We start from the raw sequence: 144,179 nt of genomic DNA on the forward strand, positions 1-144,179 counted from the left end.
TTATGGTCACGCGCCAAGGGAAGTTGCTACGCTGGTTGCCTCCTCCTACTCTTCTTGATTAAAAAAAAAAAAAAAAAAGGAGGTTGACAGAGGGCTGGCCCACCAGGATTTTCTAGGACAATCATGTGCTGGAAGTTTCAACCAAAATAGACAAACATTCAACTTATCCAACATAAATAACGGTCTCGGATCATGCTAGAGAGATCTTCACACGTAATCTATTGTGATTACAAATTAAGATACCTGATTGTTGTTGGGATATAAATATGTTAGGTTTATTTACTTTTTTAAGGCCAAAATATGTACATGATATACTAATATTTTGTAAACGATTGATATGGTGACAAAATTTCAACCATATTCTACGAGCCTCGCAATTCTCAAAATAAGGATTATGGCCTGCCACACGATCCCATATCATACACTTAAACTTTGACTAAATTAAATACTCGTAGTACGTACACTAGTGAATCAAAAGTCATTTATGTCTAACTTATTTATTTTTAAATATACGAGTTTCCAGTTCGTTGCGTCGAACCGATATACTACTAATTTTTTTGGATACATGACAACAATAAAGTAATCTAAATACAAATATGACCAAAGAGATATTCAAAATGTTATAGACGTATCCAATGACATAAATTAAATTGAAGATTTCCTCGTGGATAATTTTTCTCATAATATTAATTTAAGTAGTCATCTTTTTATATACGTAAATTTGTCTAATTATCCATAATCTTTACATGTAATTTGCGAGTGTTTTGCTCGTTAGACATCAACTTAAGGTAAATTTTATTTTTTGAAAAGCAGTTCATGTGATTGTTTTGATACGATCAAGTAAAATTTCGCAGGGAGTGATACGAGAAAAGTTTGATCATGATAAGTTGGGGTAACATGTTTTATCAACATATATATCATATATGAGAATATTTTACCAACACGAGGAGATCTTTCATCAAGGACCCTAATTTAAATTAGTCATTTATTTATTACCTGTAAACCAAAATTCTTTGATCAAGTAAAAATTCATTTATTTAGGTAATTGATTTTTGCACTTCTCTTTTGTATAACCACGCTCTTTTTTTGTCATTTTGTGATGTGAATTTACAAAATTTTCATTTGTTTACTCTTTCAGACTTGGAAGGACAATATTGCAAATTCACATCACCAAAATTCAAAAAAGAGTATGTAGTTATAAATAAAAAAAAAGAATGTGAAAATCACCGCCCTTTATTTAATGTAATGTTGAAAGAGTAAAGATAAAAGTGACCATAGTTTGCTATATTTGCAAAGAGAATTTCCATTTTAGACGGAGTATATTCTCTGTCTTGTTTTAAAAAAGAAGAAGAAATGATCACAAAAGTAGTTTGTACCAGCTCATCACTTTCACGCTGTTTTCCATAAGGTGTGATAACATAGCTTGAAAAAATTCAAACATCCTCTTGAAAGTTTCGTTTAAGGCTCCGTTTTTTTTGGTAAAATATTTACCCATTTTTTGGTATTTGGCTAGAAAAAGGAGGAAAATATTTTCAAGGTAAAACATTTTGCATCAACGGGATGAAATTGTTTTCCTCTAATTTTGGTCGTAATTCATTTTTGCATTTCACCTCCGATGGTTCGCAATTTTTCAAAATCACGTATTCCATTCCTTTCTCCAAAATCATATTAAATCCAAAACGAGAGAGGAGGAGGAGGAGAGGGAGAGGTGACTTGATTAAAATATTTTTAAACTAGCAATTTGCCATTGTTTTGAAAAATAATTTTTATGTGCCAACCAAACACTAAAAAATAAATATTTAAAATTAATTTTTTAAAAAAATTATTTTACATCAAAAACACTTTATATTAGTAGTATAAAGTATTTTATATCGACACAAACGAGCCTGAGAGTGAGTAAATTTGTATTGGAAAACAATGTAGTACTACTACAAAACCACCCTAGGGCTTTGGTAAAAGGGAAAATGATACACCCACCGAGGCTCCCCCACCGCACCGCTCACCGCACGCATGCCGGGCCTACTCCGGCCATCGGATAGCCGATCCGAGCCGTCCAAAAATTCTAAAAAAAAAACCCGAGTGAGCTCGCGTGAAAATCAACGGCATATGACGTGTGTAGGTGCTCAATCCGAACTTCTATTTTTAACGTCTTAGATCATCTAATTTTTGGAAGTTCGGATCGAGGACCTACATACGTCGGATGCCGTTGATTCTCGAGCAAGCTCACTCGGTTTTTTTTTATAGAATTTTTGGACGGCTCGGATCGGCCGTCCGGTGGCCGGAGTGGGCCAAGCGTGCGTGCTGTGGGCGGTGCGGTGGGGGAGCCGCGGTGAGTGTATCAAGGGGTGTTCTGATTTTCCATGGGAATCCTGTAAAAGTTATTTTAAAATTGTTGAACGGTTCGGACAATTCCTACGAGATTTGAGGTGGGCCTCCACGTACCAGTATATGCACTATTGGTGCACAAATGGTCGGTGCCTTTAGCATTTTCGTTTACAAGAGTGGTTATATTCGGACTTGGGAGTGTTGTAGTGCACCCCCCACACTACACGCGTAGTGCAATTAATTCGTCCGCTTATCTCAACAATGGATGGCTCGGATTTTCATCTAAAGAATGGACGGCCAGAATTTGTAGGAGCTTGGATTAAATCCAAGCCATCTGCACAGAGATGGACGGTTGGATCGGCCGCACTACACGGTGTACTACGGCGGGTGCACTACAGCCCCTCCCATTCCGGTATATTTCACGTGGTACCTGCTTGGTACATTTGGACCGTCCAATAACTTTTGGACGGCTCGGATTAAAACCCTCTCTCCTCTCACCCCAACACTTTCTCTCTTTTTTTTTTCTTCAAATCCGAGCGATCAAAAAAAGCAACGGACGGCTCAGATGCGCCGAACGGGCACCATATGGTAGCCACCTAGCACTGAAAAATTTTCCATAATAATTAATAAACGGACAAAAGTAAAAGTAGGAGACTCCGGTCCAATTTTAGTCCGTTTACGGGAGTACTTTATCTTACCGACGGCCGTATTGATTGTTATGTCTGTACAAAACTTTACAGTTCCTACGAAAGCGATAAGGACGAAAACTATCCAGATCGCAAATACCGCATTCGAGGAATCAATTTGGGGGAAGCCTTTGGGCGTTCCTTATACACACTTCCAGACAATACTACTCGGAATTTATCGTTGCATTTTCGCCGGGAAATTCTCCGTCACTCTCCCCCGCCGGCCGGCGAATCTTATCCCGCCTTTGTTCCAACAACACCACGTCGTTCGCTTCAGCCGGTCGTTATTACACCTCATCCCTTTTAATCAAATCCTTTTCCCAAAACTGTCTTTATTTTTCCAATTTCCAATGGAGATGCCAGTGGTCTCGTTTCTTTGACACGTAGTTACGGGATTCTAGGTTTTTGAAGTCGGAGAGAGAGAGAGAGAGAGAGGTGAATGGCGGTGGAGTACAAATGTTGCGGGACGGACTTCTTCATACACGTATTGATAATCGTGTTTCTGGTGATGTTCGCCGGGATGATGTCGGGGCTCACCCTGGGCCTCATGTCGATGAGTCTCGTTGATCTCGAAGTTCTCGCCAAGTCTGGTACCCCCAAGGATCGGAAATACGCTGGTACATACTAGGAGTATATTATATACACTTATTTATATCGTCTATACTTGCATGTTTCGTTGATTTCGTTTTGTATCCATCTCTCCTTAGAGCAACTACAGTCTTTACAGTTTACACGAATTTGAATAAAAACTTAATTTGGTACGAAGCATTTCAACGGACAAACTCAAATCGAAGCATAAGTTTAAATAAATACTACTTCATTAATGGCATAATAATTGGTATTATGAGAGTAAGGGAGAGTAGCCTATGAATTTAATTCGAGTAAAGAATTTGAGCCTCCTTGATTTGAGTAGAAATTGGAGAATTCAATCAGCTATAGGTTTGAGTCAAGGAATGGAGTTATTTTTAGGATATTTTTACTCAGATTTTGGTTGTGTCAAGGGCTGGAGATGGTCTTATTTGTTGCGGTGCTAATTGGTTTTGGTTTCTTTATAGTAGGATTTGATGGTACAAATACGTGATTGAGAATGAGTTTATTGCATTTAGCGGCAGCCACCTTGGAACAAATATGTGTGGTTTCTTTATATTTACTTTCTCTGATAGAGTCCCCTTTGTCACATCTCTTTTTAATTTTTGGTCGTTTTTGAGAAATAGTGGTCGTTTTTGACAGCTGGCCCATGCACATTGTGGGGTGGTGATTTGCTTGGTACTTTGTGGGTCGGATCTCTGTGGAGCCTTTGTCTTCCTCAAGTTAGTATGCAAAACAAGGAACTGTTAGTGCCATCCGTCTAGTTTCAGTCGGAGGGCATTCTGATGCCTAAATTAGACCCTGGGGGAAAAGAAAGGCAAAGTACAAATCTGAGGTCTAGAAATGGTGTGCCTCCCCCTAGGGTTTTGTAGATGGTGAGTACTTTCTCTCCAAGTTAGTTCGTGCTAGGCAGAAGGCACGAGCCCCGTGACGTCACCTGTAACCGTTTTAGGTCTAAGATGTCATGCATGACACTCGATGCCCTTGTGGTCGAACACACGTGTCTGGAACATGACACCAGGATGCCATGTAGAATCCTTCTCGCTTCTTAGTCATCTCACTGGTCGGGCATGCGCTTGCTCGACCTGCGTTAGGGTTCCACTGACTGGTCTTGCAAGGTGGGCTTCGGGGAATGGTTGCGCCATCCGTGCGGCCCATGTGCGTTTGGCCCAAGTGAGGCCCAGTGAGGTGGGCTCATAGTTGTTAAGGGCGAGAGGCACACAGAGGCGCAAAGATCTGTTGGGGCCTAGGCGAGAGGCGCAAGGTGAGGCACACCTAGGCAAAAAAAATATAGAAAAAATAGCATACACCAATACTCTACAGTCTGTGGGTCTCGTTATCTTTTGTTTTCGTTTAAGCAGCATCAATATTTTCTTGGTGGTTCTCGTTCATTTGAAAGACTTACCTATTGCTGTCAACTCATGGACTGCTTGCTGTCTGTATCTGGTTAGTGCATTTGTGTCATCGGGTGATTGGCAGGTGGTGATTGCAAATCCATATGCCTATTTCCTATACACTTAATCCGCGAGAGGGAGTTTGACAAATATGTAAAAGAGCCTTAAGTGGCTTGGTAAGAAATAGAAGGCATGTCTCACAAAGAATCTTGGGCATGCAAAAAGTAGGTCGACTAAATAACAGAAAGACATAGCAATTAACGTGAATACGTGATAATGTGGTGTAAAAGTACAACATATTGGTAGGATTTGGTTAATGACTAGTTGAGGGCTAGGCTTTGGAAAAAACTATATAACCAGATAACTATACTGGTTGGTTTTACATCAGTAGTATTTTGGGACTGCTTAAGGAGCTGTCTTGCTTTCACTGGATCCTTTTAGTTCGGTTGGATGCTACCGTAATTAACTGCTTGTACTTTTGTGACAACAGAGAAGATATTGCCAGTTGTGCGAAAGCAACATTTACTGCTTTGCACCCTGCTTATTTGCAATGCTGCCGCCATGGAGGTATGTATGGTTATTTGTTGAAACAAGCTATTTAATAACTCCTATAGTGCTTGATATGCTGATAATGGTTATTGGTTTTGTCAGGCGCTTCCCATTTTTCTGGACAGTCTTGTTACTGCTTGGGGTGCCATCCTGATTTCAGTTACTTTGATACTTCTGTTTGGTGAGGTGAGGATCTTAGCTTTGTTAAAATTTATGCCGAAGAGAGCTATAAAGTTGGAACCTATAGTACATGATTGAATTTGCTGGTGCAACTTATGGGGTATAGTTGGGCAGTCCCTCCTGATTAGACCCACTTAAAACTATTTCCTTAGCTCTGCATGATTACTTCATATGCAAGTTAGGTTGGGATATGTCTGCCCGTTTGTTCTGCTAGAAGAAGGGTTTTTCAGCAAACCTGGTCCATTTTTAGAATGGATGGATACATTTTCTGGAGTGGTTTAAAAAAAATGAGAAACACACTTTTTTATGCGGCATTTGTTTAATGCGATACACACTGAGTTTTATTGTACTAATTATTAATATTAATGGTCTGTATGAACAGATTATACCACAATCTGTTTGTTCTAGATATGGATTGGCTATAGGTTCAACTGTTGCTCCATTTGTTCGTGTTCTTGTTTGGATCTGCTTTCCCGTAGCCTATCCAATAAGCAAGGTGATGACAGTGTTTTTGTAGCACTATTGAACCCATTACTTGGGCAAAATCTCTTATTTGGTTCTTTTGAATCACTCCGTTTGCTCCTCTGTCCTCTGTGGTTATCAGCTATTGGACTTTCTGCTAGGACATGGTCACGTAGCTCTTTTCCGCAGAGCTGAGTTGAAAACACTTGTTGATATGCATGGTAATGAGGTATGTAGGAACATATTTGAAACCATTATTTCTGTGTAGTAAGGACTTACTCTATGATTTAGTGCACAAATTTTGTTTCCCCCCTCCACAAACCATGCGTGCACCTGAGCTTTAAAAATCTTGTTCAATTATGTCTCTTGCTTGCAATTTGCGTATTGCAGGAATTTGATTTTCTTTTCTAGGAAAATGTCTCCTGATGTTTCTGCTTTCCAAGACTCTTGATTCAGGCTCCTTTTCAGGAGCTTCCTTTGTTCTTCTGATCTATCTTGTCAGATTGATAGTCTTTCTGACTGCTTGTAATTAGGCTGGAAAAGGTGGAGAACTCACACATGATGAGACAACAATTATTGCTGGAGCATTGGAGCTTACTGAGAAAATAGCTAGTGACGCCATGACTCCCATAACTGAAACTTTTGCTATTGATATCAATGCTAAGCTTGACAGGTGTGGCATCCTTTACAGAAGTTCTATATAGAAGGTTTACTTGCAATCTTTTTCAAAGTCTTCTGATCATGTATATGGTACTTGTTATCATATAGGGAGCTGATGCATTTAATTTTGGAGAAAGGACATAGCAGAGTTCCAGTCTACTATGAGCAAACTACAAACATAATTGGAGTTATTCTGGTAAATTTGTTTGTTTGTTTTTATGCACTTTGGATATCAAATATTTTCTGTTGTTATTCTATAATGTGATTGTTTTCTTGAAGTAACTTTAGTTTATGAACATTTCTTCTTTCATATGCTGGTTAGAACCATCCCATCTTATTTATGTTTTCTCGAACTAACTTTTCCCTGTCCTGAAAGGCATATTCCTTATTTTCTCTCCTTTTAGACTTTCAAGGGAAAGATAATTCCTTTTTGAAGTATATGGCAGACAGATTCTTGTGAGAGATGAAAAGTTATGTTGGGATTTTTAAAGTAGAATTTATCTATCCACAAGAATTTGGCCACTTGTTTGGTTGTTAATGCAGAAGGTGTATACATTAGCATGATTCCTATGGTCAGAGGATATTTATGGCAAACCTATTGTTGCCGTAACGACGGTTAGGGGAGATTTATTGCGAACCTATTGCAGAAGTACGCCCTAGTATGTTTAGTTAACTATGGAGCTATATTTATTTTTATTTGATGTCAAAGTGGGTACTATGTATGATGCAGGACAGAAGAAGATATCCATTTTGGAAGAAGAATTAAGAATGAACAAATAAGGGAGTTGGTTTGGATATAGTAGGGTTACTGGAGTTGGTTTAAACAGTATAAATGTATATTGACGAAGAAGAAACGGAGCATGGGGGCAATACTTTGCCACAGGCATGATTGGGGTTTCAAATTGGCGGCCCTTGAGTAAAGTTGGATATGATGTGAAAGGATTCAGTATGCTTGTGCTACAATATCATGGCAGAGGCTTAAGCCCTCTGTGTGTATGTGCGTGTGTATTTACTCTCTCTCCAGGAGGCTTAAATGGGTACAGGTGGTAAGATTTTTACTCAACAGGGAAGGAACGTTGGTACTTATCACACAAATAAGGGGAACGAAGCACGATAGGCAACTTAAAGCTTCTACTTGGAAACAATCGCGATAAAGCTTTTTATTCAACTCTGCCTGTTTGAATTGGACATCAGACTAGGGATTCAAAAACTTCTTTCCCGTCTTCAAAATTAATTTCCTTCGCATGAAAGGAGAGTTGAAGCAACTGGAAGAAAAGGGGGAAAAAAGAACTTCACATATTGTTAAACTCTGATGGTATGAAAACCTGTGGTACCTACACTAAAGAGGAAAAGGGAAAAATATTTGTTTGGATCTGTTGTGTGGTTTTGAGTTATAGCCGACGAACAACCTTTTCCTTTCCAACTTGAGCCAGTTATGTGAAGTTGAATTTAAAAAGAGTTCTTGATAAATGACTTATTGCATCTGGCATGTCATGTAATGGTTCTGTACTCCTGTTATATTAGAAAATCCCTAATCTGATATGAATATAGCCAGTTGTCCGTGTTTCAATCTGCCTGCTCGTGGATTTTGTTTACTGTCTTCTATGTCAAGCTGTAACAAGAAGTATACCTCTTTACTGTGTGCTTTTTGCTCTTTTTCTGGCTGTAGCAGATAAAAAATGTATTGACCACTCCTGGAAAGTTTCGGACACGGTCATCATATGGCCATAAGATTTATAATCATCCCTAACTGGTTAGTTGGGTTAATATTTGTTGATTGTATTTAATGTATTGAATCTAATTAGGAAGATACTCAATTAGGTAGAATCAATTAGGGATTTGATACTCAATTAGGTAGAATCAATTAGGGATTTGATTTGATTTTATTCTCTTTCCTTATTTTACCTTGTATCCGGTCTGTATATTGAGGCCCCGGTAGAAAGATAGAAATCGTGTTCGGGCACCTACCCTAGGTAGGTCCTCTCTTCTCTATATACAAAATCCCTACCTCATTGTGAGAAGAATAATATATATTAATCGAGTATTTTGACATGGTATCAGAGCGGGTTCCAAGAACCTGATTTCTCCTTTCTCTTCTTTTCTTGGTCGAGATCGTCTTTATCCTTTTTTTTCAGAGCCAAAGCCAAGGAGCTTGTCTCTATTCTCTCTCGAACCATCTCTGTTTCTCAAACCTATCTGAGAAACCCATATTTGCCGACCTCTTTTCAGCCCTCTTTGACCACTCGCCGCCCACTCAGTCGGACTCCGGCGACCTTGCCTGAACCCTAGCAGCTACGTCGGACCCTCATCTAAACCATATCAACGCCGGGTATCTCTGTTGCATCTCCAACGACCACTAAAATATTTTCTCTTTCCAACAAGGAGATCGATCGGTTAATGAGTACTTTTCCACCTTAAAAGGGATGTGGGATGAGTTAAATGTCTATCAACCTTTAACCACAGATCTAAAGGTTCAGCATAAGTACAGAGATGAATTTCGAGTTACCAAATTCTTGTTCGGGCTGAATTCAGAACTTGCTCCTCTCAGTCCCCAAATTCTTTCCTGCTCCTCAGTCTTCTGTTTTAGAGCATCCAACTCCAAATGCCCTAGCTGCTTCTGCTATTGGTCCTATTCCATCTTCTGGAAATTTTAGTCACTTCAATCCCCCCACAGTCGTAGTGGTTCTTATGAACATGGCGGTCGACGTGGGGGGCGTGGTGTTCGTGGCACCAAGAAGTGTACACATTGCAATGCAACCAATCACACTGTTGAGTTATGTTGGAAGCTTCATGGCAAGCTGCCTTGGCCTAATCAGTCTACATTTGAGGGGGAGCCGTTTGGGTTGGCTCCTCCGGATCAGATTACTATCTCTAGGTCTAAGTATGATTCCATGTTTCACAAGGCTAATGTATCTTCGACTTCCATTGCGACTCATGTCTCATCAGGTGATACTTGCCTTCACTCATCTTCTCGTACTGACAGTTCTCCATGGATTCTCGATTCTGGCGCATCTGATCATATGACAGGTGATTTGTCTCTTCTTATTGATGTCATTACACCTTCCGTTCCTTCTTATGTTACTATTGCGGATGGTACTAAAATTCGTGTACATGGCATTGGTACTTATCATGCCTCTAGCCTTATTTTTACTTGTCTTATACTTACCACAATTTCATTTTAATCTACTTCCATTCATAAACTTTCCCAAACTCACAATTGTTCTGTACTATTCTATCCCTCTCATTGTGAATTTCAGGATCTCAAGACAAGGATGATTGGTGGGGGTATGAGAAGAATGGTCTGTACTACCTTCAGCCGTCCAATCCTTCCAAGTTATCTGCCTTCCACTCCACTACCACACCTTACCAGTGTCACCGTTGTCTTGGACACCCATCTTCTGCCAATCTTCGCAAGATAGTCCTTGATTTACCTAGTTTTTCTCCTTTTAATTGTGACACCTGTGAACTCAGTAAACATCGTAGGGTTTCTTTTCCTTTACGAGTTGTGTCACCTAGTTTAGAACCGTTTGCCTTAGTTCATTCGGATATTTGGGGACCATTTTGTACCACGAGTTTATGTGGTGCTCGCTATTTTGTTACGTTTTTTGATGATTTTTCTTGTTTAACTTGGGTATATCTTCTCAAAGATCAGTTTCAATTATTTTCTGTGTTTTCTAATTTTTATGCTGAAATTATCACTCAATTTAATGCCAAATTACGCATTTTGCGGACTGATAATGCCCAAGAATATGTTTCTCATCAATTTATGCATTTTACTGAAATTCATGGCATTATTTATGAAACTGCTTGTGTAATCACCCCTCAACAAAATGGGGTTGTTGAGCGAAAAAATGGACCGGTTTTAGCAGTCGCCCGAGCTCTTAGGCTTCACATGCATGTTCCAAAACATTTTTGGGGATATGCAATTCTTACAGCTAATTATCTTATAAATAGAACGTCATCTCGGGCTTTGAACGGCAAAACTCCTTACCAAGTTCTCTTTCCTGACAAGGATCTTTTTTCTCTTCCCCTAAAACTTTTTGGTTGTGTTTCATTCGTACATAATTTCTCTCCAGGTCGTGATAATCTCGATCCTCGTTCTTATAAATATATATTTCTTGGTTACTCTCGGACACAGAAAGGATACAGGTGTTATAGTCCCTTGCTACGTAAGCACTTTGTAAGTGCAGACGTGACATTCTTTGAGACCGTCCCATATTATTTCCCAACAGGTGCATAGTTACAGCCACCCATGTTGGCTGATCTTGGTCTGTCACCTTGTCTTTCCGAGATTGCTCATCGACCACCCGTTACACCGGTCCGTCCTCTCGAGACTGCTCCTCGACCACCTATAAAACAGGTCTATGTTTGTCTTGGTCGCTTTTCCGCTGCCGCACCACCCATTGCTCTTGCAGTCCCAACTTCTTTACCCACATCATCTCATTCACCGTCTGAGGATCCTGATCTTGACTTGCCTATTGCCGTTCGTATGGGTACACATTCTTGCACTTTCCATCCTATTTCTCAATTTGTGTCCTATGATCGTTTATCTTCCTCTTTTCCCGCTTTTTCTGTGTCTCTATCTTCTGTTGTTGTTCCTAAGTCTTATACGGAGGCTCTTTCTCATCCTGGATGGCGTTCCGCTATGGAACAAGAGATGCGTTCCTTGTCCATGAATCATACTTGGACCCTTGTTCCCAAGCCTACTAGAGCACATATTGTTGGTTGTCGTTGGGTGTTTACTGTCAAACAAAATCCTGATGGACTCTTGATCGACTGAAAGCTCTCTTGTGGCCAAAGGTTTCACCCAGACCTATGGGCTCGATTATACTGAGACTTTTTCTCCAGTGGCCAAACTTAATTCTGTACAGATTGTTATCTCCCTTGCGGCAAATCTTGATTGGCCTCTCCACCAGCTTGATGTCAAGAATGCCTTTCTACACGGGGATCTGTTTGAGACTGTCTATATGGCACAACCACCCAGTTTTGAGTCCAAGGGGAGTGTGTGTGTTGTCTTCACAAATCTATATATCAGTCTCCCCGGGTTTGGTTCGATAAGTTTAGCAATACTGTTGTTTCTCATGGTATGACTCGGAGTCAGGCTGATCACTCCGTGTTCTTCAAAAAGACCACTCGTGGTATTGTGATTCTCGTGGTTTATGTGGATGATATCATCATCACTGGTAGTGATAGCATTGGGATTCAAACACTAATTCGCCATCTTGGTTCTAGCTTTCTTACTAAAGATCTAGGCAAGCTTCGATATTTCCTTGGCATTGAGGTGGCTCATTCCAGAGCGGGCATTAGTATATCACAAAGGAAGTACACTCTCGATCTCTTGAAAGATACAGGTTATATTGGGTTATATTGGGTCTAAACCTGTAGCTACTCCCATGGAGACTAATCTTATGTTAATGCCCGAAGATGAAGATGGTGAGCTGATTGAGCACCCTGAGATGTATCGGAGACTTGTGGGAAAACTTATTTATCTAACTATTACTCGACCCGATATCTCCTATGCAGTTAGTGTTGTCAGTCAATTTATAACTCGTCCTTGAGTTCCTTATATGGAGGCAATTGTTCGTATCTTGAAGTATCTCAAAAATGCTCCTGGACGCGGACTTCTCTACAAATCGTCTGTACATCTTCGTATTGAAGGATATACAGATGTTGACTGGGCAGGATCTCCTGTTGATCGTCGTTCTACTACTGGCTATTGCACCTTTATAGGAGGCAATCTTGTGACATGGAGAAGTAAGAAACAGTCAGTTATAGCACGTTCTAGTGCTGAGGCAGAGTATAGAGCAATGGCTCATACCGCTGGTGAGTTGACTTGGTTGCGCACACTTCTACAAGAGTTTGGGATCCCGGTACATGGTCCTACTCTATATTGTGATAATTAAGCTGCTATCCACATTGCTAATAATCCAGTATTCCATGAGAGGACCAAACACATTGAAGTTGATTGTCATTTCATTCGATCAAAGGTGGAATCTAAAGATATTAGCACTCCTTTTGTTCCTTCAGACTCTGAACTGGCTGATATTTTCACCAAGGCACTTCCCAAGACTTCCATTGTACTATTTGTCGCAAGCTGGGAGTACACGATGTTTATGCTCCAGCTTGAGGGTAGTGTTGATTGTATTTAATGTATTGAATGTAATTAGGAAGATACTCAATTAGGTAGAATCAATTAGGGATTTGATTTGATTTTATTCTCTTTCCTGATTTTAGAGAAGAAGAATATATATCAATCGAGTATTTCGACAATATTAAAACTCATCAAATGGTCTAAAAATTTCATGTTGTCAGTGATTAGTTTGTTGTAACTGTTACCTGGAGAAGAAGTGTCGTGTTTGGCTGGCATTATTTCCCAATCTTGTGCTCTTTTTGAATCTAAAGTCTATCTAACGTTAACTTAGTCAGCATCCTAACTTAAAATGCTTCTTGTACGGGGACCTAGATTCTTCACCACTAAATGTGGATAAAATGCTGTGCTGGTGAGTTGTGTCAATTTCTATAAGACGGTCAACAGCTCAACTGCTTCTGGTCAGTATGTACAAGTCAGGAGGTTGCCTTGGTGAAGGTTGTTTATAACCAATGCGCTTCAGAATCAGAAGTAATTAGTATATTTTGGGAAATCATACTTAGCTAACATTTATTTTCTGCTTTTGCCTGTTGGAATTGGAAAATGTTTGCATCGGTTGGTATGGTTGTGCCAAGTGCCAACTCTAGTTGTTTTGGTTTCCCGCAGTCTATAATTTGTCTATCTGTCCTGTCATCGCACGTCAATCTTTTTCGTTTTTTGTAACGCTGTCATCACAGTTACTCTTGAACATGCAATTAATCAATTGTTTTGGTATCATGTCCTTATTTGGTTTAGTTCTTTTTTTTTTAATTCCAAACTTGTAGGTGAAGAATTTATTAACCATCCATCCAGAAGACGAAGTGCCAGTAAAGGCTGTTACTATTCGTAGGATTCCGAGGTAGTCTTAAATTGATCAGATGATAGTGACGTTGCTATGGGTTGCATGTTGTACATGGATATTTTAGTGGTGTCTTTATCTTTACTTGCTGTAACTGTTGCAGATTGAAATTCAGATCTTCCTTTCTTTGTATGTAATGCTGTTGGGTATGTATGTTGTGTTTTTTTTTATAGGAAAAAGAGATTAATTTCCACTTTGTGGCTTACCACCTGACAGCGGCTAGTATCCTGAGTTTGAAAAGATAAAAGGACGAGTAGGAATTATCGTGCTTTGTTTGAAGCAGTTCTACGACAACAAGAATATAATGCGAACTTTGTTGCATTTTTTCCTCTTTCACTTTACTAATATTCTGCTTGTTATTTGCAGTCACCCGTTTAAAACAAAAATACCTTGTGCATTTAATTCCTTTACACTGCAACAGTTTTTAATTGTGGAACTGTGAGCTGGTAATGGTATCGTGCAAGGGGGAAAGTCCTAATTTTGGGATACTAGTCGAATTATATAGATGTAGAACAGTAGAAGTACCAAGTCATTTTGTTGAAGTTAAGAGTATTCTAAGGTACTGGTTTTCTTTTCTTTCTTCTTGGTTCTAAAGTGCTGTCTTCTCTAAACTTTTGCTTCTTCTTTTAGTCATTTATCTAAACGAATATGTTAGAGTGTCTCTGTGTCCTACTTTTTGAGGGTCTAACATACTAAGAGGTGCACGTGAAGCTGCCCGGACACCCCGAGTTATCGTAAAAACATACTAAGACATTTCATTGTTGCCTGCATGTGTCCATGCCTAAGCTGCATAACTTGATGCTTCAGCTATGATGCACGGACACGGACACGGACACGGATACGGACATGGACACCGAAACCGACACCGGGACACGGGAATTCTAAAAAAATGGGGACACGGACACGGCGGGGGACACGCCACGTGTATATTTATTTATTTATTTATATATAAATAATTAGTTAATTATAGTTTAGCACCCAGAAATTTTAAAAATAATAATAATTTGGCCCCAAATTTTTTATAAAAAAATTACAGTTTGACCCCCAATTTTTTCAAAAATTACAGTTTGGCCCCCAAATTTTTTTAAAAAATTGCAGTTTGGCCCCTGCCGTGTCCCCAGCGGTGTCCCCCTCAAAATTTAATATTAAAATATGGGACACGCCACGTGGCGTGTCCCGGACGTATCTCCGCGGTGTCCCGCGGTGTCCCCGTGTCCCCGTGTCCTGACACTGCGATTCTTCAACCTTTAGAGGTGTCGGTGCTTCATAGCTTCAGTAATTTAGTCACAAGATCTAGAGCATCTGTAAGGTTGTTTACCATTTACTCATGGCATGACTACTTGTATGGTGTTGATGTACTGTAGTACCTGTTATATGGTCTAGAATCTGGATCACTTGAACACGAGACAAAGACAAGGATGTGGGCACATGGCAATGCGGAAATTGATTTTCTTATGTGTTGTTGAAGTATTATGTGGAAAAATCTTGAAAGTTGATTCTTTCTCCAAACTTCAATGGTTGGCAAATGCGAAGTGTGGAAGATGAAATTGTGGAAGCATCATTTTACCTAGTTTGTCTCTGTTGATTGTGCACTTTGTTTAAGTTAAATCCTATTGCTACTGTTGTTTATATGATTCTCCTATATTCAGTATTATACTATATATTAAAGTTCTGGTGTTTGTGATTGTTTATTAAACGATGTCTTTTAATGTCCTCAACATTATCTACCCTATGATTGTTTATTACTACCTATATAATGTCTTTTAATGTCCCCAACATTATCTACCCTATGATTGTTTCTTAAATACTGTCTTGTATGATTTTATGTATTTCCTGTATTAAATGATTTTTTGCTGCATGCTTGCCTCGTGTAGGTTAGTGGCAGCCTTCTGTTTAGGAAACCATTTTAGACTTCAGGTCAATCCTATTTCATAGAGAGTTCTTGGGTAGCACTCCTGTTGAGAAATTTATGTCTTATGCAGGTGTTGTGCTAGAGAGTTTTGGATAATTATCTTCTTAGTGTCTAATATTTTAAAATTCCTTATCAAACTGACATCTTCTTCAAAGAAGTGCCAAACGTGTCCAAAGATAGGAAATTTCTGAGTGCGCCCTTAATTCTGATTTTCCTTTCTGCTTCATTTCTTCGTGATGAAGTCGTTGCTTTGTAGTTGTAGCTTGTAGGAAATGTGTTAGCAGGTTTGTTTGATTGATCTCTTGTAATGTTTTACATGTTTCCTTTTTTCTGTTTCTATATCGACTATTTAAGATGAAAACAAATGTACCTTGTGTTCAATTTTCCATAGCCGATGTTGTCATCATCTCTTGGCACTTGCTTCTTCCTGAAATACATATTGAAAAAGTCAGATGCAGTAGTATAACTTACGGCAGTTGTCTCTATATTTCAGGGTTCCGGAAACTCTGCCCTTATATGACATCTTGAATGAGTTTCAAAAAGGTCACAGTCACATTGCTGTTGTTGTAAGACAATGCAACAAACGAGAGGAGCAGCCTGATAGCAAGATTGATGAAAGTAAGCTTCGTTCCATGTTTTCATATTTTTGTATTCAGTATAGTTTCTCATTTTTTTTTTAACATCCTCTTCTCTCTCTCTCTCTCTCTCAACATATAGATTCCGTAATGGATGTGAGGGTAGATGTTGATGTTGAAAAGACTGCTCAAGAGAAGGCTTTGAAGGCCAAACGACAGCTCCAGAAATGGAAGAGTTTTCCCAATACTGGCAGCAATTCTATTAGGGGTAGCTCTAGGAGCAAGAAGTGGTCAAAGGACATGTACTCAGACATCTTGCGAATTGATGATAGCCCACTCCCAAAGCTTCCTGACGAAGAGGAAGCTGTTGGCATTATTACTATGGAAGATGTCATTGAAGAGCTTTTACAGGTAAACTACACAAATTCACATTGGAAGTTCTGCATATCAACTTCTTTTCTTTTTTTCCCGGGTCAGATTTCTGTTTTAGCACTCAATAGTTTGGATCCTAACATCAGTTTAACACCTTGTAGGAGGAGATATTTGATGAGACCGACCACCAGTTTGAGGATTCATGACAATTGTTTTGTTTATAAGGTTGTACTTCTATATATATAGACGGTGAAGAAAAAAATTGTTGTATTTGTTTCAACAAATTTTTAGCTGTGTGAGAAGTTTGTAGTTAAAAAGTTGAACTTGTTTGGGAGGTAATCGGAAGGGGTGTGTCCTGGAGTTTGACAAGTTGCGCTTCACAATGTAAAGAGAGAATAGATACATCTGTTGTACTTAAGTTGGTTCAAAGTAATGTTATAAGTTAGGTGATAGAGAAAAAGAACTTGAATTGGTCGTTTGGTCATCTTGAATTTATAGTCAATTGACTGCAATGGAACCGTGTTGGGTGAACGGTCAATTGGCATTACCCTTCTTAGGGCTTTATATTGATTGCTATGAATTAGGGCTTTGTATTGATTGCTATGAATGTTGCACTTGGGAAATGTAGTGTGATGTGAGAAACAACAAATGCTAGTATGTAATTTACGATCTTCCGTCTATTTTTCTGGTGATGATGGTTTGTTATGAGCCCGGTACCTGTCAAATTGCCCTAGAAGATAGGTTTGTTGTCATTTTTCCGTTGGCATGAACATACATGTCAATTCGTGGCCCATTCCCCCATAGAGTGAATGGTAATTGCGAATCTCCCTTTAGGAAAATTAGGCAAATAGAACGAACTTGATTTTCCCTTGTCGCATGTATATTTGTGGTTGATTCATGTCTATTCCCATGTATACGTGATGCAAAATTCTATATCCTTCTACGTCTGCTGAGAAAATCATTTTGACAAAGAACCTTGTTTGATAGCATTCTAACAAAATCTTTTGGGTCATTTGCATTACCCTTCTATCATCGGCAACAGACTGTCATTCTTTCTACCCAAGAATAAATTTACTCTTTTTTTCTTGGCCCAAAATGAATTTACAATTTAACATTGGTTAGTTTTAGAGGTGTCAAAGGCACAACATGACTTGTTTAAATGTAAGCACTCTTTCTACCCAAGAATAAATTGACTCTTTTTTTCTTGGCCCAAAATGAATTTACAATTTAACATTGGTTAGTTTTAGAGGTGTCAAAGGCACAACATGACTTGTTTAAATGTAAGCACATTTGCTATAATTGATCGACCTTCGGAAGGGTTTGGTAGACGACAAGTATGGAAGTAAGCTAAACCCTCTTCATTGAGGCAAAAGAACCTTAACCACGATTGCTCCGTACATGTTTCGCCTGTGGCATTCTTGTAAAGACAGAATCGTCTTTTCTAACATGGTTGCATTTGCTAGTTTACCCTTCGCATAAGCCAGAGATAAAGCAAAGTTAGCAGTTAACTGAACTGCCTCTCATTTTCATGGCTTGGGATCATAGGTGCGCTACCGGGATTGAGAAGAGTTTACGGCCGACCTATAATTAAGCACGGGTAGCAGCGCTGCTTGTAATATACAGGTTCGATGGACTTTTATAGGAGGCCGAAGCCCAAATTCGTTTTTTGTTTTACCTCTCGTTTGGTTCTTGTTTGACTCTTTTTAGGAAAAAATGACGATGAATGACGTATTTTGATAATTAATATCCGCCAAAGATATTTTCAACATTAACAAATATTCTTAGCTTGTCCTTGGCGGATATTAATTATCAAAACACATCATGGGCCATCATTTTCCCCACTTTTTATGCCTCTGAGCATTTAGATTGCTACTTTCTGATGGATTTAAACCATACATCCACCAATGGGCTTATAGCCCAGTTAATAACTCCTAGCTCTCTCTTGTCAATTTTTCTATGATGCCACAATGTGGTATTGGGGCATGATGCCCTCATTTAATATGGGCTTTTAGATCAGGTTTTGGATGAATTTGAGCCGTTGGTTTAAAACCACCCTAAAAAAGTATGGTGGTTTTGCCTTTTTTTTTTCAGAAAAAAACGTTATCATACTTACCATAAACACTGACTCTACTTACCATAGTTTATGCTGATACTTACCACAAAACATTATATACTTACCACAACAAAAGACTACACTTCAACGTTTTAGCCCTTTCTCTCTCTAACTTGTTCTCTAGGTAGCCGGTTTTTGGTGAGAAAATAAATTTTTTTGGCTAAAAAATGTACATTTTTGCAAGAATCTTTTTAATTATTGAAAATTTATAAGTTCACACCACTTTTTGTCATATTCACCCTACTTTTTGTCATTTTTCTAATCATTTGTGTAATAGACTATCAAATATTGGGTGAAATATAAATTTAATTGAATAATGTTTAATTTGTAAACAAATTTTTTATAACAAAATTTCAAAACTAAATATTTAAGCCAAAAAATTGCCTTGATTTTTTATTAAATTATTTTTAATTAAAAAGTATTTTACAAATATTATTGAGAAAATATTTATTCATTTATTATATTGAATAACTTACGATTAATGTTGTTAATATATTCCATTAAATTTTTACTTTGTGTATATATGTTTCTTATAACAAATTTTTAAAAATAATAAATATAAACCATATTATTTTAATAATCTCCTAATTATATTTAAATTATTTATTTGAAATGATTTCTGCAATCGATTAATGTGATATTGTAACAATTAGTAATGATTGACTATAGTAGCCAGAGTCATTAGCCAATTGTATTAACGCAATAGTAATGGTTGAGCATTAATACAATTAGATAAAATGAATTGGTTAATGTAGATTGATAATGATCATGTCATTAGTAGATATGATCACCATCATGTCATATTCAATGAGTGATAATTGACTACTGTAGCTAAAGTCATTGGCCAATTATATTAACGTTATAGTGATGGTTGAGCATTAATATAATTAGCTAAAATGAATTAGTTAATGTAGGTTGATAGTGATCATGTCATTAGTAGATGTAGTAGTTAACAATAGTGTTGGTTGTGATCAATGAGTGAATGCTACCATTGGCTAATGTATGAGTAACCACTAACTATTGATCGATAATGGTTATTCCATAAATTATTTAGTTTTATTAATCATTGATGTATTATGCTTTGATTACAAGGTAATACAAATTAAGTAGAACTAAGTGACATTAAATTTATTATGTTAGTTACCTTTTTAACTACCTTTATTATGATCCATTAGTTATGTTACATAAATTCATACGTACCTGTCATTAATGTCATACTTACGATTGAATAAGGCTACGCATACTGCAATACCTGATCATTGTTACCACAATGACATTCGGTTGTTACTTCATGATGTGAATATCCCACGGTTTATGCTAGTACTTACTTTTTGAAAATGATACACTTACTACATATTTAGACTTTTTTACCAACTTCTTAGGTGCAACAAGTCTAAAGTCTTGCTTACCATTTTTACCATAGTATAAGGCCACGCTTACCACAAAAATGATCAAACTTACTAATTAGTAACAATTACTTACCAATATAAATTAGAAAAATATATTGTGGTTTGTGATAGTACATACCTCTAGTTATATCAATATATCAAAGAGGAGTATCTCTATTTCGAAACAATAAAATTTTTGTTATTATCTCTTGATGCGATCATATCACGGTTTTTGCTATGTACTACTTAAGAAAGCTTGTTTTAGATGTCATTCTAAGATCATTCTGTGTTAAGTGTGTCTAGTTTGTAGTCAATACATCCAGTATTCGTGGTAAGTGTGTTCATTGATATGGTAAGTAGCTTCAATTGCCAAGAATTTTCTTCCCGAGTTTGTGTTAAGTACGTCCAATTTCAAGTAAATACATACAGTATTCATGGTAAGTATGTTCATTAACTTGGTAAGTACCTCCAATTTATGGAATACCCACCAAAATGGTAGGGTATCTTTCCATTTATCAACACCGATTACACCAATAAGGTCAACCAAAACAGAAAATTCATCAAAAGATGCAAAATAGCCAAGGCATCGCATTTACCAAAATTCATCAAAACAAAGAAGAACCACAATGTCACCCACCATTGTTTCCCAATGTAAGTATTCAATTCATCTTATAAAATTAACCACTCCACACAAGTGTGAAAAATATGTATTACAAGAAATGTTTCAACCACTACCAAGACTACACAGAATGTCACTCAACATAAGGATTCATAAATTCATTTAACACAATTTACAACTCCCAGGACTAACGGACCGCCAAAGTAATGATTGTTTCCCCAACCATCGGTCTTGATCTTGCTCAATGAAAGCCTTCGCCTGTAGGAGCTCGCTCTTTAATTGTTGGACCGTCTATAAGCCGAAGTTTCCTAAATGGACAAAGTAAACAAAGCCCAAATCAATAAAAATTCCTTCGGATGTTGAATATTCAACAATAAAAGGGGAGAAATTACCATACACCGACTCTTTTAATAAGCAACAAATCTGCCATTCGTTTGTGAAAGACATAATCCGATATGATGGTCATCTGCTCATGTCTAAATCCCAATCGCAACTTCAATACCACCATGTTAAAGGGAGTTTAAGTTCTTTGTAACTATAAGCTATGTTGGTAGAAATTCTCTTACAATTAAGTAATTTTTCCACTCCAACCATGGGTGCTCGAATGGTAACTTCCGTCACAAATTCATTCAAGCATATTGTCGCACAATGGATAGGCAAGAACAGAAAAAAAAAAAAATTACTACATCACCAATTCCAACTCCTATATGGAAGTCATCAATCACCTTGTATCACGTTCCATACATCAGAGAACTTGATCATTGTTTATACCATACTTACCATAGAATAGGGCTACGCATACCACAAAACTTGATCATTATTACCACCATAACATTCAACCATTACTTCTTCATGCAAACATACCATGACTTTTGCTAGTACTTTTCTTTTTGAAAAGAAATATTGACTACATGTTTAGACCTTTTCATCAATTCTTCTTAGGTGCAACAAGTCTAGAGTCTTGCTTACTTGCCACACATGGTGTCAATATTAATGGTAAGTATGTTCTTTGACATGGTAAGTACATCCAGTTTATAACGTGCACATCAAAATAATGGGTATCACTCTAAATTAGCAATACAATTTGATAAATATGACAGTAAGTTTGAAACTTAACACCATGAGACTAAAGAACTAAACATCTTGAAAATTAACAAGAAGAAGAAACACATGGTGAAGAAGAAAAGAACAGATGAACTATGCACATTTATAGGAAATTTACAATTCAGAGAACAAGAGAATGTTTGACAAAATATTAACTTATTTACCCAAACATTGAAGATATCATCTACTTATAAACAGTCCAATTCTTGAATAAACCACGACAAAAGTGAAGTGAATTTGAAACTTTGCAATAGAAACTGCCACTCCAAGATGATTATGTAAGGTTCCAATTTGCAAATAAAATTTATCATTCATCAATAAGGAAAGATAAAAAAATTGACTCCAAACACATGCAATGATCAAAGGAAAAAGAGATCACCAATTCCTCAACCTTATTGGGTATTAAACTCTTGTCCAAACAAAGCTGTTTCCCAAACAGAATAACTTGAACATTCCTAATAAATGCTCCTTCACCTTCACCCAATTCCCCTTTCGCAATCCTCCTAATTACCCACCTTACCGCCACCATCTCCGGCTCAAACTCCCCAACCAAAATCGGAGTTTAAAATATACCTCAACAAGATATCAACAACCCGTTTAACTTCTTTATTTCTACTCCTCCCAGATTGAACAAAAATATAAAATTCTCCTCTTGTAATTTGGGGTTTAAGTACAGATTCCGATTAGGCATCAAAACCGTACTAGTGGAACTCGAGTTTGGTCAAAATCCAATTCTAATTGGGGTTTGATTGACTGTGTTTGAATTAATTCAAAGATCGTTCAATTTTGGCTTTAAAATCCGGGCTAGAGAAACTAGCTTCATGCATAACACTGCTCATACTTGAGTCATCAAGAATCGAAATTAATAACGGTTGTTGTTTGAGGCAGCCACTCCATTGGTGGGCCTAGGCCTGTTTGAAGGCAGAGAGAGAGAGGTACCTCGACTGGAGTTGTGCAGCAAGACGTGACATAGTGGAAGAGCGGAGGCGAGGCGAGGTGCTGTGGAGGAGCCGTCGTGGAATGGCGGAAGAGGTATAGAGGCGTGAGAAGATAGAGAGAATGAGAGACTGGCAAAAAAAATTTAGGGCTTTCAAATTTTTTTACAACCGGTGTAGAAGGTAACAGGAGAGAGAGGGAGGGGCTCAACGAGTGGTTGAGATTAAAAGAGGAATATCTAACGGCTCAAGGAAAATAGGGGCATGATGCCCCAATACCACATTAGGGCATCACAGCCGGACGCCTCTCTTGTGGGAGACTAGGGTTTGAGTCCCACTATGAGCGATTTGTGGGTTCAGGGTTATGGATAGTCTCTGAACCTCTGGACTAACTTACTAACTTCCTTTTCTAACTCCCAGAAACCATTGCTAGTACAATTGGTTGTCTCCTTTCCCCCTTTCGCGGAGGTCTCAGTTCGAGCTCCACGAGGGGTGGGCTTTGGGGGTATAGGGCTATCCCGAATCCCTTTGTGCTAACTCTAACACTCTACTAACCCCCGCTAATGTATATAATATTAAAAAAACACACACATCCCCATACAGACGGACATGGAGTACACATTATTCATAGATGTTGTGTCTTGGGGTCTGGGATTTAATGCATGTACAGGAGACTGAGCTAGCACAAAACACAAAAACTATTTCCACGTTCTTTTTTTAGAGTCCAGTATTTTATTTTGGTTTGTTATTTAATAAGTGTTCATTTTATAAAATTAGTGGGTATAGGTTGATACATTTTTCATTTGGCACCTAAAAGTAGATTTTATTTTAAAAAGTTAGTGAGTAAAAATGTAATGATGATGTCTTCATAAATGATAAATAGGAAAAATTATAACTTTGAAGTTGAATTTACGAAATAAGACTCTTAAAAGGAGATGGAGTGAATACTTAAATATGGAAAACAAGAAAATTTACTGGGTATCCTCTCAATTTCCTCCGTTGTTACACATTCAACTATTCAAGTATACATCAGTTAGGGTAAGTTCAAATTGATTTGTTTAGGGGTTTTTTGTCGCGGTTTTTTTTTTTCTTCTTGATCTTTAAGATTCAAGTCAAATTTTACGATTTTTTTAGATTTTTTGTCATCTTATATGATTTTTTTTCAACTTTGGTTTAGATTTTTTTACTTTTATCAATTCATCCCGTTGAGACAAAAAAAAAAAATGATGTATAATGTATAATCCGAATCTTGCAAATATTAAGAGAAAATAACCAAAATGAAAACATTTATTAAAACTAGTAAAAATGGTGACCAAAAAGCCCTATACTTTTTGACACAATTTTAAACTCAGGAAATTGTATTTGACCTTGAATTTAAATTCCTAATTCAATTTTTACCGTTGATGGTGTTGGTTTTCTTGGTCTACACGACAGCATTCTCCCTCTATCCGGCTTGCAAATTGAATTTAAATTTCTCTTCACACCCCCCTTCTCTCAGACTCTCAAACTACTCCTCTCTCTCTCTCTCTCTCTCTCTCTCTCTCTCTCTCAATGGTTTCCACCTCCACCGTCGAACCCTCACTCCAAAACCCTCTCTCTCTCAATAGTCCAAAACCCTCACTCGCCCCTGCCCTTCACCTCGCATCTTCATTCCGATCCAACTCACCGCCCCCATGCCTCCTCGAAACCCACCACAGTTCGAGCGGCCCTCAAGGTTAATTCGTCGTCGTAGAGGAGTATTACCGCCCTCAAGGAGTCTGTCGGCTTCATCCGCGAGAAATTGTCAGTGGCGCGATCAGTTCGACGAGCTGTCGCCGGTGTCCAACCGTGACAATTGAAGAATAGAAGCGAAACTCAATCGGACGAGCTCGAGCGCTTAGAGGGCTCTCGAGGGACTCATATTCATCAGCAAAACGACGGAAAAGGCCTTCCTAGATTGAGGGCAATCGCCGAGTTCGTCGATCAGAAAATTACAGTGGAGAGAGAGAGAGAGCGAGGGAGAGGGACAGGGAGAGAGAGGGGCGTGAATGGAGGATCCCTATTGGAGATACGGTGCTTCTGCAGACAGAGGTTCTAATTCTTTTGCCCTAACCCTAACTCCTATCTCCCGCACAAATTTTTAATATTCGGAAATATTTCAATGTCACGTCTGATTCAGATAAAGCTTAACAATGACTCTATATTCTGGTTCATCGTTTGTTCGTTCACGGTTTATAGGCACGTTTGAACTCGGACCAGGAAATCTTTACTTTATTCCAGTGGTGTATATAGTGTTACGTGGACAGGAAGTGGTGATATTTTGAAGAACTTGTAGAAATTTTTACTTAGGTTACTTTTGAAGGCTTGGGGGACTGCGGCTCCCGCTCGCCGTCACCTCTGTCCGCCCTGCGATTGTATATAGTATAAATGTATATTGACGAAGAAGAAACAGAGAATGAGGGCAATACTTTGCCACAAGCATGATTGGGGTTTCAAATTGGCGGCCCTGGAGTAAAGTTGGATATGATGTGAAAGGATTCAGTATGCTTGTGCTACAATATCATGGCAGAGGCTTAAGCCCTCTGTTATATGTCCGTGTGTATTTACTCTCTCTCTCTCCAGGAGGCTTAAATGGGTACAGGTGGTAATATTTTTACTCAAGAGGGAAGGAACGTTGATACTTAAGGAACGTTGATACTTATCACACAAATAAGGGGAACGAAGCACGATAGGCAACTTAAAGCTTCTACTTGGAAACAATCACGATAAAGCTTTTTATTCAACTCTGCCTGTTTGAATTGGACATCAGACTAGGGATTCAAAAACTTCTTTCCCGTCTTCAAAATTAAATTTCCTTCGCATGAAAGGAGAAATTGAATTGGGTCTCTAAGGCCTGCCCTCCCTCCCTGATGCCATTTGGCTTTGATTTGAGAACATGGTTTCACAGCAAAACAGGTATTGGGGGGCAACTGTTTCAGTGGTATTCTGAGAGCAGCCACTTTGTGCATAATGCCAAAGGTTAGGTTTGTCTCCAATCTTCCCCCGCCCATACCCCCAATGATTGGGGACTACATGGTTTTGTTGTTGTTGTGATGAAAGGAGAGTTGAAGCAACTGGAAGAAAAGGGGGAAAAAAGAAACTCTGATGGTATGAAAACCTGTGGTACCTACACGAAAGAGGAAAAGGGAAAAATATTTGTTTGGATCTGTTGTTGTGTGGTTTTGAGTTATGGCCGACGAACAACCTTTTCCTTTCCAACTTGAGCTAGTTATGTGAAGTTGAATTTAAAAAGAGTTCTTGATAAATGACTTATTGCATTTGGCATGTCATGTAATGGTCCTGTACTCCTGTTATATTAGAAAATCCCTAACCTGATATGAATATAGCCAGTTGCCCATGTTTCAATCTGCCTGCTCCTGGATTTTGGTTACCGTCTTCTTTGTCAAGCTGTAACCACAAGTATACCTCTTTACTGTGTGCTTTTTGCTCTTTTTCTGGCTGTAGCAGATAAATAATGTATTGACCACTCCTGGATTGTTTCGGACACGGTCATCATATGGCCATAAGATTTATAATCATCCCTAACTGGTCAGTTGGGTTAATATTAAAGCTCATCAAATGGTCTAAAAATTTCATGTCATCAGTGATTATTTGTTGTAACTGTTACCTGGAGAAGAAGTGACGTGTTTGGCTGGCATTATTTCCCAATCTTGTGCTCTTTTTGAATCTAAAGTCTATCTAACGTTAACTTAGTCAGCATCCTAACTTAAAATGCTTCTTGTACGGGGACCTAGATTCTTCACCACTAAATGTGCATATAATGCTGTGCTGGTGAGTTGTGTCAAGTTCTATAAGACGGTCAACAGCTAAACTGCTTCTGGTCAGTATGTGCAAGTCAGGAGGTTGCCTTGGTGAAGGTTGTTTATAACCAATACGCTTCATAATCAGAAGTAATTAGTTTGGACATATATTTAAGGAAATCATACTTAGCTAACATTTATTTTCTGCTTTTGCCTGAGGGAATTGGAAAATGTTTGCATCGGTCGGGATGGTTGTGCCAAGTGCCAACTCTAGTTGTTTTGGTTTCCAGCAGTCTATAATCTGTCTATCTGTCCTGTCATCGCGGGTTAATCTTTTTCGTTTTTTGTAACGCTGTCATCACAGTTACTCTTGAACATGCAATTAATCAATTGTTTTGGTATCGTGTCCTTATTTGGTTTAGTTATTTTTTTAATTTCAAACTTTTAGGTGAAGAATTTATTAACCATCCATCCAGAAGACGAACACCATGAGAGGAGGTGGTATTAGCTAGTCCCCTCCTCTCGGGATTATCTACCTCGTACAGTAGTCAGAAATAATTTTCTCCCTTTATCTCACTGTAACCAAACATACTATAACTGATCAACTAGTACGTATGCTTTCATTTATTATTCAGTGGACCCCACATGTTCTCTTCTAAATTCATAATTCTTTTTTTCCAATCCTCCCCTAAATAATTGTCTTATTATTCTTGTGGTGTGTGTTACATGGACCAGGAATAGGTGTTGGGCACGGTAACATGTCTAAGCATTCAATTCATCTCAATCATGTTTCCAAGTACATCGAATACATGCCAAACTCTCCATATTTTTTTATCTTCTTAGTTCTATGTTATGAAAGACGAAATAAAGCATTTCACACATACTTTGAGAGTTCTGTGTCTTGATTCATATGCATGTTTTGGTGCATGAATGTCTGATGCATGTACCGGTAGGCATCCCGTACCTGTAGCAAAGTGTTGAGATGCTGATGTGGATAGGAGTCTATGTGAAATAGGTTGGGATTTGCAATAGTATGCTCTGTTGTTCTAGTAGATGTAATTTCTCATTAGAGTCAAAGTCCTTCGATTAAGTGTTAATATTTGGGTTTTGCTATTTGTTCTGATGCCATGGTGGCTTAATGAGAACTTTTGATTTGCATCTCAACTCAAAGTTTCCTTTTGGCTTTTATTGTACAGGCTAGTTATTATCTTGAAAAAGCGGACTCTGTTTTTGTGGCAGCTCACACATCTGCGTTGCAAAGTACACATTTGATTTGGCATCAAAAGTATGAGTTCTCTGTCTATATTGTCACCATTTGGTCATGTCTTTCTGTTTTCATATGAAGCCTTTGAAGCATACTCATTTCTAATTTTCTGAATTAATGGTCTCCATATGCCAGTTACTTTGTATTCAAGCCTGTTGTTTATTGTTATGGTGCTTTTGTGCTGAGACTTTGAAAGTAATGCTTATGTTTGCAGCACTGTACAAGAGTTGTGTATACTGCTTCGATCAAAACCATTAGCAACAAAAAAATACAGGGATTTTTGTGGGAAATTTGACGTTGGCCTTCTCACTTGGGATGTAAGCTTGAGGCCAGAGGCTTATTATCTCATCATGACCACTGAGATACTGCGGTCAATGCTTTATAGGGATGCTGACATCATACGTGACTTTGAATGGGTAAAGGGTTCCTTTTCTTTTGGATTATGATTGCCCTTACTGTTGGTTTCCTTCTTTCATTACCTTTACAGCTCTTATTTTCCTTGTTAGGGATTTCTAAGATATTTTTGGTTACTTTTCCATGCATGGCAAGTTATATTTGATCAAGAGGATTATGTTAATGATGTGGAAAGGGGTGTTGTTTGGGAAGAAGTTATTATCATGCTTCCAAGGCATATCCACGGTAAGGGCTTATTGATGTGTCTTTTATACTATATATAAAAGCACGGAGGAAGCAACTGGTGGTTGCTTTTGTCCTATCTCCTCGCAACCCACTTCACACATGAAATTCCCAAATTGGCCTCTAGAAACGTGGCTTTCAATGTCCAATGCAAATGATGGGGATGGAAATCGTAACTGACATTCAATCAGTTGTGTGACTTATGTACTTCACGCAGATGTGGGATTGCATCCTACATTCTAATTAGTGCTTATGAATACTTGTTGATCTTGCCTTTTCAATGTACGACTAACATATCCATATCTCTCTTTGTGTTTTGGTTGGAAAGTTTATTATTATAATAAAACACCACCTGATTTTGAGTATTAGGGATTCATTTCACTGGTTGTTTCACGTCCTAATTGTATTCAAATGCGAACACCATGTGTACATGTAAGAATCATGTCTATAAATAGTGGAACCTACTATACAAAAAGGATCACACAAGAGGTGAAGTGATTTGGTGAACTGTTTGGGGGTTATAAAGCAGCCCGTAAAGTATCAATTGGAGTCAATCAACTCAGTAGTTTTTTGGTTCCTTCGGTCTGTTATTTTGAAGACTTTGACGACATTGTTTCCCAAAGATTTAAGGCATAATACTCACTCCGTTTGGTTTAACATTTTGAGAGTTACTTTTAACTCTCGACACAGTTTCCAATAAATCTCTCTCTCTATCTCTCTCCACTCATTACCGTGCGGGACTCCCATTTTCCGATCGAATTGGGACGATCCGAGCCGCTCAAAGTGATCAGAACGTGATTTTAAGGGTACCCGCGAGAAATCAGCAAAAAAAATGATCGGGAAGGGCTTGATCCGAGCAGTTTTTTATTGAACGGTTCAGCAAAAAACTGCTCGGATCAAGCCCTTCCCGATCACTTTTTTTGCTGATTTCTCGCGGGTACCCTTAAAATCACGTTCTGAACACATTGAACGGCTCGGATCGTCGCAATTCGACCGGGAAAGGGGAGGTCCGCACGGTAGACTGGTAAGGGATCCCTCACTGGATCCGTGGTGTGTGTGTGTGTGTGTGTGTGTGTGTGTGTGTGTGTATATATATATATATGGTTATCTTTTGAAGTTTCACATAATGCATTTCCTGCATTATGTGATTTCTTTATTTCTTTATTATGTGATGGGTAATAATAAGTTTTACTGCCCCCTCACGATTTATTTTGTGCTTGCATGTGACTGATATAATAGGAGTACTTTCCTTGCCATTTTTTCAGTTACCAACACAAGTATATGCTAGTAATAGTCTCACAATCATCTTGGCAGGTACCAAATACGATTGAATTTGCTGAATGGATTGGTTGAACGAAACAAAAGAAAATTCGTGTAACCGGGTAATGGAGCTTGCTGTGGTAATTAAAGTTCAATTCGTGTAACCGGGTAATGTAGCTTGCTGTGGTAGTTAAAGTTCTGTTCTTATTCTCTCTTATGTAGGTCCATCTGATGGATTTATCTTCGCTTTGATCCTAGTGTTGAATTTATTAGTATGTAACAATGAGTAGGGATGGGATTGTGCTTTTATTTTTGTTACATTTTCAGAATTAGCTTTATACCATTTTTTGGTTCATGATGAGGTTCATTGGGGAAACTGATGAGAGAATATTACTTCAGTTTTGAGCCACAAAACTTCTTGACTTTCAGTCAAATGTATTGGAAATCCGCTTCTATGAGAAAAAAGGCATTCTCCTTAGACTTCTTGATCGTCCTATAGTTATTATAGTTTTCGTACTTGTTGGTACTTGAGGCTTTCTCCTTAGATATGATTGAACTATCAAGTATCTCAGTTTATTCTCTATAGTATATGCATGTACTACCTGACCAAATGTTATGATTTCTTGTCTGCATTTGTTCCTGTTTACAGCTACTTGTTTTAACTGAAAGAATCTAACTTGTTGAATGATTGAGCTTTAGTCTTTAGTATCTAGCTCTTACATGTAAGCTGCTGTAGCTTTGACTTTATTATAGGCAACCTTACGAATTGCAGCTATGGCTGGAACAAATGAGTTTCAGCAAAATATATTTCTTGGTCTCAGAAAGACTGGATAATACTAAAGATAGGCAGATAGAGGGAACAAACGGTAGGAAGGAAACAAGCCATTGGAATGCAAAGGGCTTCCCTATGTTTAAATTATGAATTTGTCTCATTCATGAGTATGGATCCTCTCATACCGTTTTTGGAATAATACAAACCAATCTTAATTGGTGAACCACTAAACTCATTGATATGGGCTGTGCCTCCCATCATTTCCCAAAACAGCCGTACCCTCTCTCATATGGGAAATAGCCTCCGGCCGAAATGATCATGTATTGGCCGACAATATTTACTGCAATCAGTGAATTTTTTTTGTGCAATTATCCTAATTAGTTTTACTCATGGGCTTAGTTCCCTTTTCTTGAATTTGAGTACAAGTAGGTATATGGTTAGGATCTTAGGATGAAATAAAGGGTTGGATGCTTTGCTACCTAGTTTGAATTTGCACCCTCTCACCCTCTCTGTGTGTGTGTGTGTGTGTCAAACACCCTTCCTGTGGTCTGCACAATTCTCAACCAAGTATGTTTTGGCAGTTAATTCTAATTTGCTCATTTCTGGTTTGCTATAAAAGTGTCTTACTTATGAATTCTGCAATTAGCCTTCTGCTTTCTTTTTGTTCATTTTCATGTTTCCTTTTTCATCTTCACACAATTATAGTTCAGCACACTACAATGTCCATTTGCTTGCTTTTGACTTTCAACTTCAAAGGCTGTTATTTCTAGGCATCTAGGTGACGCGAGTAGCCAAAAAGCCCAATAAAGAAGATTCTGAGATCAGTGGAAAAGCAGCAAAATCTAGCGTGATGGAAGCTGGTTTGGAACCTGAGAAGCCAAATAGTGCAACTCCAGTAGTCAGTGTTCATGAAAAGAAATGGACTGTTGGTAGTATTCTGCTGGATGCAGTCTCTATGAGTGTTGGAAAGGTAAATACGAATATTATCATTTCTATTTAACTGGCTAGCGCTGAAATAGAACCTCTAACTGTCACCTTGGCTCTTAAGGGAGCTTTCAACAACAATCATGACTTAGGCAAGCTTAGCAAGTTAGCAACATTACTAACAAATGAGTTACAAAAATAGTTTTGCATTATTTGATTCATAGGAATGAAGGCGGATTGGAATAGTTTTTTTCTTGGAATGAGCATTCCAACATTTGGTTGCTAATCAATGATCAAGCTATTCTAATCTTCTAAATGGAGGGGATGATCCGATTCTTTTGTATAGTTATTAGTTATCAATCAATACTCTTGTAATAAAAGAACGTAGGATGGCAAGCCAAGTCATGTGGTGGAATTACGTTTTTGCCCTTTCAAGTTTGGCATGTGTTTTGTTTTTCCCTTCGTTTGGTTGTCCAAAATTTGCTCCTAGACTGCCCTTGCTTCGGCGATGAATCGAGAGCGAAGAAACTTTTGCTTCGTTGTCCGGATTTTGCTCCCAGACTGTCCTTCCTTTGGCGATCGATCGAGAGTGAAAGGAACGAGTTCTTGATTCTCCGGATTTCACTCATCTAATTTCTACTCTTTTTGGATTTCACTCGTCTAATTTGTACTTCTTAGGCGCTTGAGTTCCTTATTTTACTGAAGAATCTGTACTATGTCAAGCTCAAGACACTGTTTTTGCGGCTGTTGCCGTCCTTCAAAGTAGAGCCGGGATTTTTAATTGCTTCATCATTCATTTGTTGCTTGACTAGATTGGTTAGGCTACAACAAAGAAGATGAGTGAGCAGAGGTAAATTTTTGTTGCCTTTGTTCTTTTCCCATCTTTGAGAAATTTCTTCATCATTCATTTATGAGTCTAATGATTTTGGAGGGAAATTGAGGTATTGTAGGTTCCTTTATTGTGTTGTATTGTTTTTTGTCTGTTGATAACTGCTGAGTCCAGTATTCAGTTTAATATGGTCACCGAGAAAATTTGGAGTTTCTACGTCTTTTATTAGTGGAATCGAGAGAGTATGTTTGAATTAGGAATTACGCTATGGAGGACACTATAACTGTTTAGTATGCTTTTGTTGTAGCGTCATCGTTTCGAAACAATCATAACGTGGGAATAAGTATTTCTTGATGGTGGGATAGTTTGATACTTGGAAAAGGAAACTTGAGAAGTGAACATCCACACATGCTGTAAAATGTAAAGGGATGCCTTTATTTTATGCTCTTTAGGAATATCAGCGCGATAGGCATTACTGATAAATATTTAGCAGCTCTACTGCCCATGAGGTCTGTAAAATCATTAAAAAAAAGTCAATCGTTACATATTGCAATTAAAATAGATGACTACACAGAAATTGCTACAAAAAAAATCGCTATAACACCTGTCAATCAACCGAACACTGTTCTTCAACCAGGTTAGGAGCTTCGTCATACTAAAACCAGCTTTCCCATGGTACCATTCAGACTGAAGAGTCCTCCCATACTTCTCATAGTACAACATGGGAAGCGACGCGATTGAAACAGGGTTCCCTCTTCTTGATTTCAACAGCTCAGAAATCCCATATTCCAACTTTCAAGCGACCGAGGTGAAAACACCTGGTCTTCACTATCAAATTCATTTGAACGAGGACTAAACATCTGGGAGAAGCTATCCGGAAAAGGGTTCCCCTGAAAGTACCTACAATTACTTCCATGCTTGCAAAACCCCTTATTAAAATAGTGACGAACTTTAATTTGGAATTCGGTTGGAGACTGATGTCTTCTTGAGAATGTAGCTTCTGGGTTGTAAAAGTCGCTTGCAAATGATTGATTTCCTAAATCAAATGGCTCGAACTGATCCTCCAATTTCATGAAATGAGTTCAATTTTTGAGCCTAAAATCTCCAGGAACTGAATTATAATAAGCAATGGGTACAAAATGTGGATTATGTATGGACTCCGGATTTACATGGGATTCCCAGTAGTGATTTGGTAACCTCAATGTTGTAGGGGATGAAACTGGTGCGAAACGCATAAATGGGAGATCTGAACCAGGAACCGGGCTCATTGGGATGGAAATAGTCAGTTTCTAGTTTTTCACACAACCAACAAAGGGGGTATATCAGTTTCCTCTTTTGTCCTTTTTGAATCCAGTAGTGATTTGGTAACCTCAATGTTGTAGGGGATGAAACTGGTGCGAAACGCATAAATGGAAGATCTGAACCAGGAACCGGGCTCATTGGGATGGAAATAGTCAGTTTCTAGTTTTTCACACAACCAACAAAGTGGGTATATCAGTTTCCTCTTTTGTCCTTTTTGAATCCAAATGCCTTGAAGTTTTATCACAGTCCACGTTAGTTAAATTAATTTTGCAATACACTGGGTATTACTTGTTTAACCACTTTATTAATATATGAGTCAGTAATAAAGGTTGAGAGATGGGAATCCCATATATTTTATCACCAATATCTTATGTTCGGATATTAATACATCACTTTGGGTTTGATATACTGTTGACCTTAGATCTATTTTTTCATGTCAGCGTACTATTCTATAGGCATGATTCTCTATGTTTGCCTAGAATTGTTGATAACTTATTTCCCATTGTTTTTTTTTTTTTTTGTTTAACAGTGCAGAGCACGGTAGATTTGCAGTGGACAATAGCCATAAGTATATGAAGTATATTGAAATACGAGTAACCATATAAGTTCGATGAATCAACTTGTAGTGGTGTGAGAGGAGGGTGCCTTAGTGTTTGTGTGCAAATGTTATTGTGTTTATGTTGCCTGGAGGAGATAGATCACGTTTGTTGGTGTTTAGCTAAGTATTGACATTGTATCTCCTAAGAACTATAGATTGCTAGACTTGCACTTATGTAGATGCCATGACATTCTACTTTTCCATCTTCAGTTCATGCTCATTATAGTCAAATTTTTTTGCTGAGTTGCATTTAAAATTGAAGCATTTGGTGGTTGGATCAAATGCAATTTTGTAAATTAACATTGTCATCGTGTTTTAGTATACCTGGGTTTTTGCAACTTAGTTCCCTTTTCTCATCAAATTGCATGCTTTTCTACTTAATGATGGTATCTGCATTCACTCAGCAGCCCATAAACCAGAACTTGTTCTATCTTATACTATTGCGGGGGATTGTGGAAGAGTTGATCTCATATGAATCTATCAGGAAAAAAGGTCATGATCTGTGGTGGGCCTTTTTCTCAAGATGTTTTGCTTGAGAATTGAGATTACCAATGGCTTTGTTCTCATTAATATCCAATGGAAGATTACAATTTGACTGGACACAAACACACACACAGGTTGTAGATTCAGTTACTATAATTGGACTGAAGTTGTGAATTATGTTCTGTTGTTTAAACCTGTCCAGACTCCGGATAGTGTTAACGGGGTTGTTGAATAAACATGCTTTATTTTGTGATTAGTCCTCTAAAAGTCCAACCTAGGTTAGCCTTCGTATATTCAATGACAAATTGACAATATTCAGTTTAATGATTTGACAGCCGTTAAACATCATGTGATGTTTAATTTAACTGATAGGAATTAATCATGTAACCAATTAGATGAATCTCATTCACCATGAACTTGTTTATTGTAAGGCTGCACGCCCATATTTGAAATCCTGAATTTGTTCCTCTATGTATGCCTTGATTTGAAGAAATGAGAGAAATTTTGTAATCATGACTATGCTTTCTTCTTTTTGTCTGAGGTTTCTTCATATCTTAATTAGGCTTTCTTCGCTACAATAACTTTTGAGTCTGGCTGTGTACACTTTACACCGGCTTTTGCATATGCATACTATAGTTGCTAAGGGCATCTCCAATCCACCTCTATTGCTTCAAAACAGAGGATGGATGTGACACATTGAGGGGATATTTTGTAATTTATTCCCTTTTTTTCTTCACTTTTTGTACTTTTTGAGTGAATCTTTGAGGGACCCACCGTCCTTTTTAGAGTTTGATCCTCCAAAAATAATTTTGGTCCTCTATTTTTATAGGACCAAAAGTAAATTTGGAGTACAAAATCCCTCCAAACTCTAAAAAGGACGATAAGTCCCTTAAAGATTCTCCCAAAAAGTACAAAAAGTGAAGAAAAAAGAGAATAAATTACAAAATATTCCCTCATTGTATCACATCCATCCTCTATTTCGGAGGAATAGAGGTGGATTGGAGATGCCCTAAGAGAAACATTTTGAGGGGGTGTTTTCTGTGGGTGCAAAGCGCGCGTAACATGAGGCTGGCAGGGATAGAGGATGCAGGAGAGGTGCTTGAAGAGCAACTTACATAAAAAATGTCCAAAATGACATTGGAGGAGGCCCTGACGCTTGCTCGAGCATTCAGTCATTATCTCAATTTGGTGGGTATTGCTAAGACGCATCATAGGTAACCTGAACTCACATGGTTTGACATGTCACTAACCCCACATATTCTCACATTCCGTATTCCACTTTGCTGGAGATGTCGGGACATACTTAATCCACCTATGGTACATTATTTCTTGCAAGTTCTGTTGATCTCATATTTTTTAATAGTTCCCATGCTGAATTCAACTATCCTGTATTCCGCATAATATTAAATTGGCACTTACAATTCTAATTTTTCTCTACAAGTCGCAGATTGACGGTGTAAATCGTATGCTTTAGTGAAAAAGATCTATCTGGTTTTTTATTGATTTTCAGCATTTTCATGAATAGCTGAATAACTTCGAGAAGAGAACTTGAAATTCCTGATTTGATTTCGATGATGTTTAGATCCATGAACTATGCATAGGAAACTTTTCAAAAATTTTGAGCCTCATAATGTTCCTTTCATGCAGACTACATAAGACGCGGAATGTGGCACATCTATCAAAATCATGTGATGACATTTTCAGCCAGCTGATCCAAGGTGGAGTTTCTCTGGAGAAGCTCTATGATACTGTCTGCAACCAAGTCTCATATTGTTGTTTCTTTTAGTCCTAATCTTCTTCCATTTGAGTGTCACACTTTTAGTTTTGGTATATGGATTAGCTGCTCAATCTCCTCTGTTGTATTAGTAATTTGGTTTCTTTTTTATGCAGGAGGTTGAGATTGTTCTGACTGCACATTCCACACAAATCAATAGACGTACCTTACAGTACAAACACATTAGAATTGCAGTAAGTTTACATAAATTTTTTTTTTCCCGGAATGCACTGGTTGTTTTCTTGGAATGGTCAGGTACCATGATACTGAATATTTATGTCAGTTCTTTGGGTTTGATTGTGAAGCTGGTTTTTCCATGCAGCATCTCTTGGAGTTTAATGATCGAACTGAGGCCATCAAGATTGAAATAAGCTGATAGAAGATCTGGTCTTAATATTTTACTAATATTACCTTCTATTATTATGCTTTTGAATGCTTCAAAAGGCGAATAATTTTTCGGGGTATTGTAACTGAGAGAGATAACGTCAATATGGCAAACAGATGAATTAAGACGCCACAAGCCTACACTAGTAGATGAAGCTAAGGACAGTAGGCTACTTGAAATTTCAGTTGTTCTACAACTTTCCTGCATTTGTTTTCCCTGAAAATAACATGTACCTCAGGCTTAAACATTGTGGAGCAGTAGCTATGGAAAGCTGTACTGCACTATTTACGTTGTGTTAGTAGTGCTCTGAAGAATGTTGGTTTTTGATCTTTACTTATGAGATCCCTCATGCAATCATGCATTTATGCTTCTCTCATTCCATGATTTTTGCTTTTTCCTGAATTTGTTTCCTCAGCATACTGGGAGGCCACTTCCGTTGACTTGCACGCCTATTAAATTTGGAGCTTGGATGGGAGGTGATAGAGATGAAAATCCAAATGTCACAGCAAAGGTGAGGTTTCTAGAATTTTGAATCAACCTTTACGAACTGAAATTCCCTCGAGTTTTACAGAAAAAAAAAAATGCTGTAGTAGTCATTCCACGAATGTAAAATTGTGCACTTCATTATAGCATTTTCCAACAATTGTATTTCACAAATATTATTAGGGCACATGTGACTCATGGACCAGCAAAATTTTGTTCTACAGAAGCCATTCTTTTTGGCACTAACATGTAGGTGTATGTGGAACATATGGATACATAGAAATGAAATAAACAAGCCAGCAAAAGATTTTGGATGTGACCAAAATTCTGGAAATATACGAATGACTGAATGAATGTAGGAGCTCAGGCACTTCTTTGGGAACAGTTAAATGGGGCTCCTTCCTGTTCCTGCTCATGTTTTCTGACACACCCCTTAACCCCAAGTCCCCAACACAAAAGGGAAGTGAAGTAGATAAAAAGAGAGAGGAAATAATAGAGGCCTGATTTCTGCATCTCAATATGTTGTAGCAACTGGTTTAAATTGCTTGTATTATTCTCTTTTATTGTCTTCTCGATCTCCAGAATTGCTATTCTTTTATCTCCAAATCATCTTACTACTGCTTTTGGATGTGGTCCTACTTATAACTGTTTAAGAAGTAGGTTGTCTAAACCCTTCAGATGTGCTAAGCTCTGATTTTTCTAGATTATTGGTTTTTCTTTGTTTACATATCTTAAAGATCATGTCTTCTTGTATGTCTCCAATGACCTTTTGTTCAACGTTAAGGCAACTTCCCAGTCCACTTACCCTGCTATTTGAAATGAAGCTTCACTCAATGGAAAGGGAACTTCACAAACATGGTGGTTGCATTGCTTATGGATGTTGATTTGATCCAAGCCATACTAATTTAGTGCAACCAACCATACTGGAAGTGGTGCCACTGGATTCTGCAATTCCAAGGGTTTTGGAGATCAATATGGCTCTAATTTAGTGCTATGGTATTGCCAATTCAGTGCTATGTTCATTGCAAGGAGGGGATATTTGATGGGGATCTATCTGACTTTTTGGATGGAAAATGGTTTATCGGGATAATGCTTCTTTCAATCCCTTATTGGATATATTTTTCTTGTTTTTCCTTTTCTTCTCCGGTCCTCCCTTTGATTCAAGATTTCATTGTGTCTAGAGTTAGTTGTCTCGATGTACCCTATGTCGAGTTTTAATAAAAAAAAATTTGCCGATAAAAAAAAGAGTACCAGAGTCGCAAAACACAAAAGGTGTGCCAAAACACTTCCCAATACCAATTCAACCAATGAGCACACTGAAACGTGCGAAGCACGAGCATTAGACTAGTAATAGAAAAGAAAGGAAGAATAGGCAGTACAGGTCATATAAATCTCTGTTCTTCCTCTCATTTCCTCTCTTTGCGTGTGCAGTAGAACCAGTGAAATTGGAGCGCCTTAAGCCTCTCATCTTACTTATATGGATCTTTATATGCAATTTCAAAACCCTAATTTCTGTTGCTTTTCTTTTCTTTCTCTCCACACTATTCTCTTTCAGATTCTAGGGTTCTTGTCTTAGATCGCTCATCAATGGTGCTCAAAATCTAGTGGTGGTGTTTTAATCTTGATTTGTTTGTTCTTCGTTCAAAAAAAATCCCATCTGTTTGTTCACTAATCATATTGATTGCCCTTTTTTTGTGTGGGGTGGTGTTCTAGCATTTGGATAGATGCGGTGCACTGGCAGAAGTTATTTTTCTATGGTGTGCACTTTTGAGCACCAAAGAAGAGGCGTAACCTCCATAAAGATTGACACCAAGGCTGCGCAAACATGGATTTACCCAGGTTTTATCCGATAATGTTCATCTAATTTCCTCTTCTTTTCAATAGGGCTTTTGGGATTTCAGGGTTTTGGTTTATTTGCTAAATAATTAAACCATTTGGATCTGCAACATATATGTGTTGTAGTAGTTAGAAAAGACCTACTTGCTTCTTCAAATTCAGTAGTGCCTGCTTGTGTGACTTTGTTAGCTTGGATTGTTGGCTGACACTTTGTAACGTGATATTTCTCTGTCATTGCATAAGTGTTGTCATATTTTGATAAACTGAGGTATGATGCTTAGCTCTAATCCATTGGTTAGAGAATTAGAGAGTGGAAAAAATATTACTCCCTCCGTCCCGGTTTGTTTGTCCCCTTTTTGACTTTTTGAGAGCGTTTGACCTCTCAAAGAATTGGCTATAATTTTCAATTCGTAATGTTTTTAATATGCAATATGGATCTTGTTTGATAGATCTCAATTAGTTTTATTATACAAAATCTTCAAAATCATAAAAAATATTATAAAATGTAAGATATAAGTATATTTTTGAAAGGCATGTATTTCGACAATTGGACAAACAAATTGAGACGGAGGGAGTAGATGATAGCACCTTCTAGGTGTTCGACTAAATGCCCAGCGATAGGTGATGAGGTTGGAGGGTTAAGGGCATCGAAAATTCAAAATAGTTTATAATTATATGTTGGCTGATGGGTAAGGGTCTGATAGATGGGATTATGAGAAAAAAAGGTTCCTTCATTGATCCGTACGAAGTGTCCAATAAGAGGATTGGCCAACTCTTGTTATGGCTCATGCGTGCATTTCATGGAAGCCCTGGTTTGTGCTGAAGTACCGTTAAACATGGTTTGTGCTGGGGTTTAAGAAATATGAGCTGTATTAATATGTTTTGGCTGAATTTTTACATGCTCCGATTAACAAACAGATCTATGTGTAGGATTTTAAAAGGTTATACTTATCTGATAGTTATCAATGCAATATGAATTCAGAACCTGTTAAGGAGTTAAGTTTTAATGGTACACTGAGAGCTTAAAGTTGTGTTCATTCTTGTTCGGCAGGAATGTGTGTGGGGTGCCCTCAAAGAGAAGACCATTCTACTTGTGACTCATCAAGTTGATTTCTTGCACATTGTTTACTTTTTTTGATAAGTAAATAATTATATTAAATAAGGCATTAAGGGAATGCCACCCGTATACAAAAAGGCCACAAAGACAAAAAGGCCCTATACACCACCTAGTGAAAAGAACAACTCAAACCACTCTAGAAAATGATCAAGGGAAGGATTACACTCTCCCTTGTCCCAACTATACAAGCTACTAACCACAAAACTTTTAATTTTAAATAAAGGCTTTTTGACCCCTTCGAAACATCTCGAATTCCTCTCACGCCAAATAGTCTACATCAAACAAAGAGGAATCATAGCCCAAACGCACTTCCTCTTCTTGCATGGATGAGGAGGTGATTCACCGATTTGGCATCCTTTTTACACATACAACACCAGTTAACAATTATTCTCCGTCTATGAATCAGATTATCAATAGTAAGAATTTTGCCTTGAGCCGCGCACCAAACAAAAAAAGCCACTTTCAACGGTGCTTTTGTTTTCCAAATCGCTTGCCACAGAAAGGTAGAGTTAACACTCCCCCGTAACGCTTGATAATAAGATTTCACCTGAAAAAGACCTAATTTAGTAAGTTTCCAACGCTTCTCATACTCTTCTTCTCCTATTCCTTGCAAACTGTACACTCTAGAAAATAAAGCCATCAAAGCTTCCTCCTCTCTTTCTCTAACATGTCTACGCAAACGGATATCCCAAATCGTAGCCCCATCATAGAGAAGAAGATAATCTGAGACTGTTGCATCCCTTTTGCAAGCCAAGAGATAAATACTCAGGAAGGCCACCTGCAAGCTCACGTCTCCACACCACACATGGTCCCAAAACTTCACCCTATTTCCTTCCCCAACTGCCAAATGAGTATAATTTACAAAGGCTTTCCAACCTTTCATGATACCCCTCCACAACCCCACTCCATAAGGCTCTTGCACATTGTTGATCGTATCTTAGTAAGACGGTTTTCATTATAATGCATTACGATTCAATTCTTTTAGTTCCTTCCTGAAATATTATGCTTACCTTAAAAAAAAATTAATCCGACAACTAGGTCATGCGAGATTGGGATGGTCGTGCCATTGGGAAAGTACAATGATATTTTGGAATCTGGCGTGGATTTTAAAGCCCTGGTTTCAGCTCATGAAACAGAGCTTGTAGAAGTGGGAAATACCATGCCCAATGAAAATTCTCCAATATTATGCTTACCTTAAAAAAAATTAATCCAACAACTAGGTCATGTGAGATGGGGATGGTCGTGTCATTGGGAAAGTACAATGATATTCTGGAATCCGGCGTGGATTTTAAAGCCCTGGTTTCAGCTCATGAAACAGAGCTTGTAGAAGTGGGAAATACCATGCCCAATGAAAATTCTCCCCAACCACAAAAACTTTACAGAGGACTTTCTGACCATGGGGTAGCAAATGGTGGAGACAACTCACTCGAATGATCCAATTCGAACATGGGAACGTCAAAGCTACTTAAAGAAGAGGTGCGAGAAATTGGTAGACTCGGATTACACATTTGCAAACAATATTGCACTGAGGCTTTTGGTTGGTGGGGCGTAGTAATGGTTTTGTTGATATCGTTGTTCTGGCAAGATTTGCTAATGACGAGTGATTATTGGTTGGCGATGTGGCGTATGAGACTTCATAAGAGCGTTCTATGGTGTTCAACCCTTCTCAATCACTAGTATCTTCTATGGAATTATTGCAGCAGTCTCAAAAGTGCTGATAACCATCAGATCCTTTTTTGTTACAGTCCTTGGGCTTAAGATTGCCCAAATATTTTTCGGACAAATTCTTCACGGCATTTTGCATGCTCCTATGTCATTCTTTGACATTACACTGTCCGGAAGAATACTAAGTCGGGTAAAAGAGTTGAACACCAGATTGGATACTTAAAGATATGTATCTGAGTTTTTTATGATATTTGTTTCCTTATGCGCGATAAATGATGTAATATCTCTTTACGCAGGCATCAACCAACCACACAAACATGGATATCTTCCTTCCTTTCTTTTTGAGTACGAAAATTTTCCATGTACATAACAGTGATCGGCATGATCATCATCATCACTTGTCAGTATGCCTGGCCAACGATATTCCCATTAATACCCCTGGCTTGGCTGAATTTTTGGTACCAGGTATGGACAATCATTTGACATCGTTAGGGAATATATTCTTCCTTTGTCAAATATACGATTTGTTACATACTATATTGCCATTTGACACGGTTCTGTTAAAGGGGCTTAGTTGACATCTATTTCACCTACTGTGGAAATTTGTACAATCATGGTAGTTTTCTTGCTTCTAATTTCATTTGGTCTATCTTTGGCAATTGATTTAAGGTATTTCTTTTTTGGAATTTTTTCTCACTTTGGATGATTCTTCGTAACTAGAGATTCTGATGATTCCCCATTCTCATGACCTCTGATTTTTTCATACATCTTGCACCTATTTCTTTTTAATTCACTTTTATTTCCTCTTTATTGGCTTTGTATTTTCTGAGATTTGACTCTATTTCTTAAGGGGTAATTTCTCCAACTTGGAGGCTTCCTATTGCCAACCCTATTTCTTTTATGCAATCGGACACCCATTTTGAAGAATCTGAATTATGTCGTCATGCAACTTGTTATAGTTTTTTTTTTTTTAGCACGGGTGACATGTAGGATCTGTTATTTTGAAGACCACTAAAGCTTGGATGGAGCACTGTCTTGGTGAATCTCTCGGTCTCTCTGGGAGTTAACGGTTAGTCAAATTTTAATTTCGTTTGTAGGTTATTCATATTTGCTTGATTTTGTTTTTGCTATCTTATTTGCATACTGATGTTTTCACGATCAGCATAACTGCGAATTGCTTTTATTTGGTTTGGTTCACAACTTTGGGTAAAAACGGATAACTAGTAGCAAATCCATGTACATGATTACCTTTCTCTTTTGTCTTCTGATGAATTCAAAACGATCATAGATTACCATTGCGTTCTTTCAAACTTCAAAGTTTAGGAATACATAACATAATTTTATATGTGATTTGTTTTGTATTGTATTGTATCCTATGGTAATATGCGGTGGGATAGAACTTGGTCCTTGAAGTAGTAGTGTAATGACCCAAATTCGCAACATTACTCTTGTATCCAACCCAACCTAATAACAAAATCAAATTGCTTTAAGCCACCAATTCAATAGGAACAAATAGATAATAATTCAAAAGACATCTCCCACTTCCTTTAATACTTGCATAATGCCATATTCACCTTCAACCGTCTATGTTACCTAGACTCTTCTAATATTATATAATACCTGTGTTGGACACTCGGCACTCTGGCATGGGTATGGGATTGTCTGATGTATTTGGTTGAACACTCATCTAGAAAACATATTTTGCAAGTTGAACTTGCATTGAACTATGCATAGATCTCTTATAAAACTCATGGAATGACCTAACCCACATAATAAACACCATTTATCGTAGAAAAGAAAATAAATACATTGAGGAATATGATTATTTTTCCGTGTCCCCGTGTCCCCGTGTCCTTGAGATGTGAACTAGATGAATTCAGCTTGGAACGTGAAAAATAGTTAATTCCTATTTTCATTACACGTTCGACATAAGGCACACTCTGCCTCTGAAGTAAGTTCCCAGCTCGGTACTTTATCTAGTGTATTTAGATGGCCAACTATTCAATAATAGCCCATCTAGGCACATGATGTGCTAACCAGACAATCCTAGACCAAGAGACCAAGGGAGTTGACTTGGTAGTAAATGTACCACTAAGAAGTAATCCAAATGATAGAGTCAGACTGATCCTAAGAAGAACAGTATCGGGATTTAGGAGTATGAGGTGTTGTGATTTGGCTTTTGGGTCTCTTACATTTCCACATACCCTGATGAACAATAGATTCAACCTTGGCTGATAGGGAGCTCCCCATGTTGAATTCGATGTGCTCCCCGTACTTCTGGTATAGAGGGGCCAAGGGGATGCCAACTGTCCAACTAAAGGTAGGTACTATGCCCATTTCTTGTGGTACTCTTAAAGTGGAAAGTCAATTGTCCTCGTTTGTTCAAGCAGGTTAGGAAGGATGGTGTAGAGAACCGTGTCTAAGTTTATTTATTTAATATTTCTTTAATGTGAAATGTGTTATTTTAAATACTTTGAATTTTATGAGCCAAAAAAAAAATTATTATTTTTTAATATAGTTGTGCAGGTGCATGTGTAGGCATTTTCTTGACTGTGTTTGAATTCATCGGTCCTTTGATTGAGTGTGTTGGGAGACTCCCATGTGTTGTGTAATTAATGTTATAAATTTTTAGAGCTAATTACTTGTTTAAGTGTTAGTTGAGGGGCTCTAGTGCAAGAAGTTATAACATGCAAGTATTAGGTGGTAATCTAGAGACTTGAGGGGGGAAGGGTGTAATTTTTACACCTTAAATCCATTTGGCGAGAGAACATCTCGTGTTCTCAGTTTTCTTTTTTCTTTTTTCATTTCCAGTGCCGTGCACACTCACACACACTCTCTCTCTCTCATAGCCAAATCATCTTGCACCTTCTTTTGCTTGGGCATCTTGTATCTGCATCAAGAATCTAGAGGGATCTAGGGATTTCAAGCTTGTGGGCTTTCCTCCATCACCATCTCACTCATCTCTCTTGTGTGCTATCATTTGAGGTAGGGTTTTTCTACTAGATATCTTAAAAATGCAAGTATCGTGTTTAAGGATTGATTATTTTCATGTATTTAAGTAGTAATTGATTTATGGAAGAAAAGCCCTAATTTGAGTGGTTGTGTAAATTTCATATTTTTAGTTGTATATCGAAATTGATGGATTTAGTGTTTGATTGGGTGTGGAGAAAATATTATGCCTAGGGAATTTATGGTGTCTAAATATTGGCTTATGTTTATTTGGATTGATAATGGATATACTAGTTTAGGGTACTTGGATTAATTGTTTGCATTTGGTGAAGAGCACATTAATTTTTTTGTATTTGATATGGATTACCTCTTGTTGACATAATTGATGAATTTTTGAGGGTGAAGTTGAAAAAGTATAGACATTTGTATATCTATGTTTAGTGCTTCGTGGATTTGAAAGTAAAAATTAAGATTTGTGTTGATACAAGTTGTATTTACTTATTGGAATTGATTTGAGATTGATACTTGTCATTTGGGCTAGTGAGCCATGTATTGGCGATTGACTTGGCCATTTTATGCTCGTTGTGTAGCCGGAAGCATATGGATAATGAGTTATCCGTCGGTGTATAGTCCGTAAACCCGCGCGGGATAAGGTGCCCCATAGGCCTTTGGGTTAGTAGCCCATAAATTTGGATGATTTAGGGACCTGATCAGTTGCCTAGGATTGGTACACAACTGCGATAACTTGGACCTTGGTTTTATGTGCTCTTACTTTCTTGTAATTAGTTTAATGTGTTGACTTATTTTTTTTTTTTTTGAAGAATTTTGGTTTCATCCTTTCGAGCTTATTATATTCATTAAGAGTTGTGTCTAGCTATCATGAGTATTCATATTTTCAAACATGTCACTTGCATCTTTTAGTTTCTAGTAGATTATGTGTGGGAGGGTCGTGCTCACCCCTACCTTACAGGTTCGAAAGGCAAGGATACGCTTTGATGGACACGGTGATGGAGATATCTTTTGTGCTTTGGCGAGTCGATCTGCATGATATTTTGTTGGGTCTTAAAAGCTATCTTTGGACTATATGTATATGTTTTTGACTTTGAGAATGTAATGATAAATGTTAAATTCCCCTCTAGAAATGCTTTGTTATGTCTTTTAGGCAAGGAAGAAGCAAAACTTGTACCTCCTTTTGTAATTGGAGTTGTATGGTTTAAGTGGTGTCTTGGGTGCCTTGGTGGCTAATCAAAAAAAAGTTGAAATATTTGGAAGTGGATAGCTTGTCATGCTTCTTTTAATTTGGTTAAGACTTATAATTCATTGCATGATGGAGTGAAAAGAAAGTTGTTTTTAGTTATTGGACAAAATTATTTATTTATTGAGGTAAAAAAATCATGTTGCCGAATTATTATAAAGCGGGGTGTGACAGATGGCTTGCAAGACCAATTTTTTGAATTGGAATTAGAGAACAAATCTGCAACGCCTTGCACTCAGAATTGGCGAAAGCAAAAAGCTTATTTGGGAGACGCCCGTCTTTTGCAGGGACACAAAACTTCTTCGGCTCGTTAAGGAACATTATGTATCCTCCTTTTTATTTCCATCATCTCCAGGCTTCTAGCTGCGCCTTTTAATGGACAAACATAGCACTCAGTAACCTTTGATGAATCGTGGCTATAGGAAAACTCAGATGCCTTTTCTTTTTCAACAGGTTTTTGATACATCTAGTTCGGCATACTGTCTCAGATAACCTAGACAAGTGAAACAAAAGCCAAACATGAAGTTGTGATCAAATGCAGAACATGGCAGCAGTGGGCTTGCATATTGATCGTAATATGGTATTAACAACTTCTTCCCCACTAATTCCATACTTACCAAAACCCACCCATATGCTCCCATTCTTAATATTGAGGCAGGCAAAGACTTCAAGAGCCAATGCTAAGTTCTTAATCAGACTTAGCAAAAACTCTGAGTGATTATTATTTGTAGCCATAATACAGTTCCACTATGATTAGTATCAATAATACAAGTCGCATGTTTAGAAATATAAGAAGGTGGACCTGAAAGGTTGGGGTACTACAAGTTCCTCTTCTGTTGCCTCTTCGGGTGAGTTTCCAGAGCTTCCAGAGATTAGTAGTCTGCAGATTCCTCTCCTGGAATTCACCACACATCTCTGGAATACCGAATACCACCACTTCCAATTCCTCGTAGTTGTAGCCAATGATATCTTGCTATTTGAAGGTTTAGATACTCGAATTTAAAACCAATTAGTTTGTCGATTAGTTGAGTTCAGTTGTTTACAAGTTTGTATTAACCTGAATGTAAGCATTTCGCTCATTGCCAAATTGGTTGATAGTGTCATTCAACATTACTGCTTTTAGAACACATTTACTCATTCCTCTGGCTAGTTAATTTGTTCTTATGTTGTCGTATCTAGCATATAAGTGTTGGTGTCAGGCTTGTTGGCAATACGGTGTGGATTTTCCTATGCTTTCACTTCTTGACAACAACGTCATGTGAGACCAATTACGTGCTCTCCTGTCATTTGCCGAACCTCGTATATCTAACAAATTGGTTGTGAGTGATAGTGTTATTAATTCTGCTTTTGAGCTTATGTTTAGAGTTTGAGCAACTTCATGGGATTAAAAGGTTTTTGCATCTATTTTCTTGTTCTTGTCTTCCCCAGGATATTGGATTTGACTGTAACTGTTATTTTGTTAATTTAATATACTTGTTATTGCTTGACATTTACCAAGAGTTCATTTCCCCTTGGGGAAACCAACTCGTTTCTTTTCATAATGGAAAAGTTCGATGCTTCATGTTGTTACATTGCCTCATCATAGTTGTCAAAAATGCACCCATGCTCAAGGCGCAACAAGGCACTTGGTTTGTGCCTCAAGATGTCTGGGGCGGGGCGACGACATAAAGGTGAGGGTCTATGTGTCAAGGGGCACAAAAGCCGAGAAAGAGGCGAACCTCTTTTACATGTATGTAAATAAAACAGAAAGGGGTAAAAACTTTACTAAAAGCTAATCCTAATCGACCAAACCTTATAGTCGACTTGTCTTCTCTTCTCTTGAGATGAAATAACTTGCAGACTTCACCACGCACCAACAACTCTCTCTCTTTCTCTCCCTTCCTGTGCGATCGCGAGCCAGGTATGTTTCTCTCTTGCTTAGCTGTTGCGCCTGCTCCTTCGCCGATTGATCCCTCACCCCTCACCCCTTTTGTTTTTCAACTAGCCAGACTTTTTTTTTCCTGTTGACTCTGCTCTGTGTTTGTGCCTTATAGGTGAGTGATTAAATGCATATATACATGACTGTTATGTATACATGTGATTGGTTGATTGATTGTGCCCCCCTTTTTATTTGATTATTGTGCCCTTAGGGTGAATTTTTTTTGCTGTTTGACCTTTTTATTGTGATGTTGCTGTTTGCTGTTTGATAAATATGTATTACATATATATAAGTTTTCCTGATGGATGTTTGGTAGATGTTTTTTGGGCTTTTTTAAATGGTAAACTTTCAAAAATTCATTCTCTTAGTGTTTATTATTTTAGGTATAGGCGTGTGCTATTTTTGCTATTTTCTCACACAGGTGCACCTCCCTTCAATAAGACCCCTGCCTTGTGCCTGGGCCCTGGACCCAAACAAACCTTTGTGGCTCGGTGCGCCTCTTGCCTTGAATATCTATGTGCAGCATATGAAATTCCGTGGAATTCTCTATTTTATTCATAGTTATGCGAACTTCATGGTTTTACTTTTGAGTCCTGTATTTCAGTTACCAAGATTGTATTCAGTATTACAGAGTTTAAGCTTTGATGAAATTTAAAAGGTAAGGGGAAAAGTTTTCAATATGGGGAAAGGATAAACTTCTCTCTTTCATGAAGGCCAGGAAGTAACAGACTTGAAAATGATTATCAGAAAACAAGGTAAGGGGAAAAGTTTTCAATACGGGGAAAGGATAAACTTCTCTCTTTCATGAAGGCCAGGAAGTAACAGACTTGAAAATGATTATCAGAAAACAAAGTAATATGCTTCAGACTTCCTTGAGTTCGTCTAATGTCAACTTTGGGTCCATGATATTTGTACTCCTTGAAAACTTTATGCAGTCTAATGCTTACCATTTACTACCTTTGTCCCAATGTCCCGTCCGCAAAACAATGACTATTTTAAGAAAATTTTTAAACTTTTTTTCATAAATTACAAGAATGCATTAATATCTGCTAAATTGTTGAAAAGATTTTGAATTTTCTCGAAAAATTGTACTAGTTTAAGTTCTTTTCCGCCAGACAAACATTTTGGGACAGAGTTACTTGTATGTTTGCCACCATCTCACCCCATTCATGGATCTAAGCTCTTTATCACTGTTAGAAATGTAGATTGAAAGAGGAACCTTTGACCTTTGATGCACTTTGTGTCTTAAAGCATCTATTTTCCAGGTTTCTGTCTTCTCGCCATTTGTTTGCTATTGATCTCCTTAGATGTCCTATATCAACTAACTTTGTTTACTGTGTGGAGGTTGTTTGAAGCTTGGCATAGTAAAAGGCCTTCACTTGTTGAAGCTGTAAAGTTGTTGCTAGATGAACAAAATTTGGCTGTCCATAAAGCACTTTTAGAGGTATGCTATGATCTTTCAAGTCATTACATATGGAATGGCTCTTGATAAAGACTTGGTTATTAATTTATGATATGTTCTCTTATTGCTTTTGTGTAGTTGATTGTTGTCATGGTTTCGCATTGTTACATGGTCGGTCCATTCGGGGAGTTGTTTGTTGAATATCTTGTGCGCCACTGTGCTATATCAGATAAGGATAGAAATGATCTCGAAAGCTCAAAGGAAGTCGTTAGGCCAGCTGGCACATATTATGTTCTCCCTTACAAGAGATATGAGGTTAAGTCCTGACTTTAAAAATGGAATTGTTGGTTGACTATTGGTTTTCGTTTGCTAACTATTTGAAGTTTGTTACATTGTTCAGATAGTTTTGCAAAGGAGAACAATCAACGTATATTGCATTGAGGTAATTACAAGATGTACGAGGGATTAAATAGCTAAGAGATAGCAAAAAGACTAAACTAATTAGCAAAAAGACTAAACTACCCTTAAAATAATTGGAGATAACAAGAGCATACAAAACCCTAAATATACGTTCACATGATCATCAGAAACTTGTTTAGCCCCCTTACCCTTAATGGACTATTTTTGGCACAATAGATTTTTGACATGTTACCTTGGAATATGGATCAACAATTTCATGTATTTTGTTTCCATTAAGGTGCTCTGAAACAAAGCCCTTGAGTTTGATCCCTTTGAGTGTCATAATCATTATGTGAAAATGGTCATTTCTGATTCACTTACTGTTAACAATCACTCTGATTCTCAGGTGAAGATTGGGGTGGTTTTGTCAAATAGAGCTACGGGAAATTTGTGAAAAAGGTCTACTTCTAGTGACGATTACTGTTCTTGAAATGGAGGTACATTAGATATTTCCTCTATACCCGCTAAGCAACTATTCTTTCTGCTTATTCATTTTCATACTTCAATTTCTTGGTAATACTGCTTTTCTTTTCCTATACAGTCGTAATGGTGTCATATTCAGAATATCAAACTCTGTAATCTCCATCTTACATTTGATTTTGCAGCATGTCCTCTGGCCTTTTCTATTGAAGATGATTATTCCACAGGTCTACATTGGTGTAGTTGCCACGGTAGGACTTTTTGTGCATCATTACTCTGCATCTGTTTGTTGGATTGTAATTTGCATTGTTCCAATGTTTGTTGGCATAAGAGTACAAATGGCTTGCTGCTATTGTAGGTTTGCAGATGCATCTCTGAGTTGTGTAGATAGAGATCTTCTCATAGTTGTACAATGCTTACTGAGTGTAAAGCTCGAGCTGATATTCCAAATCTTGAGGTTAGGTTTAATCTGGTGTAGTTGATATCCCAAATTACTGATTCTAGTTTCTACGTAGGAAATGCCAACATTGATGTGTTTTGTTTACTTTCAGGAACTCTTTGCCCTGTTGGTGGTTCTCCTACATGATCCTGTTGCTCAGGAGCAGTAGACCGCTCAGATTTTGACCGTAAGTGTCTTATCCTTGACTAGTGAAGGTTGATATATCAAAACCTAAACAAGTATCTCTTCCTTTTTGAACTCATGAGGTTATCACTAGTGCTGCATTTGACTTAATTTCACTAATTGAGGTTTTCAATTGTTCTCACCCTTGATATTCAAATTAGTGGTTCATTTGTTATGCAAATAGTAACCGAGCATGGCTGCCAAATGCTTAAAAGTTGAACCATGGTACATTGTGCGATGAATAAGCAAGAATTATAAGAAAAGAGATGTAAGTTGATAGCAATAACTCTCATCTCTCCTTATCAAATAAAACGAAAACTTTTTCAATGTGATGATCTCCAATCAACCGAAAATAAATAGGATGAAGGAAGTACTCCGGGCAAAATTGTAAGGATTGCCGATGTGTGTTACCTTTTCTTGGGAGTTTGTGTATGAACTATATGAAATCAGAGGGGCTTCCTGCCACATTGGCCCTCACCTTCTTCCTCACCCTCCTTCCATGCCATGGTGAGGCATGGAAAAAAAAAATCTACGCTAACATCAAGTGAGTGGCAGGAAAACAAAGTTCAGATAATCCTCCCTCAACAAATTATCAATGTTCATGAATAGTATCATGCACCGTAGAATGCTAATTGGAGGGAACTTTTTCGGAAGGCATTTCTTGAAAACCCGCTTCACCCTAGCATCAACAATTTATGGAAAGACTGTTCCTCGACTTGTCCATTGTTGGCAGGAATCCTAGTGCCTGTTGGTAACTGCCCTCTGAAATGCATCAATCAACTATCCTAAAAACCAACTGCGCACCAATGCTCATGCCATAACCTAATTCTTTTGACCATTTTGTGCAACTTATTTGTCATTCTTGGAGATTTCAAATGCATGAACTTACCGCATACTATGATCAAACTGGGGTTGGTATACCAATTAAATAATCCTCCCTAAAGAGCCTTCTCAAAAACTATTTCTCGTGGAACTATTTCTTCAATGGAACTTGATTGAACTCCTTTTTGTTAATTAAATTTCCGTAGATTATTTCCTTTGTATTGGATTGATGAGTGGAATGTAAATCCACTTGATTGTTTTTCATGTCTATCTGCAGGTTTTGTGCTACCTTGCACCTCTCTTTCCAAAAAATATCAACTTGTTTTGGCAAGAGGAGGTAAACTATCATGGATTGGCTCTTAAGATCTATTAGTCTTGGCTTTTGTTATGTGATTTGAATGAGTCTTGCCATTACGAGTGAATGTATTAAGATACTTAACATGATTTTTGTAATATTTAATTTTAACAGAATTTTCAGGAGAACTAGAATGGCAAATGTTTTTCCTAAGGAATTTTTTTAATAAATGAGAAAAAATTTGAAAAGGCATCAAGGGGATGCTGCCCATGTAGAGCGAGGAATAACCAACGTGACAAGTTGCGAAATATAGAAAATTATAGTTAGAGAGAAAAGGGTACTTGATTACATCAAGAGGATGAAATAGTTTATGGTTTCGTTGGCCCTTGCATTGGGGGATGAAGAAAAAAGGGTATTGGTCTTATCGAGGGATCAAATTTCGAAAAACAACACATTTTTTGGGCTTCATTGGCCACTGAGGCATTACAAGTTGTATTACTCTATAAGCAAATTGTTGGAATAGAATAAGAGGAGACATGAAGAAATTAGTGCTTTCAAGACCTTGAGTTACTCACTCTTTTATTCACTTTAGAAAGAAAACGAATTCTCCATTTCATTTGTGAAATTTCAAAATCTATGCTCTTGATAGGCAGACATTGTTTCAATATCAGGGAGGACCACTATGCCAATTTGTACCTATATGATAACTTATGTGATTTTGTGTTCTACTTTTCGAATCCATAGTAACTAGGAGTATTTGAATTACCATGATGGAAATTCATGAATGTTCTATGCTTGATGTAGTTTTGTGCAAATTTGCTCTTGGGTCAATGGTAGAGTTTGTACTATCAATAGATGCTTCTTGTTGGAAACAAATTGGGTTAACGTAGATCTTTTCAAGTAATTATGACTTGAATTCTAACTTCCTTACTTTGTAAGCTCTAGATTCCAAAAATGAAAGCCTATGTGAGTGACACTGATGACCTAAAGCAGGATCCTTCATATCAAGAAACATGGGATGACATGATAATCCATGTAAGTTCATAAATCTTTCCCCATATGAGTAGTTTACCATGCCTGTTCTTCTCTTTAGCTGTTTTGTTTGCATACTTGGTAGGAATCTGGAAAACTTATTATCTTGAAAGAAATGAGTGTTGGGTGTACAAGTGAAAAAAGAAAAGATCCATCTAGTGCTTTATAATTGACAATTTTTTTTCATGTACTCTATGAACTTGTAGGATGATGAATATCCAAGTGTTATATAGTCTTGTTTCGGGCATCCTTTTTGTCTTGGTATGAAATGGTCTTGTTTGATTTGTAGTCCAATCCAATGTTTTAATTCGGAAAACAAATTTGTCTCTGAGTAATTTGAAGGGAAAATTTTTGTAGTCATCCCTCTAGTTTTATGGTTGTCTCAATTTCGTCCCTCCAGTTTCAATTGCAACCAAATAAACCCTGTAGTTTGTTTTATGTTCCAAATTGGTAAAATCGTTCACATCTGGAATGAAACTAACAGAAAAATTGGTTTTAGTTTCATGGCTCTCTTAGGGTGCCCATTGAAAGGTCTTGGAGCGAAAATTTCATTATGACGATTTAAGATAAAATGATCAGAAAAATAAGATCTTGGCACCGGTTCAAATAGATTGAAAATTGGAACACTTGATTTTTTAACTGTATTTTTTAATATATAAACGGTGTAAAAATCCATTATGACCATTTAAGATAAAATGATCAGAAAACTAAGATTTTCGCGGTTCAAACGGATTGAAAGTTGGAATACTTAATTTTTTTAACTATATTTTTTAATATATAAACGGTGTAAAAATCTATTATGATTTTATGGAAGGAGGATGATTTTAAGATAAAACGCAAGCGCTTGCCAGTTTTTATGGAAGGATGATGATTTCCGCGATCCAATTTTATCCGGAGGGGCTCATCTCTTTGTCTCTGTTAGGGCAAAGTTACTAAATTACACTTATTTTTTTACATCGTTTATATATTAAAAAATATAGTTAAAAAATTAAATGTTCGAATTTTCAATCTGTTTGAACCGGTGCCAAAATCTTATTTTTTTGATCATTTTATCTTAAATGGTCATAATGGATTTTTGGCTTTAAGGCCTTTCAATGGGCACCCTAAGAGAGCCCTGAAACTAAAACCAATTTTCCATTAGTTTCATTCACAGTGTGAACGATTTTACCAATTTGGAACATAAAACAAACTACACGGTTTATTTGGTTGCAATTGAAACTGGAGGGACGAAATTGAGACAACTGTAAAACTAGAGGGACGACTACGAAAATTTGCCCTAATTTGAATGCTGTGAAAAAGTTAGGAGGATGGAAAAAGGGACTTTCTTCAAGGAATTTGAATGGTTGAAAACAATTCCGCAGGGTGAAAAGATAGGTGGTTAAGGGAAAAGAAGGGAGAATAGTTAGTCAAGATGTGAATGAAAGGCTAAAGATTTGTAAGAGAATGATGATGTCCCTTGTCAGACTGTTATATTTGAAGTACAACAAGAACTTGGATGAAAAGACACATATGAGATTGGAAGCTAGGGTGTGGTTGATGATCTAAGTAAGCAATAGAATACATCAGGGTGTGATTGACAAGATGAATTGATGTGTCTTTCCAATTGGAGAGAGAAGACCAAGAAGAAAATTGCTGAAAAGATGCAAAATTTACTATTTAGGACAAGGAGGATGTAATGCATGCCATGGTACATGGACTTGGTACTTTCACCTTGCCTCATTCTTCTTTGGCCCTAAGCTCTCATGGATCTTGGTCACCACAATCCACTTCTATTAGGACCATATGTATTCACTTTAGCTAGCCCACATGTTTGGCTAATTAGGCGGCTAGGCGGGATTAATCGGGGGTTAAATATGTAATTTTGCAAATCTATGTCATTAATTGTTGCGGTAATATACTATGTAGTATAAAACAATTTAAATCTAAATCTCATATTCTCTGCTCGTTTCTGCTGTGAACTGACCAACAGTCCCATCTGTTCTTGCGTCTCTTTGTGTCGTCTCTCTCTCTCGTCCTCGTCTTTTTTTTTTCTGTTGTCTCTCGTCTCTGTTTGTATGTAGTCACTATTTTTTGGGGAAGTGGGGGAAGATGGTAGTGGAAGCGACAAAGAAGGCCGAGGATCCTGCTGGGGATACGTGGCAGCTGTACTATGTACGGCGGACTCATCGATGCATGATTTAAGAGTCAAGACCACGATGTCAAGTCAGTGCTGCCTCACTCCACCATAGAGAAAACCTTCAGTGGCAACCACATCTCCACCACCACTACTCAGTTCGGAATTTGGTTGTGTATGATGAGGTGAAAAGAATGTATCTTCCTTTTTAGGTCAAGGCTAATTTTGATTTCTATTTATGATTTCTGATTCTTCTTCCATTGGGGTGTCTTCTCCATTTCAGATATCATTTTGAGGGCTGATAAAACAAAAATACTCTTTGCTCTCCCTGATTTTGGCAAAAATCCATGTTTGCAAAATCAATCCATGAAAAGGTAATACTTCGTAAACTTTTTTTTTCATGATTTTGATACCATACCAGTTTTCTTTGCCTAAGTTGGGAAGGAATGTGGTTGGAATTCTTACATTTCAGTGATTTTTAATGACATTAACGATCATGACCATTTGGTGAAGAACAAAAGGAAGCACACGAAAGTAAAGGGAAAAAAGAGAAAGAGAAGTTTGTGATTGAGTTTTACAAGAACACAACAGAAAAAATTAGTGGGTTTTGAGAAGTGATGGGACCTCACTTTTGGCTATCATGTATATTGGTTTCTGATGGGATTTTAACTGAACATGGTCATATGACCGATTATTGAACTTCATTGTGGTAACATTGCTTCATCCTAACAAAAAAGATATCTTTATTTATTAATTTTCATTGAAGTATTTTATAGGAAGAATTGGTAGTTGGGTTGAAGGACCAGGAATGGAATAGAATGTTGTTCACTCATGTACTACGTGGCTTATATGGGCTTTTAGAGATCTTTGGTTAAATTTTGTTAGTAGGGAGTCAATGGAGAGTAGTCTTTCCCTTGACCAATATTTGATATGGTAGAGCTTGTTGATTTGGATGCAAGTCCCCACATGATGGCTTTTCTAGATTTAGGACGTATTAGTCATTTTGCGCTTTAAAGTGGTGGGTCGTAGACACTATTTAAATTATTTGCAAATTACTTTAACGGGTTTTCGGACTTTTGAGATTTTCCTTCTGTGTCCTCTTTATAATACACTATTTTGTCATTTAGTGCTACTGGGCCAAAGGGTTTTTTTGCTAAAAGCATGTCCCAATTTCACTGTGGGTGTGGGAATCCTGGCTGGAATTCAGCCTCTGCCTCTTAAAGTCAATCAGTGCCCTCTCTTTTTCTCTCTCTCAAACGAAAGCACAAATTATTTTCCTTGCAAATCGATTTGTTCGATTTGAACGGCCATCGCCATAGAGAATCGATCAGGTCGTTGATCGGGCTTGGGTTATGATCACCTTCATTTAGCGAGGGAGATAGAGAGGAATTCCATTTTGTTTCTCGAAAGAGTGCATAAAGGTTTGTTTTCTACCATTTTGGTTCACAGTTTCGTGTATAAAGGGTTCAGTTTTGGTCAATTGATTGATGTGTGCATATGTTCTGGTCTAGGTTGGATTTGATCATCTTCAACCGTAGAGAGAGAGAATTAAGTTAGTGCATTAAGGTAGGATTTTCTCCATTTTTTTAACAGTATAACTATAGAGGTTTATTTTTTTTGAATAAGAGTGTTATGTCTTCAATCTAAAACAAGGTCACCCTAATCCTTTCCCTCCTCTTCTCTTCTTCCTTGCTCTCACTCTGTCAAAATTTGGCTAAGGCATGAGGGTTTTACATGCAAGACAACTCCTTACTCTCTCTTATTTATACCAGGGCCCAAAAATTTAAAGACTAAAATGATGGCAAAACTGTCTTATTGGTGGATCGGCGGCGTCACATGATAATGTACCGGACTAAAAATCGTGTCGCCAAAGTAGATTAATATGAAATTCAGTGTGATTTTGCTCACCTATTAGTCAAATTTTGATCAAATACGTGATATTAGTTGACTCTTTGTTAAGAATCCGAAAATTTGGGTCGTCTTATAGCCAATCTTATGCTTAGTGAGAATCGTGGTTTGTTCAACTTGTTAGTCTGGCACGATTTGTTGTTTGTTTGCATGGGCATTCAAATTGTTATTAGGTTTCTTCCAGCGAATTTTTAATTTTGATAACTCAGGTGTCCAGGCCAGTTTACATGCATTTGGACTAATATTGGGGCCCAATCCCACTGCCTCTAGCGGAGAGTCCAATTAATGTCGGGCCAAATCCCACTGCCACGAGTTTTCTTCGATGTTCAAATCTTGGAATACTGTTGTAGGATTAGTTTAATTATGCTTGAAGATTCCACTGTTTCCACATATGGTGTTCAAATCATGAAATTGTTCTCATAGATTGTTGTGCAAAAATTCGAGCTAGGTGTTAAGATTTGTGGTTATTTGCAGGCTTACCATTGTTCTTGTTCATTCAAATCGCTTCTATACAAAAATTTTCTTGATTGATCTCTCATATACTGTTCTAACATTATTTCCCATTAAGAAAACTTGTCTCATAGACAGTTAATGTAATCTTGGAGATGCCGGGTATGGAGTTCGAAGAGGAATTATCTTCCCCTATTGTGGTACTCGATACCATTTTAATGAATTTGGTTACCGTCCTTCTGAAACAATGAGATGCATAGAAATCCTAATCCTAGTGTCCAACAAACACAAAAGGGAAGTTCAAGAAGAGAATACAGTATGGGTTAGCAAAAGGGATGAAGTTAGGGTACAGTTTATGTCCATAATTTGAATGCACCTAATCAATTGAACCCAATAGGTTTAATCTACTTATTAAGTGATGAATAGGGGCAATTAAAAGTTGAGAGACAAAGTATACAAAATTTGAATAGTTTAGGGGATAGAAGTGAAATCAACCTTTTTAATCTTTGCTCAGAAGTTAGAATGTTTATCAAATTTGGCATTAATTGAAATGTTAGGAATTTGCACACGTTTGTCACGGCATAAGAATGGAGAAAGTGAGCAAATCAAAAACGTAGTCACACAAGAGCACCAGACTTTGCCCCCCCATATTACGCTTTCGTTGCAGTTACATACTTGTATATTTATCTTTTCGAAAATGTGATATTTGATTTATTCAAAATTATATGATAAAAAAACCTACTTGTCACATAAGTATTGTAGTCAAAGATATATAGGAAAATTACTAATTCATGATCTGACATGTACTGAATGAAAACGTCATTCTTGATTCTATGAGAATGGAGAAGGAGGAAGGCTGAGGGTCGGGAATGGTTCCTTACTTTGCCCTTCCAGTCTGAATACCAAGGAAGAACAGAGAAGAAGAAGAAATTGTCTGGGTAATGGACACTGTCTTTCTCTATCTTGTGTTGAGTTATTGAAACCCTAATAATTGTTTACTTCTTGTGTTTTCTTATTACCGATGCAGTGATTTGGGCTTCCACCATGGAGGCCATGTGGTTGGCAAACAATAGAGAACTAATGTTGAACTCTGATGGGCATACCAGGTCAATGTTCTAAAGTTGCTAGGTGCTAGTCAGGTGGTCAGCCAACTTCGAGCGGTTAATCGGCGATTAATCGTTGCATATTAATTAGTAATCAACGATTAATTGTTAGTCGAACCTAATCAGATAGGTCCCACCAGTGATTAGTCGCGTTGCCGATTAATTCCTTGTTTTAGAATACTGTACCAGGTATAAATCAAATCCCTGACTGTATGGCAATGGAGCCTAATTGTTTGTTTCAATCATCACCTTGAGATGGCAATCTATGTTATTTTGATACTGTGTGGCATCAGAGTCTAATTGTTTGTTTCAGAGTTATAGCCCTAAGATGGCGATGTGTGTTTTCTTGATTTGTAGTTTTTTTAGCTGTAAATCTAATTGGTTGGGCTTCCTTTGAAAGACTCTTTATGTGGTGAAAGCCTCTTTGTGGACCTCTCCCATCCATGTAATTGGTTGTTGATTTCTTAGGTCAAGGCCTGCACTCTAACATAGCATAAGTTGTTATGATACTTTTTACAACATGTTAGAATGAATTTGAACACAGTTTTAGTTGGGTAATTGTAGAGTTATTGGAGTTCTTTTATTCCTATTTTGCCACAACCAAGTCTATTTTACAAGTTGCATGGACTGGTGTGTGCCCGTGATGTCCTTTTAATAGTTTCTCGTGTCATATTTCCCTTTTGCCCTTGAATTCTTATTTTCCCTAGGCTATGTTTGGATTGTACATTTGTGAATTATTGGTCTTAAAGTGGAAATATTGCAAGAATGTATTGCTTAGTTTGTTAATCGTCTATAGAATACTTCAGAACTCTTTATAGTAGCAGCAAGCACAAACGCTCAGATGTTTGAATTGATCATGTTGCAGGTATCGCTTTCTCTCTATCTGTGAAAATGGTAAATGTTTCCATGAATAAGTATGCTAGGTGTGCCTATATGGATTAGTTCGCAACAATGACTATCTTACTGCTTCACTACTTTGGTTGTGATGGTCAAAGAAAATCGAGGACTAAAAAGATCTTTCTCTCCAGTTATTCATGTACATTTTCAAGTATTGAATTTCATGATCTCTTGGTAACTTAATTAGTAAATGTCTTCATTATTGTTTTCTTTTAGGTTGGGCCCTTTGTTAAACATAGATCCCCGTTGAAAAGAACATAATTTTGCCTTTTATCAGTTAGAGTTGTCATGATAGACAAAAGGTCTTGAGCAAGCTGGAACCAAGAGAGGCTCTTGACATTAGAAATCGCATGGTATGGTTGAAAGGATTTGGCAACTAACTTGAATCGACTTTTATTTCCAGGCACTACTTTGTTGTGACTTTTATTTAGTAGGTTGGTGGCACCAGTGACAGTGTTGCTATTTCTTTTGATCTATTTTTTTATAATTTGGTAATTATGTGCACACATACTGGTGGGTTCTTGCTTGACTAATATGGCAATCCTCCTTCCTCTTGGCTTTGTATTGGCTTTGTAGAGAGAGGTTGAGTCAATATTTAGAGGTTTGAGCACTGTAATGTTTGATAGTTGCAGTAGGATAGGAACTCCTAATTCTTTAGCAAATACAACTCTTTTGATCATTTTGTCACATGTACTTGCATTAGCATTTAACTAAGGCCCTTTGATTTTGCCTATTTCCGCTTGTGCTTTATAAATTGGTTCAGCACAAAATAAGAAATGCTCTCCAACGCATAAATGGTTGGGAGTTCATGCTCTCATCTTTGGTAAAATCAAGTCCACCGTGAAGACATTCATAAACAGCTAATGTCATGAAGAAATTTGGCTCCATTCCATCGTCCATTTGGTCTATCATCTAAAAAATATAAGGCTTAGACACCATTTTGATTTGTTTGGGGAAGGGTTACGTTGGATTGGTTTCACAATTAGTTGTATGGGTTGCAGAGCCTATTGACCGGGACGCAAAGCATATGAAAAGCTACAACAAAGTATGCTCAAATCATGGATCTTTTGATTTGTATTAGATGGCATAGTTGTGGGAACTTCCTTTAAAATTTCAGCATTCTAATCTGATGAGTTGAACTTACTGTTTCTGGGTTTTTCCTTGCAGCGAGGCATTCAACTCCAATTTTGTGACATTGATAGTGTGGTATTTTAGGCTTTTCGTTATGATTGCGGAGGGCTTTTTATTTTGTGGTTCCAAAATATGCTTTCATGTATTCTACTTCTTTTATACATGTTCCCTTTTAATTTTCTTGTATATGGTTTGAGCTAGCAAACATCACAGTAGTTTCCCAAACTCTTTTTTTTTTTTTGGTAAACAGTTTTGCCCGAACTTGTTCCTAAGTGTCGTTTATGTTGAACTGTAAAGATGAAGGGTAAAATAAAGGCGGAGTCTTGACCCGATGAAGAATCAAAGGCTAAGAAAAATTTATTATCACCCATGAGTATTCTGCTTTAGTTTGCGGAATCAATATTGAGCACTCAACTGATTCAGTTAACAAGGCAACAATGCCTTTTGGCATGCTGAAACAAGTGGTTGTTTATATTCAACGTAAGAAGCAAGATTACGATAACCGTCATTGAATTAGGAAAGTGCTTGAGGACTACCCTCATCAATTAGATTTAGTTATTGAACGCGATAAAACTGTGGAGACGGAAATCGAAATGGTGTTCTCTCGTGTTGAGGAGAATATGCGCACCTGAAATGGGTGAGCGATTGAAATGCGAACTTCTATAGCCTGAGTTTCTCTCTTATTTAGAAGGAGTAAAAGCCAACTGAGTTCTTTAAAATGCAAAATACATAAAATTTTGTCATTTCTTCGCTGCAAGTTCCAACCATTCCTTCAAGTTCCATCCTTTGAAACTCAATCTATCACAATGTGAAATTTAACAATATATTTAGTACCTAAACCTCACAAAAATTCTTAAACACCAACAATAACACGGGAGGAATGGAATTTAGGGCCTAATTTGGTTTTAAAAAAATGGAATTGCATAGCAAACTAAGCAACTGCATTATCGTTGCTGGTGCATAGAACTCCTCAGAAATGATTTGGAGCATTACTTTGTGGTTTTGTTTATGTGTTTTTGAATTAGAATAATTTCTAATTTTTAAAATTTGAGCAGATTACAACCTTTGGTTGCTCATTGGCTAAGCATCGGAAATCAAATACTTTGGAGGCGAAGGACATACTTCTACATCTTGGTTAGTCATGTAGGAATAATTCTGTGGTTTGTGCTATTTCATTAACTTTTGGTGCTTAAAGTTAAACGCCTTGTGTTAGAGAGAAACTGGAATACAACTCCACCAGGGTTTAGTGGAGATGAGATCAAGATTTACTGAAAACATGTAAGAACTTGATTGTCTGTTATCATATCATATGTAATTGTGTTTATGTAGGCCAGTTTGATTCTTCCTTCTATCTTCAATTACTTGCTCATTTCATGATTCTTTGTGTATGGTGTTTAGTAGTTTTCAAGTGATTTTCACAAAGAATGACTTGCGGCGGTAGTTTTTGAATGTATATCTTTGTTTCTATCAACCTAAATCATTGACATATTGTTCACAGTTCTATGATGATTGCTTAGTTTACCTGGGTTGAGAAGGTCGTAGTACATTAGTTACATAAGGGGATAAGTTTAGGAATTCCTATTAACTTGTTTATCAGATACGGTCCTTTTTACATTTGAGTTGGTAAAAAGGTCAATTGCCTCTAGTGACATAGCAAATACAAGGAGCTCCGTAGGACAAGCTGCTGGAAACGCCAAGAGTCATATACCAAAGGCATAGCTAAATGTTATTGGTTCCCCAAATCCAAAGACACGGGAAGTTGTATGAGTTGATAAAATGTTGATGATTAAAGCTTATTATGTGAAGAAGGTACACTATTTAAACCTCTTGAACACTCCATCCCCTTGACAAGTGTATTAGTATGTGGGAAATCTAGAGGATTGTTAGTCGTGTCTATGTTGCTTTGAAGGTCGAATGGGAATGTAGTAGAGGTAGGCAAGTATGGATAACCGTATCTCAAGATTTTTGTTTATTATATGGACATTTTATCTTCCAAGAAAGGTGGAGGAGATAATCGGAAAACCTTGAGGATTACTTTGGAATGCCAAATTCACCGCTAATAATGTTGCATATGCAATGCATATTCCTTAACATTAACCATTTTGGTATAACCATAACGGGATAACACGGTCCATATCGGTTCTTAGGGAGTTATTGGGAAACCTAGACAGTGGAAAAAATGTCCACATTGTGACCATTCGCATATAGCATGTTTGGCTCTCAACTGTTAAACTATGGTCTTTACTTCTGTAAGTTGCTATAAGGTGGGAACAATGCATGTAGGTTAGTGTAGTCTAAACTTTGATTGCATTGGGGAAGAACTCACCAATTGGGGTGTAATCCTGGTAATCCGAATTTCTTAGAATGAAAAAAGGCGAGTCCAAGTGATTTTTAAAAAGGTGGAGCCTAATTCTTATTCACTTTTGCTGGTGATATTTATGGAAGGACCGCACAACTTTTCTCAAATTATTTTTACAGGAAATCTGGTTCTTTATCAATGTTGGTGTGCATACACAAGACTTTTGGATGCAGATCACGTATAAAGTGGTGATACTGAATTTTGGGAGAGGTTGCTTTCATTTGCGGTAGTCAACAACTACTTTTTACTGTGGTTAACAACGGGCATGACATTCATGCTGTGCACGAAGCAGTTGACATAACATATCGTAATTGGTCAGTTAATTGATTAAGAGAACCATTTATGAATCACTTTGGGGCCTTTGGGCTACTAGATGAAAAGGTTATTGCCTAGAGTTGGTTGCTTATCTCATAATTGTTTTAAAAAGATGTAAACACTCAATCAAAACTATCAGGCTCTATTGGTTGTTGTTTTTTGATATCTTTTTTCTAGATTTATTTATTGATAGCATTGAAAACTTGTTTGTTTTAACGGTTTTGAAAACTTGACACTCTTTTTGGCTCAATTTTTTCAATCGGCCCTTTGATGTGGTTTCCACCTGTGTTGTAACTGGGGGTATTATGATCATTTCATAGCATTTGCGAGGATTACCATTATGCCTTTTTTTTAACGCTTTCCTAATATGTCCTTTTTCCTCCCTTCGTCCCCATTCTTTTGTCCCTCATCCTATTCCAATTGGATAAAAAACTAATTATAACTTTTAATTGGTAATACTATTTATATGCAATATGGATCTTGTTTGATAGATCTCAATGAGCTCTTTTAAATGATGTTTCAATCGCAAGATATAATCAATTGAAAAGTGGCATGGACTCCCAAAAGGGACAAAAGAATGGGGACGAAGGGAGTAATTAACTAATTGTTGTCGGCTTCTCCTGGTTTATACGAGGGTATCTATGAAAAATGGGGGTGGTGTTGGTTAGTGAATGGTGGTACAGTAGGTGGTATGCAGATGATGGTAGAACTGTGGCAGTGATGGTTGCAGCTTTCAGCAGGTGAGGTAAAATAGGAAGTCCGTTTTGCAGAACTTGGCACTTTCTTCTCCTATATATTTTGATTTCTCACCCTTTCTTATTATGTAAAGCATAACCAAACCGAGTTTTATGTCCCAATCAATTAGGGTGGGCTACATGAATCATTTTTCTCCATTGAGCTCTGTCAAGGGTCACTTGTTCACTCAAACCCATTAAACTTACTGTGTAAAACATGGGTTGTAATTATTTAATGCTTTCGGCAGGTGATGTATGGTTATAAGTGATGATTGTTTTATCTTTTTGTCTTACTAATGTCTGGAGTTTCTATTAAGACTGCTAGAGAATGAATGGAGACCATTGCCTCACTGATTCTGCTTTATTTGGGTTCAACATTCAGGTGAGTTTTCTATGAAATGATCTATGGAACAATGAAGGGTTGATATGTTATGCTGAATAGTTTTTCTTTTTTGACCGTGTGTTTGTTTGATCACCTATTTAAGAGACTTATTCTTTATCTCCGGTTTTATTTCTGTAGACTCTCGGGGCTATGCTTCACTGTAGGCCACTACTGCTACACATGAAATCATTTTGCAGCTGAAATTAGGTAACATCTAGAATCGATAAACCGAATCTGTTGCCATGGCTCCCAACAAATTGATTTAACAGAATTTGCTTAAAAGTACGACCCACCGGAAACTATGCTTATTCAAGTATCGGTGCATGACCTCTCTCCAGCTAAAATCTTGCTTATTCAAGATAGGTCGCGGTTATTATGGTCAGTTAAAACAATGCTTATTGACATTGCTTTTGTGCGTGACCTCTCTTGAATAAGGAACGTTACCACTAGGAACAATGCTTATTCAAGTATCGGTGCGTGACGTCTCTTGAATAAGCAATTGTAGAAGCGTGACCTCTGTTTAGCCTTTTGAGATGGGCTAAGAGCAAAGGTCTTATATGCATCGACCTTCTCACATATTGCACGGAAGTGGTCCGTGCTTTGCCAGATGTTTATTTTACTGCAAAACATCATATTAGATTGTAGGTTATTAGCATTAGCATTAGCCTTTGAGTTTGTTTCTGTATTCAAGGCCACCAGCAGAATGTGCAACTAGCCCACGATCTTGCGCAGACAAGCCTTTGTAATAATTATTTTATGTAATGGATGACTTATGCTATTTGGTTCTCAAAATAATGAACAATTCATACGTATATAAATGTAAATTAATTATCAGGTATTGATCTACCCACCGAAACAAAAAGCCTTAAAAGCAACGGGCATGACTTTATCGTGCGAAGCCAAAAGTCAAGATAGCCCCCGAGCATTACCCTACAATCTCCCCTATTAAGGGATTCAATTGGAAAAATCATGCCAAACTTTGACGGACCAGAAATTCAGCTTCATGACCTAGAAATACAAGGAAGGGGCTATGTCTATTCTTCAGTTTTTCTTTGAATTTTTTAGGCATCAAAGATCTAATTAGTAATTTGTTAGAGTAATCTTGCATTTCCTTTGTCATCTGAAATTGAATAGTTTGCCACTGTTTTGTTGTTTTAATCCGTTTGATTGGTGCAGGTCATTGATGGTGTTCATCCTTGAAGGCTAAATGTTTCAAGGTAGACCTTGCTTTAGAAACACAGTCTTGATACACTTTTGTTGAGATTTTAATACTGTGTTCTTGTTTATTATGAAATTGCTACAAATGAGATATGCATATCAGGGCTTTGTGTAATTGTATTCCGTTCGAAAAAAAGAGAGGTACCTTTACTAACGACATTTGCTAGAGTAATACAAAAAAAAGAAGGAACAAATCAATTGTCTAAAGGGGAGGATATGTCTTATAGATTGTAGCAAAAAAGGGATGGGAGTTGAAATGGGAATGTTTGCGGCAAAGCACATAATGCACTAAATACGGGGATCACGTAAGAGGAACTGACACATTCTATGCATTAGCGTAACAATACTTGTTTTCATACGATTATGTGTACTTAGCAATGAAAAATTAGTGGATACTGGTCCTAGTGACGCACTGTAATGTATATTTTTTGAAAGAATAAACGATTATATATAGACACATGATGACAAAATATATATGAGTTCATATCTTTTGAACTAGCATTATCTATCCTCAACTTGGTAGGTTTCTATAGTTTGATGGCTGCTATAGATTTCTTTTTGGGTTAGCAACTATTCTCTTTTGAATTTGCGATAGGGAGACGTTATTTTTCTATGGTGTCCACTTTTGAGCACCAAAGAAGAGGTGTAACCTCTATAAAGATTGACACCAAGGCTGCCCAAACATGGATTTACCCTGGTTTTATCCTATAATGTTCATATAATTTCCTCTTCTTTTTAATAGGGCTTTTAGGATTTCAGGGTTTTGGTTTATCTACTAAAAATTTAAACCATTTGAATCTGCAACATATATGTGTTGTCTGTAACACTAGCATATAGTAGTTAGAAAAGACCTACTTGATTGTTCAAATTCAACAGGGCCTGCTTGTGTGACTTTGTCTGCTTGGATTGTTGGTTGACACTTTGTAATGTGATATTTTTCTGTCATTGCACAAGTGTTGTCATATTTTGATAATCTGAGATATGATGCTTAGCCCTAATCCATTAGTTAGAGAATTAGGGAGCGAAAAAAATATTAGATGATTGCGCCTTCGAGGTGTTAGACTAAATGCCCAGCAATGGGTGATGAGGTAGGAGGGTTAAGGGCATCGAAAATAGTTTATAATCTATATGTTGGCTGATGGGATTATGAGAAAAAAGGTTCCTTCATTGATCCATATGAAGTGTCCAATAAGAGGATTGGCCAACTCTTGTTATGGCTCATGCGTGCATTTCATGAAATACGAGCTGTATTAATTTGTTTTGGCTGAATTCTTACATGCTCTGGTTAACAAACAGATCTATTTGTAGGATATGAAAAGGTAGTACTTTAGTATAGTTATCTCAAAGTTATCAATAGGATATGAATTTAGAACCCTGTTAAAGAGTTAAGTTTTAATGGTAGACTGAGAGCTTATAGTTGTGTTCATGCTTGTTCGACAGGAATGTGTGTGGGGTGCACTCAAAGAGAAGACCATTCTACTTGTGACTCATCTAGTTGATTTCTTGCACATTGCTGATCTTATCTTAGTAAGACGGTTTTCGTTATAATGCATTACGATTCAATTCTTTTAGTTCCTGCCTGAATTATTATGCTTACCTTAAAAAAAAATTAATCCGACAACTTGGTCATGCGAGATGGGGATGGTCGTGCCATCGGGAAAGTACAATGATATTTTGGAATCCGGTGTGGATTTTAAAACCCTGGTTTCAGCTCATGAAACAGAGCTTGTAGAAGTGGGAAATACCATGCCCAATGAAAATTTTCCTAAACCATAAAAACTTTACAGAGGACTTTCTGACCATGGGGTAGCATATGGTGGAGACAACTCACTCGAACGATCCAATTCGAACAGGGGAACGTCAAAGCTCATTAAAGAAGATGTGCAAAAAATTGGTAGACTCGGATTACACGTTTGCAAACAATATTGCACTGAGGCTTTCGATTGGTGGGGCGTAGTAAAGGTTTTGTTGATATCATTATTCTTGCAAGATTTGCTAATGATGAGTGATTATTGGTTGGCGATGCGGCGTATGAGACTTCATAAGAGCGTTCTATGGCGTTCAACCCTTCTCAATCACTAGTATCTTCTATGGAATTATTGCAATAGTTTCAGAACCTTTTTTGTTACGGTCCTTGGGCTTAAGACTGCCCAAATATTTTTTGGACAAATTCTTATGTCATTCTTTGACACTACACCGTCCGAAAGAATACTAAGTCGGGTAAAAGAGTTGAACACCAAATTGGATACTTAAAGATATGTATCTGAGTTCTTTTATGATATTTGTTTCTTTATGCACTATAAATGATGTAATATCTCTTTACGCAGGCATCAACCAACCAGACAAAGATTGATATCTTCCTCCCTTTCTTTTTGAGTATGACAGTTTTCCATGTACATCATAGTGATCAGCATCAGCATCATCATCACTTGTCAATATGCTTGGCCAACGATATTCCTATTAATACCCCTGGCTTGGCTGAATTTTTGGTACCAGGTATGGACAATCATTTGACATCGTTGTATTTTTTATTTATTTGGTGGGGGAATACATTCTTCCTTTGACAAATATATGATTTGTTACATACTATATTGCCATTTGACACAGTTCTATTAAAGGGGCTTAGTTGACATTTATTTCTCCTACTGTTGGAATTTGTAGAATCATGGTAGTTTTCCTCCTTTTAATTCCATTTGGTCAGTTGTATGAAGTGTCATAGTCAATAATTGGTGTAATAAGTGTAATCGTCCTTGTAGTCAAGATATGTTTGTTTGTAGTCAAGAAATGTTGTCAGTAGAAGACTAAGAACAGTAATGTTCAATTATATGTGTATTGTTCGTATTCTCCTCCTTACTCCTATAGAAGGAGGAGGCCTTCACCGATGTAGAGGGCAGACTTAAGCAATATATCTGTTGTGTTTATATCTCTTGTGTTTGTACTCTCTTGATCCGAACCTACTTTGTGTTTGTACCCACTTCGTGTCTGCCAATTTATCATTGACAATTGATTTAAGGTATTTCATTTTTGGAATTCTTTCTCACTTTGGATAATTCTTTGTAACTAGAGATTCTGATATATCTCACACCTGTTTCTCGTTAATTCACTTTTATTTCCTCTTTATTGACTCTGGATTTTCGAGATTTGACTCTATCTTGGGGGGTAATTTCTCCAACTTGGAGGATTCCTATCGCAAACCCTATTCCTTTTATGCAATCCCCCATTTTGAAGAATCTAGTCTTCATGTAACTTATTATAGTTTTTTTTTTTTGGCACGGGTGGCATTTAGGATCTGTTAGTAGACCACTAAAGCTTGGATGGAGCACTGTCTTGGTGAATTTCTCGGTCTCTCTGGGAGTTAACGGTTAGTCAAATTTTAATTTCGTTTGTAGGTTATTCAAATTTGCTTTATTTTGTTTTTGCTATCTTATTTGAATACCGATGTTTTCATGATCAACAAAACTGTGAATTGCTTTTGTTTGGTTTGGTTCACAACTTTGGATAAAAACGGATAACTAGTAGCAAATCCATGTTTTGATTACCTTGAAATGCATGATTACCTTTCTCTTTCATCTTCTGGTGAATTCAAAACAATCATAGATTACCATTGCGTTCTTTTAAACATCAAAGTTTAGGAATACATAACGTAATTTTTATATGTGATTCGTTTTGTATTGTATCCTACGGTAGTATGCGGTGGTACAGTACTTGGTCCTTGAAGTAGTAGAGTAACGACCCTAATTCGCAACATTACTCTGGTATCCAACCAAATAAGAAAATCAAATTGCTTTAAGCCACCAATTCAATAGGAACAAATAGATAATAATTCAAAAGACATCTCTCACTTCCTTTTGATAATTGCATAATGTCATATACACCTTCAAACGTCTATATTACCCGGACTCTTCTAATAGTATAAAATACTCGTGTCGAACACTCGACACTCTGGCATGGGTATGGGATTCGTGTCCAATGTATTTGGTTGAACACTCATCTAGAAAACATATTTTGCTAGTTGAACTTGCATTGAACTATGCATAGATCTCTTATAAAACCCATGGAATGTGCCTTAACCCACATAATAAACACCATTTTTCGTAGAAAAGAAACGAAATACATTGAGGAATATGATTATTTTTCCGTGTCCCCGTGTCCTTGAGATGTGAACTAGATGAATTCATCTTAGAACGTGAAAAATAGGTAATTCCTATTTTCATTACACGTTCAACATAGGGTACACTCTGCCTTTGAAGTAAGTTTCCAGCTCTGTAATTTATCTAGCCTATTCAGATGGCCAACTATTCAATAACAGCCCATCTAGGCACATGATGTGCTAACCAGACAATCCTAGACCAGGAGACCAAGGGAGTTGACTTGGTAGTAAATGTACCACTAAGATGTAATCCAAATGATAGAGTTAGATTGATCCTACGAAGAACAATATTGGGATTCAAGAGTATGAGCTATTATATCTGTTGTGATTTGGCATCTAGGTCTCTTACATTTCCACATACCCTGATGAACAATAGATTCAACCTTGGTTGATAGGGAGCCCCCCATGTTGAACTCAATGTGCTCCCCGTACTTCCAAGGGGATGCCAACTATCCAACTAAAGGTAAGTACTATGCCCATTTCTTGTGGTACTCTTAAAGGTGGAAAGTCAATTGTTCTCGTTCGTTCAAGCAGGTTAGGAAGGATGGCTTGCAAGCCCAATTTTTTGAATTGGAATTAGAGAACAAATCTGCAACGCCTCGTACTCAGAATTGGCAGAAGCAAAAAGCTTATTTGGGAGACACCCGTCTTTTGGCGGGGACACAAAACTTCTACGGCTTGTTAAGGAACATTATGTATCCTCCCTTTTCTTTCCATCATCTCTAGCCTTCCAGCTGTGTCTTTTAATGGACAAACATAGTGCTCATTAACCTTTGATGAATCGTGGCTATAGGAAAACACAAATGCCTTTTCTTTTTCAAAAGGTTTTTGGTAAATCTTGTTTGGCTTACCATCTCGGATTACATGGACAAGTGAAACAAAAGCCAAACATGAAGTTGTGATAAAATGCAGAACATGGCAACAGTGGGCTCGCATATTGATCGTAATATGTTATTAACAACTTCTTCCCCACTAATTCCATATTGACCCGAACCCACCGATATGCTCCCATTCTTAATATCGAGGTAGGTAGAGACTTTAAGAGCCAATGCTAAGTTCTTAATTAGAGTTGGCAAAAACTCCGAGTGATTATTATTTGTAGCCATAATACAGTTCCCCTATAAATAAAAAAAAGCTTGTTTAGGATGGTTATATGGTCTATAATGGGGCAACAAGCTTATTTTTAGGATGAGCTGCATGTAGACTACAATGATTTGCCTGTGGCTATTATCCACAATTGACTAAGCCCCTTTTGGTGACCCTAAAACATGGTATTGAAAAGAAAAATCCAACAAACAATATATGTTTTAGGAATAACAGACGCATTTATGCGATAACGTGGCCAAAACTAATATGATACGATTCAGGACTTTCTGGCCTTTTTTTGCAGAGGTGAATTCTTATCAAACATACATATGAAAGTAAGAGTAAAACTTGTGCATTGTCTACAGTTTATACGAAAACAAATTCAATACATATCACATTCTACCTTCTCCTTGAGAGATCTAAACATGACTTACGATCTCTGTAAGCCCACCCTATCAGACCATGTTCCGAGCTAAGCAATAAACAGATGCCCATTCCATGTCACATAAAATATAAATCAAGATTATATTTATTTGTGCACGGGAAACGGGAGACTGAACTACATGACAAAGCATGACGAAATCAACAATTATAGCTGTAAAAAGCATATAGAAGACAGGTGCTGCGTTCGAAGCGTAGAACTTAGGGGTATATTTTGTCTTTATTGAAATTTAACAGCCACTCACAAAATGAAAAAGCCTAACTAACTTTCCATTACAGTGAAAACCTCGGGAATATATATAAACAAATATTTCAGTTGACTCTGTTCGGATGATTCTACACCGCATGGGGCATAGTATTAGTATTAGTACAAATACACACACAGAGTCAGTCTCCCATAAGGGGGTCCTCATTATAGTTAAAATGCGGACCTCCAAATTTCTTCTATTTTCCGATCGAATTTCAATGATCTGAGCTACTCAATGTGTTCAAAATGTGATTTCAAGAGCATTTGCGAGAAAGCGGCAAAAAAAAAAAACCGGAAAGGGCTTGATTTGAATAGTTTTTATTTGAATCATTCGATAAAAAACAAACAAAAACTGCTCGAATGAAGCCCTTCCCGGTCTTTTCTTTTGTTGATTTCTCGCGAGTACTCTTAAAATCAAATTCTGAACACATTAAACGGCTCGAATCATCAAATTTAGATCGGAAAAGGGAGGTCCGCATTTTATTAAAATGAGGTGGTCTTTATGGGAGACAGACTGATATATATATATATATATATATATATATATATATATATATATATATATATTATGGGAAATGATAATGCCAAAACCACTTTTGTTCCTGCAAAAACTCATTCATTGCATGACTTAATTGCCTTTCATTACACCACTTACTTTACAAAAATACCCCTTAAAATCCCATAAGTGCAAGAGAAAAACTAGAGCAAATTAAAAATTCCAATTCCACGTTTTCAAGCAAATTAAAAATGCAATTCAAGAGGAAAACTAGAGCTAATTTCAGAAGAGTAACAAACGAATATTAAACATCAAGCAAAAAGGCAATTCACAAGCAAAACTAGAGCCAAAATAGCTAATACAAATCTTGCCCATTCCAGTTCCATGTTTTCATCAATTCACGAGCAACCCATCTGACAAACACGAGCTATATATATTATGGGAAATGATAATGCCAAAACCACTTTTGTTCCTGCAAAAACTCATTCATTGCATGACTTAATTGCCTTTCATTACACCACTTACTTTACAAAAATACCCCTTAAAATCCCATAAGTGCAAGAGAAAAACTAGAGCAAATTAAAAATTCCAATTCCACGTTTTCAAGCAAATTAAAAATGCAATTCAAGAGGAAAACTAGAGCTAATTTCAGAAGAGTAACAAACGAATATTAAACATCAAGCAAAAAGGCAATTCACAAGCAAAACTAGAGCCAAAATAGCTAATACAAATCTTGCCCATTCTAGTTCCATGTTTTCATCAATTCACGAGCAACCCATCTGACAAACACGAGCTAATTTTAGAAGAGTCATGTTCACATCATCATCAAGAATTAAAACATCAATTCCAAAAAGTTCTAAAGTTGCGATTAACAAATGATAATACTTCAGTCTTCGCACAAAAACTTCATTGTGGATTCTCCAGTTTTCGCACACCTTCCTCACCACTACCTGAAAATTAAAAAGAGAAGTGATGAAATAGAGTATCAAAACTACGAAAAAAATAATTTCAGTTCAGATTGTATTATTACTTTAGTCTCCACACAAAAACTCCGTTACGCATATTTTGGACAGACTTAAAAGTAAAGCTTTATTACTACATGAAAATAAAAAAGAGATCATCATATGATAGAGTTACCAAAATCATGACAACAGATTAATTAAAATTTACCTCGACTCATCCATCCAACCAAAACCACTCCGTTGAAATAGGAATCGTGTTTATGTCAGCCTCATCCATGGTCCTTCCTTCATAAGCTATACCAACTCCATAACTTGGACTGATTACACTTGGTCCCAATTTGTCTCGGCATGTTCGACTATTATGACCGGCGGCCTTACAAATGCTACACTTTCGTGGTGCATCAATGATCTCAAATTGTGAAGAATTCCGTTTTGTAGAACTTGTTTCTTTTCCCTTTCTTGATGCCGGTGGACGTCCCTTATGAACTTGAATTGTTGGCTCAAAAAGCATCGGAAATGGTGGATGTTCAAGCTGTGAAATGCTCCCTTGAGCACTTTCCTTTGGAGCAGCGCTGTTTCCATCTTGTTCCCCATTAAAAACAGAAAAAGATCTTATGTCAATCCTCCATTGCGAGTGTATTGCATCAAGAGTTAATATCTTGTCTTTCATCTTATGTGCACAAGGAAGACCCATGCTTGCCATGAAGTGTTCCGTACATGTTGACTGCATTGTGCCATGTCTCATCATTTCATATTGCTTGAGCAGCTCTCCCATCGCAAATACCGACACATGACTTACAAGTTCCTTAAAAAACAAAATATTTGATCTGTGAGGTACCCGGATCGTCTCACTCAAGAGTTGAGTCTTTATATCATTAAATTCATTTTCAATTGCAAAACATATCTTGTTCTTCACTTCGGAGATCACCGGTTGAAACTAACAAATATTTTTTCAATTTTGAATGTGCACCTTCTGCCCTAGAAGAGGCTCGATTTCCAAAGTGAAGACACTTATCAGTCCATCCCTTAACAAACCTCTCTTTGAATGGAAGCCATGTCCTCCGAATGTAGGATAACACATCTTGCTTCTCTTTGTACAACAGCTCAAAAAAATTCCAAGCTTGCTCAAACATCTTTTCATTTTGAGAGCTAATCACTTGGTTCCAAATAGACAAAAATGTGGTCCAATCTTCTTGACGTGCAAAGCGAGGCTTTCAATTCTTCAAAATATTTTTCTCAATATGCCATACACACAAAAGATTAGTAGTTGTTGGAAAGACGACTTTTATAGCATTCATCAAGGCCCCTATCCTATACAATGACAGATGATTGGCAAGAGGGACCCAATAGGTTACTAAACATTCTTAAAAGCCCAAGCATAATCCTCTTCTCCATCTTTTTTCCAAAAATGCAAAACAAGAGTAGAATGATTTGTTGAAACTTGAAACCCCAATGATGTCAAGTAGCGGCATCTTGTATCGATTAGTCTTGTAAGTGCAATCCATTACTAAAACAGTTGTATAGCTCTTTGCCAATGTGATTGAGAGAGGGTGTGCAATAAATAGATGTGTCAAACAACCATTTTGATCATATGCAACATTAAAAGTAAAATCACCTTCACAAAGCTCATCAAACAATGCTTGGATCGTAGTTCATCCAGCCAAATTCTCCCTTTGAAGCTTATTCTTCATATTGTAGATTGTTCTTCAATGGTCATGATCTCTTCTTTCAAAAAACGCCGGAACGAAGGATGTCTTGCCATGTCACTTGAAGGTTCATGATTGTGTGACCCATTTTTCACTTCAAGCACCCAGAATCCATCATCTAGTCTCTTGCAACGAATTTCGAAAGGACAATTTATAAGGCGGGTTGCTGTGTTCCTCTGTCGACGCTCCATGGGGACATGCCATTTATTCTGATAACAAGCCCCTCTATCGCAGCCAAGAGTAATATATCTACCCTTCGTGGAGGTTTTGATAGATATTGCATACCCTTGCATTGCAAACAAAAAACTGTCGAAGAGTGTCCACAAGTTCCTCTCGGGATTCAAATTTCCAGCCAAGCTGTTCCAGCATATCATTCTGTCCGATTTCTCCATTTTTCTTGATCAGTCATGTTGATTTCTCCTTGTTTAACTACTAAACCAATTGAACTCCCACCGATGCCCTCAATTGTTTGCTCAATTTCCATGACTCTTGCTCATCAAATCTACATTATGAAAGTTAAAGAAAAAAGACTTTACATTATTCAAACCCTTTAAAGTTGCAATTAAAAGAGAAATAATGTTACATTCTACAAATTGAGAGTCATCCTTACAGAAAACAGAGAACGTGGTAAACTACATAATGATGTGATGAAGAGATGAAAAATACATAGTTGTCGTTACTCTGATTGAGACTTTAATGTACAGGTGGTAAACTATAGATTTTGATACAGGAGAGTGACCAGCAAATAGAATAAATGAGAGCTGCTTTTAGGGTGCTTCTACTTCCATTAGTTACTTATTTTTGACCCTTTCAACAAGTTAGGGGACCAGTGTCGTACAAATTACCGCCTTGACCAAAAAAAAAAATCACTGCTAATACTCTTCACCATGTTGATGTTTGGATGGTGGCCGTTGACGGGAATGAAATATAAAACTTGGATTTATCCAATAGGGAGGTGATGGTGGGTGTTCAAACCCTAAAAGTCCAAACCCTAAGGTTGCAATAAATTGTAGAATACTAATGAACTTGAGGGAACTCAAATAAAGAACAAGTATTGTATAAAATAGCTCTTTACCTAGAGTGATTAAAGAATGGAACAATAGATCTGTTGGGGGAAGCTCTGTCCGTGTACAGCTTCTCTCCTCTCCGTTGAAGAAGCTTCTGATGGGTGGGCGAGAAAATATTTCGAAACGATAATAATCCTTCGGATTTGAAAGGGCATTTTCGTAAAGTAAGTTATGTAGTGGAGGGCAATTAAATCATGCAATGAATGTGTTTTGGTAGAAACAAAAAGGATTTTAACAAGAACAAAAGTGATTTTGGCATTATCACTTGCCTATATTTTATAAGTAGCCTCAGGAGTTTTTATTATTTGGAAGACATGAATGACTTCTTTTTTCTCTTGTAAACCGCCCAGTAACTTAGGTAAACAAAGTAGAAAAAGCACCCATTTCTGTACCGGTTCCGGAAGACCAAAGAAAAAGGGAATGTTTTGTTAATAGGAACAAGAAAGTGTTTATAAACAAGAATACTCGTCCGAGCGGCAGGAACATGTACATACTCAGGAATTTTTATTATTTGGAAGACATGAATGACTTCTTTTTTCACTTGTAGGGGTTTATCTGTCACCTGTCAAGCATTTAAAGAATGCATTTAAATTATTTTGTCTTTATTGAATTTTTTTTTATTTGGTTCATAATTTCGTATTTTTTCATTCTTTCCGTCAAGACAAACCAATAATTCACAACAATTGATGCAAAAATAACAAATGCAGAAAATTTTTGAATAGAGAAAAAAAATGGTCTGATTTTTTCATAAGGCCAAACAGACCCTTAATAATTGTAAAGACCCGTAAATTTCTTTATTTAACTTTAATGTTCGTAATTGAGGAAAAATGGTGAAAATGATGTGAATGAGTGTGGTGGTTAAATGTGCAAGGGTTTGAAAAATATGGGTGTAAGTGTAATATGGTGTGTATATATGTGTGGTGTGTGGCAGGGGATTTATTTCCCCAACTCCCCTCCCCATCTCTCTTGGTCTCTAAATCTCTCTCTCGGCTCTCTCCATCTCTCACTCCCACACCCAAAAACTCACCTCCAAACTCAAAATCCATAACAATCAACCTCAACTCCATCTTCTACTTGTGTATTGGGGCTCGTATCTCGTTGGATAGAGCTCGGTTCGGTGTATTTTATTCGGTTTGAATTCCGGAAGATAGGGCTTGCTCAATCTCTCCGGTTTCAGCTTGGATACTCGAGGTAGGGAATTCTACCTCTCTTTATATGTTATTTGAGTGTTCTTGTGCCTTATTTGAGCTTGTATTGGTTGTTATTGAGATTGGATCAAAATTTGAAAATTCTATCAAAATTGCCTAAAAAACACTCTCCCTACCGGTAGGAACTTTTCAACTACCGGTAGGACAAGTGAGAAATTCTTCGTAACCAGCTCAAATGTACTGCACCAGCTCAAAAGTTCATTCACCTACCGGTAGGAACTTTTCTTCTACCGGTAGGCCAAGCATTAGATTCTTACGATCAAAATGTTGATATCTCTGTTTCCAATTCCTACCGGTAGAAACTTTCACCTACCGGTAGGTCAAGTGCCGAATTCTTCTCTTCTATCGGTAGGACTCGTGCACCTACCTGTAGGCACAGTGTCTGTGAGCTGCTTTTCCTACGTTTTTTCAAATCACTTTTTGGAGCTTCTCATCAACTCTAATGGGTTTGTTTACGCATTCTTTCAAGTGTTTTGGAGAGTATTACTTGTTTCACACTAGAGTGGTATCCAATGGACTTGAATGAATTCGTTGGGTTAAGAAATGAGAAATATAAGTTATTGCACATTGAAATACGAACGATACACATGAGAATGTGAATGACGTGCAAACACTCAGAGCCCATCGACGTGTGGGTGCCTGGCAGGGGATATCAGGATCCCATAATTGGCCCGGCAGGAGCTAATGCTCGTATTTAACACTCAAAGCCTAACCTACAAGATGGGCGCTTGGCGGCCCGGCAGTAGCTTCGACTCAGACACATAAAGGATACAAGGTGATGAGACACCAATGGAAGGAGTATGACTTATGAGTACAATGAGGTGAACGATTGGTGATAGTTGGATATTGAACACGTCGGTTATGCTTATCTCCGTTGTCATTTGATTTCCATCATTTGTTCTTCCGTATAGCTCATGTGCATATAGAGTTTGCGTAGAATTGTCTACTGGGCTAGTGTAGCTCAAGCCTTATATCATTTTCAGGTGCTAACCTGGAATAGTAGCTTGTATGACTGGAATGCTTAGAGTGTGGACACACCTTTTTGAAAGCTAACCAAAGGAGTTACTTATCCATCTTTGTAAATCTCTTTTGAAAAATGTATTTGTAACTTAAGTTATAATTCTTTTGACCAATGAACATTTGTAAACTCTTAACTCTCTTGATACTTGATACTAATGTCAATTTGGAGCCGTTGAGCCAATGATGTAATATTTTGGGAACTATTGGACTTTGAAATGCAATTACGGAAATGTAAATGTTGAACTCTTTCGGGTATCGTACAGATTAATGTGAGGATTCTTATTATGAAAATCATTGATATTTAAGTTTAAAATCGAGGGTGTGACAATAATTAAGTCAGATTATTATTTTTTCTTTAATTAACTTTTCGCATTTTTTAATTTTGTGTTAATTTTTCGTGTTGTCAAGAGAAATCTAATACGTAAAAAAAATTATTAACCAAATTAAAATTTTTGAATAACAACAAAAATAATCCAAAATATTTGTCTGTCTTGAATTATTTTTGTCTTTAGTGAATTTTTGTAAGATTTAAATTACTGTATTATTTTTAAATTTTTAGATTCCTCTCCTCGGAATCAATAATTCACAAAAACTTAACACAAAAGCTAATTCCACGAGATTATTAAGCCAAACGGGCCTTAATACTTTTTTTTACAATTTTTGAAAGGATTGTGTAATAGTGGGTTCGCTATCCTTTTATTGTGGTTTGTATTTTGGGTTTGTATTTTGATCCAGCCAAACTAACGCGAGAAGTTAACAAATATGAGCCTACTGGACTTCAACAATCGCCAATCCCTCTGGCTAATATCAAAACAATATTGTCTAGGGTGCTGTTTTGGTAGCCAAAACATCTGGCCAATAGTTGTATTACATGTGGCAACAATAAATAATCAATCGACATCGTATTGGTTATTTAGGAGCACGGTGGAAATTGACGTCTCGTAATTCGCAAGGGTACAAGTGTATATACATCTTGGTCTATATACGTGCAGAGAAGCTATGGCTGATGCATTTTAGGAGTTAGAAGACATATGACTGCAAAAAAAGGTACATTAATCAATACTCTCTATACAAATGTGCTAAATCCCTAAAAATCTTTATTTTGCCAATTCTAAATTCCTAAAATTTTTACTTTTTATTATCTCTTATAATCGAAATATTTGTTATGGGACCGGAACGTACCTGGGTGGATGGGAGGGAGAGAGAGATAGTATATACAATTATTCATGTATCTTTGAACAGTTTTATAAACTATTCAAGTATCTTTCCACATCCGATGAAGGTGGGTTTTTTCACGAATGCTATTCTGCAAATACGTACGGAACGAGCCATTTGGATTACTGTCATGAGCCTAAGGTGGGGGAAAATTGAAATTGATCGAGCTTCGGAAGAGTTTGGTAGACAAGTACGGAAGTAAACTAAACCCTCTTCGTTGAGGCAAGAGAACCTTAACCACAATTGCTCGGTACATGTTTCGCTTGTGTCATTCTTGTAAAGACAGATTCGTCTTTTCTAACGTGCCCGCATTTGCTAGTTTACCCTTCGCATAAGACAAAGTCAAAGCAAAGTTAATAGTTAACTGAACTGCCTCTCATTTTCATGGCTTGGGATCATAGGTGGGCTACCGGGATTGAGAAGAGTTTACGGCCAAGCTATAATTAAGCACGTTTACTGTGTGTGTAGCAGCGACACGATTTAGTAAACGGACTGACACAAAACGATAAAGTAAATGGGCCGGCACGGCACGGTCCATTTGACACCTCTAGTCAGTTTACTCTTATTCATATGCAGTGATTGTATAGCCTACCTTTTGTCAAAAATTAGGGTCATCTCCGGTAGTTGAAGACCAATTTGGTTCATTTTGGCGTTCGGTGTGTGAATACCACGGTAATCCCTAAAAAACACTCTGGATTGGACCAAATTTGTCTGTAGAACCTGAATGGGATCTGACCCCAAAATGCAGGCCTTAAGCAGTAACCAAGCTGGGGACAAACTGACTAGAAGACAACTATGTAGCCCAGCCAGATGATACTGGATTTTACTTTTCTATTTTAAAATAAACATAGAATACTTAGATTTAAAAGTTTGGAGGTGTCGTGTCGTGTCCTGCCCACGCCCTTCCTGTCCACCAGTGATACTTGAACATGGATTATGAATGAGCTAATTAATAGCATCAACAGACCTTCGAATTTGGCTCAGTTCATCTGCCACGCCTTTCATTTCCGGCTTATCCTCTCTCTTCTCCTCGACACATCTCAACGCAAGCTCCACAAAAGCCCGAAACTGCTGCTCCTGATCAACTCCTATTCCATCCCCTATCATCCTTGCATCAACAACTTCGTTCAACTGATCATCCTTGTTTGCATATATTTTCACAAGGTTATCTAAATGACTTCCTCCCCGGTTTGCATCCACAGTCCTTTTCCCTGTCAAAAGTTCAAGCATAGTCATGCCAAAGGCATAAACATCGGTCTTCACTGTAACAATGCCAGTGGCAACATACTCGGGGTCCGCAAACCCGTATGTCCCCACTACTATATCCTCAACTTGGGATTCTCCGGGAGGGATCCGTATTGCCAAAGAGAAATCCACAAGTTTAGCAACACCGTTTTGGTCAATGATAATATTTCCCGGTTTTAAGTTCCTGTTGACAATGGGTGTGGAAAACGCGGTGTGGAGGTGCACAAGGGCCCTAGCAATATCATTTGCAATGCTCAGCCTAGTTTCCCATGCCAACGTTAAATTGTCGCTTGATCGGTCCATTTCAGATAAGCCATTGGAGAGAACTTGAATACTTGTTTCGCAATCATACACCAGAGTTGGAAACTGGAATTCAAGGCAACAACCGATGATCTTGAGGACGTTTCTGTGATTGCATACCTGCAGCGGCGAAGCCATAAATTGTTGATTAAAAACATAACAGGCATCCACATATCTTGTTAATTGAAACTGAGGACATAGAAGCTGATGCTATCAACTGACATACAAAATGATTGTGGATCTGGGATCATGCCATATTTTTGTACGAAAACTCACAAAATAGACGTTAATCCGAATAATTTTCAGTAACCTAGAGGGGGCATTGTACATAACTACAAAAAGGATCCACAAAGTTTAGGAATACTTATATAATTTCGAAAAACTCAAGGAACCAGGGCCCCCTCTTCCTTGCGTCTCTGCATACCTGCGATGTTATCGCCATGTCGTGGGTAGCATACAAATTGATGTCTTCATGGGGCCAAAAGCTACCTTCTTTTCCGAACTTCTTAACCAAAACTGGGCATTCTTCGAAAGAGCCTCTGTATAGTAAATAAAACGCATCTTCGGTTATGATATTATGAGGGTGGAAGTTATTGGTTGCTTTGAGGAGTTCTTCAGAAGAGAATACACGGAGGGGAACATTGCATTCGCCATTCCAAGAATCGACGAGCTCCTCAGGTGAGGAGGCTCTTCCGCACTCCATAAGTTAGATAGCCAATAGGCAGTTTTTTTTCACACAAGTGCTGCAATGGAAACAGATGTTTTTATAGACAAAATGGCATGAACACTTGGAGATTCAACAATCCTTTCGCCTTCCGTTGGCTGTAAATTCTAGGAAATTCCAAGGAAAAAAGAAGATTGGACACAGTCAAAAGTGTTGAAAAATTGTGCTGCAAATGCTGAACTGTTGACGAAATCTCCACCAAATCTGAAATACGCTTCGAGTCACGACTATGTCGCTTTCCTAAAGACAGTATTTGCCCCCACCAGATGGTATGCAAAGGGTTACAGCAAATCTGCCTTCAAGATAAATCGAAGCCCGAACTTGAAGTTCTTTCCTTTTGCGTTAGCACTAACGAAACGGACAGAATACCTGCTACTGAACAGATATAAAAACCGAGAACCACTGAATTCTGTTTTCTGTAGCAAAACAGAATGCAGAATGAATGCTAGGAAATATAGAGAGAGATGTGGGAGAAATTCGGAATATGTGTATGTGAGCACTGGATTCTGCTAAGTAGTAGTCTATTTATAGGCCACTACGCACCCATTGAGAATGGGTATGCACCCGATCTAGTCTGACTATTGGATTAGATCCTACGGTCTAGATCGATCAGTCACACCGAACTGGTGTGCTGTTCCACTCACACCCAATCGGATTTGATCCAATCCGTTGGATTGAGCCCATTCGCGGCCGACGGCTGCGATCGCAACTCCACGAACCAGCGCACCCGTACGCACAAGTCGCACCCGATCGAAACCGCCTCGTGTGACTCACGCGGTATCCACGTCAGCGCAACCTTACTGCCAACTCGCAATAAGAAATGGCGCCTAGCGCTGACGTGCTAAGTGCAAAGTGCGCCGCTAAAGCGCCACAATGCACTACAGCCCACGCCACACAGCCCACGCCGCGCGCGCTTGCGCGTGCGAGTGTGTACTGGTGCAAAGCACCGGCTCCGCCGGTATGATGCGAAGCACCATAGGGCTACACCACACTAGATCATTGTTTACTCATATTAGGAATGTTCCCTAATATATAACACTCCAACATCTCTCAACTAACCAATGTGGGACAAAGCTCACAAAGAGGAAAAACAAGCATTCTAAGGAAACAAGGAAATTTTACAAAACCAAAACGACGACTCTTTTAATTTGAAAATCTTTAACAATTCCCCACCATTTTCGAAATACAGATGAAATATTCTCGGTTCTTAGTACAAGGTTTATGCATACATAAATAGTGTCTTGCGACTTCAACTATTCACTTAGTGAAAACATATCAAAGCTAGTCAGGGCAGCATAGTAGACGTGTCTTTGAACTAGTTGTCCTCTGTTGACCAACCGGATGTGTCTCACACATAATCCTCCAAATAATACAGATATCCCAATCGGTTGACCCGTGAACTGGCCTTGGGTCTTTTATTTTGAATTCGTGAACGCTCTAAGGTCTAGCCCCTGTGACCTATAGGAAGCGGCACCACCTCCACATATCATTATCCGTGCTCCTATAACATTAGCACAAAACAATTTATTAAGAACTTAGTTCAACCTCCTTTGTATTCACATTATAGATGCGAAACACTTTACCTTGGAATGTGTAAAATAACTTTAAAGTGTTTCCAATCATGACATGTGGTGTAATTTCTCATTGAACTCAAGAGATTGAGAGTATCAACCGATTGAGTTGAGTTTCCACCAGGAGTGATTAAACTAATTGGGCAAAAGTCCCATTCCCCTTGATGTTTTCAACACCAAATCCCTTGCAAGGCCTTTCGTAAAAGGATTCGCCAAGTTTTGACTTGACTTAACAAAATCAATGGTTATCACCCCATCAACAATCAATTGTCTCACATAGCTATGTCTAAGTCCTATATGCCTGGACTTTCCATTATACACTTGGCTATACGCTCGCGACAACGTAGCTTGACTATCACAATGTAGCGATACAGGTGGCATGGGCTTAGGCTACACTGGAATTTCCAGCAATAGATTTCTTAGTCATTCTGCCTCCTTACTACCAAAAGCTAATGCTACAAACTCGGCTGCCATGGTCGAGTCTGTTATCAACGTTTGCTTCTTAGATCCCCAGGAGATTGTTCCTCCACCAAGTGTAAAAACCCAACCACTCGTTGAAGAGTGATCATTCCGCTCAGTAATCCAACTAGCGTCAGTGTATCCTTCTAGAACCGAAGGATACCCACTATAGACAATTCCATAATCTATAGTACCTTTGAGGTATTGCAGTACTCTATGTACCGCGTGCCAATGCACATTCCCAGGATTATTAGTATACCCACTAAGCCTCCCTACCGCATATGCAATGTCCGGTCTTGTGTTTGTCATGGCATACATCAAACTGCCAATCACTCTAGAACACTCTAGTTGTGACACCGCTCTCCCCTCATTATGATCTAATGGCGATTGCGAGTCATACGGAGTAGACACCGGTTTGCTTTCAAAGTGATTAAACTTCTTTAAAATTTTCTCAATGTAATGTTCCTGAGATAGAATTAAATGACCACCACTTCTTTTAATTCTTATACCCAATATTACATCAGCAATACCCATATCTTTCATACTAAAGTTAGTTGAAAGAAAATCTTTTGTACTCTGAATGCTCTCTCAGTTTGTACCAAAAATGAGCATATCGTCTACGTACAAACAGATAATGACTCCTCGTTTGCCATTAAACTTACTATACACGCATTTATCAGATTGGTGTATTGAAAAACCATTTGACACAATCACTTTGTCAAACTTCTCGTGTCATTGCTTAGGCGCTTGCTTAAGTTCATAAAGAGACTTTACAAGCTTGCAAACTTTGTGCTCATAACCTTGCACAACGAACCCCTCTGGTTGCTTCATATAGATTTCCTCATCTAACTCACCATTAAGGAATGCAGTCTTGACATCTATTTGGTGTATCTCAAACTTGTATATGGAAGCAAGAGCAATTAAAACTCTTATTGTTGAGATTCTAGCAACCGGGGCATAGGTATCAAAGTAATCAATACCCTCTTTCTGGGTAAAACCTTTGGCTACAAGTCTGGCCTTGAACTGATCAATAGTTCCATCAATTTTCATTTTCTTCTTGAAAATCCATTTACAAGCAATTGGCTTAGAACCAGGTGGTAAATTCGCCAAGACCCATGTATTATTGCCCATAATAGAGTCCATCTCATCTTGGATAGCCTCTTTCCAGAAAGCCACGTCTTGCGATTTCATTGCTTCCTCAAACGTCAAAGGATCATTTTCCACGTGAAGTGAAAATACTTTGTGAGCACATGAAGTCTCTCTAGTGCCTTCAACTAGAAAAACTATGAAATCAGGACCAAACGTTTTCTCTGTCCGAACTCGTTTGCTCCTTCTCAATTCAACTTGTTCCTTAGGTTCATTTCCTTCAACTGGAACCTCTAAAGGCTCATTGTCCTCTTCGGACATCAAAGGAAACTCTTCCGAATCATTATTAGATTCCAAATCCTTACTAGATTTTAACCTTGGAATTCTGTCAAATCTGTTTTCATAAAACACTGCATCTCGAGATTCAATGATAGTGTTGAAGGACATAGCATCATTAGACTCAGCCACTAGAAACCTATATGTTTTACTGTGCAAAGCATATCCAAGGAATACACACTCGATTCCTTTTGGACCTAATTTCTTCCTTTTAGGTCCAGGCAATCTCACAATCGCCCTACATCCCCAAGTCTTAAAATAACTCAGGTTTGGTTTTTTTTTAGACCAGAGCTCATATAGAGTAATGTTAGACTTTTTGAGAGATACTCTATTTAGGATATAAGCAGCGGTAAGTATGGCTTTGCCCCACAAACCTTTACTTAATCCTGCATTGCTTAGCATAGCAACCACCATCTCAGATAAAGTTCTATTCTTCCTTTCGGCCACTCCATTTTGTTGTGGTGTATAAGGTGCAATTACTTCATGAATTATCCCTACTGATTCACAATAATCAGGGAAGTGATATTCACCACCCCTGTCAGACCTAAGACGTTTTATCTTCAAACCACATTGATTTTCAACTTCAATCTTATATGCAACAAACTTATCAAGTACTTCATCTTTGGAATGAAGCAAATAGACATAGCAAAATTTTGAATAATCATCTATGAATGTTGCCATATAAAGTTTTTCGCCTCTAGTTGGAGTGCTATGAAAATCACATATATCACTATGAATCAATTCAAGTAATGAAGAAGTCCGCTCAATTTTAGGAAATGGCAATCTGGTTATCTTTGATTCCAAACAAATCTTGCATTTATCAACCATATCATTCTCAGATTTAGGAATTAGTCCTGATTTAATCATGCAATCCATTTTCCTCGTACTGATATGTCCTAAACGAGTATGCCATAAAGAAAAAGAGTTAAGCATACAAGCAGAAACAATTGTGTTATTAATATTAAGCTTAAACATCCCCTCGGTTACATAACCTTTGCCAACAAACACACCACCCTTGGATACAACAATTTTTCCCGACTCAAATACTACTTTAAAGCCATACTTATTAAGTAGACTTGCAGACACGAGATTCTTCCTAACTTCCGGTACATGATACACATCAGTAAGAGTCAGTGTCTTGCCAGAAGTGAACTCCAAATCCACTTTGCCTTTACCCTTAACGGGTGCAGTTGATGCATTTCCCATGAACAAAACGGTACCATCTGCAACTGGACTATACTCAGTAAAGAACCCCTTGTCATTGCAGACATGCTTTGTCGCACCAGAATCAATTCACCAATCTTCAGCATCTTCGAGGATATTCGCCTCGGAAACAATAGCAATGAATTTAGAATTCTTTGCCCCAGATGCTCCTGGATTTCCACCAGAGTTCTTCCTTTTCAGGAATTTGCAATCTTTCTTAAGATGCCCAGGTTTGCCGCAATGCCAGCAACCAGTGTTGGTAGGATCCAATTTTTGCTTCTTCCACTTACCAAAAGACTTATCACCACCTTTGTTTTTACGTTTCTTGTTGGAACTTTCTTCCACCACATGAACTTTGAAAGTATTATTATCCTTACCTTCCTGACGCCTTGTCTCTTCCTCCACCCGAAGGTGTTGGGCCAACTGATCAAGGGTGAATTCCTCGGTCTTGTGTTTGAGTTCCTTTTTGTAGTCTTTCCAAGATGTAGGCAATTTGTCAATAACAGAGGAGACAACAATAGATTCATCCATATGCATATTCTTAACCTTAAACTGACTGAGGATGTACTGAATCTCATGCAACTGATCAATGACAGGCTTTGTATCAACCATGCGATAATTCATAAACTGACTAACAAGAAACTTCTTACTTGTAGCGTCATCAGAAAGATACTTATCATTGAGTGCATCCCAAAGTTCCTTTGCTGTCATTGAATTCTGATAGACGTCGAATAGTGAATCCGACAGTGCATTGAGGATGTGTCCTCTACAGATGTGTCATCATTCTCCCATTTACCCCTTTCACGAGCCTGCTCACAAAGAGGAAAAACAAGCATTCTAAGGAAATAAGGAAATTTTACAAAACCAAAACGACGACTATTTTATTTTGAAAATCTCTAACAAAAAGGAGCACAAATCAAGGAGACATTCCAAGAAGCTGCGTCATGTTCAATCTTCTCCGATTAAACGACAGTTTGTTGTATGATTTTTTCCATGGCTGTCATTATCATAGTGTTATTTACCATGTGGAGGAAACAGAGAAGAAACTTCTTTCCAAATGACTCCCATCAAGCAATAAAGAATGCAAGTCCGCTTTACGAGACAAGTCATTCTCTCACAATACATCTCATTAATTCAAAAAACGAGTACTTTTTTTTCACTTATTTCGCTTAACGGAATGGGGGCTTTAGTGTTCCCTCATAGTTAATCTCTCGGTAAATGTTGGTTTGTTTTCTATTACTGCAGGCTTATGTAGACTCGGGTGTTATTATGGGTCAGACCGGACGGTATCAAAATAATGTTGGCTACGGAAATATTGCATACATGAAGTGCACTCCTGAGAACGGTTTTTTTCCTGATTTATCTTCTGTCTCTCTCGAACGGATGTCATATTTTTTTGGTGAATACATGAAGTGCACTCCTGAGAACGGTTTTTTTCCTGATTTATCTTCTCTCTCTCGAACGGATGTCATATTTTTCTGTTCACCAAACAATCCAACTGGTTCTGCTGCATCGAGAAATCAACTGACTCAACTGGTGCTATTTGCGAATGACAATGGGTCAGTCATAATCTATGACTCTGCATATGCATTCTGTATGTCGGATGACAACCCAAAGTCCATCTTTGAAATTCCTGGTGCCAAAGAGATAAAATTGTGGATTTGATAACTTACATATTTTGTCACCAAGTCTTGGTTGGATTTATTGTTCGTGCTCACTTTAGTTATTGTAACATCATAGTCTCTTGGTTAACGATAAGAGCCTCACCTTAACCTCAAAACATGGCTGGTGTTGTGTTACAATTTTTTTTGGCAAGAATGTCCTGTCGTGATGTGTTACGTTTTTGTTGTTCTCCGTCCTCTTCTTGGCTGGTGTTGTGTTACGTTTTTTTATTTGGCAAGTATGTTGTGATGTGTTCCGTTTTTGTTGTTTTCCGTCCTTTTATTTAATTGTGTTCAACATAAGTTCTTGGTGTTCTGTTTAAACTCTGTTCTATGTACTACTTCTCTTGGTTTACTCATAGGAATTGCCCAATTGCACAAACCTTTCCTTTATTTTTGTTAGTCTTTTTTCAGATTGAGTTCATATCTGAATGTCTCCTGCAAATGATGTTACTCCATTGTGGTTTAAATGATGTCTTGAATCAATTCATCTGATTTTGGGGAGTCCGTTGGTTCCTTTTTTCTGTTTGAGATCATTGAGATGATATCTTGAATTGGTACATCCTTAAGCAAAAAATGGACATGCATCGTGTTTACTGGAGTTCGTTTAGGTTGGAGTCGTTGGACAGTGGTTCCAAAAGAGCTGCAATTTTCAGATGGATTTCCTGTTTCCAAGGACTTTAATCGCATTGTGTGTACTTGCTTCAATGGTGCATCTAACATTGCCCAAGCTGGCGGTCTGGCATGCCTTTCGCCAGAAGGCCTCGATGTATACATTCCAAGTTTAACATCCCTTTTTTTGCTCGGCGTGAATATCCCTTATATAACTCTATTTGTTTCGGCGGAAAACGTTCTGTAAAATATTTTCTTGTATTTGGTGCACCAGAAAACGAAAGTGAAAGTAAGCGGAAAATGTTTTTCATTCTGACGGAGAATGAGTTGAAATTCGCAAATAAGGTTGTTCACTTTGTAATGATGGAAAGCGTTTTCCGGATCAGCATTACTAGTCTACAACCACACCACAACCAGAACACCACCTTTACTGCCACTACCACCCACCACCATGACTACCATAGAGACTAGCCCCAACCCGACACTAACTGTTTCTGTTCAAAATGATTTCCAGATAACATGTTCTTCTCAGAGAAACCGTTTTCCACCCAAGCATAAGGAGCGTTCTTTTATAAAATAGAGGGAAAACCTCCACTGTAGCTAATTATGTGTACCTACTTCTTTCCCAATCTTCTTTGAAACTTTACTAAAGAGTCCATCTTCAGCTGATTCATCCATTTGTAACACCATGTTACAGGCTATGCAGGAGGTGATTGGTTTCTATAAAGAAAACTCTCGTATCATAGTTGATACGTTCACATCCTTTGGTTTTAACGTGTACGGAGGAAAAAATGCACCATACGTGTGGGTTCACTTTCCTGGCCATAAGTTCGCAGGACGTGTTTGAAGAAATTCTTGAGAAGACCCATGTTGTTACAACTCCTGGCAGTGGGTTTGGAAGCATGTAGAAGATTCAAGGAGTTGTACAAGTGAAAGGATATATGGTATCTGCTGCCTCCATCGTGTTCTGCGTTTTCTATGGTTGTAGTATCTCAGCTAGTTGCCTCAGTAGCTTTGTTGAGGTTCCAATTTTCAAATGTTAAAAGTGCTTCAGTTGTGAAGATTAGTTTACTTCTCTGAGAAACTTATTCATGGCGGAACAAGTTATTCACGGCTCCACGCAATCTCAGCCATCCGTTTCAGCAATCAATGGTCCGGATTTTTAAAAAACTATTCGCTAGAAGAGTTTAACTATTCTAGTGAATAGTTTTTTTTTTTAAAATCTGGACCGTCCAAAACACTTTTGAACGCGCGCAATTGAGCGCCGTAAACTTTGTTTACGGGTTGCTCCATAAAGAAGTTTTTCTCTTACTTCTAGATGGAGCTATGTATGGTTTGTAGAAGCTGTGATACTTATTTGGAATAATGGTGAAACTTTTGGACTAGATCTAGTTTGCATCAAACTCTCCTTGAAATAATGTACTTCTGTATGGATTTTATTGTCCTCCTTTCTTTTTGGGTTTTTTCATGATTATCAATGTACAATAGCTCAGGCTGTTATGGCTCAAATTTTGCTGCCAGAGTTCCTTTAGAATGACAAGAAACCACCTTTTGTACTGGATGGGTCAGAAGTTCAAGTTTGATGCTGCCCTGAAGGTATAGTCCCTAAAGTGTGTGTCCTATGTCATTTTGGTCCTACTATAAAGAAGATATATCTAGTGATTTTGCCACTATATTATGGCAAATCTGGAAAGACAGGGACAAAAAGGGTTTTTGTGATAACATCGATGTTGCGATTCCTTACAGCTTCAAGGTCATTACTACCTACTCCCTGGAAATTGTTGATGCGTTTAAAAATAAAAGCATCTCTCACCAGTGATAGGAATTAACCTAGTCTCATGCTTTGGGTTTTGCCTAATACAGGGTAAGTGAAGCTCAGCACGGACGTGTGTTGTACGATTTCAACGGAAAAGCTGGCTTTGGAGGACTCTGTAGGGACTACAAAGGTGCATGGATCCTGGGTAACCACGCGAAGTTATCAAGCAGATCCAACCTAGAGTCGGACCTATGGGCCATATACTATGGCCTCACTATCATTATGGAAAAAGGCATTCAACATGTCAAGATTGGATCAGTCTCTGGTTGCTGCGAATCTCATAAATGGAGGCCCTGCTACTGCACACCATCATGCTGCCTTAAGAGAAGACAAGGATGCTCGTGACCCGAACTGGAGCCACTCTTACTCACATCGGCCCCCAATGGTTAATCAAAGTGTTGATAATCTTGCCAAGCTTGGATCTGAGCTAGACACGAAAATATGGTCGTGACACGACATTCCAGCTTCAACAATGCTGTTTATTCGTGCGGATTACTTGGGGGTTGGCCACCTCTAGGATTGATGTTTAAGTTTTAATGTTGGTATTGGCTACCCTAGGACTCTGCTTTCCTTTAGTCCTCATGACTCTTGGGCTATGCTTACTTCCTTTCATATTATATGAGTTTAAAAAAAAAAATCAAGGGCCACCAAAGGCCAAATCATTTTAATCCTGGGATTATGGATGTTCAAAAGAATGTTCATAGTTTGTGCATCATTGATAGACGAAAATTAACAGAAAATTAACCCTAGCATATCGTGCCACCCTTTCGGACAAACTCAGGTTAGGTTTCAAGTCAAGGAAGCTATTCTGTGATCCAAATTTGACTCTACTTCGATGCTTATCTCCATTGATTTATGACTGCAAATTTTTGTAAAAACTCCGTAAATTCATACAACAAGAATGACGGAGGGAAAACTCAGTAAGTTCATACAAGAAGTATAAATTCACTTTTTCTTAACAGCAAATTTTTTTATTTATCTTTGGATAGGAAATTACAAAGATTAAAAGGACGACGAGCACACCAAAACAAGAATAAATTCATAAAACAAGAATGAAGGAAAACTCAGCAAATTCTTTTTACAAGAATGAAGGATCTATATTTTTTTGAAGTATCATACAAATCAAGTTCAGAGGGGAAGTTTATTCACAGCTTGATGATCAACCAATGCTCAACTGCATATCTTTCCCAACCAATGTAAACCCTTTATTTTTTGCAATAAGGGGAAAAGTGAAAACGTCTAATATTACAACTTTCTATCAAGTACAAAAAGAGTCTTGGATTCCTTCTTTCTTCTCACCTTTTTGAAAAGAGCTCTTTAAATTGTCTCAATTAGTAGGGGGGGCTCTATAATATGCTGGAACCATTGCAGGGAAGAACATTTGCCTCACTCCCTCAGCCTTTATAATGGGAAAGATGATACCAGATGCACCCTGGAAATAAATCAAATGAAAATCAAACACCCAAGAATTGAAAGTCCAAAGAAGGGAAAGAAAAAAAAAAAGAAAGAAGAAGTTCTCGACTATGTTGCTTAATTGCCAAACAGTGGAAATACTCACCGAAATCAATCTAGCTCCAAGCCACACTCGTTTGGGCGACGGAAATGGAAGCAACAGGCGACCAACACCGTAGACAGCCACAGCAAAGAAATGGAGGACCAGGATCAATGGGCGGGGGTTGAGACCAGAGAGTAGAGACACAGGTCCCTGTGCAAAAACACCACCGAGGCTAAGATAATCGAAACATGCTTTTCGCATTTCTTGTCTTGCTTTGTCTGGTGATGCGCAGAAGACCTTGTATAGTGCTCCTGCCAATGTGTTTATTGTGGATGCCACCGGCTGGAAACAAGATCAATGGAATCAAGATCAGACCAATTTGTAAGTGGGAATTTTTTATTCTTGATCATACGAGGTTATCTGACACAGGTTGTGTTTGTTTGTGGATATAAGGATGGATAACTTTCTCACTATCGCTTGCCTAGTTTATGAACATTTCAAACACAGCCTTGTCGATTCTTTTCTTAGATAGGCTCTAGCATATGAAATGGACTTTGCAAAACAATTCTAAATGAAGGCTATAAATTCTTGGTCGCATGAAGCTCCATTATTCTTACTCAGGCTACATTTGAATCCTGGATATGTGGAGGAATTGTAACGAACTTTTACAAACACTTGGCTAGTTACTGATCCCCACACAAATTCATGATCCAAACGCAGCCTCGTTGATACTTTTATTGGTTTGGCCCCTGATTGCCGCACACGTGAAATGCACTAGATGCAGGTACTGTTAGACAAACATCAACTTTTCTATAAACGATTAACTCTAAATTCCCGATCAAACCAAGTTCTACTATTTTGAGGGGTGTTTCGACCATAATCCAAACACAGCTTCATTTATTCTTATTCTTTACTTTGAAATGGACGAGACAAAATAAAGTGCTACTTGCTACAATGTTTATGCTGCTACTGACCTTACGAAGGGTGTAAAATGTTTCAAGATATCTGCACAAGGCGGCAGAATCATCCAAATCACGTAGAGGTCTAAGAAGATCCCTCAACAGAACAATGTCGGATAGAGCCACAGTCATGCCTCCGCCAGTCAACGGATGTCGCATGTTGAAAGCATCTCCCATCAGAAGTGCACCGGGAGTGGGATGGGGAATGGCTGGCATGCTTCTATTTGACATTGTCTTTATGTTCCCTTTCTCGATAGCTGCTAGGAAGGCGTCGTGCAGTTCGTGGGGGACCTGAAACAAATGAAAATAGGGCTAAGAACAATTATCTGGTTCTGCCACTTATGACAAATACTTTGTATTGAAGGAGTTGTGGATACCTGAGGAGCCACCACGGTCGTCAAATACTGAGTCATTTCGCCGTTGGAAATGGAAGGCACCTTTTGGCCGGGTACATCAACAAGACAACGAATCTCTGTGCTACTGATAGGGTAGAACAAGATAGGTGAAGGGTCGCCCAGAATAACGTGTCCGTGATTTGCATAAGGGAGTTGGCAATTTTCAAGGATCAAGCCAACAAAACAAGAGGGCACATCCACCTATAGTGCATAAAGAAAAAACTAGAGCATGAAATCACTAGAACTGAATTCCAAATCCTAAAAACACAAATATAGGCAAACTTGAAAACGAGTTCCCAGTAGGAAATGAATGGAAGTGGACTAACTAGGGAATTAAAACATATAATTTGGAGCTGTGATAGGATTAAAGGAGAGGCTACACATACCTTGGGAGTGCAGAGGGAGCGTCTCAAGTTTGAAAAACAACCGTCGCAAACGATTGTTAGAGGAGCATATGCCGCTAATTCTTGACCATTCTTGTTCTTGTATTGCACTCCTTTGATTGTCCCCTTTTCTTCAAGTAGAGATGTTACCGTTCCTTGTTCCAGGGTTATACTGTTCAGTTTAAAGGGGAAAAATTTCATAAGAAATTGAGTATGCACACCTTCTACACCACCAACTATGGGCAGTTTGGCACACAGATTATTTGAAGTGATTAATCAAAATCTGCTCTCAAGTTGGAAAAAGGTCAATCTTACTCAAAACTTAACTACCCACCACATTTTTCACCAAATACTTTTAAATTTTTACTCCGCCCGCCATTACAAATAGGGAATGGGTTTTTGGTCTAACTCAATCGAAAATCTATATTAAACTCCCAAAATACTGTTAAGTTGCAGAATCTAATTTCCAAATCTCTCCCAAATACTTTTTAGATTTTGGGAATAACCCATGATAAATCGATAGTTCAGACGCTAAAATCATCTAATTAATTATTAATCCCTCCCAATCACGAGAAAGGATCCTCTACACAAGAAATATGAGAAGTTTTTAGAAGTTCATAACAAATACATATAACGGAGAATCAGGAAGTATTAAATGCATTTTAAAGGGAAAGAAAACCATACTTGGGAATAGATGCAGCTTTCTGCCTCATCCGTTGAATGAAACGCCCGTTGTGAAAGCTTCTTCCGGCGACGTCAGAGGGAAAATTCTCCAGTGGGTATGGCAGTTTAGCATCTCTACCATCCTTATAGAGAGCGTATCCGAGTACTCGCTGAGCATCAATCTCCTTCACACAATCTGCAAATGATCACAAAGACAACAAAAATACTCTGTCGTCAAACATAACAAAAAAATTTAAGAGAAGCACAAACATAAAAGATTAATTTACTTGATATTACTAACTAATTAATTTTAAGTACAGGTTGCTGAAGATTTCTTGAAGCAGGGGTAAAATAGTAATTTCCTTCTGGCTTTGGCCCAAATCTTGGTGGTTTTTGTCCGAAATAGTAGCTTCGCAGTGACATAACCCGGATCTCAGGCAAACTTCTTTTTTTTTTTTTTAAGGAAGGCAAGAGGGTAATTTCACGTATGAAACTCATCTAGACAATTGCTAACTAGGGAGAGGTAGAGTAAACCATTTAAACACACACACAAACTCAAACTCCCGATGTGGGAATCAGCCCAATTAACGCAAGTCCAAGAGAGATCTCCGGCAAACTTCATTGTCCAGGTTTTCAAAATTTAAGTACACAATTTTTTTTTGCTGTTTAATGGGCCTATTGTCTATAGAAATCGTTTCGATAGCAACCACCAAACCAATAGACTCAACCTTTCGTACCTCTCCAAACTCTCACTTGGGTGCATTATGGGTCCACTCTAAAAGTAATAACCGTGATTCAAACTAAGTTGGGCGATTTTTTGCCAAAATTTTTGGTCCGATATTTATTTCATATTTTTTTACTCTTCGCTATTTTTTGTTTTGCTCTTCGTCGTATTTGACTAAAAATACCAGTTGTTTGGTATTTTTCGTCCTTCATGATTTAATCTTTTGCTTTTATTTGAACGTGTATTTCTGTGGGTCACAATCCGAATATTTTTTGAAGCGTGCAGAGGATAGGGGTCTTTGAGGAGAACTCAATCCCGTTAAACAAAGACTGTAACTCTCTTTTTGAGATACATTCGGTATCAATAAAGTTTCTAAATATTCTCAACTTAGGTGTTCTTCGAATCCAAGAGACCGTGTGCTAGAACGAGATCTTCAGCCCATTTTTTTTTTTAACAAAACCGATGTTTTTACTGCATAAATCTGAGAGAGTTTGTCGTAGTAGTATTTTCTTACCCTCTAGGCCCAACTCAATTAATTTGAGATAGCCTCCTGGCTGGAGAAGTTCACCAACAATTCTGTCTGGTTCAGTCAAGTCTCTCTCTATCACGTGCACCCTGCGCCCATCCTGCAAATTTGGGACCAAGCCAAAAACAATTTTGCCGATTAGTTTCGTACCAAATTATATCCGTTCCAGAACACCTTCTTAAAAAATAAGTACTTATTTCACATTTTCAAACTAAAAAATAATGTGAATGAAAAATAAATTTGCAATTTTTTTTGCATCGTATTAAAGATCTCAATGAGATCTATCAAATAAGATCCATATTGCATATTTTTAGATTTCAATAAGCCTATAATTTTTGAGTTTGAAATTGCCTTCTTAAAAAATAAAGACTTAAAACCCGTTCTGGAACGGAGCCAGACACAAACCATCCAAACCAACATATATTTTTTTGGGGATGACTGAGAGTGTCTGGTGTACGTCAACAAATTTATTGGATCGATCCCATAGTTAGAGGGAGTTTGATTAAATTGGGTAAGTCCCAATGAACTGATTCCGCAAGAGTCGATATCAGTATTTCAAAATTGAGACCTTTAGAGAAGGAGTAGTAATTATTTTTGGTTTATTTTATACCTAAAAAAGCAAACTCTATTTTAATACTTGTAATAATTGATTGATCTAACTTTTCAATTCTGCCTCTAGACTTTTTGGACTAAAATTATGGAAGAAAACAAGTGTCATCCAATTACATATTAAATAGAGTTGTTTTCAATTTCTTTTCGTGCAGGATTGAATAAACAATTAAATTATGCTTGTTTTGGCTAAAAGATTCGGGAGGATTATTTTGTCTTTATTAAAATAAACGCATTAGCTAGTTTTTGGACAATATTTTTTGGATTATTGGTTCTTGTCAATGAGACAAATGTAAAATGTAAAAATTTATATTCAAAACTAATACTTACTTGAATAAATACAAAAATTATATAAATATTGGTCTGTTTTGGATTATTTTTGGATTTATTAGAAAAACTTAAATATGAACATATATTTTTTACCTTTTAGATTCTTCTCGTCTAAACAAACCAATAATTTACAAAAAAATTGATTAAATTAATAAATATGAAAAAATTCAATTCAAGACAAAAAATAATCCTGGAGGATCCAAGTACCTAGTAATGTAACAGTGATTTCTATTAGAATTATACGGTAATATATGATTTTCGTGCTCGACTTCTTTATAATTGCACTCGAAATTTTGTCTTAGCACTAAAAGGAAATTTTTTGCATGCATTTATAAGACAAAGGAGAGCGCAAAAATTATTTTTAATTTACTTATCTAATTTTTTTATTCTCTATTTTAAAAAAAGAGAGAGATTAAAAACTTTTTTTAACGTAACAAACAAGAATAAAAGTTGTGTTCCTTGATGGAAGGGTAAACTAAAGAGAATGAAAATTCGATTAATACTGTATTTGTTAAGAATACGACTTTCTACTAGAATCTTTATCCTGTTTCCAATTCGATCAGTACGAAAAAAATTCAAATTGTAACTGTAAACGAAAAAGCACTTTGTTTATTTATTCAAAAATTACATATTCTTTTTCTCATGGACTGTAATTTTGAGTCGGACGGGTATACAAACCTAACATTTATTGCATTTGTAGTTATGTGTAGAGAAGCAGAGGTAGGCACGGAATGAAAGTGGAGAGAGAGAAAGAGAGAGAATTACTTTAGCAAGAGTACAAGCGAGAGCAGCCCCAGCGACCCCGGCGCCAACGATAATGACGTCGGTACTGCCGTCCGTCTCCGGCTGGAAACCGCCGTTCGCGGCGGTCGTGGCGGTAACCCCCTGACTCTGTACCTCCTTCGAACCTCTGTTTTCCGCCGTCCCAGTACTCTTCCTACTCGAATTAGCATACAAGAAGAAGAGCAAGGAATTGTACAAGAGAATGAATCCCAAAACAGAAGCAATTACTCCTCCCAGAATATACTGGTGATCGATCGCAGCCATTATCTCCTTCCCCACTAACGAATTGCGTATCTCTCTCTCTCTCTCTCTCTCTCTCTCTCTCTCTCTCTCTCTCTCTCTCTCTATAACGGACTTTCTCTCTCTAGAGTGCTTTCGTGCGTGCTGAACGTTGCGAGTTGAAACGTTTAGGTCGGAATGGCGTGATTTATAGGAAACTTGAGTCGGCTCCGCCAAGAGAGGGAACTCCGTGTGCGCGCCCACCACCATTTACTGATTTGTTACTTTTTCAAGGGATTTATATATATTTACAAAAAAATAGGAAGCGTGGTGTACAGAAATCCTGTATGTTAATTTTTTTTTTATCGATAGTCAAAGGCGTCTGGGCAGCTTAAAGGGGGCCTTTCAACTCTCACTTGGCGGAGTAGTTGTCATTTTTAGAATAACACTAGCTCCAATTTAATGTCATTTGATAGGTTAAATCTTACGTGAGTTTAATATGACATTTTTTAATGATATTTTTGAAGGCAATGTCAAAACTTTATTTGTTAAAAAAGGTGACTATTTGAGAACAAAACTTTCAAATAAGAAAAAATGACAACTCCAAATTTTGAAGTTATGGTTGGAGAGGGAGAAGTTGTACATGTCAAATTTGGAGTGTCAATTTGCCATGCAAGTCATAAAAAAATTGACAGCTCCAATTTTGAAGTCAAAATTGGAGATTACCCACATTTTAATTATTTTCTTCCTTGATCTGGTAAAAGACAGATCATCCACACTAAAATTAAGAGATTCACAATTAAGATATTTAATTCTTACAAGTTCTTCTACAGTACAATTGTGTGGGTAGTTCATTCACAAGGACTAGCAACAATGGTGACTGGAGTCTTAATAATCATTTATTGGACTTTACTATGGGTAGTTGATTATCATGGGTACTCGCACACAGTGGACTGACATTTCTAAGAGCTAGTCATCGATCCAAGATCCCGTTCCGCTCTAAAAAAGGAGGTAATTTCAAATTTAAATATAACAAAAATAAAAAATAATTTTTCAATTTTTTTGCACCGTTTAAAAGATCTTAATGAGATCTATCAAATAAGATCCATATTGATAAAAAAATTATTTGCGTAAATATATAATTTTTAACTTTGAAATTACCTTCTTTTTCTTAAAGTTATTTTTCTTAGAAACCGAAACGGCACCTAAATAATTTTGGAACCATTGGAGGATTTGTTTGGTGTTAACTTTAAGGTCTCGGAATAGTTGAGTTGCTTGAAAGTTCACTCAGGCATCTGGTTAGAAAAGACAAGGGTTTTGTTAACATATGCCCCATAGGCATACGATAGAGACTATATATTCTCCTTCATTTATGATGTTTTTGCATGGAAAATCTAAGTGTGAAACACTAGCCATAAGCTCGTCATTAAATGTTTGTGAAGGAATCAACTTTTTTTGTTTTGGACAAAAATACCTCCAATCAAACATATATGTTTTTCTCCAAAAAACTTTCGGCATATAAATAGGAAAATTAATTGATTCCTTTTTCCCAATCAATCAAATGAACGTCCAGTGGGTGAAGAAGGTCTTGTATACAATTGGTCGGGTAAAGGTTTTCCTTTTTCCCTCCACAATTCATTTGGCTCCCTCCATATCAAAAGTATTGTTCGCTCTCTATTTTTTTTTTTGAAAAAAGTGTGTGAAAGTGTATTAAAAGGTATAAAAAGTACACAGAAATATGTTTTTTTACGTTTTTTCCTTGTCTTCTAGTGTGTTTATTTATTGTCAGTCCAGTGAGCTGACAATAACAAGACCGTTTTTTTTTTTTTTTTGCCGTTGGACTTTTGACATCCACGAGCATTGAGCTTATAACACCTTCTTTTTCTATAAAGTACTCATAATATGGGCTGATGTATTAACGGATATTAGGATCAATATTCGGAGATGGAGATTATTTTTGGGAGGGAAACGTGGCTGATGGAAGGTGAAGAGGCCAAAAGTTTTTGAGGGAAACGTGTATTTTGATTGGGGGTATTTTTGTCCAAAACAGAAAAAGTTGATTCCTTCAAAAATATTTAATGAAGAGCTTATGGCTGGTGTTTCACACATAGATTTTCCATGCAAAAAAGTTATAAATAAAGGAGAATATATAGTCTCTATCATATGCCTACGTGGCATACGTTAACAAAACCCATGTAATATTCACCAATGATACCACAAATTGTAACGCAAAACATCATTTAGAAGTTGAGACGTGGCAATAGCTGAGTGGTGCACTTGGTAGTTAATGCAATGCATTCAGCGAGGGAAATGTGGTCCTACATTAGTAGTTATGGGCATCTACTTTGACAACCCAAAATCGAGTTCAAACGAGACAACTTTTTCGGTTTGTTCTTGGGTTTGGCTCCCCCACACAATTGACAATGGTTCGGATTCCGAAAAAGTAATTTTTTATGAATCTTCTAATTTCAGCGTAAATGACTTGCATTTGATCAGATTAGGAAGAAAATTTATTGAGATACGCAAAAGCTGGCACAAATACACCTGGCCGTAAAAAAAAAATAAAAAAATCCAACTCTACTTTAGATACCCTCATTTTAGGGGCACATGGCATTTGTATTTGTATTTCTTATTTTATTTTTTTGGATCAAACACGTGGCGAGCATTTGTCACAAGTGTGAAATGATCGGTGCAAAATTTTGTACTATTTTTTTTGTTTTGGCTTTTTCTTATTTTTGTACTTATTTGAATTCTTTTCTCGTTTTTAGTTTTGCGCCAATTTTTTTTTTTACTTTTTGATTAGTGAATCGGAAAATTAAATTTTTTTAACTTTTACCCAAATATTTTGAATAAGAAGCACTTTTTTTTACTTAAAAGTGGTCATTGTTCAAAATATTGGGTAAAAGTAAATTTTTTTTAGTTTTTCAATCAAAATGTCAAAATTTTTTGGCGCAAAATAAATAAACACGATTTTTTTTGAATAAAAAGAAAAGTTTTTAGCGGAACGGGCCTAAATTAGGTCTGGGCCTTTTTGTGGTCACTGTATGTGTTGGACTCATCTGGGTTATAAAAAAAAAAAAGAGACAAAGTATGGATTAGTTTCATGTGGTTTAGGTCTTTGCTGCATCACCTCCCTACCTTTTCAAAATGACAATTCACCTCTCCGTGATTTCGGACGCCATGGTAACACCTTTTCCGGCAGGTGTGAAAATGACTATAATACCCCTTTGCCTTCTCTCTCTCTCAAATTAACCCACCAATCATTTTTTTCGTTCACTCTCTAATTTTTTTTTAAAAAAAGTGTTGTTGGCATATAAATTGGTAAATCAATTCCGTTCTGGAACCAAAAATAAGTTTTTATTTTTTAAGAAGACAATTTCAAGCTAAAAAATTATGAGTTTATTGAAATTTAAAAATATGCAATATGGATCTTGTTTGAAAGATCTCAATAAGATCTTTTATACGATGCAAAAAAAAATGAAAAATTATTTTTCATTTATTTTATTTTTAAGTTCGAAAATGTGAAATAAGCTGTTTATTTTTTAAAAAAATTTTTGGAACGGGGCCTATTATTTGACGCAAATCTGCACATTGTGTCCATGATACCTACCAAACAAAACCCAGTGGCTTGCTGGGCCGCTGCTGCCTGCTGGCATGTTTCAAGTTTGTCAAGAATTTGGTGTGAAGATAGTTTACATGAAAACGATGACTCCCCCAGTGATTTTGATAGAAACAGTAAGAATCGAGAAGTTTGAGGACAAACCGTCACCATCGAAGTCGCCGTGCTCTTGATGGCAAGCCGGAGTGTACCAAATTTAATTTTTATTGTCGGTGGCGGCCAGGTGGAGGGTTGGTGTTGAATTGGTTGTGCGGTGGGCGAGGTGAAGGAGAAGACGGTGTTTTTGGTTTTGAAAATAGATAGAGAGGGGGGCCGAACATAGTTAAAGCCCCGTTTCAGAACACCTTCTTAAAAAATAAGTACTTATTTCATATTTTCAAACTCAAAAATAATGTAAATAAAAAATAATTTTTCAATTTTTTTTGCACCGTATTAAAGATTTCAATGAAATCTATCAAATAAGATCCATATTGATAGAAAAATAATTTGCGTAAGCACATAATTTTTAAACTTGAAATTGCCTTCTTAAAAAATAAGTACTTATTCTTCTTTCCGGAACGGAGCCTTAGAGCTAGAAATCCACACACACACAAAGATCCCAAATCCATGGGATAAATCCATACACACAGACACGCACACACAAAGAAAATATGACAGTAACATTTTGGGCTCGTTTGGATGAGGTATTAGGTTTGGAGGTATTATGTAAGAATGGGGGATTAAATAGTAGGGGGTATTATATAAGAAGGGTGGGTCCATATTGATGTGACGGAAAAATTAAATAATACATGATTTGGATGAGGTATAAAATAGGGGGATAAGATTGTTTTGTAGTTGAATGGAAGAGAGAGTGTGTATTATAAGGGGGGATTTCTAGAGCTAGGCAACGGACACGAGACACGATAACACGACACGAACCGGACACGAAGTTAGCAGGTTAGGGTTGAACATTTCTGACACGAAACACGAAAATGACACGACTCGAGAACATGAATTCTAAATGGATTGGGTTCGGATTGAACACGCGAGACGCGAAATTGACACGATTAACACGGTTACTAATCTGTGTCACCCATTAACACGAACGTATATACATAATATATGGTATATCTGTAATTTTATATAGAGTTGGGCAACAGACACGATAACACGACACGAACCGGACACGAAATTAACGGGTTAGGGTTGAGCATTTCTGACACGAAACACGAAAATGACACGACTCGAGAAACACGAATTCTAAATGGGTTGGATTCGGGTTGGGTGATTTGTGACACGAACCCGACTAACACGACCCGACACGACCTGTTACCCAGGTCTAAGGATTCCACATAGCCGGCTCCCACCCTGACCATGTGTAAGCCCCCTTCAGAGGGTATTAGGGGGGATTATGGAGCAGGGGTATTAAGATATCCACCCTAGTTTTGGACTTTCCAAACCACGCCATATGCACGGATCCACGTATTAGGAGAGGAGATATCATAATCCCCCTTCACATCGCTGCATCCAAACAGGCCCTTTAGTCCAAAACTACGAGGAGGTGAATTGGTCATTTTGAAAAGTCAAAGGAAGTGATGCGCCAAAGGCCTAAACCACAAGGAGCTAATTATCCGTACTTTAACCTTAAAAAAAAAACTGAAAAAAGCCATTTATTTGGATCGACACATCGATTGCCGCAAACGCAAAATATCGTACTGTCGCAATCGCAAAATATGACATTAATAGGACATTGTTATCAAAATGAATGAAATACATTTATCTTAAAGTTTATCTATAATCATACTACATGTTAAATTTTTCATTGCAAACGTGTTTGATACATATTGATATTGATGTACCATCAGTGTGATTTTTGACTTTGAGAAAAACTCGACGAGATGAACAAAATAAATGACTCATATATTTTTTGGGCCAGAGATGGAGCCCGTATGGTGAATATACAAGGCCTTGTTTTTTCAATCTTAGAATTTATACATAATTTTATAGGGGGAATTTTTCATAAGTCCACTATAGCACTTTCCAAACCCATTTAGTCCACTTCTAAGTTTCATAACCCATTAAGTCCACTAATAATTTTAATGACAAAAATACCCCCACCTAAGAAATAAGGGCCTTGTTTGGCTAACTCGAAAATATATATTTTTTCCATTTTTTTTCGTTTTTGTTGCAATCAAGCCTCCGCTGCCGCCACCATTGCCATCGCTGCCACCACCGCTGCCACCGCCGCCGCCGCCGCCGCCACCACCGTCGCCGCTGCCATCATGCCACATATAACGTTATATGTGTAACAAAAAACGTATTTTTTCATTTTTCTAGATTTTTTTATTGAACCCGCTACACTTAACATTTAACGTTATATATGTGACAAATTTCTCTTTTTGTTTTTTCTTATTTTTCTTGTATTGATTTTTTAACGTTATATGAGTGATAAAAATTTCCTAACATACAAAATTATATGTGGCAAAAAATTTCTAACATGCAACATTTCTTTTTGTTTTTAGTCTTTAACGTTATATGTTGGTCCATACAAAACAAATAACATTATATGTGGGTTATTGAATATCTAAATATCGCAATATATATATATATATATATATTTGAGCAACATTATATTTGAGCTTCTACAACTCGGAATCTCACAAAAAAATAGAACAAAACATATAACCTAATATATTTTTTCAAAAAACACAACCTGTTCTAACCTTATATGTCTAGCCCAAGGAAAAACACACATATAACCTTATATATTTATTCAAAAACTTCAAATATATCATAAGCAAGTTGGAGAGGCCGCTGCACGGACCAAATCAATAAGTGATTGATGAAAAACACAAATATAACCTTATATATTTATTCAAAAAACTTCAGATCTCTAATCCTAGGAAAAACACACATATAACCTTATGTATTTATTCAAAAACCTCCAAATCTGATGATAATCGGACATGGGACAAACAAAAGACCAGATCAACCTTCGTCACAAGCCTCAAGATTTCAAATACCACCACTAAGCTCACCATCATTTCAAAAACCACCACTAAAACAGCACAACTAATCAAAATGGGAAGAAGACAGCAAATTACATAAAAGAGTTCACAGATCTACACCTGTACAAGTCAAACACATACTCATTTTGTTTGAAAAAGAAAGAACACAAAATTGCATCTAAAAGGCCACTGATAGATCCGGACGAAGAGCTCCAATCTGGTGCACGTGAGCCCAGCGACATCCGACGGCCACCAATCGCCGCGAGGGTTCTCTACACTTACGATAGCGCCGCCGATGGGTTCAATGCAATGCTTTCCGAAGATGAGATGGAGACTGTGAAGAAGTTACCAGGGTTTCTCTTGGCTTACGGTGACAAGCAAGTGACGGTGGACACCACACACACGTTCGAGTTCCTGTCGCTTAACCCAGTCACCGGGCTCCGGCCAGCGTCGGATTACAGGAAGGACGTGATTGTCGGCGTGCTAGACAGTGATGTGTGGCCAGAGAGCAAGAGCTACCACAATGAGAGATGGAGAGAGAGGTGGCTGTGCTCTAGATTCGTTTTGGTCTAGGGTTTCTCTCTATATGATAGCTTATATAAGAGGACATTTTCGTCTTGGTTTAATTTCTTTTTTAAAAGAAGTGGATTTAAGACCTTACTAAACTATATTAGTGAACTAGAGGGGTTATAAACATTAGAAATGGACTAACTAGATTACAAGTTCTCTATAGTGGACCTTAGACCAATTTTTTAAATTTTATACTCCATCCGTCCCATTTTTATTGTTTATTTTTGAATTAAGTGCTATTTTTTAATTGCTTATATCTTTTAATCTATAATATTTTTCATAATTTTGAAAACTTTGAATTATAGAACTAATCGAGATCTATCAAATAAGATTTATATTGCATATTTTTAATTTAAGATTCACACTAAAAGATATAGGCAAAAGGCATAAAAGAGACAAACAGAATAATTGATAATGACAATGTGACGGAGGAAATATCATTTTGTGCCCGAGTGAGTCTCAACGTCCTTATTTAGATGTTGATAATGTCAAAATTATTTTTGTTATTGTCAAGGTTTTCATGCATCTAAGAAATTGTACCATTTATCGGGTGCAGAGCAATATGCATTAAAATTTTGACCTTAAAAAAATAATGTTGCATTATTAACCACAAACATAAAAGTACGTGTCCCCTCCAAGAGCCTCAAATGGCCACAAACATAAAAGTGCTCCCTCTAATAACCTCAATACAGCCTAGCTGAATATTCTCCATATTGGGGACCATTCACTAGCGACAACCCAAGGAGTTTGATCAAACGAGTATGAAAAGACAAATAAGTGATTATCATTTTTTTTTATCCAAAGTGAATTTCAAGTCAATAAAGAAACATACAGCGATTCCTTCCAATTACAATGATAAGAAAAACTAAACCGGCCCATCTCAGATAAACACGCAAAGAACGGAGACAAATAGATGCTAGAGTCTAGGTCCTAAGTACGAGCCATAGCTCACTTCTCACCGCCTCAAAGGGTCGTTCACGGGGAGCTAGCAACCTATCATCCACCCGCCTCGGGCAAGCTCAGACAACCAAATTAAAGACAAACAATACTAAAGCGAAGGAAACAAGAGAGAGCACAAACAAAACATAAATTACAGCAAACATGGACTAATCCACTAGCTTGCCGGCCAAAACTTCAGCCGAGAGAAATCCTTCAGTCGCCGCATACAGAAGCACTGACGGGTCTCAGCCGCAAGCGGTTATATATATGTTCAAAATCTGACAAAGACTAAACATTTCAAACCTTGGGGAAATTAGAGGATTTACTCGATCGTTAACTTTAGAGCCCCTGAAATAGTCGAGGTGCGCACATGCAAGCTGATTCAAACATCCGGTTAAAAAAGAAAAACTATCCACTAGTGACGGACTATTTCATATTTTTGGTCTCACTCGGTGTACTTTTTCTCATATTTGGACAATGATAAAGGAAAGAATGAAAGAGGAAGAAAAATATTAAAAGGCATGATGGCTAAAGTACGTGGATGACATTATTAAAGTGGTCAAAGAACAAATGCCTAGCTAAACTAAAATAGGGAATGTTGATCACTAGTTTCTTTACCTAATTAAGCTAGGTTGCTTTAAGATGAGAAGGGAGAACAAGAAAATTTGTAGCATTTTCTACTTCTAAGAGCAAGTACACCAACTAATAGGTAAAAATAGATAAAAATGCTAATGAACAGTGTAAATTTTATATTTTACCTACTCATATCACTTTCAACACTATACCAACGTTATCTATTTTACCTATCACTTTATAAAATAATACTATTTTTTTCTTTCCCACTTCTAGATTTGATTTTGGAGAGAGAGAGAGAGAGAGAGAGAGAGAGTAATAATAAAAAAATAGAAAGCTTGTGAACAGTTGATAGGTAAATTTACCTAGGAACTATAGCAAAATGTAGTTTGGCTTCAGGTTTTGCTTTTCTGCTGCAAGGGGATTTTCTTGTTGAAGTTCTCTATTTTACCTCAGAAGCAGCAAATAGAGAAGCTGATAAACTTGCTTTAAAGGAGTACGTAAAATAGTTTCGGAGAAGACTAATTACTTTTTTTATTGACAAGGGAAAATTTCATTATCACAAATGATAAAAAAAACATGAAATCGGAGTAAAATAGGAAAAGAGGCACATGAAACAGCTTCAAGAGTAAAAAACATGGACTCCTAAACCACTCAAAATTTTTATAAGGAGAAAAAACACCGAAAACGCCAAATGACGAATTGGTTGAGAAGAAATTTTTTTTTTGATCCCCGAAACAAATTTATATATCTCAAAGATAAAAATATAAAGTTGAGAAGAGCTTATTGATATGAAGTTAGTTTGAGTATCTTCTCTTTACTTTCAAAACTTGACCTCACTCTAACATTGTTTTCCTAGATTTTTTGTACCTTTAAAATGTCACTAGTAATTCCACCAACTACTAATAACTAATTTTAATAATGCAAAATGGAAGCTCCATTAATCTTAGGTAATGATCATATTCAGCTTCGGTATGGCTCACATCACATCAATCAACTTTTGATCCACCACATGCACTTCCGCTGCATTCTCTTAGACTTCACTTAAATTTGAAAGTTGTTCTTATTTAATTTTTTTTTTTGCATTTGTTAGTTTTGCACAAAACTTTTATGAATTATTGATTTATCTCGATGAGAGAAATCGAAAAAGTAAAAATTTGGCACTATTACCCAAGTATTTTGAGAAACAACCACTAGCCCTAATGACATTTTTTGCGCTAAAAAATGGTTGCGCTAATGACATTTTTTGTGCTGAAAAATGGTTATTTCTCAAAATACTTGGGTAAAAGTGCCAAAATTTTACTTTTTCGATTCTTTCATCGAAATGAATCAATAACCAACAAAAATTTGGCACAAAACTAACAAAATCAAAAAAAATTCAAATAAGGACAAAACTTTTAAATTTAAGTTAAGTTCAAGAAAACACAGCCTTCAATTTAAGGGTGATTTTGCAATAGAAAAAGTCCAGAGAGATGCACACAATTTTAACGAACACATATCATTCAGAACCACTATTCAGAATTTTGGATTCTGAGAGATATGCACACAATTTTAACGAACACATAAAAGTCCAGAGAGATATGTAAGAATATCAAAACATATAATATCGTAAGCAAGCTCCACGTGTCTGGTTTGCCAAATTCAGCACCACTATTTAGAATTTTGGATTCTCTTCTAGCCAGTATGATTCTGCACTTTTTATCCGGAAGTTTGCACGTGGTATTATTTTTCTTCTTCTATTATTGGCGATGATAACGTTGGTATTTCTGATCTCAAAGCCTTCCTCAGCAAACAATTTCAGATGAAGGATCTGGGTACTGTGAGCTATTTCTTAGGTCTTGAGATCTCATCTACATCCGATGGCTACTATCTCACTCAGGCTAAGTATGCCTTTGATCTTCTTAGTTGTACTAGTATTACCTAGAACAAGATTGCATCTACACCACTTGAGCCAACCACTCGACTCACTCCTCTGGATGACACACCATTCCCTGATGCTACTCTTTATCGCCAATTGGTTGGTAGTCTTGTGTATCTTACTATCACCCGGCTTGACATTGCATATGCCGTTCACATAGTTAACCAGTTCATGTATGCTCCTCGATCGACTCATTTTCAGGTTGTTCTTCGAATTCTTCGCTATGTCAAAGGCACTCTATTTCATGGCCTCTACTATTCAACACATTCCTCCCTTGAGTTATGTGCATATTCCGATGTTGATTGGGCTGGTGACCCCACTGATCATCGCTCTACCACAAGTTACTGCTTCTGTCTTGGTGACTCTCTCTCATCTCTTAGTGAAGTAAGAAGCAATCTCTTGTTTCTTGTTCTAGTACTTAGGCGGAGTATCGTGCTATTGCTGACACTACTCAAGAGTTGATATGGCTCTGCTGGCTCCTCAGTGATATGGGTGTCATTCATTCCACTACTATTGTACACTTTATTGTGTTAATTAGAGTGCTGTTCAGATTGCCCGCAATGATGTATTTCACGATCGCACCAAACATATTGAGATCAACTATCACTTTATTCGACAACATGTTGTTCAGGGTAGTGTTCGCATTCTCTCAGTTTCCTCATCCGATCAGACTACGGACATCTTCACAAAGGCTCATCCTCCTGGACGTTTTCATGACTTGATATCGAAACTCAAGCTGGTGTCTGCACTACCACCTTGAGTTTGAGGGGGGACGTTAGAATATCAAAACATATAATATCGTAATCATATCTTGATATGATATGATATGATTATGATTATGATATTATATGATTCTCTTGATATTTTATTATTATGATTTGATTGTAATTAAATTGATTCGCTTTCCATAGTTAGGCTCCCTCACCTTGTATAAATAGGAACCTCATTGTACAGTTTATTATTGAATTCAATACAATATTTCTTCTCTCTTATTTCACAACTTGCATGGGTGAGTGAGCTCACACTCAGCGTGCAGTGAGTGCAAAAGGTATATGTTCTTTTTGATAGTTCAGATTCGAGTCAACTTACGCGTATCTCAACTAATTAAAATCGAAGTGAAGTGTATATGTTTGTATCACTAGCGATTTGGTTTTGAGGGAACGCCACTTGCAGAGCTAATGTCTCCCTTTTTTTCTCAGAAAAAATATTTTATTTATCTTATAAACGATTACAAAGATTAAACAGAACAAAGATACACTGACAAACACCACCTAAGACCGAAAAAGGACGGCAAGATGCATTCAAAGCAAAAAAAAATAATCCCAAGGAACACCTTACTAAGGACACCCAAAAACCTAAACGAAAGCTCCAAATAATACCTCAGAGCTCACAGCTCCAAAACAAATACGAAACCAAACCAAAATGAGAGATCAAAACATATCGATAGACCAAGAGACACCAAAGTACCAACCATGAACATCAAAAGAAAACGCACCAAAAATCTTGGACGCCAGAGAAAGAATGCTAAGAGATAGAAGCATCGTCCTCCAAAGCTATCAGAAATGTCTCCCTCTTCTGACTCTACAAACTTCTTCAAGGTGTGCTTCCTATCTACATTTTCATCCTTTTCCATTTCAACTAATTTCTTCAAATTAAAGTTTCCCCCTCCTATTTATTTAATTCCCAATCGAGTGCGAGACTCCATAGCTTTACTAGCATTCTTGAATAAAATTGAATTCATATTCCGAATGTCAATTGATGATAATGAAGAAGAAGGTACCACCTTAGCTTTGGTGTGCTTTGCTTTTTCAAGTTAATAAAAAAAAATTGCAGATAAAAAAAAGAGAGCTAACACAATTATGTGGCGCAATCCGGACAACAGTTTATAGGCATTGTTGGCCTTTGTTTTTCAATATTTCTTATTCATGCACACACATGCATTGTCGCATACACACTGATTTTTGGATGACTGATCTATGTTGGTCGCCGTTTGAATTGGTGTGATCTAGACAACGGTTATTACGCCAGGATTTTGCTCATTTCGTAGCATTTGTGTTGGTTGGAATGTGTTTTGCAGGTCTCAGTGTCTTGTGTATATTTGGTTGGTTGGCAACGATGTGGCGCTTGGCGGATTTCAATGGTGATGGCTTGTGGCTGGGGTGGGTGGAGCTGAGAGTCTGAGACTTCATTAATAAAGATAATTTGAGAACACTTTTTTTTATAGTTCTTTATTTTTTTTATTTTTTGCTCTGCTATAGTTCTTTATTTTTGGTTGTGTAATTTCAATAACTACGGTGGCGTCTGCGCTACATTTGTTCTACTGGTGCCATGCTGTAGTTGGTTTCTATGATCTAGTTCAGATCACCATCCAGCTAGTTTGCATGAGGTATTTTTCATGCACGTGGCGTTCTCTAGCTACCTGAGGTATTTAGTACCTGGTTGGTTATCGATTAGATTATGTGCGAAAGATCGTTATTATTGGAATCACTGGTGCAGATATTCATCGACATTATGCATGCATGTGCATCTCCGGCATCGTCTTGCCTTATCAAAGCTCGCTGGTGTTTCCTTTGGTTTGTTTTCTGATTTATTTTCCTCTTGATATGGATGTTTTTGTCGATATATGTATTTTGTTTTCACTCTCTAGTGTCCATTAGGTCGCTTAATTAATTTTCTTATATTAGCGCGCTGCACACAATGATCAATTGTAATATTTTGGTTATTAATATATTTCTTGCCCTTCCAATAAACAAATTAACAAAATTATTTGGTCACTCTCATGTCCCATTCCTTTCACTATCAAATATATATGGGATGATAGTTTGTTTGCATCCAATTTTTTCCATAATCCTTTGCTTCCAGCTTTGGATTTCTGAGACAATATTAATTAAAAGGCCCATTCCCGGATTTCCATCAATTTAATTACCTCAATCGATGGGTATGCAAGAAAAAAACAAGTGGTTTGGTAAAGAGTAGTTATAATAGTATACATAATTATCAAGTGTACGTCGTGGATAAAAAAAAAAAAAATAGTAACAAAAACATCATAGCGTATGTTTGTACCTCATATGACGATTCAAAGGCTTTACTTTTGTAGTACACTCTAATAGACCCTGGTCTTCGATTGGGACTGGTCCACACAAAAGCTTGCTTTGGTTTTAAATGGGGCTCTTGCTACTTAACAGTGGAATTGGTCTCTCAGAAATTAATCGAGTTGAGCGTAAGATAAACTGGACACCTAATTGTAAAAACGAAAAACTCTAAAATAGACCCTTCAAAGTTCAATGACCATTTGTATATATACTAGTTTCTTAATTTAAAAAAAAATGATACTCCTAACAAGACAAAATAAGTGAAAGTACAAAAAATGACAAAAGTGAAACCTGAAGTGATCAAGTAATTAACGTTTAATTTAACATTTTTGAACTGAGGAAAGATGTAAAAAGTACTTAAAAAAATTAAACATTTTTGGTATTTGGTTTTTATGGAACCCACTGAAGATGCTCAAATCCTGATCCGAAGAGGAACAAAAACCAATATATATGTATACATGTATATGTATATAGCATCTAGTAATTTCAGTCTGTGGTAGTAATTTTTGCGAATCACATAAGCAGCGACGGCTCTAGGATTTTAGTTTAGCGCTGACAAAAACATAAAGGAAAAAATTACAAAGCTCTATATACAATGAATTTTGTTTATTATGACTGAAAAGAATTGTGCTTATTTTATTTTATTTTGTGAATTATATTATAGAAAAAGCATTTTAGTTCAGTGCCGACAATATGAAAAAGTACGATATAAAGAACAAATTATATATAAAAATATGAAATTTTAGTACATTTTTCAAGTCCAAAGGGCTCGTTTGAACCCCTCAAACTGACATAGGTGCAGTCGCCCCTGCACATAAGAGAAAACGATTGAACAAATGAATAATGTTAGTGCAATTTTCAACATTTTGAAGTGATCCTTTGATTAGATATGGTTTCGGTCATGAACAAATGAATAGATGGTGCCATTTTCAACATTTTTTAATTCTTCGGATTAAATATGGTTTCGGTCATGAACATTTACCATCACTTAAATGACCGAAAAGCTATAGGGACCGACCGGTCCCCTACCGAAATCGTACCGATGGCTGCACCGGGCCGTCTTCGGCCACCGGACGGCCGATCCGAGCCGTTTAAAAATTCTAAAAAAAAAAAAATGAGGGGGCCTACGTGAGAATCAACGGCATCCGATGTATGTAGGGTGCTTGATCCAAACACCCTACTTTTCGTGTATATATATAGGGTGTTTGAATCAAGCACCTTACACACTTCGGATGCCATTAATTCCCGCATCGGCCCCCTCGGTTTTTTTTTTTAGAATTTTTGGATGGCTCGAATCGGCCGTCCAGTGGCCGGAGATGGCTCGGCAGGACCGCTGGTACGATTTCAGTTGGGAACCGGTCGGTCCCTATAGTAGGACTCCTTAAAAGATATCTGAAAAAAGAAAAACACAAGAAAGTACCATTGGGGCCACCCATGTGTAAAAATCTTTGGGCTAGTAAAGATTTGTTGGAGCCGTAGAGATTTTAGTCACTTAGTACGCGCAAACTGACTTGGGAAATGAGGAAACTCGGTGTTAAAAAAAAAAAAAAAAAAACCACAAGTACATATGATACATATGTCTACTTAATTAAGCCAGTCAAAGAAACTAGATTGAGAATGATTAGCTAGTGAGGTGAAAGTGTCCATAAAATTTTGATTGGGACAATTCTTCAGTCCAACTTTTTCATGTCTCATTATCTCATATTAAAAAAGGCTCAAAACTTCAGTCGTAATTAATCTTATTTTATGAACTTGATTTGACTATATTGGGTCCATCTATTTGAATTAGGAGATTTTATTTGCATACTATATAGGAGTTAGGGGTGATACCGGTCCGGTTTCGACCGGTTTGGATGTATTTTTCGGTCGAAACCGGTTATCCGGTTTGAGATTTTTAGAAACCGGAACCGGTTGAGATAAACCGGTCCGGTTTCGACCGGCTCAAGCGGTTTCGGTCCGGTTTATCCGGTTTTCATTCATGAGCCATATTTTTAGCTCAACACATCAAAAAATTCACAATTCAACCCATAAAATATCAACCAAAAATATATAATTCAACCCTTTTTTTTCGGCCCAACAAAAAAGGATCAATTTTGAGCCCAATACATTAAAAAAAACCCATAAAAATATAATTAAGCCCATAAAAATAGTTTTATATAATAAATATATTTATTAGACCAATATACACCACAAAATATCAACCAAAAATCCATAATTTGACCCCTCCGCTATGTTTATATATATATATATATATATATATATATATATATATATAATCGGTCCGGTTTCAACCGGTTTTTAAAACACATAAACCGGATCGAAATTATTCAACCGGTTTAAAAAATTCGGTCCGGTTCGATTTTTCCGGTTTCGAGTAACAGCCCTAATAGGAGTACTAGCAATTCGTTTCTCTTACCCAGGCCCTTTTCACATTTTCCTCTTAGATACATTTGCAAGTTAAGTCATGTAAAAAAAAGGGAGTATTTGTCACGATCCACGTCAGCTGACCTCATTTACCTTTCAGTCTAACTACGTGGTTCAAAATGTTAACCTCAAGTTATACAGTAACTTGACATGTCCCGTTATATACCACATGGATTTCCATAATCCACCGATGTGGGACTACCCCAAATGGATTCTCACAATCTCCTCCATTTGGACCGCAACGTTTCTGTTGCACCTTATAGTCTATCACAACTCACCAAGTGCTGTGAGACAGGTATGTACCCACTTAAGCACTACAAACACCTTGGGCTCATCTCATGTGGGACCCGCTCAAGTACGACAAACACCTCAGGCTCCCCACTTGTTGGGCCCACCCAAGCACATCTCCTCGCGGGACTCGCCTCATACTTCTGGTTGGTGTAAACTCTAATACCACCTGTCATGACCGCACCAGCTGACCTGCTTTACCTTTCGCCTAACTACGTGGCTCAAAAGGTTAATCTTAAGTTGTACAATAACTCAACGTGTCCTGTTATATACCACATGGAATTTCCATAATCCACCAATGTGGGACTACCCCAAATAGGTTCTCACAATATTAATGTGTAATGGTGTACGTATTTTGTGTTATTGATACTACCAAATTAGAAGGAGATGGATTGTAAATGGTAATTGATTTTCACATTATCCTTTTTGTAATTTGCATTCCTTTTCTTTCTATTTATTCATTTGAATTTACAATAATTTCCTTTAGCGTATGAAGAATTGAACAAATGAAAGGACAATGTTTTGATTTCATAAGAATAAAGTAGAAAAAAGGAGTGTACGACATAATTCGGGAGAGTGTGAAAGCCACTACTCCCCATTGCAAATTTGCTGCCTTAAAACTCTGTATTTCTCTAAATCGGTCCCTTATACTAGGTATTGGGATCATAAATTTGTGAATCATTGGTATATAAGTACAATGAACGAAGTTAGACTCAAGGACCTTGACGATGTTAAAGAAAACCTCAGGGGGTGTCGGTGAAATTTTCCCTAAAAGCTATTCAATGAATCAAAAATTTCTTGGCAATTTCATTTAATTTGACTTTTCTTCCCTATGTAATGGGGTTGTAATAATCTGACAAATAGACCTATCAAGTGTTTAATTACATTTTAATGTACCTACTAACCTCTATCCGTTTTGTTTGATAAATATTGCGCTCAAATCACTTAATGATCGAATATAATAGGAAGTGTCATAAAACATGACAACTTTCACAAGAAAATAAAATCTCTGTGTTTTTCGAGAAAATGGAAGCTATGTACTCATGCTTTAATAAATTGTACACGAAAATCCACTTTCTTGCATGCATTTTCATGCTAAGAGCATCCGCAATGGGAATAATCAAAATCAATAACCAAAATGTGCTGCGTCAGCATTTGATTATCCATTTAGTTCATAATCAAACTTAACAAATTTTACCTTTACATTGTTTATTTTTGCATCCCTATAAAAAAAAAACCTCCACAATACGCAATGCACCTATGTCCAATTACAAACGAGTTCTAATCACGCACCCGACCACACCAAATTATTCTTCTCGATGAGACGATTCTAATGTGGGGTGTTTTTTAGTTTTTTAGTTTTAAATTTGGTTATTGGGTTTGATTATTGAGTTTTGGTTATTAGTAAAAGTTGTTAAGTTTGGTTATGGAATGGGTGGAATTTGGTTATTTGCTATAAGACTTGTAACTTTGCTTATTACAATGTGAGTTATTTTTTTAGCATTGTTGTTAAATTTGCTTATCCATATTAATTTGTTTATTACAATATAGATGCTCTAATCAAACACCAAAAAAGTACAAGTATTTTCTCTTTCTTGCATTTTCTGTCACTTTCACTCTATTAAAGTGAAAAAGTCACCATTACAATTTTCTTTCACACTTTCTTGTCATTCTATTATTTTGACTCTACCAACCATATCTTTTCCTCGGTCAATTTGGTTGTTTTCCACAAGGTACCATAGTCTTTCTCTTTCCAGTTTTTAATATTAGCTACCTATGACTATTTGTTCAAAAGAAAAAAATATTTGACTCTGTGGATTTTACCTTCGAATAATTTAAGAAGAGTGCTACGGACAAAAAAAATAGGCAAAGAATTGACCCTTAAAGTGTACATAAACGGCTCAGATTCAGTGTGCAGTGCATCTGAGCCGTTCATGTATATTTTAATGGTCAATTCTTTGCCCATTTTCCTTGTACTTAACATTTCTTATAATAATTTAATTGAATCTTGAATTCGTACTTTTTCCCTTGCAATTATTGTACTATTACTTTCCTTCTTGGGGCGAATGCACAACCAAAAGCAACGAACTTGTTTCCCGAGATATATGTTACAAGTTCGAATCTTATGAAGGCCGGACATTTCAAACTTTGGAACAACTAGAGATTTTTTCTATTGTTAACCTCAGAGTCCTACAATTATTCAAAGTATGCGTAAGGTAGTCCGAACATCCGATTATTATTATAAATAAAAAAAAAGAAGACTGATTAATACCTGAAAATGCGGTGTAACTTGGAAACACGTAATATATACCTGTAGACAGCTTTCAGGTATTGAAATTGGAATGGGATATAAACCGACTAAAACGGTGGACTTTCAATCAACTATTTATTTCCCACCGTATTATAATTATGGCCCATACTTCTATCAAATAAAATGGGGCCCAGGCTACGCGCGTAGTGGAGAAGTAATTAATTAAGCCTATTTTGGCATACAATTAGCGTATTTTTTTTTGTCTTTATTCAATTTTTTTCCCGCATTTGTTAATTTTTTGTATTCAAATTTTTTTTGCATTTTTAATTTTTTGTGGATTATTATTTTATCACGACGAGAGGAATCTAAAAAGTACTAAAAAATTACGATCGAAACCCTAATTTTTTGAATAAAGACAAAAATAAGCCAATAAGTAAATTTTTTTCGTCTTTATTCAAAAAAATTGGTTATGATAGTAATTTTTTACCTTTTAGATTTCTCTTGTCATGAGAAAACAATAATCCACAAAAGTTAGGTCTGGCTCTGCTTGGTGTGCCACTAAAGTTCAATCAATATTGGGTTAGAACACTTGAGGGTAGAGTTGATACCAATGTGTGGACTTGAAGAAGCTGGTTTGGCGCTTTGCCCGCCAGCATTGAATAACATTCATTCCTTAAGTATGAAGTTCCAAAACGAAAAGGATATCAGTACAGACATGTGCGTACACACCCGTGTACATTCGCCTTTGGAATCTGTCTCGGGTCCCACAAATATAATCCAAGCCGCTCATTTTGTTCAAAATATATTGTTTAGGACTCTTGTAAAATATCAACTCAACCTGATATTGGTAAGAGCGTTTACGAAATATCTAACTTTCTTTTATAATTTAGCCTAAAAATTGAAGGAAAGTTGGATGTTCCGTAGACGCTCTTACCGATGTCGGGTTGAGCTGATATTTTATAGGAAAACAAATATTTTGAACTAAATGAGCGGCTTGGATCATGTTTGTGGAGCACAAGATGGGTCCCAAAGGTGTATGCACTCGGGTTATGTATGCCCATATGTGTACTTCTAGCAAGGCTCGTTGCAAAACATAGTGTTTTTTTTTTTTTTTTTTGTCACAGCGATGTACATCAACGGGATTAGGGGAGTTAGTGAGTTAGTAGGTTAGTCAATAAGGGGTCCAGAGGCAATCCATAGTTCTGAACCCCAAATGTGCCCCCTGTGGGACTCGAATCATGGCTTCCATTCGAAAAGCCTATGCCGCACACCAACTGAGACAGCTGGGTTTGGCGTTGCAAAACAGGGTTTCGATCGGGGCTTTGTTGTTCATAGAAGTACCACAAAATTCTGCCTACCAAAACAAAACAAAACCGTTGGCCTTGTTGTACAAAATTGACTTTTTTATTTTATTTTATTGAATGGAAAACTAAATAGATATACTACTCCAATATACTAACATTGTACGTATTAACTACTATATAACAAAGAAATGTTCAAAATAACTTGCCACAGAGTATATCCCTCATGTTGCGTCCTCATGCATGCATGCATTTATCGTACGAAAGCGAAACTAGGGAGTTAATTAATTTAAAAGCTATTAAGAACTTGCAAAATTAGGTAAAGAAATAACATCATGGGGTCAATTCTCAATTTCATTTTCACCCAGTCTTGTTATAGTTCAATTGATTTTTTTGACCAACTAATCGCAGGGAAAATTTGAATAATGAAAACTTAATTTTATGATCACGTACGCAACCTCTAACGTTTACCGCTTACTAATTGCTAAAATAAACTTTCATTGCAACCGTCCGTGGCAAACTCTAAACATGAAATTATTTAGAGTTTAGAAGTAGTTTCATAAAAATATTAATATTAAAAAGGCTGAATAAGATTCTCAATAATTTGAAAGGGACTAGATGCTAAATTTTATTATATACTTGCTATGGTTTTTGGAGGTTGATTGATGCATGCGTCATACTTAGTCGGAGTCTATCTGATCATCTGCGTATTTATTGTCTTTTATCTAACACTTTATTTCTTTTGAGACTGCTAATTCTAAATATGAATATACAACAAATTGCGAGTACTGCTGTTTTAGCCAGGCTCAATGATGCAGGGAAGCGTACAAACTACAGAAACGAACGTGCAACAAGCAGATCACAAACGACATAGGTTTAGAGAAACGTTCTTTAGACTCTTTTTTATTCAATAATAATTATTAACTGCATTGCCCCGAAGGCTTACAACTTATTAAATAGGTAGAGAACCCTAACCCTAATTGAATCGCCCAAAACGGAAGCCGAATCAACTAATTAATGAAAATTACCAAAAATGGAAAAATTCAGAATAATATCAAAACTAGAAAATAGAGAAAATTCTAAGACTTCTCCCAAAAGAACAACTTAATTCGAATTTTCCTTGCCCAAGTTATTAGCAACTCAAATCTTTCCATAAACGACAAATTTCGGCTTTCAGGGGCCTAAACGGCCTCGAACAGCTAAAAAACAAATAGCACATAGCCCAAAGGCAATGTGTCTTGACCGCTGGGTCATTTTGGATCGAACCCAGTGGGCCCATCGCATAGTTCCACAATCACGTAATTACGGTTTTGTCAGGCTTAAAATCCCTAAGATACGCATCGGCTATGGCATCTGCATCACTCAACATCTGGGTTGGGGTGAAAGATATTGACTACCTTGTGTTTTTCTCGTTTTACAATAGTTAGATGATTAAATTTGCTTTGTCCAAAAAACCAAGCTTGGTGAAGTTGTTGTCTCATATCATCCCCCAGTGGAGGACTGAGTTCAAGCCTCATGAGGAGCGAGTTTGGTGTTTAGGGCTATAAACAGCCTCTAAACCCAGCTAACCCTCGTTGATGTATAAAGTGTGACCCAAAAAAAAAAAAAGATTTTGTCCAAAATATTTGTAATGAACTCCATTATGTATGTGCCGCTGGACTATTATTAATATAAAAATTTTCATTTGTCAAAAAAAAAAAGTATTACCAAATTCATAAAAAGAAAAGAAAAGACGTCACTAAATTTTCTTAAAAGTAACCCAAAATACATACTAAGAAGAAATTAAAGTTTGGGGTCGCCACGGGCCCCGCTTGCATCCCTCTATCTGGCTCTATGCATGGTATCACCAACCAAAATAAAGGACCCTCTATTAATTGGAAACGAGGGAACTGATGATGATCACTATTTCAACATAATTAATTATTAATAACTTTACTTTCTAAAATCCAGCAAGTTTCTCTAATCTTTTGAGTGTATTTTATCTGATAATGATGTGCATGGCATTATCATAGGAGTAGGACTCACTGATCACTACTACTACTACTACGTACTTGGCGATGAAAGTACTACTCCGTATCAAGTCCAGGGATGGATTCAGGTGCGGATATTTTTGGGTTGGTGCCTTTGGTTTGGTTTTGGTGTTTTGGTCACCGGTTGCTTATTTGGGTTTGAGGCTCGTGAGGTTCTTGGATGCTTTCAGATCGATTTTCTTCGGTTTTTCGATTTTTTGGTTGGCGTCTTACATTTCATTAGGTCTTGAGTGGTTTTTTACCGGTGTATCTTTGATCCTTTCAATCTTTGTAATCCTTTATAAAGATTAATAAATTCTTTTGCTTAGAAAAAAAAAAAAAAAACCAGGGACGGATTCAATGTAATCTCAGGAGTTCAAGCAAGTATGCATGGGTTCAAAAAGTGTATTAAATTTTTAAATTTTTTTATGTATAATTTGATTTTTCCTTCGATATTGTCAACACATTGTTACCGCTGAGCTAAAATTCTAGAGCTGTCGGCCCCTACTTTTAACCTTATGTAAGTAGCAACACGTACATGGCTAGGCCAACATTACTATCAAACTTTATACTCTATCACAATTACTACTCTACAATATATTTCAATACTTGGACACACCGTATACTTTTAGGGGCTAGTATTTTTGTCCAAGGGGTGTACCACTTAGGAAAAACTTTGAGATTTTTTTTTTTATTGTTGAAAAGTTGTTAGTTGTTTCCGGTAGTGAATAAGTTGGTGGGAAATGTCAAGTTGTTTCCGCTAGTTAATAAGTTGTTGATAGATTTGTGAGTAAAAAAGTTATTAAGAAATAAGTTGTTGCAAACAACTTTTTCGTTAATATTGATCGGTGTGAACGCCTTACGAAAAAGGCCAAAGTTTTTTCCGCTTTCCCTTAGTGGAAACACGCGGGCAACTCTCTAAGCCAGCCAGTGCTGAAACTATATAAACGTTCGCTGTGATTGCAACACGAACTTGACTTCCATTACAGTTACAGGTACTTTTGATCAAAAGTGGCGGCCAAAAACTCAAAATATCATTGCGATCAAAATAGACTTTTTGTTCAGTTAGTTGTGGCCAACCTTCGGGCCCCTTATTTCGGTACTCCTGGAGAGTAGCACGTGGTATTGTCATGCAAGTACTTTTCGCAAATAAATTATCGTCATCACATAATGTGGGTCATTTCTTATCTTCTAACCACCCAACAAAAATTAATGATTATGTTCCTACCGTAAAACTTGTCGCTACGTAAGCGAAATTTTTTTCGCCGATCAAACAAAAAAAATAATATTTCGCTGCGAGAATGGCTAAGAGTGCCACGTAAACAATACCACGTGATACTCCGAGAGCGCTGTATAATGTCACCGTTGACTGGGGCACGTGGTCCTATACAGGAACCCAAAAGTTCCACTTAGGTTTTGTGAAACACAATCCACACAAACACTCAAAATTCAAATTTGGCCAAATATAGCTTTTTGTCTTTTTAATTACTAATAAATAATACAGGCTAAAAGTCATGAATACCTCCAAAATCTGTTGTGAGTTGTTCCCAATTCATAATTATTGTATCTCGTTTGCCAACTATTATATATATGACCTCAACAATCGACGAAAAATCTCATGCCCCGTTGTGGGATCTTTCTGACTTGATTCGTTTATTCGAGGGTTTCACATGCTTTAGGCTTACGGGTATATTTCACTAATTCAAATAAGTACTTATTTTTGAAATAAAATTTTGAATTAAAGGGGATGTATTGTGAATGATGACCTATCTCGTAAGATGGAAAATAAGTACTTAAACGAAATTCAATGAGAATTACAGAACAACTACCGGGTTCTTCGTAGTATATAATTATATGTGCTCTCTTCACAGTAGGATTTTCTATCGTTTTTCTGGTTCTGGACGTAAATCGTCCATAGTCATCATGTAATTGCTCTGTTTTCTATCTGCTAAGAGACGATAGCGATATACATATAGAAGGCTCAAAACTCACGGAATCGGGGACCTGTGGTGCAGGGGTGCACAACAACAGTTTAGTATTGTACATGTTTTTACGTGTAGCTGGTAGGGTGTAGGGAGAGTATCATACCTGTACAAGCAAATATGGACCATTAATTGTAGTGATGAACGGCTCGGATTGCACACTAAACCCTTTTATTGCACCCCTACACGGGTAGCCATGCCTACCTCAAAAACACTTCTAAAAAGTCGCTCATAAGTATATATAAGCTCCACGCCTTCACAATAAGATTGTACGCGTCAATATCACACCGGTTTTCAAGTAAAAAAATCGACCTTATTAAAATAAATGAGTAAAAATAAAAAATAATAATAATAGGGTAAAACGCTACTCTCCCCGATCTTGATACGAGGTTGCATGTCATTGGTTGTTATCAAAAATATCATTTAGTTTGTTGTTAGTGTGACATCAAATTGGGTCAACACATTGTTAAGTTAACATAGAAGTCTATTTTTGGAGCCCCCAATTCATAAAAACATGGGGAGAGGAAATCATGCAAACCAGTCGGTTGGAGAGATAATTCATTGCCCCGTGACACCACTTTTCCACCACATATTTGTATTAGGCAAATTTGCTTCGGCAAATTTTCTTTGTAATGAATCTTACATCAATGAGTGAAAAGAATTTTGAAGAACAACGTGGCGATACCGCCTACCGGGATGGTAAATAAAATATCGGTTGGCAGCCTCCTTCCACTCGTTTTCTTTATTTTCATAATGGACTGCTCTCTAATTTTGACCATGACCAAAACAGATATCCTCATTAGTCATTAGTTACCACATGCAATAAATGCATTAGTACTCAAGTAGTAGTTGGATAAATACCAAACCCATACCACAATGACATAATCTTAGGGGACCCACTAGGCAGGAAATTAATTGGGTAGATTGTTGGGTATACCTTTGGGTTGCATGCAATCATACGTTAAATTTTTTTTTATAAGCAAAAATAATATTATTAAAAAAAATTTGACCAGGGTATAGTAAGTGGGAAGAGTGGAAGGAAAATCTAATCAATGGTTGAATGAAAAAAAAAAAAAAGTTGGGACTAAACCCAAACACATGCAAGAAAAATAAGAATATGTGAACAGTGTGATTTCTTATTTATATTTATGGAAGTGAATAGGTTACTTGTGAAATTTCACAATGATTATTTTGAGTCCATAATCAAAAATTCATTTTCAAAAAAAGATAAAGAGAGTTAGGAATAAATGCAGGTGGAATAAGGAAAGGCGGGGGGGGGGGGGGAGATTTGACAATGATTATTTTGATTTGACAATGATTATTTTGAGTCGATAATCAAAAATTCATTTTCAAAAAGAGATAGAGAAAGTTAGGAATAAATGCAGGTGGAATAAGGAAAGGAAGGAGGGAGAGAGAACCGGGGGGGGGGGGGGGGGGGGGGGGGGGTGGTTGGGGGGGAAGGGAGAGAGGGGGGTCTTCATTAAATTTAGTTATCCAAAGAAAAAAGATTGATAGTTTTGCTTACCTAAATACCCAAAATTTGATTTGATGTAAACTGATATTGACATTTTAAAAATTGATGAAGGTACTCCAATATCAAAGTTACTTTCCTTTATTTTTTGGAGTGCCACTATCAATTTTTGGAGTGCCAATATCATTTTTTAATTTGATTATTGGTTAAGAAGTTGCTAAGTTTGATTATACAATTGTGAGCCATATTTTAAATTAACATTGCTAACTTTAGAATTTTGTAGTTTTGATTATGCCATTCGAGACACTTTTATGTTCAATAATCGTTATTTTTTCCTAGGGATATTTTGGCACTTAGGATAAAATTCAATAGTTTACCTACCAGTGAGTGCAAAATGATGATGATATATTGTGACCTTACTTGACAGTACTTTATTGTTTTTTCGTGTTGTCTCGGATACCCATTTGGGTCAATAGGCAAAGTCCAGATATGCTTTTGTTAGTATGAAAATTAATACACCAAAACCACACACACACAAAAAAAAACAAGTACATTTTTTTAAAAATAAATAAAAAATGGAGAGGGAAGACACACAAATGGTAACCACAACGCCACATTGGTAATGCCACTATGTACTGGGAATAAATTCATTCATCTCAGCCGAGCATCGATTCTGATCGCCGATGTTCATTTATATTGGGAAATGCACTTTTTTGCTTGGGTGCTGCATGTAGTAAATTCGCAGTTGTATTTAGCCGGGCCCTTTTGCTTTCGACCACATCAAGGGTTTTTTTTTTTTCTTTTTCTTGATCATGAAAATGAATAGAGATCATTTTACTAATTTTAATTATAAGCCCGATAGAAACAATTTTGTCATTCCCTATCCGTTGACATGTCCCACCTTGTTATGTCTTGCCTTTGCCCACTGACAAGCATATGCCCGCAGCCCGCCATGCCTGCCTGGATGAGAAGATATATAATTTTGCTCCGTTAATGATATACGTATCGACCGTTTGTAGGGAAACCGTACCGATCGGCTGTGCCGGGCCATCTCCGGCCACCGGACGGCCGATCCGAGCCGTCCAAAAAAAATTTTAAAAAAAACCGAGGGGCTTTCTCAGGAATCAACGGCATTCGATGTGTGTATGGTGCTTGATCTAAACACCCTTTTTTCATGTACATAGGTTTTTTTTAAAAAAAATTTGGACGGCTCGGATCGGCCGTCCGGTGGCCGGAGACGGCCCGGCACGGCCGATCGGTACGGTTTTCCTACAAACCTGTCGGTACACATAGCATGACTCGTATAAACTTGAAAAGTGAATAAACTTCGAGTCCATCTATACTGCTCTCTGTGTGTGTGTGTGTGTGTGTGTTTAGTTTTCGACGATTGAATATGTAGGCTTTTTGGGCCAGCTTAAAACACTCTACATCTCATTGTTGGATTTTGGGCCCATGAACATGATGATGCTGTTAATTCCATTTTACAACTACGATATCAGAGAGTCTTGACTCTTGAGCTCTTACTCGTACTTTTAGTCAAATTTTATTTGGTATGGAACACCCTAAAGAGAAAATCCAATTCTAAGCACAAAATTGAGTAAAAGTTTTATTAATGACATATTTATAAATTTGCAAGGGAAAACTATTTGTTGTAAAAATTGGAGTCCCCTTAAATTTGGTATAGATTAGAGTTATTGAGGAGAGTGGATTTTGGGCTTTAATTTGAGAGTTAAGCCGATCATATGTCATAATTAAGGTTATTTTTTGTTAGGACTTTTGATTATATGCTTATTTTGATTAAGTTTTTTCCCGTATACGTTCTTTCTATATCTATATATGTATATATCTCTTTATGCTTAATGATGAATCGATGATGAGTGTTTAAATTTCGAACTATTAATTGTGATTGATCGGGGACAAAAATTATAAGTGACATTACTTAGTGCCTCCGTATCAAGTTACTGGACCCGCCACTACTCACAAGGACTCACCCGAGTAAGCGTCAAAATCGTTAACCTTGAAATTGCCTTGAATTCTGGGAAAAAATTATGAGAGAGATTTTTGTCCAACCACTGCCCCCGTCTTTTTTTCCTCAACGTCAAGGTAAAAGCAATGGCAAACCCGGAATTATAAATTTGTACAGCTACAATTTGTTTTCAATAGGTCACAGCAGAGAGGCCGAATGAATAATCCTTCCCTCTCTCCCAAACTCATTCTATACAGTTTACTAGCTAAAGTTTTTGTAAAATCAAAAGAAAAAAGATTATCAACTTTTCACTTCCTTTAACTTGATACAAAAATCAATCCATCCAACAGATTACAATGTGAAGGGATTTGGGGGAGGGTGAACAATAGGGACCTTCGACATGGTCACGTTCCCAGTAAGCACGTTCGGTGCTACGCTGTCCTCCACCTCGACCGGATTAACCTGCACCACCCTCTCCGGCACAACCTTGTCTCCGTCAACCTTAGCCAACACCTCAAAATGCATCCTCACAGTCTCCGGCTTTGTCCTCCACTCTGGAAAACCCTCAAACTCATGCCCATCACCTTCTTTCAACTTCTCCACTCCAAAACCCATCTTCACAAAGGTCCGAGCGGACACATCCGCCTTCAGCAACTTGAAAGAGCCTTCCTCGTTGGCTTTTGGTCCCAACACGGAAGAAAGCAATGCCTCAAAACCACGCAGATTGGAGTTGGACCCATTGATCGAAGTAAGGGGCCATAGAGTAGTGAACTGATCTGGAGTCAGAAGGGTATTTACTTCTCCTTGTAGATCAGTGGCTGAGATGGGCTCAAAAGATTTTGTCTTGGATGGTGAAGAGAGCTCCACAAGGCCTGGGGCGAGGCGCCTGAGTTTAAGCCTGTTATTGGAAGAAGGTGATGATGAGGAAGGGGAAGTGAGGGAGGTGGGGCCAACGATGCGGAGAGAGAGGAGAGGGGCGCCTTGAGTGCGTGATGTGTGACGGAGATGTTCTGCCAGAGAGAGAAGACCGGATGCAAAACTGCTGTGGGTGATGTTTAGGGGGAGTGGGAGTTCAATTGGGTGACGGAGGCTAACCGATCTGGCACCTTTTACCGTAACCACGGCTCCATCTGCTAAGATCACCTTTTTAAGGACACCGGCATCCACGTCATGCTGTAGAATAAAAGGAATAGCAGGAATTAATTATCAATTTCGAAAGGGTTATTAGAAGAGCTCTGTACAAGATCAGGATACAAGCAACAAAAAATCAATGATGAAATCTGCCAGTTTAATACTGAAGATTGCTTGCAAAACTTAAATCCATGACTGTAAATTAAGCTAATTTTGATCGAAATGCTAAAACTGGATGGCACTTGGTAATGAACAAGTATACTTTTGTCCAATTGCTGTTTAATTAAAAGTCCGTCTTTTAATTACATTGCATAGAGGATGGCACTTGGTAATGGCACACAAGAAATGTGAACCAACACGATCACAACCCACATAGCAAAGGCAATAGATTAAATTCCAACCCAGGTTTCCATCTAAGCCTATGTTTGTATCATGGATTCGTGGAGGTACTTATCAAGAAAAGGACAGTGAAATCAAAGAATAAGTTTAGCCTTTGTACTTCGTCTTTTCCTGTCGCTCCATCAATATATTCACAAGATTTGATCCAACCCCACAGCTAAATCTTCACTATCTGACCATAATACGAGCAACCTTGTTATCAAATTTAAGTTGAGTCCATAAGTGAGAGCACAAAACATTAAGCACTCCGGCGCGAAAAATGCCAGTTCCCATGGAATACCCTTTCAAATGCACATAATAAATGCAACCATCACCAACTAGGTGAACGGTAATTCCATTGACAGCATGTCAGCATAATGAACTTCTGATTCTGCATTACATGATTAAACAATGTCTCATGTTTCAATCCCAAACTCAGACATGATGCAAACATATCAACAAGAAATACAGATGACTCACATAACACAACAAAATGACAAACCATAATTCCAGCAAATGACTCATTAACTTACCGGCAACGAAAGCCTCATATCTTTGGCATCCTGTATCCACAACTCCATCGGACCTGCCAGTTGGAACGGAGACAAAACGGGCAACCCACTTTCCATTTTCCGTCTCTCAACCAACCCATTCTCATCACCTGATCTCACTAAACCCTCCTCCTGAAATATAGGCAAATCCACGTAATCCCATCTGTTCACATCCTCCAATAGCCTAAATGGGAGAACCTTATTATCAATTTCAACATCGAACTCATAGGCCACTGACTGACCTACCAACACGTCTCTCAAATCAAAACCAGTGATTTTGAAGTCTTCCGTTTGAAACCCTAACCCCTTTACAATCGCTTCTTTAAGATCCTAAAACAACACAAGTCCAAATAAAAATTAGACGTCAATCATCTCAGACCATCTCCAGCCACAAAGTTTGAGTAATAGCGAGCAATATGATTAAAGCTTCATTGATGCCACAGTTGTGAATTCAAAGCTGAAAAATGGCCATCAGACAACAATGTAAAGAATTAAGTCCCCTTAATTTGAGATAAATGCAATTTGATTTAGGCTTAAGTCAAGCAATGGAGAGAGTTGTAACATGATTTTCGACTTAAATTTCCATTTTCATGAGGATTAGATGCTCTAACTCAGCGTGACCCTAAATTACCGAATAAAACCCAATACCTAAAATATAAAGAAAAGTAAACCTCCCCAACAATTACATATTAGTCTCCGTTTGATTGCAAAATCAGGAAAATCATTTCGTCAGAAAAAAAAAAAAAAAAAAGAAGCATGAAACTTTCTGACGTTTGTAATCATTTAGATTTCTCTGTTTGACCCTAAAGCACGAAGATGGTATAAATGTGCTTTAATCAGATATTATTTTGTATCCGATTGACTTGATTTTTTACACGAGTGCTGTTGTATTTTGTAATCGAATAGCTTTCTCCGTTTGACCCTAAAGTACGAAGATGTTGTAGACGTGCTTTAATCAGATGGTATTCTGTATCCGATTGACTTGATTTTTCACATGAGTGTTGTATTCATCAAGCTTTGCAGCATGAACGAATCCAATCATCAAAATTGACCCGAAATGAGGACGCAACTGGCCGTACCGCGTGAATGCAGTCCAAGCCCAAAAACGGCAGACAAGCCGTTTCCAAAAAAAAGGGTCACATAGCAGAAAATGTTTCAACAATCCGTTCTCAATATTACGGAATTACCGAAATCCCCAATCAGCTAACCAACCCTATGACAAAATCAACGAACGTATTAAAAGTTCCACACAGCCGAACGGCACCGTTTGATTGCAAAACCGAATAATAAAAAATCGTCCAAATAGACTACATTTCGTGTCGTTTCATTGATTAGGATGCCAGGGGAAAACATTGAAGCTTCCGATTTGCAATCTTTTGGACGAAATTGGACGAAATTTTGCTGGACGAAATAGATTGTAATCAAAAAATTGAGGACAAAATTGTTGTTTACAATTTACATAGCTTAGAGACGAAGTAAACAAAATGTGGATAGTTTTACGGAATAAAAACAAAATTAACTCTAAAATTAAGATGAAAACAACAAGAGCAGATGTACTTACAGAGATTGCTTTGGGATAGGGTGGATTGAGGTCGGGGGTGGAAATCAGAGCCGTCGTCGACGACGATTGGATCGCAAACAGTATCAAACACACCGTTGCGAAATTCAACGATCTGCGATCCATCGGAGAGAGAGAGAGAGAGAGAGAGAGAGAGAGTTTGGATTATGGATTTGGATGAAAGATGAGAAGAATTTAGGGAATGTTTTACTAATGTTTTTTTTTTTTTTTTTCCCGTGGCCGTGGGGTTTTAAATTGGGGAAATAATTGTGGAGGTTTCTGGATGAGTGGTGGAGGTTCGTTTGGGATGATGACGTGGAATTAACGGGCCAATGGGGGTTGAGGAAGTGATTGTAGGGGTTGACGTGGAAGTTTTCGATTGGTTGGATTGGTTGGAGGACGGGACGGGGTTCGTTGGGATGACGTGGAAGTTGCGGGGAAAGACGGTTGAAGTCGTGCGACGTCGTCAAGGCGTCCGAAAAAGGACCTTGGCTATGGAGGTTTTAACGACGTCGTCTTGTTTGAGCTATGGTAAAAGCTCAAGAGAGAATTGGATTGGCGTCGCCCGGGTTTGAACCGGAGACCTTCAGTGTGTTAGACTGACGTGATAACCAACTACACCACGACACCAATTTGCCTGGAAAATAAATTTTTTTTTTTAAATTTATCTTTTAATATCCTGGAAATGTTTGTCAAGCACCAAAAATCAATTTATGAGCTCGAACAAAATATTTTTATATTGCTTCCTTTACCTTTTTTGTGTGAAAAAAAGTGTCTGAACTCGAACAAAAATGAAACTAAGATAGCGGTGGAGGTGTCGGATAGGCCGTGCCATGTCTTGCCATACCCTGTCGATTCTCGTGTCCATGAACAAATACCTTGGGCAACTAAAAAGTACTTCTAAAAAAAGTGCCATCACTTTTTTTAAATTGAAAGAAAAATTCAATGCCAAATAATTACAATTAAAATTAGCACATTTAAATTAAAATATATAAATATTAAACAAAACTTTGTTATACAATGAGTGAACTTATAAATAACAAATGCATCATTATAGTTTGAATACAACAAACTAAATTGGCACATACTCAATATCAATTATTTGCATTTCTTAAAATAAAAAAATAAAATACTTTTCCACTAATATATACTATAATATCATAATATTTATATGGTATACTCCCTATTGGCATAACTTTTTTTGGATGTTTCTCACTAGTACGTTTTTAAAATTAGAAAAATCACATTTATGTTATGTCCTCGTACGTGCCCATACCGTGCTTTGTGCCGTGTCGTGTCTTGGGCTTCAAAACGACGGCCCAGCCCAGCCCATCTTAATATTCGTGCCGTCCTGTGCCAATCCTAAACGTGTCGTGCTCATGCCGGCCCGGCCTATTCAACACCTCTTAGACCGTGGTTTTAGAAAAAGAGACCAAATAACGGAAAAGAAGTGGGCTGGACGTGTTTTTGGTTGTTCCCAAACAGGCCCTTATTTTTGTGCCATTCGTTGTTTAAGGTTTGGGTTGACGGGCCCAATCATAAATGGTATTCTTTAGAAAATGGATGCTTATTTGGATTTTGAATTTGGGTCTAGCTAATTACGCCCACGGTGGAACCATTATATGGGTGCCAAAGCCGAATTTTAGCATGCTACAGTGTTTTTTTAAACCATAATTTGGCCAAACTGCTTTAGTGGTGGGAGAGCCAAAATTTGGCACCTTTCCTCAATTATCTTCCACCAACGCTTTTACTTAACGAACTTTGAAATATCAATTTATTTGGTAGATACGTTAACTATTGTTTAACCACCGTTCTAACCACGATTTAGGGTTCTACCTAATTTTTTTTCTACATCTCCCTAATTCCCTGTGCACCCTTGGATGGAGTACTCTCTAACAAGTGGCAACCGCACTTTATAGTTAAACCTTTCTTGGTTATATCGATATCTCAGTCCAACGAAGAAAACTCTCCCTACTCTCCCACTCTCTGATCTTAGTCCAACTCTCCCTCCTCTCTCTCTCTCTCTTCTCTCTCTCTCTCTCTCTCTCTCTCTCTCTCTCTCTCTCTCTCTCATATATCCCTATTTAAATGTTGCCTATTATGATCAAACGAAAAAACATCTCAACTGACAGTACTCATTTAGCAGTTGGTTTTAGTAGGTACGTAGCTAATTGAAATTATTGAGACACATTATGACTCAACGTGCTTTTGGACACGGCGTCCGCTAATCATTATGAATCAAAGAACTTTCACATGGAATATTATAATATGTTTTTCATCCAAAAAAAAAAAGTTAATCATTTACCATTTTCCTTCTTATCAGGGTGAATTTGGACAAACTTTTTATGAACCTTTTGATCATTTCGCAAAAAAATGTGTGTCTTTGAGTAGAAGACAATTTGTTAAGGCTAAATATGTTGCAAGGCTAAATTCATTGTCTTTACGTTAAAGACAACACTTAGACATTTTGCGCACTCCAAAAAGTCTTTCGAGAAGTTTGTCCAAACTCACCTACTTTTGTACTCTAAGCTCCAGTTTGTGCCATATGATAAGGGTAACTAGAAAAGTTGTGGAAATTAACCAAACACATTAACTCCTTAATCACTAAATGCATGCAGCTAGCTAATATTAGGGATGGCCTTTTCAGCCAATCCAACCCCTACCTGCTCCAATTAATGCATGCCCGCCCTAAATGGGGTACGTAGCTAGGGGATTCGGGAATAATTTTCAAAAGCTTTGGAGAACAGGTAGCAGATGGATATGCATGTGTTAATTATGTTTAACTTTTATGAAGGTTAATTATGTTTCATTTTCCATAGTAATGAAGCTATTTTAACTCTTTTTTTTAAGGTTTGGATTCCCGATTCTCCACAGGGGTTTCAGTACGTTTTCCGTTTGGAGTGAGGATGGTGGTTAAAAAAAAACTCCGGTGGAGATTGGGCCGAGAATGGGAGTTGGGTACGTACGAGTGGGTGGATCGAGGACGGGGATAGTGGTATCCACCCGCACCCGGCCCCGCCGGTTGCCAACCCTAGCTAATACCTAGATCACCGACCAAAAAAATCAAGACCAATCAAGTCAAAGAAAATTAATTCCAATTATGTGGGTGAGTGTTAGGTTCCAAGCATCCACTCTCCATTTGCCGCGTTAGGAAAATTTGCTCTAAGTCAAAATGATGGAGCAGTACGTAGTACTCTTCGTTTTACCACTTCAAAGCAAATACATGCAAGCATTTTTTTCTAAAAAAAATAATGGTCCATCAAAGAGGTGATATTATTTCATTTACGATAGTAAAACTGTGCAAATGAACGCAGAACAAAAGGGCAATTTAGTAATGTTATGGCGATAAAGATTAAAAAAAAAAAAAAAAGGAGTTCAAAAGGATAAATGAGGAGTATGAAAATCATTTCTCAACCGAAAATACCAAAAAATTAGAGAGAACGGAACTAAAAATGTCCATTGTATTTCAGACTAACAGTAGTCCCTTTTGTACCAGAAACATACCCCCATATAAGGCCATTGACGGTTTAAAAAAAAAGTATTTGTAAAGCTACACAACTTCAAGGAAATTAATTCATTGATTACATCACTTAGTCCTGAAAAGTAGACTTTATATCTCACCTTCCTACTATATATACCTCTTCCTCATGTGGTATATTATTTCTCATATTAACTCACATCTATTAATTATTTGGAAAATGCTAATCGACGTCCATTAGGCGGAAGATAATGGGTAGAAAGTGTATCAATATCCAAAAAAAATGTGTCAATATCCGTGAAATGTGTATTGATATCCGAATTTATTGTCATTATATACTTATTATCCTCCACCTAGTAGGCAGAGGTTAGCAAGACCGTAATTATTTTATTAACTTGTTCTTCCTGAATATCTTGATTCAACGACAAAGTGCAATTAAAATAACTTAATTTCTCTTATTGTGACAATGAGGGATTCACCAATAGCATCCGCACATAGGGGCATTTCGGGATTTAGGTTTGACAATTAGCGCTATTATATTTGCGAAAAAAATTAGACTTAGTAAAATTGATTAATTATTCAAATCCAAATTCAAAAGCATGAAAAATGAGAGAAACATAACTTTCAAAAAAGCAATAATTACTTGGGAAATGCTAAACTACCAAACCCACCTTTAAGTTGTGCATGTTCGATATTCACTCCCCAAATTTCCTAATAGTTGCAGAGTAATTAATATCAATCTTTAAGTCATTACTTTTGTTTTAGAAATTCAGAATATATATTTGAGTATTAATTCATAACATCAACTTTGAACTCACAACATCTGTATCTTATGAGTTTTTTCGTTGAAGTTGCGAATTTTTAAGCAAATCCCATAAATTTTTCTATGCAAAAGTAACAAATTTCTACGAAAATAAACGTTATGATTTTTTTGTACAAATATTCGGTCCAATAGATTGCATGTCGTACTCACCCAAATAGAAGTGTGGAATGTAATACTTCCCTAATTTAAAATCTAATCTTTGAAAATATATTAAAAACATGCACCTAATTTTATATAAGATGTGCATTTTTATACTCTTCCAATTTTATATAAGTTCACACCTTAGTTCCATCATTTTCAGAGTCCATTTTTTTCTATATACGATGGTGACCCTACTCTACGTACTATTGTATTATCTGCGCTGATCATTTTCACACATGGAGCTCTCTTAATTAAAGTCTAAACTCCCTTTCAATCATTGATGTTCTTATTACTTAAATAAATGGTCCACTTGAATTTTGATTCCTTTTGATAATTTCTTTCTATTTCTATTCACATTTTGTATCCCCGTACCTAAAGGATCATCTATATATTTAATCGAAATTAAATTAAAAGAGTAAGATTGGTGATATGCAAGAATGTGGAATATTTTTTTAAAATTTCTTTATTGTGTTTAGAAAACAAATTGGCAAATACGTTTTTCCTAATCCCTAGTTGCCTTTTACTAGGTTTTTTTTTTTTCTTCAAAAGAATCTACCTAGACCCCATTTTAAGAATAGTTTGCTATTAAATTAAGGAAGTAATTTTGCCACTCCCCAAATTATTAACAGTACTCATTAGATTTTGCCACTCCTCAAAAGTTAACAATTTAGAGAGTACCGTTAACAATTTGAGGAGTGACAAAATCACTCCTTTTGAATTGTAGTAATAAAAGATGGTAATCATGACTTGTACATGCTCTCACGCACATGGGAGAGAGCTTTTTCAAGTAACTAAAAAGATTACAATCTTTTGAGGAAGATAGCAGAGCATCTTATGACAATGATTAATTTGGAAGTCAAATTACAGGTTAGTCTTCCCAACAAGCAAATTCAGACAACAATATGTCACATTTTTGGTCAGCTGTCAATTTTTTACTTTTCTAGTATCCCACTAGCCATAAATTAACAAAAATTAAATTTAATCATGCATTAAATTAACCGAATTTAAGCTCATTCTTTTCTAATGATTTGTGGAAAACAACTGGGAAATGGAAAGAACTTGAAAAAGTAGTCCAAGTGGATTATTGTTGCTTCCAAGTTCACCTTATTTTAGGTTTAAATCTCCTCTCTCTTTCCTTAACTATAGAAGCTGTATGTTTAAGAAAACTTTTAGGAAAATATTATAAGATTTTAGCTTTTAAAAAGCAACTACTATAATGGGAAATTATTTTCACACTCCTTTTTTTTTATACTTGCATTCTTTTTTTTTGTCTTTTAGTGGAATAATTACATAGAAAATTTTCACTAAAAGACAAGAAATGGAGTGCATATATCAAATGGGGAGTATGGAAATCATTTTCCTACTACTATTGGTAAAAAATTCTTATCAAAATGTTTCGGAATTATGAGAATACCTAAAAGCTTAAAAAGGAAAATGATTTTGGCACTCCACTTTTTATGATGACACTCTAAAAGTTGTCTTTTAGTGTGCCTTGGTATGTATAATTGTTACTCTAAAAAACAAGTTTTGGAGTGTCATCATAAAAAAATGAAGTGCCAATTAAAATCATTTTCTACTTAAAAATTGTCTAAAATCTGATTTACAAGGTTTACATACCATTTATTAAGGCAACACCTATGTTATACGGCTATACTTACTACGTTGTATAGCTACACTTCTTTTCTTTTCTTTTCTTTTTGGATAGGCATGGCTACACTTACTATCGAGATATTTTGACAATCAATAGTTGAGATTCACTCATACAATCCAACGGTTGAAAACAATTAGGAGCATCATACTTCCAAACCGCTTGGGAGCGTCATAGTCATTGCCAGTCTCTTAAACAAGAGCAATGAAAACTCTCTAGATCATTGGATTAGAGAGCAAGTTTAACAACACAACTAGACCATATATAATTTATAAACGTATAAGTGCAATGCTGGTGGTTTTTTTAACACGTATATGAAGTGAGATATGGTTGGTTCATGACAGATTGAGAATATTTAACTCGCAATTAATCCAACCTGCCATTAACTTGTGTTAACTTGTCACCACGCCCAACTCAATTCGTTCATCCTTCCGAACTGTGTATATTGATGCGAGTTTAAACTACATATGTGTATCGACGCGAGTCTGAACTGCGTATATCGATGCGAGTCGAGCCGGGTTGGCAAATTTGTCGCACACTCCTAGAATTAAGGGGAAATGAAAATTGCCAAAAAAGAATTCCGAAGATTTCTCTGCGAAGACTTCGTTTAGATCTAGAATTTGCTGAGAGGAAAAATCCCTTAAATTTTCCTAATTTATTCCGCAGAGGTTCTTGATCTAAACAAAACCTGAGAAAAAAAAAATGGTAGAAAAACTAACTGATTGAAATTAGCTTCTGCGCTTCATTATTTTCCTAAAGTTTTCTTCGCACTTTCCATTCCCTACGTAAGTATCCTCTCAAAAACTCGATAATTAAGCCACACACATCCATAATTAAAAAAGAAAGAAAGAACAAACAGTTAATTTAAATTAGCAACTTATTGTTTGTTGAAAAGGGGTGACCCCTCTTAACTATCATTTTTTCCCACAGAGACCCCTAACATTTAAAATGGCTCATACAGACCCCTCAACTATAATCGTTAATCAATTAGCACCCTTCTGTCAAAAAGAATGTTAAGATAAATGGGTCAGCGTGGACAATTTTTACAGATGAGGTGGGTCAGTGTGAGCGATTTCTAAGGGGTAGAATCTTCATTTTCCTTCATTTTGTTAACAGAGTTGGCCAATTTTCATTCCATACCATTGAGGAAGTCTGTATGGGCGATTTTAAACGTTAGAGGGTCTCCATAAAAAAAAAGTAATAATTGAGAGGGTCTCTATGTACTTTCACCTTGAAAAGGTACCAATTTATAGTTTGTTACTAACTTTCATTCCAAGTCAAAAATTGAATTTACGAAGCAAAACTCTTAAAAATGGACAGATGGAGTACAACGATAGAAAGGACCCAAAGTATGACGGCATCACAACGAGAAAAACTGGCATCCCAACTATATAGGCACCTCTACTCTCGACAATCACATGCCACTTTTAACACCCAAAAGCGTTGGTGAGAAACCAACCGTGATACTCTTTATACATGAGATAAACACCTGCCTACGAACCCAAATCAAGCCTAAAGCACATGCCTCAATGAAAGCACACCAATGAAGACAGAAACAAATCCACTAGGCCAGGATGAAGTGAAGTCCCCCACCATTAGACCACCACCACCAGCAGCATTAGTTCAACAAAAGAACCATCTGCAATGCCTTTCAATTCAGGCGGAGAGCAGCAGTAGCAGGTGGTTCTGGCCCTTGATTACCAAATGGAACAGGAATGAAGAGCAACTTCAAATGGAATTTAACCAGCAACAAAAATAAGAAAAAAAAACATGCCAGGAAATAGTAGTATCATAGTAGAAGAAATCTCCCCCTCATCTACCACTAGAGCTAACAGTAATTGAAAAGACACTTGAGCTAAGCACATCAAATCCTCTGCATTCATGACGTTGAAGGCCCAGCCGGATCACAAAGATCAACTAGAGAAAAGGATGTTCAAAATCACGAACTGATTTATCTTGAATAAATAATCCATGTTTTGCTCCCACAGGGATTGGGAAATGAGAAACACCAGACATTATCATCTAGCCACAAAGGGCCAAAATGCTTCAAAGCGACAGACTCACGTTAATTTACAATATTAATCTTCCATTTAGATATTGTTTCACATTTGGAAAGACGAGATTGTAAATTTATATTGCAAGAGCACAAAAATGGGAATGCATCTGTCAGAAAAGGAGTGTGAAAATCAATTATCATTTACGACCCTAACATATAGTTAAATATATACTTGATCTACATATGGAGTTGCCAAATTTGATGGGCAAAGGTATGAGATCAAGATCATTCAAGAAACAGCCAAAGTACTTTCATTATTGTCAAAAGAACTAGTATTACATTACACATGACTTACTAAGTTACAAGGAGAATACAAAGTTACAAGGAAAATACAAAGTTACAAGGGAAAAGAGACCCCGACAAACAACATCAAGAGGCCTCTAAAACACTGACCAAACATTTCACTCATACAAAGGCCTGTTGTCGTCCACCAAAAAGGCAAGGTTTGGAAAAAAAGACCATCTCCCTATTTTCAACCACTTTTAAAGGTCACAGAAAGTGACAAAACAGAGGTTTAGTTGAATTTTCAACCTCCCCAAAAAAAAGTTTAATCAAGCCATAAGGTCATTACTTAACAAAAGGTGGGTGATTAACATGGTCAACTACTCAACTTTGAAAAAATTGGCAGAAAAAACCCCTCCTCCAAAAAAGACCTCATGGAAAACAAAGCTTAAAGGCTCTGATAAAAAAAGAAAAGAAAAGAAAAGAAAAGAAAAGAAAAAAAAAAGAAAGTGACAAGCTTCAAGGAAGATGGTCTAAAATGGTGGATTACTCCAGGCCCTGAGTACTGAAATTTGGAAAAAGCGTTATTTCCAACCGACAGTTTAAGGAAAAAAGCGAGCAAACGGAAAAGGAGAGATGCTTTTTTGGATTTCTTTCACATGAAGAGCTTAAGAGCAGCACGTAGGTTCTTCACAAGATCCTGCATTGACATGGCGAATTCCGCATCCATCTGCAGAAACATGAGACTGGTTTCAATTGGTAGAAAGCAAAGATTCTAGGATTAAATTTTCACTTCACTTTTGCCCCAAGAATTTGATTCAAGACGGAGATATCAATACCATGCAAGTTTCGTGTTACTTATTTTACAAAACCCGAAACTACAGAAACTTGTTTGGCAAACTGTTTTTCGAAGCATTTTCCAGATGTTTCTCTGAACACAACCCATGTTTCATAAAAAGATTGAAATTGTTTTCCAATTTTCAGAAACTTTTTTCTAAATACCAAGATCAAAAGGTTGAGTAAAAATGGAGCAGAAAACGAAAGAAACCAACGAACAAATCTTTGTTTGTTGCTTAGGACACTGACAGCAGAAGACAACTGAGCTAGTTTAAGATAAAGTAATTACCTGAGCCAAAATGGTTATATCTAAGGTAGAAGTTCCAAAAGCCATGACACTGCTATTGATGATGGATAGATGGAGCTTCTCAATTTCAGCAACCGTTTTTTCCACAACTCCTTTCGTTCTCTCACAATGGATCTTTATGAGCACATTTTTGTCACAAAACCTGGCTTCTAACTCTGGGAGGGGCTCATCAAAGGGGCCACCTGGGGAATTCTCACCCGAAGAAGAGTTTTCCCCATCAGCATAAAGCTCATATTTCCTCACCAACACAACTGATTCTGTGGATTGCTTTCTCGCCTGTTCTTCAAGTGTCTTCACCTGCTCTTGGAGTTGTTTCAAGTACTTGATAGCATCTCCAAGCACAGAAGCCTTGTCCACCTGAAAATTAAATGGTAACAGAGTTAGAACTGAAATTTCCATTTCAGTATTGCATTTTGAGAGCAGCCACTTTGTGCATATATTGCCAAAGTATGGTTTGTCTCTGGTCATCCCCACCATCAGGAACTACGTGGGTATTGTTATTGTTATTATTGTTCTATTGTGGAAATGCATAGCCTGTTTATCGAACACTTGGCTCAATGCTATAACAAAGTACTCAATTACCAAAAAATTAGTCTAACCACAATTCAATGCTGCTCAAGACCCAATTGCATGCAATAGACAAAATCAAGCAAACATAAAAGCAGGAACACAAACTTTTTATATCGAGAACCTCAACTGGCTGAAGAGCACGGGGCCTAGTCCAAGAATTCAAGCACTATAAAATCAATCAAGCAGTTACAGGAGACTCTTACATACTACTGGTGAATCCACATAATTCATTTTGCTTCAAATGCTTGATTACAATAAAGAAGACACAAAAAGTGAAACTAATACCTTTTTTAGGCCAGGGATTATGGCAGATAAAGCAATGAACCTTTGACTGAGCTTCTCTCTCCTCTTTCTCTCAGCCATGACATGATCTTGATTGCTTGGAAATCTAGTGTTTGTGCTAATCCTCTTAGCTCCTTGAGAAGCCTTCAATACATAATTTTGGTTGCCAAATGAATCTTGAGTATCCTCTTTAGGCGTTAAGATTCCAAATTGATTTGCATAATTTGATGAATTGGAAAAAGAGACTAGGTTGGGAGAAGAATTGGCTGGTGGGTTTGATCCAAGATCGGTTATGGACGAATCCCAACTGTTGGTTTTTTGTAATTTCACGGGCCTACTGGCACCGGTGTAAGGTGTTTCTGGGCATGGTTTAACATCGAACATCTGGTGGGTGAAAGAGTGATGTAAATTCCCCTCAAATGAATCTGCCACTGATGCTGTGCTTGGTTCACCAAAAGAGTTGAATTGCCACATAGGAACGAAGCCGGGATCCTCCATTCCCTGTAAAATGCAGATTTGCTTGCCATTGAGTGATATGAATACAACAAAAACATTACATAAAATACAAGAACAAATCGGTTTCACATCATATCTAAGGGGAAGTCCTAAATTACTTCCAAAACTCAAATATTTCATAAAATAAAAACAAAAGCTAAAATATTGCATCAAATAAACACATCATTTCTTTGATTCTTTCTTAAGAATGAGTTTTGGTGAAGGTACCCTCATGTGATGATTATGAAGTTATCCACTACTCCCTCCGTCCCGATTTGTTTGTCCAATCTCGGATTTCTAACTTATTAAGGAAACCAAATCCTATCTATTGATATGAAAATTTACATGATCTAATCCATTGATTTTGAAATTGAACAGTCAATTTGGGACATACAGAAACACTATCATCATCACAATCATCATCATCAATATCATCATGCTAAGTTGTGTTCATGCTAAACTAAATAGATTACAAGGCCAATGACAATAGTCAAGTTATTCCGCTAAATGGTACTTTGTATTTTAGTTGATGTATGTGAGGAAAATGATCTGCCTAGAATTCTGTGAAAACATGGACTTTGGTTCATTTAGTTTAGCGGAACCCCAACCTAATCAAGTCTGAATTTGGTGCAAGGATTTTACCCGAAATTAAACAAGTGGAACTGAAAATTTCAGAAGATATTTAGTGTATGCAGAAGAGTCTTACGAAATCTGCCAAGCTCCTGATGTGTGAGATTTCCATGAGTAACCGGAGGAAAGGTAGCTAGCTATATGGCTTATGGACAACCACCTGAAAGAAAGATACACACCATAAGAGTTGAATGCATTCTAGAGAGAGAGATAGAGATACAGTGGAGAGAGAAGTGCAAGTGAATGCTTACCCTTTGAGTTATGGCCTAAGCTTTTCTCTTCTCCAAACCCCCCAAGTTTTTCGGAGACTTCAGCCTCAACTTACACCTTTTAATACCCATCTGGGTTGCCTCTCTCTCTCTCTCCCAAATAAGACAAAAACAAATATCCCTTTCTCTCTTTCTTCACGGGTGGGTTGATGTGAACTGGCCATATGACATTTTGAAAGATCGTTAATAATGCATAATTTGGTATAAAGAATTCCAAGTGGGTACCCTTTGATCTGACGAGATGCAACAATCATCGATAGTCTTCTCTCTAAACCCCATCTGACGAGATGCAACAATCATTTTCTCTCTAAACTCCAATGGTCGGTCAAGTGTACATGGAAAAGTTAACAATCGCTTGTACTCCATCAAGTTGTCTGCACCGTGTATGAATTTCACGGGATCAAACATTCCACATTTTTGAACCGTGTATGAATTTCACGGGGTCAAACGTTCCAAATTTTGTGACTGTTGAAGGATTTGTCCAGTCGTGAATTTTAGAATTCGGGAATTAGTCGAGATTTGCGTAAATCGGCCCGGGCATCGGCTCATAAAAAAAAAAGAGTCTCTCTCTGTTTTCTATTATCAACGTCTGACTAATTGGGAATTTTTTTTAATTGTTGCCCCCACTACTAGCCGTTGAATATTCGTTTCAAAGGTTGGAAATGGAAACGCACTCACCCAAATCCGTCTCGCCGTTTTTTCTTAATTGTCATCTTGGCGCGTAGGACAACTACCCACAGTAATGTCGCGTTCGCAAATCTTCCCATTCCAGATTTTGCGGGGAGAATAACACAGCCAGCATCTTACTGGCCCGTGTTGACCCAATTTACCACTCATATGTACTGCTTCATGATTGGAGATGGTGTTGTGCACTAATGTGCGCAACACCGTGCTGCGCACCTTTAAGCTATCGGATCGTGCATCCGACGATTCAGATCTCATCTCAGCAATGAACGGCTCTCAATCGTTGGTTGCCGAGATGAAATCCGAGCCGTCGGATGCACAATCCGACGGCTCAAAGGTCACAACACCAACCCTAAGTCCCTTCATATTGTTATAGGAAATTGATTTTTAAATTTACTTTTTTTTTCCTGTTTTTTAGAGGGTGAATTTATAAAATAGTCCTTAAAATTTGTAAAAAAATGTCTTCACGCAGGAGTGCTGTTTCGTACATTCAACTACTAAAAGATAAAAAATAAGTGTCTGCATCAATTAGGAAAATGTAGAAATAAATTTCCTTGTTAGATCTTTTTGTATATATAATGTGTTGATTGTCAATACACCCTTACAATTTCATATATTTCTTATAATTGTATTCTCGTATCGCTTGAAAAATAAAATATAGTGACACATACACAAAGATATGAAGGGCCTTTTCTCTATGGATGATTAGACACAGAGGTTCGGATCTAGATCTGATGTATTTGTAGCCGTTGAATGTGTGTGCCGATTCCACATATATCTTGTAAGATTCACGTGCACGTGTATTGGACGGCTTCGACATAGGTAGATACGTCTAAATCTGTGTATGAATATTTGTGCCCATAAAATTATTCTTTTTCCGCGCATTTTGTATTGCAGACATCCTTGGAATATATGTAACTCTTGGTTGAGTTGAGCACTCCACTGATGTGGTGTTTACAGACCCATGAAACAACTGATGCTATTTCAGCTCCCATTGTTGTCAATTTTATGAAATACCACAACATACACGTGGGAGAGGAGCTAGGATTAGAGACCCTATGAATATGAATGTTAGAACATCTCCAGTAGAATGGCTAAAAGTGGATGGCTAGATGGAATTTTTTTTTTGTAAAATAGGACTCACTTATAGAGTGATAAGTATCGGTGTGTATCTAAGTATCCTTTTTGTCGTATCGGTATATAGGGTACGTGTATCCTCTTTATCAAATTTTCATGCATTAATTCGAGATCAAAATACTCAATTGTCATTCGAATTGCAGAAAACACCTGTTACGTGCGTGTCCAAGACTCAAATCTAACATGATTAATCTACCCCTTATATATATCTAAATATATTTAGCGTCCGGCACAGATATTCTATAGATCTAGGAGCATCCATCTAGGCTGGCCGAGGTAGTGCCACCTCCCCGTTTCAGAAATACCTTAAATTTTTTTATTTTGTTTTTACAGTAGATATACGTTAATTAAAATAAAACGAATGAAAAGTCTGCAGAAACAGGTGCTATGGCTGGTTCAGGTTGGCTAAGGGCCTAAGGAGTGTGGCATATCATTAATTCTCCCCACGGCAATTCGAGCCTCTCCGGCAACTATTCTATTTTTCGAAGACTCCTCTCTCTCTCTCTCTCTCTCTCTCTCTCTCTCTCTCTCTCTCTCTCTCTCTCTCTCTCTCTCTCTCTCTCTCTCTCTCATATTCTATTTTTTTTTTGCATAAATCCCCCAAGATTTGTAAATTTTTTCAAACATGTCAATTTACTTGTGAATAATTCATATAAAGTGAATTCACAAACATGTCAATTTACGTACTTGTACGAATAAGTTATGAATTGCTCTTCCTTTTTCAACAAATCATGTGCTTTCAAAATCTAAATGGATCGATCGAGTTGCTTCCTCTAACCGAAAGAGATGACCAAAACAAAAATTCAATATACCTAAAGATATTAATTCAATTAATCACCTTTTATGACTTGATCATCAGGCTAATTCCTTAATCACCTTAGTTGCAGGCCTTGACCACCAGGCCAATCCCTTGGGGGTTTGATATTAAGTATGTTGATGGATGATTAACCTATGAAAATAATTAATCTTAGAACACTTGCACTTCTTTTTATACTACTAATAATTACTCCCTCCTCTCCGAAACGAAAATCCACTACCAAAACGGTCCAATTTTTGGATAAAATGATAAAGCACTTCAGTGCATAATTTCTTATATTTCCTAAGACCAATTAAGAACCAGTTGCTTTCCGTTTGACCGGAAAAAAAAAAAAAGAAGAACCAGCTGAGATTTTAATTCAAAAATTTGACGTCCTTTGGTAATAGACCATCTTTGTGGGATGAAGGGAGGGAGAACATATATATATTGAGTGTCATCTCAGAGTTGCAATCCTAACTCCATCACTGCATCTAGCATGGACAGCAAAGCTGGGGGTACTTATGAATATTCTAGTACGTGTAACAAATCAAATTCAACGTGACTGACCGAGTGAGAAGTGTTAAATTTGACAAAACTTAGCCATCCATTGCTTTAGAAGAAGAAAGGGAAATCAACCAATTATGCTGATTTCTGATAGAGTATAGTGGGTGTAAAATCCTACACGTGAATAATGCATACATGCATCTGCAGTGGTTAAATATTAATATACTAGTACTACTATTTTATGCTCCTACGAATTGTAGGGATGCCAAGTTTTTCAATGCGTTCAAACTTGGAAAAGCTGAAAAGCAAAGACAGTTCCAAGATAAAAGGGTGAAATAGACGATGGATTAGGAATTTTGTCAAACACCTGCGCTACATGCCACTGGGATGACAACCTTGAATCCGTACGACATCTCTGACTTTGGGTGTTGTTGGGTGGGTCTGATCTCCTCTTACCGAAAAATCATATCTATGTGTTGAGGAATTTTTCATCCGTTAGCTTGTGTATTTTTTTTTTTTTATGTTTTAAATTTAACGGTCAGAAAACTCCTCAGCACAGAGTCACGGGTTTTTGGTAAAGAGTGTAACAATTTCGATTTTTCATTCAATAAAAATCTCGTTGTTATTCGAAATTTCTTAATTTCTCTTAATTGCTCGATGGTTTTCTTATTTGATTCCTAGTAGTTTATATTCAAGCAATTGAACGCATTATCACCGTATTCCTCGACTAGAAACTTTAATTACACTTTAGCCCCTCAAGGATCGTTTCTTGACTTTTGAAGCCCTACCTAGCAAGTCTAGTTAGCTTCTAACCGACTTGTTAGTATAACCAAACTAGGAAGTCACCTAGTTACTT

At 37.2% G+C, this 144,179-nt stretch overlaps 6 protein-coding genes, 6 long non-coding RNA genes, 1 other non-coding gene and 1 pseudogene across 17 annotated transcripts; 8 read left to right on the plus strand and 6 right to left on the minus strand.

Moving 5' to 3' along the window:
• Nucleotides 1-3,048: 3,048 nt before the first annotated feature.
• On the plus strand, nt 3,049-16,969 carry LOC131328008 (DUF21 domain-containing protein At2g14520-like). 2 transcript variants are annotated; one of them, XM_058361132.1, is made up of 12 exons: nt 3,049-3,291; nt 3,413-3,628; nt 5,484-5,560; nt 5,645-5,728; nt 6,105-6,218; nt 6,327-6,413; nt 6,718-6,857; nt 6,953-7,040; nt 13,757-13,830; nt 16,236-16,360; nt 16,460-16,728; nt 16,851-16,969. In XM_058361132.1, exons 2-12 carry the CDS (start codon nt 3,451-3,453, stop codon nt 16,893-16,895), a joined length of 1,281 nt encoding a protein of 426 aa, XP_058217115.1. In that variant the 5' UTR covers nt 3,049-3,291; nt 3,413-3,450; the 3' UTR covers nt 16,896-16,969. The 2 variants fall into 2 exon arrangements, with proteins under 2 accessions (XP_058217115.1, XP_058217116.1); XM_058361133.1 differs by lacking the exons at nt 6,105-6,218; nt 6,327-6,413 and having other exon boundaries at nt 3,049-3,628.
• On the minus strand, nt 16,911-17,604 carry LOC131328009 (uncharacterized). Its single transcript, XR_009200327.1, has 2 exons — nt 17,208-17,604; nt 16,911-17,174 (listed from the first exon to the last, which is right to left on the minus strand). It is a non-coding gene; the product is annotated as an uncharacterized LOC131328009 (long non-coding RNA).
• Nucleotides 17,605-27,491: 9,887 nt separating this feature from the next.
• Nucleotides 27,492-33,634, plus strand: LOC131328013 (uncharacterized). Its single transcript, XR_009200333.1, has 5 exons — nt 27,492-27,912; nt 28,106-28,530; nt 29,842-29,909; nt 30,010-32,333; nt 33,523-33,634. It is a non-coding gene; the product is annotated as an uncharacterized LOC131328013 (long non-coding RNA).
• Nucleotides 33,635-33,698: 64 nt separating this feature from the next.
• On the plus strand, nt 33,699-38,827 carry LOC131328010 (phosphoenolpyruvate carboxylase 4-like). 4 transcript variants are annotated; one of them, XR_009200330.1, is made up of 7 exons: nt 33,699-35,909; nt 36,343-36,361; nt 36,414-36,457; nt 36,586-36,663; nt 36,792-37,018; nt 37,270-37,365; nt 38,769-38,827. XR_009200330.1 is itself a non-coding variant. In XM_058361134.1 (5 exons), exons 1-5 carry the CDS (start codon nt 35,818-35,820, stop codon nt 38,769-38,771), a joined length of 384 nt encoding a protein of 127 aa, XP_058217117.1. In that variant the 5' UTR covers nt 33,699-35,817; the 3' UTR covers nt 38,772-38,827. The 4 variants fall into 4 exon arrangements, 1 of the variants encoding a protein (XP_058217117.1); XR_009200328.1 differs by having other exon boundaries at nt 36,343-36,457; XR_009200329.1 differs by lacking the exon at nt 36,586-36,663 and having other exon boundaries at nt 36,343-36,457.
• A 43-nt stretch (nt 38,828-38,870) lies between these two features.
• On the plus strand, nt 38,871-55,980 carry LOC131328011 (uncharacterized). The gene is made up of 11 exons (XR_009200331.1): nt 38,871-39,176; nt 49,275-49,342; nt 49,422-49,521; nt 49,618-49,794; nt 50,285-50,375; nt 50,544-50,609; nt 50,717-50,815; nt 50,910-50,984; nt 52,080-52,139; nt 53,043-53,132; nt 55,190-55,980. It is a non-coding gene; the product is annotated as an uncharacterized LOC131328011 (long non-coding RNA).
• On the plus strand, nt 44,798-46,175 carry LOC131328015 (uncharacterized). Its single transcript, XR_009200335.1, has 2 exons — nt 44,798-44,940; nt 45,875-46,175. It is a non-coding gene; the product is annotated as an uncharacterized LOC131328015 (long non-coding RNA).
• Nucleotides 55,981-56,224: 244 nt separating the features above from the next.
• On the plus strand, nt 56,225-59,998 carry LOC131328012 (uncharacterized). The gene is made up of 5 exons (XR_009200332.1): nt 56,225-56,663; nt 56,754-56,808; nt 57,015-57,086; nt 58,446-58,706; nt 59,817-59,998. It is a non-coding gene; the product is annotated as an uncharacterized LOC131328012 (long non-coding RNA).
• Nucleotides 59,999-63,972: 3,974 nt separating this feature from the next.
• On the plus strand, nt 63,973-64,489 carry LOC131328014 (uncharacterized). The gene is made up of 2 exons (XR_009200334.1): nt 63,973-64,145; nt 64,446-64,489. It is a non-coding gene; the product is annotated as an uncharacterized LOC131328014 (long non-coding RNA).
• A 15,544-nt stretch (nt 64,490-80,033) lies between these two features.
• Nucleotides 80,034-81,697, minus strand: LOC131328016 (non-functional pseudokinase ZED1-like). Its single transcript, XM_058361135.1, has 2 exons — nt 81,307-81,697; nt 80,034-81,002 (listed from the first exon to the last, which is right to left on the minus strand). Exons 1-2 carry the CDS (start codon nt 81,583-81,585, stop codon nt 80,283-80,285), a joined length of 999 nt encoding a protein of 332 aa, XP_058217118.1. The 5' UTR covers nt 81,586-81,697; the 3' UTR covers nt 80,034-80,282.
• A 6,778-nt stretch (nt 81,698-88,475) lies between these two features.
• Nucleotides 88,476-89,672, plus strand: LOC131327577 (probable LL-diaminopimelate aminotransferase, chloroplastic; annotated as a pseudogene).
• A 1,750-nt stretch (nt 89,673-91,422) lies between these two features.
• LOC131328017 (squalene monooxygenase SE1-like) lies at nt 91,423-97,706 on the minus strand. The gene is made up of 8 exons (XM_058361136.1): nt 97,200-97,706; nt 95,484-95,595; nt 94,267-94,441; nt 93,586-93,754; nt 93,182-93,400; nt 92,820-93,095; nt 91,909-92,187; nt 91,423-91,782 (listed from the first exon to the last, which is right to left on the minus strand). Exons 1-8 carry the CDS (start codon nt 97,704-97,706, stop codon nt 91,678-91,680), a joined length of 1,842 nt encoding a protein of 613 aa, XP_058217119.1. The 3' UTR covers nt 91,423-91,677.
• A 27,391-nt stretch (nt 97,707-125,097) lies between these two features.
• LOC131328018 (protein TUNICAMYCIN INDUCED 1) lies at nt 125,098-128,698 on the minus strand. The gene is made up of 3 exons (XM_058361137.1): nt 128,448-128,698; nt 126,869-127,216; nt 125,098-125,999 (listed from the first exon to the last, which is right to left on the minus strand). The coding sequence occupies exons 1-3, from the start codon at nt 128,568-128,570 to the stop codon at nt 125,178-125,180; spliced, it is 1,293 nt and encodes a 430-aa protein (XP_058217120.1). The 5' UTR covers nt 128,571-128,698; the 3' UTR covers nt 125,098-125,177.
• Nucleotides 128,699-129,000: 302 nt separating this feature from the next.
• TRNAV-AAC (transfer RNA valine (anticodon AAC)) lies at nt 129,001-129,074 on the minus strand. The gene has a single exon. It is a non-coding gene; the product is annotated as a tRNA-Val (tRNA).
• A 7,744-nt stretch (nt 129,075-136,818) lies between these two features.
• Nucleotides 136,819-140,457, minus strand: LOC131328019 (transcription factor bHLH18-like). The gene is made up of 5 exons (XM_058361138.1): nt 140,185-140,457; nt 140,010-140,093; nt 138,812-139,309; nt 137,939-138,313; nt 136,819-137,542 (listed from the first exon to the last, which is right to left on the minus strand). Exons 2-5 carry the CDS (start codon nt 140,043-140,045, stop codon nt 137,468-137,470), a joined length of 984 nt encoding a protein of 327 aa, XP_058217121.1. The 5' UTR covers nt 140,046-140,093; nt 140,185-140,457; the 3' UTR covers nt 136,819-137,467.
• Between the last annotated feature and the right edge of the window lie 3,722 nt (nt 140,458-144,179).

Source organism: Rhododendron vialii, chromosome 5a (assembly GCF_030253575.1).
Source record: "Rhododendron vialii isolate Sample 1 chromosome 5a, ASM3025357v1".
Lineage (NCBI taxonomy): Eukaryota > Viridiplantae > Streptophyta > Magnoliopsida > Ericales > Ericaceae > Rhododendron > Rhododendron vialii.

Coding starts and splice junctions, on each gene's coding strand:
- LOC131328008 (XM_058361132.1), top strand. CDS start 3,451: ATGGCGGTGGAGTACAAATGTTGCGGGACGGACTTCTTCATACACGTA. Junction 6,219..6,326: donor TAGCCTATCCAATAAGCAAG/GTGATGACAGTG, acceptor TGTGGTTATCAG/CTATTGGACTTTCTGCTAGG. Junction 6,414..6,717: donor TTGATATGCATGGTAATGAG/GTATGTAGGAAC, acceptor GCTTGTAATTAG/GCTGGAAAAGGTGGAGAACT.
- LOC131328010 (XM_058361134.1), top strand. CDS start 35,818: ATGTCCAAAATGACATTGGAGGAGGCCCTGACGCTTGCTCGAGCATTC. Junction 35,910..36,342: donor ATTGCTAAGACGCATCATAG/GTAACCTGAACT, acceptor CCTTTCATGCAG/ACTACATAAGACGCGGAATG. Junction 36,458..36,585: donor ATGATACTGTCTGCAACCAA/GTCTCATATTGT, acceptor TTTTTTATGCAG/GAGGTTGAGATTGTTCTGAC.
- LOC131328016 (XM_058361135.1), bottom strand. CDS start 81,585: ATGGAGTGCGGAAGAGCCTCCTCACCTGAGGAGCTCGTCGATTCTTGG. Junction 81,003..81,306: donor ACATGGCGATAACATCGCAG/GTATGCAGAGAC, acceptor TCGCCGCTGCAG/GTATGCAATCACAGAAACGT.
- LOC131328017 (XM_058361136.1), bottom strand. CDS start 97,706: ATGGTGGTGGGCGCGCACACGGAGTTCCCTCTCTTGGCGGAGCCGACT. Junction 94,442..95,483: donor AATTGAGTTGGGCCTAGAGG/GTAAGAAAATAC, acceptor GATCATTTGCAG/ATTGTGTGAAGGAGATTGAT. Junction 93,096..93,181: donor CGACCGTGGTGGCTCCTCAG/GTATCCACAACT, acceptor CATTTGTTTCAG/GTCCCCCACGAACTGCACGA.
- LOC131328018 (XM_058361137.1), bottom strand. CDS start 128,570: ATGGATCGCAGATCGTTGAATTTCGCAACGGTGTGTTTGATACTGTTT. Junction 127,217..128,447: donor CCTATCCCAAAGCAATCTCT/GTAAGTACATCT, acceptor GTGTTGTTTTAG/GATCTTAAAGAAGCGATTGT. Junction 126,000..126,868: donor ATATGAGGCTTTCGTTGCCG/GTAAGTTAATGA, acceptor TTTATTCTACAG/CATGACGTGGATGCCGGTGT.
- LOC131328019 (XM_058361138.1), bottom strand. CDS start 140,045: ATGGAAATCTCACACATCAGGAGCTTGGCAGATTTC. Junction 139,310..140,009: donor TCAGGAGCTTGGCAGATTTC/GTAAGACTCTTC, acceptor TGCATTTTACAG/GGAATGGAGGATCCCGGCTT. Junction 138,314..138,811: donor TAATCCCTGGCCTAAAAAAG/GTATTAGTTTCA, acceptor TTTAATTTTCAG/GTGGACAAGGCTTCTGTGCT.